Here is a 143,422-nt window from a genome sequence, read left to right on the forward strand (position 1 = left end):
AACCCTTCTTTTTCTTGTCACTTCTCTACCCAGTTAACCACCCTAGCCTAAACCCCTTTATTTGATCACACTTTCATAAATTGCTGTGCTGTAGTCAATTCAGTATCAAGATTACTTCAAAGAGTTCATGGAAAAATGAATTAAAAGATGTGCAAATATGGCTGAAATCCATGCCTAGTTTTTTCATATTTTCCATGAACTTTTTGAGGCTACCTTGTATAAGGGTTCCACCAACTCTAATTGCATCTTTACACCTTCATTTCCTGTGAAATCTCCTGTGCCACATAAAACTTGTATTTAATACAGATGTGTGCACTTTTCTCCTGTTGATCTTTCTTTCATCAATTTCATTCTCAGGTTCAGCCAAAGATCTCTGAGACGGTCAAAGTAAAGTTTTGCCTCCCTTCCCTTGGCAAGTATAATGGAGGAGATAGCTTTAGCCACAATCATTGGCTCCTTTTTCTCCATTTCCTGCCTTTGTTTTTTCAGACTCTTGCTTCTCTTCCTAACTCTTCCACTGACAGAGATAGGTTCTGTCTAGGACACATCCTCATGTCCTTGGAATGGAAGAAGAGTTTCTTAGTTCATTGATAAAAATCTCAGCGGAAGATTCTGATTGACTGTAGTTGAGCCACTTGTTCATCCTTGAACCAATCTCTATAGCCAGAGGTGGAAGGGTTCTAGGATTGGCAGCCCCAGGAGGACCAAAAGGAGCAGAGAAGATAAGATCTAAGAAACAAAAGGCCAGGCAGACAAAAATGAGAGACGTACCCTACAAGACTATACTGAGCTTCTCGAAAAAGACAGCTTTACATTAAAATGGGCAAAAGGACTTGAACAGAAACTTCATTGCCTAAAGAAATATGCCAATGGTCAATAAGCTTATAAAATTTTGTTGGAGATCATGTCATCAGGGAAATGAAAAGCAAAGCCACAGGAGGCATGGGTGTTGGGGCGCAGTGAGTCAAGCTCCACCCACATCAGAGTGGGTGAGATGGAGTTCCAGCTCCTTGGCTGTTGATCCAGCTTCTTGCTAATGTGTCTGACAGTCAGCACATGATGGTCCAAGTACTTGTGTTCATAAAATGTACTGTCTTATCTATGGTGCCATCTATGCCCCTGAGGCTATCTTAGGCCCTACCCCACCTCCACCTCGGGGCATAGTAGGCTTTGGTCCTAAACCTCATGGTCCAACCAACATGTTAGCTTCACCCCACCCTAATGGGATTCGCTACCCCTACTTCCCTACCCATCCCCTGACAAAGGGATATTAGGACCCTTTTCCCGGGACACATGCTGTCTCTTTTTCCTTGTTTGCCCCTTCCCTCCCGTCTGTCGGGTTTCTTCCACCAATAAACCCAACCCTTTCCCCTTACTTCAATGTTTGGTGTGTTTTGTGGCGGCCTTACACTTGGATTCCTGTCACCCTCGTGGGAGACTCGGATGGCGTCCCTGGTTCTGGCTTCTCCTGGCCCAGCCCCAGCTGTTGTGGGGGCATTTGGGGAGCAAACGAGCAGATGCAAAATCTTTTGTCTCTTTGTGACTCTCTGCCTTTCAAAAAATAAATCTTTCTAAAAAACACAAGAGATTGATAAGATTGCTTTTTAAAACTACAAAGAATACTATTTCACAGCTACCAAGATGGTTACAATAAAAAACTAAGATAGTGTTGGCAAGGATGTGGAGAAGTCCATACATCATACCCTACCAGCAGGAATACAAAATGGCATAGCCATTTTGAAAAAAAGTCTGGCAGTTCTTTTAATGGTTTAACCACATAGACTGACCATGAATAACATCCTAGGTCTCTACCCGATAGAAATGAAAACATGGTTCTGTACAAAATCTGGTACACAAATGTTCAGAGCAACATTATTCATAATAGCCAATAGGTGGAAACAATCTTTTGCTAAATAGCAAACAAAATGTAGTACATTCATATAATATATTTATCGGGCTCAAAAAGGGGGGTTACTGATATGTGCTAGACATGGATGAACCTTGAAAATTTGCTAAGTGAAAGAAACCAGACACAGTAAAACCAAGTGTTATACAATGCTGTTTGCACTAACTGCTCAGAATAGGTAAATCTCTAGACAGAAAGCAGAATAGTAATTGGCTAGGGCTGGATGTACTGGGCGGGCCGAATTGGAGGTGATAGCTACAATGGATGCAGGTTTCTTTCCTGGTGTGGTGAAAATGTTCTCTAAACTGGTTGCAGTAATGGGTACCCAACTCTGAAAATCCTAAAATCCACTAAAAAACACTTCTCGTGGGTGGATTACATGGTACGTGATTAGAGCATCATAAGCAGCCAGGGCTTTTTCTGTGTGTCCTGCTCCGCTTTTTGGGGCCTCCATCTGAAGCTACACCAACTGAGCTCCAAAATTGCTGGTTCTTGACGGTTAACTCCCTCCTCAGCCAGCAACAAGCAGATGACAATGCCTACCTGGCAATGTTTGGTGATTTAAATGACACATACATAAGGGCTAACGATGTACACTATGGGTTACACAGGGGGCACTCCGTAAACAACATCGTGCGTGTGAACAGCCATGCTTGGGTTTTACACAGGAGCAGGGGGTCTGGGGAGTTTCAGAAGGAACCTGGTTTTAGACCTTGCCCCCTTGTCTAGCACAACAGTGCAGCCTCCGAATCCCAGAATCAAGTAAAAGTCCTGCACTCTTGAGCCTCGGGAAGCAAGGAACTGGACCGAAGGGAGTGGCAAGGCCGCGCTAACATGCAGAGGAACGCGCTTCGTAAATGGAGGCCAGGAACCCAGCCAGGACTGCCACTGTAGCACAGGTGCAGCAAATGAGCCACAGCCGCATCCCGCACCTCCCCGCCCGAGAACAATGCGCTCAGACCTGGGCGCAGAGCCTCGCGCGACCGCGCCCGGGGACGGGCCTGGCCCGGGGCCTGCCGGGAAATGCAGTTTGTAAAGCCCCGCCCGCGCCGCCCCGCCGCTCGCCGGCCGGGAGCCTTACGCAACTACAAGTCCCGTCACGCTCCGCGAGACCTTGCTCGCTCGGCTTTGCAAAAGGGAAGGGAGTGGGGACGAACATGGCTGAAGACAGCCGGGGTGGCCCAACGTGCAGCTGGATGGGGGACAGTCAGGACCCGGTCCCTGGCAGTGGTGGCTACAACTTTCCAGAGTACGAGATTCCCGAGGTTAACACGCGCGCTTTCCATGTGGGCACCATTGGGGAGCTGTGGCGTGGCCGGCTGCGCGGGGCCGAGGACTTGTCGCTGAAGGAGCCGCGGGCACCGGAGCTGCCTGGGTGCCCAGGGGACGCTGCCTCCGATCCGGGGGATGCCGCGGTGGCCCGGGATCTGGACTGCAGCCTGGAGAAGGCGGCCGAGCTGAGGGCGGTGTGCAGGTGAGTGCAGGGTCAGGCGGTCCTTGCAGCTTGGGGCCCGTCGGGAGCCTTGCTCCCGAGCTCCCTGGGGGATCCCTCTCTGGGAGGGCCTGCGGTTCAGACCCGGCGTAGGAGGACCGCCCTTCCAAAGCGTTCCACACGCTGGAACCTTCCCGGAACTCGGGGACGGGTCCTGGCATCCGAATGCTCAATCTCTGCGAGTTGGAGTGAAAGGAGACAGCTGCATAAAGGCTAACGTTTCCATTCGCCCGTTTATAAAGTGCTTGTTAATGAAGAGCAGCGGTCTGGGTAACGCGACGTGTCCCTGCCATTGACACTTCGACAATGGAGGAGCAGCGGAATGATGAGGCTGGAGGAGACTTAACGCGAGGACTGTTAAAACCTTGCTTAACTCTGACCTTTTGAGGGACGTCCGAGGGATGCTGTTACTGCCCCCCAAAGTGGATTGTTTGGGGTGCAAATATAAACATAACTTTTAGTGACCCTTCGTCATTTAACAGTACTGGTCGTCTTCAATCGGCCGTGTATCCCTTTCAATATGCACTGACGGCACAGAAATCATTGCGGTGGATTGTAGCCTCTCCTCTGAGGCGCCTCCTGGGTTTTGTCTGACTTCGTAATTATTCGGTGATGTGTTTAGCACACAGCCCCAGCTCGCAGTGGACAGGATGCACGTGCGTCGTTGAAGCAGCGCTTTCCCTTTTTTGTTCTAGCCTTGATAAACTGAAGTGCCTAGAGGAAGGTGAGGATCCGGAAGTCATCCCGGAGGACACGGAGCTGGTGACGTTAGGGTATGCCTGACTTTGTTTTTTTTTTTTTTAAGGTGACACTGGTTGAAGCATTTTTTTTTTTTTTTAACATTGTGTTTTGGAAAGTTGAAACTATAGTGTCGTTACCCTTGCATTCACATCTTAAATACAACTGTTGTTAGCATTTGGCCATACTAACTTCAGCTGTGTATGTGTGAGCTGACTGCTCTGTCCTAGTCACTTGCTGTGCCATTCATTAAGTTGCACCTGGCGTGATATTTCACCCCAAATACATCAGCATGTCACTCCTAAAAGTGCCATTTTCTTGCATAATCAGCACCTAGGAAAATTAACGATAATTTGATAGCCTCTGCTATCTAACCCATATTCAAATTCATGTTATTTTTGAATGTGCATTTACAAAGGTAGAGTTAATTTGGGGTGCAAGGTAGTAAATACTTGGATAGTGTTTCTCAGACTACCTGTGGTAAAGAACCAGTTCTTTGATTTTTAAAAATGTTTAGTCTTTGACACATCCATACTTTTTAAAATACTGTTAAGATTATTTATTAGAAAAATGGTATTAAAAACACAAGTGCACTTTTTAAATTAAATTTAACATCAAATGATTGTCAGCGTACACTGAAAGCTTCTAAATGCTTACTTTCATCTTTCCTGTACATGTTGGATAATAACTAGTTCAGAAATTGGTTCCAGTCTGCCATCCACACTCTGAGATGCTGAAGTATACTATAGAAAATTGTGTGTGTTATGATGAAATTTATAATTTCCTGTTTGCGAGCCACTTAGTTCACACCAGCGGAGCTGTTTCTGTCCTCCTTGATCCTCTCCTTTCTATTGTTCCCCGCAGATACTCAGGCACCCACTTTGCCTTTGTTTTCTTTTGCTGTAACTGCCAAATCTGTTCCCCTGATCTGCATTGTTAACATTTACATTGGCAGCTCTGGCTTCTGCCTTGCTTAAGTCCAGTCTTCTGTCCTTTTAATTTATCTATCATGTTATCACCTAAGCATGCTGTTTTGTTTAGATACTGTCAATGGTGCCCATATGGAAAAATTGTTAACTCCTTAGCTAGACATTTGAAGCTTTCCAGGTACCTCCCAAATCTTCCCTTCCAGATTTATTTTCAGTCAATTACTGTTTTAAATGGCTCAGGCTGTTCATGGCCTCTTCCATCTGAAACCTACCCATCTTTTAAAAATATTTAGGGGCCGGCGCTGTGGTGTAGCAGGTAAAACCGGGCTGCCTGCTGTGCTGGCATCCCCGTTCGAGTCTTGGCTGCTACACTTCCGATCCAGCTCTCTGCTATTGCTTGGAAAAGCAGTAAAAGATAGCCCAAGTTTTTGGGCCCCTGCACCCACTTGGGAGACCCACAGGAAGTTCCTGGCTCCTGGCTTCAGATTGGTGCAGCTCTGGCTGTTGTGGCCATCTGGGCAGTGAAATCGGATGGAAGGCCTCCCCTACCCCCTACCCCCTCTGCCTATCTGTAACTCTGCCTTTCAAATATATAAATAAATATTTTAAAATATATATTTATTTGAGAGGCAGAGAGAGAGAGTTCCCATTGCTGGGTCACTTCCCAAATGCCTGCAACAGCTGGAATGAAAGCTGGGAACTGGGAAGTCGACCTAGGTCTCCCATGTGGGTGGCAGTGGGTGACAGTGGGTGGCAGAAAGCTGGAATCAGGAGTGGAGGCAGGACTGAAACCCACACCCTCTGATACAGGATGCATGAGTCCCACATGGTGTCTTTACCACTGGGCCAAATGTCTACTCTGAAACTCATCTTTGAGATTCCTTTCCAGCTTACTGCAACCCATCTGTTCCTTAGGAAGCAGAAGTGGTTGTACTACCTTGAGCTCTCACATTTCTGAGGTCCTTGAAAGCTCCTTGAGAGTCCAAACTCTGCTGGACTTGTGTGCATTGCTCCGGTTGGTGCTCTCTAGTGCCGATTGATAGTTATTTGGCTTTGTCTAAAATGCATACCTGATTGTATTACTCTCTTGCTTAAAACCTTTTGTTGTCCCTTTGGCTAAAGACCTGAGTTCCTAAGTGGCTCACAGAAGCCTCAATGGAGTGGACCGTGCTGATCTCTGGCACTGTGGAAGCTCTCTCTCTGGGGCTTTGCCTGGAGTGCTCACTCTTCCTTATCCCCTTGGCCTTGCTAATTTCTACTCACCCTTTAAGTCCTAGCTAAAGAACTCCGGACTCCATCTAGGTCCCCTTGTGTGTTCCTGTGGTACCCCGTGCTTCTCTATGGAAATACTCATCACATTTAAATTGTACTTGTATGATTTTCTGTCTTGTAGATAACTCAAAATTCCCATACTATATCTTTCATACTCACTGCTATATTCCTAGTTCCTAGAACTGGGACACACAATAGGGAGTCAATAAATAGTTGTGGAATGAGCAGAAAAATAAAGCTTTCATAGACTGAGGTACGTTTGTGATAACCATAAACAAGCAAACTCATTTTTGCCCTAGTTAATAACATGTTAATTGGCTTGCAATGATTTTATTAAGCCATGTTAGATAGTAATTTTAAGACTGTTTACCACATTGCTCACTTTGACTGCTTCCCACTACTTAGTCAACTGGATGTCCTTCGTTGCCTTCTCATCCTTCCAAATACAGGATATGTGGGTAGAATTAGATCTATAATCTAATGTAAAAGGATTCAATACAGCATTCCTTAGCTGGGATTGTTTTTGATGTACTCTGAAGTTGTTGTCTTTAAAACATGACTAATGTTAATCTCATTGATCCTAAAAAAGAAAATTAGACTGGTGGCAAAAGTCTAAATCTATATCACTATGCTTTCTCTTTTCTAAACACCTGTAACATGAAAACAAGACCTAAACATGTGATCCTTTATTATGACAAGAACATTTCTGGTTCTCTTTTCTTTTCCCTGACAACTGAGAGAGTCAACCATGAGGTTGACTCATTTTGTGTAGGTAAGGGGAAAAAGGTGGTTGGTAGAAGTCTCTAGTAGTATTCTTTTCATGTATCCATGGCAAGCTAGATAACACTTTTAGCACTCTTGAACATTTTTGACTACTTCAGTAATAGATTTTATTTCCTAGAAGTAGAATAGAGAATTGCTACTACTGTTGTGCTGCTGAAATTTATCTGTCATCCCGGGGCCGGCGCTGTGGCGCAGCAGGTTAATACCCTGGCCTGAAGTGCCAGCATCCCATATGGGCGCCGGTTCGAGTCCCAGTTGCTCCTCTTCCAATCCAGCTCTCTGCTATGGCCTGGGAAAGCAGTACAGAATGGCCCAAGTCCTTGGGCCCCTGCACCCACATGGGAGACCCAGAAGAAGCTCCTGGCTCCTGGCTGCAGAAGGGTGCAGCCCCAGCTGTTGCAGCTGTCTGGGGAGTGAACCAGCGGATGGAAGGCCTCTCTCTCTGTCTCTACCTCTCTCTGTAACTCCGTCTTTCAAATAAATAAAAAATAAATCTTTTTATTTATTTATTTATTTACTCTCTAACACTACCTCTCAAATAAATATATAAAATCTTAAAAAATAAAAAAAAAAAGTAATGTTGAAGCTTTTGGGATGACAGATAGATTTTTTCAAGATTTATTCTTGGCCGGTGCTGCTGCTCACTAGGCTAATCCTCTGCCTAGCGGCGCCGGCACACCGGGTTCTAGTCCCGGTCAGGGCGCCGGATTCTGTCCCGGTTGCCCCTCTTCCAGGCCAGCTCTCTGCTGTGGTCCGGGAAGGCAGTGGAGGATGGCCCAAGTACTTGGGCCCTGCACCCCATGGGAGGTCAAGATAAGTACCTGGCTCCTGCCATCGGATCAGCGCAGTGCGCTGGCCGCAGCGCACCAGCCGCGGCAGCCATTGGAGGGTGAACCAACGGCAAAGGAAGACCTTTCTCTCTGTCTCTCTCTCTCACTGTCCACTCTGCCTGTCAAAAAAAAAAAAAAACTTACTGCAAGAAAATCAGAAAGCAACTGTTCATACAAATTGGCTTGGGAGACTACCTCCCTTCCCCTAGAAAATAACTAGGAAACAGAAGTAAACCTGGACTCCAAACATTGTTGAATATGCTCACACAAGTATTTAATGGTGTGGAGATTCCTTAGGTTAGAAACTTTAAAGCCGAAAAAGTAATTGATTAAAAAAGAAATGATGAGAGCAGGTGTTTGGTGCAGAAGTTAAAACATGGTTTGGGACACCTGCATTCCATGTCAAGAATTCCTGGGTTTGAGTCCCACCTCTGCTTCTAATCCAGCTTCCTACTCATAGAAAAGCAGCAGGTGATGGCTCAGGTTTGTGGTTCCCTGCCATCCACCTGGGAAAACTAGATGGAGGTCCAGGTTCCTGGCTTCAGCCTGGTCCCATCCCAGCGGTTTTAGGCAATAGATGGAAGATCTCTCTCTGCCTTTCAGTAAAAATGAGAATTAAGAAAGAAGGGGTAGGGGAGGTTAAAGGAAAGAAATGAAAGAATAACACAAAAGTATCTCACAAGCAAAAAAATTGTGAGACATGCAAGGTAGAATAAACTCAAGTAGAAATTTAATAAGAGGTGGGGCTGGCGCTGTGGCACAGCAGGTTAATGCCCTGGCCTGATGTGCCGGCATCCCATATGGGTGCCAGTTCGAGACCCGGCTGTTCCACTTCCAATCTAGCTGTCTGCTATGGCCTGGGAAAGCAGTAGAAGATGGCCCAAGTCCTTGGGCAACCCTGCACCCATGTGGGATACCCAGAGGTTCCTGGCTCCTGGCCTTGGGTCAGCTCAGCTCTGGCTATTGGGGACAATTGGGGGAGTGAACCAGCAGATGGAAGACCTCTCTCTCTTCCTCTCTCTCTCTTTTTCTGCCTCTCCTTTCTCTGTGTAACTCTTTCAAATAAATAAATCTTTTTTAAAAAAAAAAGTTTAATAAGAGGCAATGAAGAAAGGCATGACAACATCTAAGAGAACTGGAAACTAAATAAAAAAAATGAGTTAGGGAAAGCATTAGGAATGGAAGAAAGGCAAAGAAGATAAAATAGTTATATTATCAGAGTCCCTGAAGAATAAAAATAAAGAAATTGAAAAAAATTAACATTAAAAATATAATCTAAGAAAAATTTCCAGCAATGGAAAACAAACCTAAGTCTGCAAATTGAAAGGACTTGCTAAATACTGGGGAAAACTGATCCAGAGTTACCAATTCTGAGATTATATCTTAGTAAAACTATTAGGTTTCAGAAATAAAGATAAAATCATAAGGCTTCCAGGCAAAATGAACACATAATTTACAAAGGCAAACTTCCAAGAAATATTAAACCACAAAAGTGACATACAAATTAAGATCATAAAAAGGCAGTGTTTTTAAGATCTTGAAGTCTGAAATAAGGATTTTATATGCTACTGAGATGTCCCTCAGATATCAAGGTTATAAAAAAAAGTTTCCAACATCCAAGATCCTGAGTAACTGTACCTACTAGCCATTTCTGAGAAATATACTAGAATATGAGCTTAATGCCTCTGCAGATGACTAGAAAAGTTTCAGCAGAAGTACCATTCAGGTAAGGATGAAGGTGGGAGACTACAGTGGCTGTGTGTTGAAATGGAGTTTAATATTGCAGCTGAGAAGAGGAGAGGAGAGAAGAGGATAATGTGCTAGCCATTGATGGCTTTAGTGCTGGGGACTGGGGGAACCTTAAATAATAAAAGGTAAAATGAGATGATAATCCAGACTAGAACAAAAGTAGAAATTCCAATCCCCTCTGCCCAGTTTCTAAATTTCTAAAAAGTATATGAGAATACACATAAAACAGCTATTATGACAAAATCTGTGTGATTGGAAGATACTGTGATAGCATTGAGACTAAGTAACCTAATAAAAGGAGTTTCAGGGACAGGTGTTGTGGCCTGGCATGGTAAGCTGCACTTTAGACTCTTGCATCCCATCTCAGAGTTCCTAGGATTTATTCCCTGTTATTCCACTTCCAATCCAGCTTCCTGCTAATGTGCATCCTGGGAAGGCAGCAGATGATAGCTCAAGCGCTTGAGCCCCCACCACCCATATGAGAGATCTGTATGGAGTCCTTGGTTCCTGGCTTTGGCCTGGCCCAGCCCTGGCTGTTGTGGGTCCCTGGAGACTGAACCAGTGGAAAAAAGATCTCACTCGCTCTCCCTCTGTCACTATGCCTTTGAAGAGGATAGGTAAGTAGATAGATGAAACTTTAAAGAAAATAAGTTTCAATTTGGCTTCTAAAACAAAAACCTTGGCAAGATGAAACACATCTAAAATAGTGATTCAGAGAGGCTAAAAATAAGGGGTTGGAGAAAAGTTTATCAGGTAAATAGAAAAATAAAGCAAGAGAAGTGATTCTGGTACTAGATAAATAGAACCCAGGCCTCGAAGCATTAGATGTAGCAAAGGACACTTTTTAGAAAATTACGTGTTTGTGAGACAGAGCTCCCATCAGCTGGGTCACTCCCCCAGATATTCACAGGGACCAGGCCAAAGCAGGAAGATAGGAATACAATCCAGATTTTCCATGTGGGAGATAGCAAGTGGATTATTTGAGCTATCACCACTGTCTCCTAGGGTCTGCATTGGCAGGAAGGTAGAGTCAGGCCCTAGAGCTAAGAATTGAACAGTTTAGGGGCCGGCACCGTGGCTCACTTGGTTAATCCTCCGCCTGTGGCGCCGGCATCCCATATGGGCACTGGGTTCTAGTCCCGGTTGCTCCTCTTCCAGTCCAGCTCTCTGCTGTGGTCCGGGAGTGCAGTGGAGGATGGCCCAAGTGCTTGGGCCCTGCATCCGCATGGGAGACCAGGAGGAAGCACCTGGCTCCTGCTTTGGATTAGCGCAGTGCACCGGCCGTAGCAGCCATTTGGGGAGTGAACCAATGGAAGGAAGACCTTTCTGTCTGTCTCTCTCACTGTCTATAACTCTCTCAAATAAAAAAAAAAAATTGAACAGTTACTCTGATATGGGACATGGGCATCTTAATTGGTATCAATCACTAGGCCCAATAGAACTAGGCCCTAAAGAACGTTTTTAAATATATATCTTATGAGGGTATATATACATAAAATTTATAGCCTGAATGGAGACCATATGGCATGTTCACAACAATTATCTATTAGATCACAAAAGGAACATCAATAATGCCCAAAAAATAGAAATATTACCAGTAATATTCTCTCATTACAATGACATAAACCTGGAGTTTACCAACAAACACAAAAATCAGATAGGCCCTTCACCTGAAAATTTTAAAACTTACTGATTGAGTAATTAACTCCTGGATCAAAGGGGAAATATATTCTGAAATTACAGAATATTAAAAAGGGTATTGAAAACACATGGTAGAACATAAGGTAAGGCCAGCGCCGTGGCTCAATAGGCTAATCCTCCGCCTTGCGGCGCCAGCACACCAGGTTCTAGTCCCGGTCGGGGCGCCAGATTCTGTCCCGGTTGCCCCTCTTCCAGGCCAGCTCTCTGCTATGGTCCGGGAGGGCAGTGGAGGATGGCCCAAGTACTTGGGCCCTGCACCTGCATGGGAGACCAGGAGAAGCACCTGGCTCCTGCCTTCGGATCAGCGCGATGCGCCGGCCGCAGCGGCCATTGGAGGGTGAATCAACGGCAAAGGAAAACCTTTCTCTCTGTCTCTCTCTCTCACTGTCCACTCTGCCTGTCAAAAAAAAAAAAAAAAAAAAAAAAAGAACATAAGGTAATATATTTTAAGCAGTAATTAAAGGAAAAGTCAATGCACTAAATATCTGTTAATAAAAGTGAGAGAATGCTCAGAAAACTAAAAAGGGACAAACAAGTAAACCAGGAGAAAAGGAAATAATAAAGTATAATAAAAGCAGAGATTAATGAGGGAATAATGGGTCTAATTAGTAAATCAAAACACTTTTGAAGTAATTAAAACAGGGGGCTGGCGCTGTGGCACAGCGGGTTAACACCCTGTCCTGAAGTGCCAGCATCCAATATGGGCGCTGCTTCACTTCTGATCCAGCTCTGCTATGGCCTGGGAAAGCAGTGGAAGATGGTCCATGTCCTTGGACCCCTGCATCAGCATGGGAGACTCAGAAGAGGCTCCTGGCTTCGGATTGGTGCAGCTCCGGCCATTGTGGCCGATTAGGGAGTGAACCATCAGAATGAAGACCTCTCTCTCTCTGCCTCTCTTTGTGTAACTCTGCCTTTCAAATAAATAAATAAATCTTTAAAAAAAATAAATAAATAAAAGCTTAGCCCAGTTGATTAAGACAAAATGGGAGTTGACACCATTGAAATGAATTTTTAAAATTTGTCCAAGGATTAGCAAACTGGCCCCCAGGCTGGCTGTTTCTATATATAGCCACACCCTTTTATTTATATAATATGTTTTGCCTCTTTTTTACTTCAATGGCAAGTTAAATTGTTTTGAGAGAGGTCAGATTGCCCACAGCCTAAATATTTACTATCTGATCTTTTAAGGAAAAGTTTACTTATCTCTGTTCTTCATAAATAAATGATTGATATTAGAAAACATTGTTAAAGAGTAATCTCTGCTCTATACAAATAGATTTGGAAACAGATGAATTAGATAATTTCCTAGGGTAAAACAGATTATTGAAATTAAGCACATTAGAGTTAGAAAACTTAGATAATTTCCATAGAAAACAGAGAAAATTATTTGATGGGAACTGTTCCTGAAAAACTGCAAGTCCAGGTGGTTTCACAGAAAAATTTTATCAAACACTCAAAGACCAGATAGTCCCAGTGTCTTAGTTTTTTTTTAATAAAGCAAACATGATACTGATGCTTAAACTGGAAAGCAACAGTACATAGAAAGAAAACTTGATACCAGTATCACTCAACACAAAATAATAGCAAACAGTGTAACACTGTATTAAAAAGATACTATATGGGGAGGTGCTGTGGCACAGCGATTTAAAGCCCTGGCTTGCAGTGCTGGCATCCCATATGGGCACCAGTTCAAGTTCTGGCTGCTCCACTTCTGATCCAGCTCTCTGCTAATTTGCCTGGGAAAGCAGCGGAGGATGTCCTGAATCCTTGGGCCCCTGCACCCATTTGAGAGACCCAGAAGAAGCCCTGGCTCCTGGCTTCAGATCTGCTCAGCTCTGGCCGTTGTGGCCATTTAGGGAATGAACCATTGGGAAGAAGATCTCTCTCTCTCTCTCTCTCTGTCTCTCTGTCTCTCTGTCTCTACCTGTCTCTGTAACTCTGTCTTTCAAATAAGTAAAATAAAGCCGGCGCCGTGGCTCAATAGGCTAATCCTCCACCTTGTGGCGCCGGCACACCGGGTTCTAGTCCCGGTTGGGGCGCCGGATTCTGTCCCGGTTGCCCCTCTTCCAGGCCAGCTCTCTGCTATGGCCAGGGAGTGCAGTGGAGGATGGCCCAGGTGCTTGGGCCCTGCCCGCCATGGGAGACCAGGAAAAGCACCTGGATCCTGGCTCCTGCCATCGGATCAGCGCGGTGCGCCGGCTGCAGCGGCGGCCATTGGAGGGTGAACCAACGGCAAAGGAAGACCTTTCTCTCTCTGTCTCTCTCTCTCACTGTCCACTCTGCCTGTCAAAAATTAAAAAAAAAAAAAATTTTTTTAAATACATATTTATATAAAAAGATACTACACAATTGCCAAGTGGAAATTACTTCAGGAATGGAAGGTTCAAAATGAGACAACTCATTTGATTATTTCCAGAGATGATGAGAAAGCCTTAATACAATTCAGCACCCATTCATGATAAAAAAAATAAATAAATATACTCAAGGAAACAGATTTTGGAGAGAGATTGATTCAACATGATAAAATACATATACTTGAGTTGCAAAGTGTCTTATTTAATAATGAAGCAGCACAGGTATTTCTGCCAATATCTGGAACAAGGCAAGTGTGCCCATTTTCTGTACTATTTTGCAACATTGTCCTACAGGTATTAACCATGCACTTTGGCATAGAATAGATAAAGAAAAGTTCTCTATTAAGCTGAAAAATCCCAAAGAAATCAATGCTAACTCAAAAGAGCAAATAATATGGTGAAGTGGTAGGATACAAAATTGACATACAAAAATCAGTAATCTTTTTAGATACACAAAGGTAAATAATTAGAGTATATAATGGCACAGGAAATTCCATTTACAATAGCCAAAGTAACATTGAGTGCTTGGAAATGAGATTTAACAAGAAATGTGTAAACTCATGTGAGGAAAATTTTTAAATACTGCTGAAAGACTCAGAAGAAGACTTGAACAAATTGAAAGTTACTCCCTGTTCTTCAATAGGATGACTAAACATTATAACAATATCAGTTCTTCCTAAATTAATGCATAAATTAAGTATAAGCCCAAAAAAATATTTTAATAGAATTATCTCTTATTTTATGGAGTTAGACAGTTAATAATTTCATATGAAAAACATGCAAGAATAGCTAGGAGGGAAAATTATGATAGAGTGGCAATTTTATCAGATACTAAAATATACTACCAAGCCTTTATAATTAAAACAGTAGGTACTGGATCATGAACAAGTAGACCAGTGGAACAGATTAGAAAGTCCAGTTAGAGTCAAACACATATGAACATTTTAGTATGGCACTACATGTAAGAATAAACTCCGGGGCCAACACTGTGGCATAGCAGGTAAAGCTGCCGCCTGCAGTGCCGGCATCCCATATGGGTGCTGGTTTCAGTCCCGGCTGCTTGACTTCCGATCCAGCTCTCTGATATGGCCTGGGAAAGCAGTGGAGGATGGGCCAAGTCCTTGATCCCCTGTATCCGGTGGGAGACCTTGAAGAAGCTCCTGGCTTTGGATCGGCGCAGCTCTGGCCATTGCAGCCAGTTAGGGAATGAACCAGCCAATGGAAGAACTCTCTCTCTTTCTTTGCCTCTCCTTCTTTCTGTAACTCTGATTTTCAAATTAATAAATAAATCTTTAAAAAAAATAAAAAGAATAAGCTCCAAGGAGATTAGGGATCAAAATGTAGAAAATGTAACACCTGAAAGACTTTCCAACTGTGATTTTAAACGAATGATGAAATTGACTACCTAAAAATTAAAAATGTTTGCATGACTAAAGACACTATTAAAGTCAAAAGACAACTGCCAAACTTGGAGAAAATATTTATAATGTGTTCCACAAAGTCCTAATTACCTCTGATGTAGAATAATTCTTAAAAATTGAACAAAGACCAAAGCTGGGAAAAAGACACAAACCAGCAATTTAGACAAAAGTAAAAAAAAAAAAAAGGCTCATAAACATTTAAAGAAAGCCAAAACACACTTGTAAGAATGTTAAAACTACATGAAGATACCTTTTCTTAACCTTTCAGATTGGTACAATTTTTAAAAAAATATTTATTTATTTACTTTAAAGAGTTACACAGAGAGAAAGAGGTCTTCCGATGGTTCACTCCCCAATTGGCCACAACAGCTGGAGCTGCGCCAATCTGAAGCTAGGAGCCGGGAGCTTCTTCCGGGTCTCCTACACAGATACAGGGGCCCAAGGACAGGGGCCATCTTCCACTGCTTTCCAGGCCATAGCAGAGAGCTGGATCGGCAGTGGAGCCGCTGGATCTCAAACTGGCACCCGTATGGGATGCCGGTTCCTCAGGCCAGGGCGTTAACTCACTGCGCCACAGTGCCGGCCTCTCCGATTGGTACAAATTTTAAAAGTACACATTCCATCATCGATGCAGCTTTGGAAACAAACATATTTGGAAGTTGCTTGGGGAGGCAGATTGGTGTAGCTCTCCTCTAGGGGAATTTGGCAGTACCCAACACAACTGCATTTGCTCTTACCTTTTGACCCATTATCTGACTTTCAAACTATACTGAAAATACACGTCAAAGGTTATTCGTTGTAGCATTGTGATCGAAAAATATTTCAGATACCTTAAATTGTTTATGTAGAATAATTTTGAACACTACTTATGGGAAATCTACACAGTGGAATATCTTGTAGCAAATTAATAAAGTATGAAAAAGTGATATTCAGGATGTCTGGATACTAGTTGGTGAAAAAAGCTAAGCTCCTAAGCATGTGCTATCTTTTAGGTAGGAAATAAGGTGTGGCGGGTGTAATTTATTGGCTCTCTTCGACAGATTATTCCTTTTGCCAGCTCTGTTAAAATAGACCTTGACCCTTTAAATATAAGTGTTTTTCTATTGCCAGTTGGCACATTATTAAGTGTTGTCAGAAAGGGGGATGCAGAGATCTTGCGGATACCTGGGAAGAGTTTTGCTTTCTGGTCCAGTGTGCTGGCTCGGCAGGATCCTGCAGTGCACACAGCTTCCTTTGTGCCAGACTTCTGCAGTACAGTGCACCCAAGGCCCAGCACCTTTCCCAACCTCCCGCACTCACATTGATACTTCCCTGAACACTTCTGCTGGTGCCCTGTGGAGTGGACTTTCAGCCAGTTCTGCTGATGCAGCACTTTAGTGACTTCTCTGCCCTCCTTGTTACAGCCATGTCCTCCCTAACAAGTCTGGACTTGAATCTTGGCAGGAAGAAATGGACTTCCTTGGGAACTTTTTCTCAGCCTTAGGGGAAGGGTGCTCCTTATATCTGCTCTTCCTTTATTCTTTAGGGTTCCCTTTACTTCTTCCTTGACAATGCTTCATTACTCCAGTCCTCTGTTAAAGTTAGTAATTCCTTAGATTAAGCTTTCTCTGTTCAAATTACTGTTCCATTTCTTCCTCCTAATTGAATTTATACTGGTACAAGAGATAAAATACACAAATATCTGTTCATTTGAACAAAAGAAATGGAACCCAGAGTTGTAGTGATTGGTTGTCTGCAGCAGTTACATGTGAAAGGTATGTAAAGAAGGAGGGAATTAGAACAAGTAAATGGGGGCAAAGAAACAGTGACACTTGTGACTTTTAAAGTCATAGTCATGTTTCACCCATCTTTCACTTATCTCAGAAATAAAAAGACAGTAAAACCAAGTAGGGGAGGCCGGCGCCGCGGCTCACTAGGCTAATCCTCTGCCTGCGGCGCCGGCATATCAGGTTCTAGTCCCGGTCGGGGCGCCGGATTCTGACCCGGTTGCTCTTCCAGGCCAGCTCTCTGCTGTGGCCCGAGAGTGCAGTGGAGGATGGCCCAAGTGCTTGGGCCCTGCACTCTATGGGAAACCAGGAAAAGCACCTGGCTCCTGCCTTCGGATCAGCGCGGTGTGCTGGCCGCAGCGTGCCAGCCACAGCGGCCATTGGAGGGTGAACCAACAGCAAAAGGAAGACCTTTCTCTCTGTCTCTCTCTCTCTCTCACTGTCCACTCTGCCTGTCAAAAACAAACAAAACAAACAAACAAAAAAAACAAGTCGGGGAGTGGCACAGCAGGTTAAAGCCCCGATCTGCAGTGCTGGCTTCCCATATAGGCACTGGTTCGAGTTCCCAGCTGCTTCACTTCTGATCTAACTTTCTGCTATGGCCTGGGAAAGCAGTGGAAGATGCCCCAAACCCTTGGGCCCCTGCACCCATGTGTGAGACCCAGAAGAAGCTCCTAGCTCCTAGCTTCATATCAGCTCAGCTCAGGCTCTTGTGGCCATTTGGGGAAAGCAGTGGACAATGGCCCAAGTCCCTGGGCCCTTGCACTCCCATGGGAGACCAGGAAGAAGCTCCTGGCTTTGGATCGGCCCAGCTCTGGCTGTTGCAGCCATTTAGTGAACCAGTGGTTAGAAGACCCCTCTCTCTGTCTCTACTTCTCCGTGTGACTCTGTCTTTCAAATAAATAAAATAAATTTAAAAAAAAAAAAAAGGGAACCAAAATAAAAAACAAAAACTTAACAGATGAGCCTGATTGCATTATAAATGAAAGCTAACACTGAAGATGTTGAGGAAAAGGAATTAAGACTCAAGTCTATATATAAAAGTATATTTTGATATAATATAAGGCTGGAGACAAAGAGAAATGTTCTTAATTTTTACCAGTTTTCTTATAAGGGTATAGGTCAGCAATTCTGTAACTATTTATTAGAATTGAACAAATGTTAATATGTCAGTAATGAGAGCTGGCCTTCTCACTTGTGGAGAAAGAAGTTGTAAACAAGGAAAGGTTTAAGACTAAAATGAATCCTGTGGTTTTAATTTGCCATCAAAAGTATCAGTATAAACTCATGGTTTTAAATATAAAGTATAAAAATCCAGAAGTACACACATTTGTACATATATGCACAGGATCATACACATACATTTGTTTCCTGCCTGTCTCAGTTCAGAGGCCCAACAGTTATCCCAGTAACAATGAAAATGCCTGGCACTCAGATCCTGGCCTCTAAACCAATAAAGGATCTGCACTCCTAGAAGAAGTGATTGATTCCAGGACCAAGACAAGAAAATAACAGGATGGGCCTTGAACATTTTGTAGTGTCAGAAAGTAAAGAAGTGCATAAAATAAGCATCAGAACTTGTTGAAACAACAGGAGCCAATCTGAGAGGGTTCATCATGACCAAAGCTGAATAACTTCAGCAACGAAGTGATTATTGTGTTGGGTTTTAATCCTTTGAATAAAGTAAATTTCTATAAGTTGGTACTAATTATGATGAAATAAATGGGAGGAGAGGGACAGGTCTTCCTCCTAAAAGAATTCCCAATGGATAAATGTAGAAGGAGGGAAATGGAAAATGCAAAATTACCATTACAGGTGTACTACAGTAACAAATGTTGTAGACGACATCTAGTGATGAATGCTAAAATTCCTTGGTGAAATTAAAGCAAAGGAAGTGTCTAGTGGAGGGACCTGGCAGAGGGAACTTGACCAAGGTGGACGTCAGTAAAATGACATATTTCCATCATGGACCTTCTGGTATGTGAACTCTGATTACATCATTCTTCATGTTTATTCTTGCCCAGATTGCCAAGTTTACTCCAGTGATGAGCAAACAGCAGTCAAATCCACATTGAAGGGCTCTTCAAAAGTGTCAAGATCATGAAAGACAGGAGAGTCTGAGGAACTATAACAGACTGGAGGGAATCAAGGAAAAATGACAGATACAATGGGGGATCCTGTATAGGAATCTGGAATAGAACAAAAGAAATGACATTTAAAATTGTGTGAAATTTGAAAAGGGTCTAATAATAATTATAATAATAACATAATATTATAGTGATATAATATAGTAATGTTGATTAATTATTATATATGTTATAATATTAATGTTGTTTTCCTGTTCTCGGTAATTCTAGGGTTATATAAGGTTTAATTTAGGGGAGGCTGGGAAAGAGATATAAGGGAACCCTGTACTGTTTTTGCCACTTGAAGTTTAAATTTAGTTCAAAATAAAAATTAAAGATGTTTTTTGCAATCCCAGTAAAGAATGTTGAACTTTGATTTTTTATTTTATTTTCTTTTATCTACAACAGGATTAGAAAGAGGTTCTTGGAACATCGGGAAGAAACCATAACCATAGATCGCGCCTGCCGACAAGAAACATTCGCTTATGAGATGGTGAGATTCTCAGCTCTTTGACCCTTTTCCCATGAACCAGTGAGCTGTTCGTTGCTGACTGTTAGTGATGACTGTATGGTGGCTTTACATAGCTTAGCTTTGGGTATTAGTTGAAAACAAACTAGGGAAACTTCTTTGGGGCTGGGGACTAGTGAGAGAAAAGAACCGCAGAACTCCTAGGTTTACATACCTTTCAGCTCTCTGCCTGTACCGGTTTTTATTTTATTTTTAGTTTGGCCTTGTTCTCAGGTGAAATTTCTGCCTTTTCATCACCCTACTTCTGATCTTTTTATTCTGCTCCTCATTTTGGTTCAACCACTTTCATATTCTTTTATTTATTTTTTAGATTTTTTTAATTTAATTATTTGAGATGGAGAGACAGAGAGAAAGGTCTTCATCTGCTGGTTCACTCCCCAAATGGCTGCAATGAGCAGAGCAGAGCCGATCGAAAGCCAGGAGCCAGGAGCTTCCTCCGGGTCTCCCACATGGGTGCAGGGACCCAAGGACCTGGGCCATCTTCTAATGCTTCCCCAGGCCATAGCAGAGAGCTGGATCAGATGAGGAGCAGCTGGGATGTGAACTGGTGCACATATGGGATACCTGCGCTGCAGGCGGAGGCTTAACCTACTCCACCACAGCCCCAGCCCCAGCAGTCACTCTTTAGTCTCCTCTTGCAGAGCCTGCTAACCTCTATTCTACTATTTCTCTCTGTGAATTTGCCTATTCTAGATGCCTCACATAAGTAGAACCGTAACAATATTTGCCCTTTTGTGTATATTATAATGCTTTAAAGGTTCATCCATGTTACATCATGTATCAGGATTTCATTCTTCTTTAACTTCATTCCTGTTTAATAATACTGTATTGTATGTTATCTATTCATCTGTTGATGGACATTTGGGTTGTTTCTACCTTTTGGCTATTTTAAATAATGCTTTTGAGCCTATTGATGTGTAAGTATCTGTTTGAGTCCTTGTTTACAATTCTTTTGGTTATATATTATACCAAGAAGTGGAATTGCTAAGTCATATGGTAATACTATATTTTAAATACTGAGGAAATACCGAACTGTTTTCCACTGCAGCTGCACCATTCATTTTCCATTCACATCAGCAATATATGAAGCTTTTAATTTCTCCATATCCTTTTCAATATTTATTTTTTGTTATTGTTTTAAAAAATAGCCATCCTAGTGGGTGCGAATGAAGTGGTGTCCTATTGTGGTTTATACTTGCATTTCTCCAACAGCTAACCATGGTGAGCATCTTGCCACTTAATTATTGGCTATTTTTTATTTTTAAGAAAAATGTCTATTCAAGTTCTTTGCCCATTTTTTAATTGAGCTGTTTGTCTTATTGAGATGTAAGAGTTGTCTATTCTGGATAATAGACCCTTACTGCAGATATTGGGGTTTTTTTTTAGATTTATTTTTTATTTATTTGAAAGGCAGAGTTACAGAGAGAGAGAGAGAGACCTTCCATCCACTAGTTACTCCCCAAATGGCTGCAATGGCTGGGTCTGGGCCAGACTGAAGCCCAGAGCTTCGTCCAGGGCTCCCACATGGGAGGAGGGGCTGAAGTACTTAGGCTATGTTCTACTGCTTTCCTATGCCATAGCAGAGAGCTTGATGTGAAGAGGAGCAGCCGGGACATGAACTGGTGCCCATATGGGATGCCAGCCTGCGGTCAGAGGTTTAACCTACTATGCCACTGTGCAGACTCCTCTAAGTCAGAATTTTTAATGAAGACTACATTGCTCAAGCAGAAAGAGCCCTGCTGCTCTCCCTTTTCTACATCCTGGACATTCCTCCAACCTTTGCTTTTTTTTTTTTTTTTTTTTTTTTTTAAGAATTATTTTATTTATTTGAAAGAGTTACAGAGAGAGGTAGAGCCAGAGAGAGAGTTCCGCTGGTTTACTCCTCAAATGACCACAACAGCCAGAGCTGAGCTGTTCTGTAGCCAGGAGCTTCTTCTGGGTCTCCCATGTGGGTGCAGGGGCCCAAGGACTTGGGCCATTTCTGCTGCTTTCCCAGGCCATAGCAAGAGCTGGATCAGAAGTGGAGCCTCCAGGACTCAAACTGGCGCCCATATGGGATGCTGGCATTGAAGGCGACGCTTTTACCCACAGTGCCGGCCCCAGCTGCTCCATTTCTAATCCAGCTCCCAGCTAGTATGCCTAGGAAGGCAATGAAGAATGACCTTAGTACTTGAATTCCTGCTACTCATCTGGAAGACCCAGATGGAGTGCTGGACTCCTGCCTTCAGTCTGGACCAACCCTACCCATTGTGTCAATTTGGGAACCAGTAGATGGAATCAATCAGACTGTGTGTGTGTGTGTGTGTGTGTGTGTGAGACTCTCATTCTTCCCTTCAAATAAGTAAATATATTTTATTTGAAAGGCAGAGAGACAAGGGGGGAGGGAGGGAGGGAGAGAGAGGGAGAGAGAGAGCGAGAGAGATCTTCCATCTGCTGGTTCACTCTCCGAAAATCCACAATGGCCGGAGCTGAGTCAGTTTGGAGCCAGGAGCTTCTTCTGGTCTCCCATGTGGATGCTAGGGCCCAAGGACTTGGGCCATTTCTGCTGCTTTCCCAGGCCATAGCAAGAGCTGGATCAGAAGTGGAACACCCAAGCCTGGAACTGGCACCCATTTGGGATGCTGGCACCACAGGTGGTGATTTCACCTGCTATGCAACAGCACTGGCCCCTAAGTAAATCTTAAAAACAAAAAAAGGATAGTTTGAGGGGCAGTCACTGTGGTGCAGCAGGATAAGTCACTGTCGGTGCTCCCACATCCCACATTGGAGTGCCTGGTTTCAGTCCTGTTTACTCCACTTTTCTGATCCAGCTTCTGCTGATGCACATGCTGGGAGGCAGTGGGTGATGGCCCAAGTACCCACGTGGGAGACCCAGATGGCTTCAACCTGGCTCAGGCATTTGAGTGTAAGCCAGTAGATAGAAGATTTTCTCTTTCTATCTTTCAAATTAATAAATCAGCATTAAAAAAAGTTGGCTTGTTTATTAAAACAGGGTGTAGACATGAGGTCTCCAACAGTTTAGGATCCTCTCATTTGTAGTGTCTACATCTAGCTGGACTTTAGAAGGTGGGTCATCTTTCAAGATAACAGGTAGAATTGAAATGGTTGGTGGTAAATTAAGTTTGACCGCTACATGGGAAAACATGGCATATATAGTGTGGAATGCCTGGGGCTGGTATGAATATTCTAATGAATTCCTTGCTCACTGTCACCATAGCACTGGAATTTTGTGTTAGGAAGTAGCTGCAGCCTGCACCACGGCTCACTAGGCTAATCCTCCACCTAGCGGCGCCGGCACACTGGGTTCTAGTCCTGGTCAGGGCGCCAGATTCTGTCCCGGTTGCCCCTCTTCCAGTCCAGCTCTCTGCTGTGGCCCGGGAAGGCAGTGGAGGATGGTTCAAGTGCGTGGGCCCTGCACCCGCACGGGAGACCAGGAGAAGTACCTGGCTCCTGCCTTCGGATCAGCGTGGTGCGCCGGCCGCAGCGCACCAGCTGTGGCGGCCATTGGAGGGTGAACCAATGGCAAAGGGAAAACCTTTCTCTCTGTCTCTCTCTCTCACTGTCCACTCTGCCTGTCAAAAAAAAAAAAAAAAAAAAAAAAAAAAGGAAGTAGCTGCCATTGAGTCTCTTAGTTAAGGATTGACACAGCTGGGGCTTTTCAACATCCATAGGCTCCAGTCATTGAAAATTTGCTTGCTATGGCTTACAGGAATGCCTCAGCCAGTTCCTTGTACTGTCCTGACTGTAGAATTGGAAAAATGATATCAGAGTAGTAACTACTATGTTTAGAACCATTACGCAAGTGCAAGAATGGATTTGATTGGATTTGGTGTGACTCATGCTCTAAGGCAAGTCCCTGGGTTTCCGTAGTGAGGGATGGGCTTGGTTTATCTGATGCTAAGGCCAAATACTGTGGGGGTGAAATTCAAGAACAGACTGGAGACAGTCTTGTCCATGCTGATGCATTTAGTGTTCTCTTTAGCATGTCGTCAGCGCTGGACCACTTGTCAAGAGGGTCAGCCATGCCACCAGCCCTCTGTACTAGTCCATTTGCAAGGGAGTTCACGAGCCGTCTGATGTTTCTACTTTTAACCCCAGTTACTGAGATTCTAGATTCACGAATTTACAGTATCTCCTTAGCAGCTGCTGCTGTAGTTATTACTGCAGCTCCCTTTAACCAGGTAAAACTAATTGCTCCAGGAAACCTGCCCGATATAGATGTTCCAGCTGCCAAGAACAAGCTGAAAGCTGAATACGTAATGTCACTGGTATCTTCTGAGGGTTTCCTGGATGAAGCTGAGTCAGGCTCTAGCTGCTGATTCTTAGGCGTCAGAATCCACAGTCCCTGAGCAGACTGACTTGGTGGCTGATGATGCCATAAATACTGCCAAGAAGTTTGTGGGTAGAAGTCAGTGGCAGCAGATGGAAACTTGGGGCATTTGCCTTTTGTTGACGAGTTGTAATCCTGAAGCACATATTACCGGAGAGAGCTGTACATTTTCTCTCCCCAGAGCAGCAAATACATGAAAGTTAGAAGTATCTAAAATAACAGTTATCTTTTTTTCCCCACTGAGGTAAAATATTTTAAAGCATATATGCAAGGAATTATTCTTAGCTGAATTAAAGTCAACAAAAATTTCCAGTTAAATGTTTTTCTTGCATTTTTCCTAGCTAATCAACAGTATTTGTTATATGCTGAGACGTTTGTTTTAAATGAAATGCATGAGATAGGAATATAACTGTATAAAAGTATCAGTAATTATTAAAATTAATACTAACTAGTTCTTTAAAAATTCCAGATTCTTACATCGTTTCAATATAAAAGCATGTTGGATATCTGTCATTTTAGATAACAACAGTTAACTGTTCTGGTTTGTTTGCCTTTTTTACAATAAAATTATTTCTGAGAAACCTTAAAAAAGGTTTTTCTGTGGTGCAAAAATATTTAACATCCATGTATAGTTTTTCATAATAGGGCTTTTCCATTAACTTTTTTTTTTTAAAGATTTATTTATTTTATTTGAAAGAGTTACACAGAGAGAGGAGAGGCAGAGGTGGGGAGTGGGAGAGGGAGGGAGTGAGGAAGGGAGGAAGAAAGAGAGGTCTTCCATCTGAATGGTTCACTCCCCAATTGGCTGCAGCCGATCAAGAGCCGGAAGCTTCTTCTGGGTCTTCTCATGTGGGTGCAGGGGCCCAAGGATTTGGGCCATCCTCCACTGCTTTCTCAGGCCATAGCAGAGAGCTGGATCAGAAGTGGAGCAGTCAGGACTAAAACTGGCGCCCATATGGGATGCCAGCGCTTCAGGCCAGGGCGTTTACCCGCTGCGCCACAGCGCTGGCTCCTACATGAACTTTAATACTAATTTTTACTTGTTCATTTGAGAGAGAAAGATGTATAAACAGAGCTGTCACCTGCTGGTTAACTCCCCAAATGCCTGCAATGGCCAATACTGGGCCAAGCCAAAGTCAGGACCCAAAAACTCAATCCAGATCTCCCACGAGGGTGGCAGGAACCCAATCACTTGAGCCATCACTGCTGCTTCTCAGTGTTTGCATTATCAAGAAACTAGAATCAGGAGCTGGAGACGGGTATCAAACCCAGGTACTGTTGTTTGAAATACGTGTGTCTTGACAGAGGCATCTTAACTGGCAGTTTATATGCCCACCCCTCCATGAATTTTTTTGGAGTACCCTTGTATGTCTGATGTAAGACTTCCGCTTCATCCTTTCACATGTAGATATTTTTCTTAGCATCACTTGTTGAAAAGACTATCCTTTCCCTATTGAATGATCTTGGCACCTTTGCCAAAAGTTGATTGACTATACAATTTCTTCTGTTCAGTTCCATAACAGCCCTGTTTTAATTACAGTAGGTTTAGATTTGTAGTAACTTCTGAAATCAGAAAAAGTGAATTCCCCAACTTCATTTTTCAAGATTTTTTTTTTTGACTATGCAGAGTCTCTTGAAATTTCATATGAATTTTAGCATGGTGGTTTTTCTATTTTTGTAAAAAAAAAAAAAAAAGACTATTGGAATTTTGATAGGATTGCATTGATTCTGGAGACCACTTTGGGGAGTATTGACATCTTAAGAATATTAAATCTTTCAGTCATGAGCAAGAGACATATATTTTCATTTATTTAGATTTTCTTTCATTTCTTTCACCAATATACATCTATTTTTAAGATTAAAGAGAGATCTTCATCCACTGAGTCTCTATCCCAACAGCTAGGGCTCACCTAGGCTGAAACCAGGAACCTGGAACTCCATTTCATTTTTGTGTATTAATTTTGTATCCTTCAACTTTACTACACTTATTGATTAGCTCTAACCTTTTTTGTGTGTGCATGGACTCTTTAGGATTTTGTACTTACTAGATCATGTCATATGCAAGTAGAGATAATTTTATTTCTTCCTTTCCAATTTGCCCTCTCTTCTTCCTTCTTCCTTTCTTACCACTCTGGCTAGAATTTCCAGTACTGTTGATATGTTGCTGTTGATCGATCACATCCTGCTCCTGATACTAACACACGGGGCCGGGGGGGAGTTTCAGGCTTTGACCAGTTAATATGATGTTAGTTGTCGCTTTCTTTCATACATGGCCATTATCATACTGAGGAAGTTCCTTTCTGTTGTTGAGTTTATTTAGGTGTTTTTTTGTTTGTTTGTTTGTTTGTTTTTGTTTTTGTTTTTTTTTTTTTAGGAAAGGGTGTAAGATTTTATCAAATGTTTTTCTGCAGCAGTTGAGATGATGATATGGTTGTTTTTCCAAGTATTCTGTCAGTGTGGTGTATTCAAATGATTGGTTTGCTAATGTGAAATTGCCCTTGCTTTCCAAGGATAGACCTCATTTGGTTGTAGTGTATACTGCTGAATTTGGCTTGCTAGTATTCTGTGGGATTATTGCATTGATTTTCCTATGGGACACTGGCCTATAGTTTTAATAGTGACCCTCCCCCCCTTTTTTAAAAGAATTACTTCTTTATTTGAAAGGCAGAATTGCAGAGAGACAGAGGCAGAGAGAGAGAGAGAGGTCTTCCATCCTCTGGATCAGTCCCCAAATGGCCACAACTGCTGAAGCTGGGCCAATCTGGAGCCAGGAGCCTGGAGCTTCTTCGGGGTCTACCACAAGGGTGCAGGGGCCCAAGCATCTGGGCCATCTTCTGCTTTCCCAGGCCATAACAGAGAGCTGGATCGGAAGTGGAGCAGCCAGGATTCTATCTGGCTCCATATAGGATGCTGGCACTGCAGGCGGCAGCTTTACCTGTTATGCCACACACACACACACACACACACACACACACCCAGCCTCCCTGCTTTTTAAAGATATATTTATTTATTTGAAAGAGTTACAGAGGGAGAGGGAGAGACATAGAGAAAGAGATAGTTCATTCGCTGGTTCACTCCCCAAATGATCGCAATAGTTGGGACTCAGCTAAGCTGAAGTCAGGAGGCTGAAACTCCATCCACATTTCCCACATGGGTGGCAGAGCCCAAGTACTTGGCCATCTTCTGCTGCCTTCCTTGGTGCATTAGCAGGGAGCTGAGTAAAAAGTGGAGCAAGGGGTGGTGTTGTGGCATATTGGGTAAAGCTGCCACCTCCAGTGCTGGCTTCTCATGTGGGTATTGATTTGGGGTCCAGATGCTCCACTTTTGATCCAGTTCCCTGCTGATGGACTAAGAAAACAATGGAAGATGGCCTAAGTGCTTGGGCCCCTGTATCTATGTAGGAGACCTGGGTAAAGCACCTGGTGCCTGGCTTCAGCCTGGCCCAACCCTGGCTGTTGCAGCCATTTAGGGAGTGAACCAATGGATGGAAGATCTCTCTGCCTCTCCTTCTCTCTAATTCTTTCAAATAAGTAAATACATTTTTTTAAAAAAGGATTTATTTATTTAAAAGGCAGAGTTGCACAGAGAGATCTTCCATTTGCTCGTTCACTCCCCAGATGGCTGCAACAGCCAGAGCTGGGCCAATCAGGATCCAGGAGCTTCATCCGGCTCTCCCATGATGGTGGTGGGGAGTGGTGAGCAAGTACTTGGGCTATCTTCTGCTTTCCCAGGAGCATTAGCAGGCAGCTGGATTGGAAGTGGAGCAGCTGTGACTAGAACTGGTCCCAAATTGGATGCCAGTGCCACAGGTGGTGGCTTTATCCACTATGCCACAGCGCTAGCCCCTACTGTTTGTTTGGTTATGTTTTGTTTTTGTTTTTGTTTTATAGATTTTATTCATTTATTTGGGAAGTAGAGTTACAGAGAGAGGGGGAAACAGAGAGAAGAAAGGTCTTCCATACACTGGTTCACTCCCCAAATGGCCACAACTGAACTGATCTGAAGCCAGGAGCCAGGAGCTTCTTCTGGCACCAGAGGAGGAGGTGGCTTAGCCTACTACATCACAAGGCGGGTCACTGCTGTTGTACTTTAATTTTCATTTGCTTCAGAGTACTTTGTAGTCCCCTTGTGTTTTTTCCTTTGATCTATTGGTTTTAAGAGTGTGCTGTTTGAGGCAGGTATTTGGCACAGCAGTTAAGATACCTGTTGTGGACACCCAATCCCACCTGGGAGTGCCTGGCCTAGAGTCCCAGCTATGCTTCCAATTCCAGCATCCTGCTGCCTGTCACCCATGTGGGAGACCTGGATTGAGTTCCTGGCTGCTACCTTCAGGATGGCAGAGATTGGTAAATCGGGTTTAAAAACATGGCCCATTTATATGCTATCTATGAGACTCACTTTAGATATAAAAACACAAACAGGTTGTAAGTAAAAAGAAAAAGATACTCCATGCAAATAATAGCCAAAAGACATCTGCTGACTGTATTATTATCTATAAAATAGACTTTAAGCCAAAAAAGTTTCTCAGAGACTTTGGAAGGTAGAGAGGAGAGATTAGTCAGTAAGTACAAAGCTACAGTTTGATAGGAGGAGTAAGTTCTGATGTTTATTGCACAGTAGAGTGACCAGAGTTAAAAGTAATGCTACATACTTTTTGGAATAGCTAGAAGAGGGGATTATGAGTGCTTTTATTATAAGAAATGATGAATATTTGAGGTGATGGGTATGCTAATTACACTGATTATTGCATAAATGCAAACCTGCACTGAAATACCATATTGTACCCCATACATATGTACAGTATGTGTCAATGATATTTTTTACATTTTTACTAATACAAAGAGAATAGATTGCATGAGTTTCATAGATACAATTTAAAAAAAAAAGATTTTATTTATTTGAGAGGTAGAGTTAGAGATAGAGAGGTCTTCCATCCACTGGTTCACTCACCAAATGGCCACAATGGCCAGAACTGGGCCAATCAGAATCCAAGAGCCAGAAGATTCTTCCGGGCCTCCCACAAGTGCTTGGGCCACCTTCTGTTGCTTTCCCTGGCCATAGCAGAATACTGGATCAGAAGTGGAGCAGGCGGGACTTGAACTGGCACCCATATGGGATGCTGGCACTGCAAGTGGTGGCTTTTTACCTGCTACTCCACAGCACCAGCCCCCAAATGTATTTTCTTCTTCTTCTTCTTCTTCTTCTTCTTTTTTTTTTTTTTAAGATTGATTTATTTATTTGAAAGAGTACAGAGAGAGGTAGAGACAGAGAGAGGACTTCCATCTGCTGGTTCACTCCCCAGATGGCCACAGCGGCTGGAGCTGCGCCAGTCTGAAGCCAGGAGCTTCTTCCGGGTCTCCTATGTGGGTGCAGGGGCCCAAGGACTTGGGCCATCTTCTACTGCTTTCCCAGGCCATAGCAGGGAGCTGGATCGGAAGAGGAGCAGCCGAGACTAGAACCGGCGCCCATATGGGATGCCGGCACTTTAGGCCAGGGCTTTAACCCACTGTGCCACGAAGCTGGTCCCCAAAATGTATTTTTTCTAATCACAGTTGAGTGATGCCAGGAATCGGTAACAAGGGAAATTGGAAAGTTCACAAATACATGAAAATTAACACACTTTTAAAAAGTTTTTGTTTTATTTCAAAGGCAGAAAGAGACAGATCTCCTATGTACTGATCTAGTCCCTAAATCCCCACAACAGCCAGGGCTGGGTCAGGCCAAAACTTTCGAGCCAGGAACTTCATCTGGGTCTGCCACATGAGTGGCCAGGGCCCAAGCACTTGGGCCATCACCTTTCCTGGTGCATTAGAAGGAAGCTGAATTGGTAGTGAAGCTGCTGGTATTCAAACCAATACTCCAATATGGGGTGCAGTGTCATAAGTAGTGCTTTAACCTGCTTGCCACAATACCTGCCCCTTCGGCGTGAATTTTTATTCTCTTAAATATTCTGTAACTATTCTAAGCATTTTCTTAGTGTTTACCCTGGGAATTACCATTAAATTTTAAAACTTAAGCTAGCATTAATAACACCAAATTTGTTTCAGTAGTCTATTACTGTGCTATACATCTCCATTCCTCCCCCTTATAATGTCACTGGCACACAGGTTGCCTTTTTTTGTGTTATGTATCCATTAGCATAAATTTAGAAATAATTTTTACCCAACTGTTTTGAAATAATATAGGAAAAATAGAGGAATTACAATTGAAAAATGCAGTATACTTGTGTTTATAGTTAACCAGCACTGCTAGCATTCCCAGTGTTCTTCATTACTTTTTATGGCTTCAAGTTACTGTCTCGTATCTTTTTTTTTTTTTTAATGTATTTTAAAATCAGAACATTTATTGCATGACCAATTGTTGAAATTCTCAAAATGAACTGGACGCTGCACCAGCTACGCTCTCGGAGGTTGCTCCTTCATGAAATCCATGCCTGAACCTGGGGTATACAGATTTTAGATGCCTCATCCAACCAGTCCCAGTGTCATTTCGTGTTTTAGCTCGGCACTCCAGTTATGCTTTGTCTTGCACTTGGCCAAGTAGCCACATTATAGCCACAGGTCTCAACTTCTGAAGGTGTTAGGCCTTAGATCTGTGGTGGTGGCATAACAGGTGTGTCTTGTGATGCTTTTCACTTTCCAACCCATGAGGTTCCCTTGGTCATCTGTCTTTTTTTTTTTTTTTTGACAGGCAGAGTGGACAGTGAGAGAGAGACAGAGAGAAAGGTCTTCCTTTGCTGTTGGTTCACCCTCCAATGGCCGCCGCGGCCGGCGCATCGTGCTGATCCGATGGCAGGAGCCAGGAGCCAGGTGCTTTTCCTGGTCTCCCATGGGGTGCAGGGCCCAAGCACCTGGGCCATCCTCCACTGCACTCCCGGGCCACAGCAGAGGGCTGGCCTGGAAGAGAGGCAACCGGGACAGAATCCGGTGCCCCAACCGGGACTAAAACCCGGTGTGCCGGCACCGCTAGGCGGAGGATTAGCCTAGTGAGCCGCGGCACCGGCCAGGTCATCTGTCTTCTAAGGGCGAGACCAAAAGGACTGGAGGAGAAGGCACTTGTACTGTCTGATGCTCAGAAGCCTCTGCCCAGTGTGTTGTCTTCATTTCAGTATGAAGAACTCTCTGTAGAGTTTCTTCTAGGGCAGGTCTGCTGGCATGCGCTCCCTCAGCTTTTGTTGATCTGAGAAGACCTTAATTTTCTCTTCATTCCTAAAGAATAGTTTTGTTTGATAGCCTTTTTTCTGTGATGGCTTTAAGTGCATCATCCTACTTGTTTCTTGTGGTTTCTGATGAGAAATTTGCTGTTAATCATATTGAGAAACCTGATTTCCTGTAGTTATTTGTGTTTGCTGTAATTCTTAGAGGATGATTTAGCTTCCCTTTTTGTTTAGTGGGCATTTTTTTTTTTTTTTTGACAGTTAGATAGTGAGAGACAGAGAGAAAGGTCTTCCTTCCATTGGTTCACCCCCAAAATGGCTGCTACGGCCAGCGCTGTGCCAATCCGAAGCCAGGAGCCAGGTGCTTCCTCCTGGTCTCCCGTGCAGGTGCAGGACCCAAACACTTGGGCCATCTTCCACTGCCTTCCTGGGCCACAGCAGAGAGCTGGACTGGAAGAGGAACAACCGGGACTAGAACCCGGTGCCCATATGGGATGCCGGTGCTGGCTCCCCCCACCCCACCCCAGCATTCTTGATTAGAATAATTAATTAAAATCTTTGGCCAGTAATTTCAGTGTCTGGGCTTTCTCGGGATTGGTTCCTCTGATTTTCCTGTTAATGTGTTTTCTAAGTTTTTGTTGAGAACTGGATATGTGAAAATGGTTTTTCTTCTTGAGGCTGCAGCTGCCTGTGCCTCTTTCAAACTGTTTTTGCAAAATGTGTACTACTTGTGTGTGGTCACTAACATTTCTGTTGTATTACTTCTGTGGTCAGTAAGTGACCTGACAACGAATTCCTTAAATGTTTGGCTCCAAAAAGAAAAAAAGGGTCCTATCTCTAAGTTTTCCAGTCGATGGTGCTGGGGAAATCTGCTGCCACCAAGGGAGCCCAAACCAAGGCAGGCATCCAAATCAAGGGACCACCCGTATATAACCATCAGTTTTGGGAAGATAGGTTCCTCACTGCCTGTCTGGGTACCAGCCAACTGTTCCAACAGCTCAGGCTGCTGTTTCCACATCTGCTTTGGGACTGAGGAATGCAGTAGCTTCTGTCATCATCAAGTACTCTTGCTGTTACAAGTCTCTGACTAGGTTCCAGAATCCTGAAACAGTTGATTACAGTTTCTCTGGCTTAATGCCTGCTTCAGCAAATGAACAACTTCTAAAGCTTCAGCTTCCTACTCTGCCATTTTGTGTGACATCATTCCCACTTTTTTTTTTTTTTTCAAGATTTATTTATTTGAAAGGTAGAGTTACAGAGAAGCAGAGAGAGAGAGAGAGAGGGAGGGAGGGAGGGAGGTCGGTCGGTCGGTCGGTCTTCTATCTGGTGGTCTACCACTCAGATGGCTGCAACAGCTGGAGCTGGGTCCATCTGAAGCCAGGACCCAGGAACTTCCTCCAGGTCTCCCACCTGGGTGCAGGGGCCCAAGCATTTGGGCCATCTTCTCCTGTTTTCCCAGGCCATAGCAGAGAGCTGGATCAGAAGAGGAGCAGCCAGGACTCAAACTGGCACCCATATGGGATGCCGACATTGCAGGTGGTGGTTTTACTTTATAGCACTGCCCCCCCACACTTATTTTTTTTATTTTTTAAGATTTATTTATTTATTTGAAAGATAGCGTTACAGAGAGACAGTGGCAGAGTGGGGTGGGGGGGGGGTGGTCTTCAATCTGCTGGCTCACTCCTCAGATGCTGCAATGGTCAGAGCTGCGCTGATCCAGAGCCAGGAGCCAGGAGCTTCTTCTGGGTCTCCCACGTGGGTGCAGGGGCCCAAGGGCTTGGGCCATCTTCTACTGCTTTCCCAGGCCATAGCAGAAAGCTGGATCAGAGGTGTTGCAGCCGAGACTTAAACCAGCACCCATATGGGATGCTGGCACTGCAGGTGGTGGGTTTACCACAGCGTAGGCCCTGCCCCCACTTATTTTTAAAACATCTTATGGGCCTGGCACAACAGGTTAAGTCATGGACTACAGTGCTGGCATCCAATATGGGTGCTAGTTTGCGTCTTGGCTGTTACACTTCCAGTCCAGCCCTCTGCTGATGTGCCTGGGAAAACAGCAGAAGATCACCAAGTCCCTGGGCCCCTGCACCCTCTAGGGAGGCCTGGAAGAAGTTCCTGGCATCAGCCTGGCACAGCCTTAGCCATTGCCACCATTTGAGGGGTAAACCAACAAATGGAAGATCTCTCTCTGTCTCTCCTTTCTCTCTGTAACTCTCCCTTTCAAATAAATAAATAAATCTTTAAAACATCTTGCATCTTCTTAACCAGTCCACATTGGTGGTCCTTATGTTTTAGTTATGAAGCTCATATAAAAATATGATAGATTAGGGGCTGGCACTGTGGCGCAGAGGGTTGAGGCCACAGCCTGCAGTGCCGGCATCCCATATGGGTGCCAGTCTGAGTCCTGGCTGCTCCACTTCAGATCCAGCTCTCTGCTGTGGCCTGGGAAAGCAGTAGAAGATGGCCCAGGTCCTTGGGCACTTGCACCCTCATGGGAGACCCGGGAGAGGCTACTGGCTCCTGGCAGACCTCTTTCTCTCTACCTCTACCTCTACCTCTCTACCTCTCTCCGTAAATCTGTCTTTCAAATAAATAAAATAAATCCTTTAAAAAAATACAATAAAGATGTGATGCTATTGTAAACAACAAGACTTTCAGTGCCAGACATATCTATATTTGCACACTAATTCTCTAGCCTGACTTTGGGTACATCCCTGAGTTTCTGAGCTTCATCTGTAAGACTGCTTTTTTAGAAATTAGATAAAGTATGTGAAAAATTGTAGTGACTGGAAATGCCAATGTTCTTCCAACATTAGCTAGTGTTTTTCTTTTAACATTGATTTCTAAGCACTTACTGCTAAACATCTTAATAGCTGCGTTATGTGCACATTCTTGGCAACAATTCTCTAAAAGACTCATGAGTATTTTCCATTTTTTTAATGGAAGCTGAAGCTCAGAGAAGTTCTTAACAATTTTCCTACAGTAGAATTAGGTGTTAAACCAAGGGCCTGACTGACCCGAGCCCTTGCTGATAACCATTTTCTACACTGCCTCTTACCTGAGTTATACTATTTGATTTCAGAGTCTCTTTTTCTTTCCTCAGGAGTCACATGCAATTGGAAAAAAGCCTGAAAATCCAGCAAATATGATTGAAGAAGGAGAACTTATCCTATCTGTGAATATCTTGTACCCTGTTATATTTCATAAGGTTCGTAGCAAAACTTTCTAGATTTCGTGGATAATATGAGTAACTTTTGATTATGGATTTAATTATTTGAGGTCTTGTATTCCTTAGGATCTAAAACAAATGCAAGCATATGATGTCTGACAGCTTATTTTTAGAGCTGACAGTGTGTGTTCTTATGTTTTTTGTCTTGATAAGAAATAGTGGAAATAAGGTCAAATTTCAAACCATCTCTTGGTCAGTAGGTTTACAGTTGTATTGGAATATAGACCTGATTTCTGCCCTAGAAGCAACTAAAAGTATATAAATCTATAGTGATTCTAATCCTACAATTTCTTGTGGATTTTTTGGAGAATAGGTAGGGGTATAAGAATGTGGTGAATTGTTCACCAATTCATAATACTTAGGAAGTTACCAATCTAACTAAAGGCAGCTCTTCTTTGATGAAAATGCATAAAATTAAGAAGTGAGGAATATCCAGTAATTTCTAATAAACAGAAGTATATCCTAGCCTAGAGTTTATATATATCCTTGATTCTCTGAATAATAAAAAGAAATATATCCTAGCCCAGAGTATACATATATTCTTGATTCTCTGAGTAGGTGTGTATTAAACACTGATGAGATTTAGTTGAAATGTTAGTATATATAAATTGCACTTATGAATAAATAGGCTCTTATGAAGCTTCTGGGATGTACTTAGTACTAATTACCTCGTTTAAGAAAGCCAAAAAGGGAACCTTTGTTTATAACCTGAACATAGGTTTTAGATTGCTTGACTTGAATGAAGTAACTTCCAGGAAATTTTAAGACATTGGTGCTATAAGAAACTACATTCCAAAGCTATTGTCAGGTTGGTAGCGTCATGATTATAAACTTAAGCTTAAAATAAAAAGGTTCTGTTGACAATTATCCCAGTTGTACCCATGGAGTTTTAATTTATGGAAGTGAGTGAGTAATGACAAAGAGGCCAATGCCATTGAAAGATTTTTATTCCTTACATTTGGTAAGAGGAGGCGCTGTGCCACACTATACCATGCAGGGCCACTATGTGTAGCATCAGTCTTGGACAGGAGGCAGAAAGGAGAGAGGGGAAGGCATGAACTACCACCTTTACTGGGGGTTCCCTCGGCAAGGCAAGGCAGTAGAGCAGGGTAAACTATTTGGGATTGACTAGTTGGAATAATTCCAGCAGGATTTGGTGCCTCAGGGGTGTTCCCTGTTGTCTGATACCTGGCCTTTGATTTAGGTTGATTTGGTACCAGAGGAAATACTGGTTTTGCAACTGAGAGTAAACCAAAGAGATGGTTTTGTAGTTTGGGCTCTGGATTGCAGGAGAGTTGTCAACAATTTTGACTATTTCTTTGGCCCTTTGACTAATGGTTATAAAATAAATACAGAATCTAAGAGAATATAGTTAGAACACCCAAGTTATGGGAACAACTTAAATTAAGAAAACTAATAAACTTATGTTAGATCTGGTTGTTACAGGATTCATGGTTGGGTAGCCATTTCTTTGCTGTTTGACTTTCAGCACAAAGAACACAAACCTTACCAGACGATGCTGGTGTTGGGCACTCAAAAGCTCACGGAACTGAGGGATTCAATTTGCTGTGTCAGTGACCTCCAGATTGGTGGAGAATTCAGCAACTCTCCTGACCAGGCCCCTGAACACATCAGCAAAGTAAGGTGATTCCCTACTCATGGCCCTGCCCCATCAAACAAAAGGAAATGATAGCAGTAAGCTAAGGCCATAGTGACTACTCTGGTAGGCTCAGAAATATCCCAGTAAATGGTCTTCTTCCATGTGGTTCTGTCTTTCCTTCCCTTTATCTTCAGAACTTTTTCACAGAGGAGGCTAGACTTTTGTTATATAAATATTCTTAAGAGTTTACTTTCCTAGTTGGTGTTTCTCAGTGTGGTGCTCTCAAAGGGCAGAGAAGCCCCATGTACCCATTGTATAAGGATAAAAGCGAAATGGTAGACTGTTCACGAAGTTCACAGAAGGGATTGCTACCTAATAGAGCAGAAGGGCGTTGATTCTTCTGTTTTTCAGTGAAGAACAAGGTTGAACTAATTCTGTTTGCTGATGCAATTCTGGGAGGAATCCGCCATTTACCACCCTAGTTGAGGAGAGTGGAAAGACAAAGTAACAGTGTACTCTGAGGTTACATTAGGTTAATAACAGAAGTAATTTCTTAAAATTGTCTTTCCATATATGTTGATGATTCCTGCCCCCTCCCTACCATCTTGGAACTTGGTTAGCTAAACTAGCTAAAGTATTGACAATATAGAGAAACTGGTTAGTGATTAGTTTCTATGGAAAATGAAAATTAACTGTTATTCACATCACTCATATCTTCTATAATACCCATTTATATACTGAGATAAGGGAACGTTATTAATGGATAACTTAAGATTTACATGGAAAATGTTATCATTTTAGAGTTTACCTTGTAATTAATAATTATGTCAAAACACATTGTTGCTTAAATTGCGTAAGACAGAATTCTTTAGAAATATTTTATAATGAACAAAATTTTATATATACTAAACTTGTTTTTTTCTTTTCTTTTTTGACAGGCAGAGTGGATAGTGAGAGAGAGACAGAGAGAAAGGTCTTCCCTTTGCCATTGGTTCACTCTCCAATGGCCGCCACGGCTGGTGCGCTGCGGCCGGCGCACCGTGCTGATCCGAAGGCAGGAGCCAGGTGCTTCTCCTGGTCTCCCATGGGGTGCAGGGCCCAAGCACTTGGGCCATCCTCCACTGCCTTCCCGGGCCACAGCAGAGAGCTGGCCTGGAAGAGGAGCAACCGGGACAGAATCCGGTGCCCCGACCGGGACTAGAACCCGGTGTGCCAGCGCCGCTAGGTGGAGGATTAGCCTATTGAGCCGCAGCGCCGGCCATAAACTTGGTTTTTTCTAAAACAATACAATAGTTATCCTTTATAACTTTTTTTTAATAGATTTTATTTATTTGGAAGGTAAAGTTACAGACAGTGAGAGGGAGAGACAGAGGGAAAAGTCTTCCATCCACTGGTTCACTTCCCAAATGGCCCAATGGCTGGAGCTGAGCCAATCCAAAGCCAGGAGCCTGGTGCAGGGGCCCAAGCACTTGTGTCATGTTCCACTGCTTTCCCAGGTCACAGCAGAGAGCCAGATTAGAAGAGAAGCAGCCAGGAATAGAACCAGCACCCATATGGAATTCCGGCACCTCAAGCAAAGGATTAACCTACTCTGCCACAGTGCCAGCCCCACCTTTTTTTCTAAAATCCTTGTTTACCTCTTCTAAAGGTTTAGAAGTATATTAAGGGGCTGGCATTGTGGCATAGCAGGTAAAGCCACTGCCTGTGATACTGGCATCCCATCTGGGCGCTGGTTGACTTCTTGGCTGCTCCACTTCCAGTCCAGCTTTCTGCTGATGGCCTGGGAGAAGCAGTGGAGGATGGCCCAGGTCTTTGGGCCCTTGCTACCCATGGGGGAGACACAGATGAGGCTCCTTTCTTCAGTCTGGCCCAGCCCTGGTTGTTTAGCCTTTTTGGGGAGTGAATCAGCAGATGGAAGATCTCTCTGTCAGTTCCTCTCTCTCTATAACTTTGACTTTCAAATAAATGAACAATTTTTTTAAAAAAGAAAAAAAGTATTTTAGGGGCCAGCACTGTGGCATAGTAGACTAAGCTTCTGCCTCTGGGGCTGGCATCCCATATGACTGCTGGTTTATGGCCCGGCTGCTCCTCTTCCAATCCAGCTCTCTGCTGTGGCCTGGGAAAGCAGTGGAAGACGGCCCAAGTGCATGGGTCCCTGCACGCATGTGGGAGACCTGGAAGAAGCTCCTGGCTTCAGGATTTTGATTAGTCCAGTTCTGGCCATTGTGGCCATTTGGGAGTGAACTAGTGGATGGAAGACTTCTCTCTCTCTATCTCTCTGTAATTCTGCCTCTCAAATAAATAAATGAAATTTTAAAAAATTAAACGGCAGATTTGATGTTGTAGGAGACAGGCATGACATTCTATCTTTTTGTCTCCACAATTATCTGTGAGGAAGGTCAGAGCTTTTCTCAGGTTTTACCTGAGGAAGTAGAGGGTCAGTGAGATATATAGTGACTGGTCCAAGGAGTAACAGCACAGCTCAACTTGCGAGAGTACTGATGCCAATGCAAGGTGAGCTATAAAAGAGAAAATGAAGATAAGTAAGAAAGAAAAATAGAAGCCTCAAATAAGTCAAGAAATTCTAATGTTAGAGTAAAATTATTTTAATATTTTCAGATATCTTTAAGATGTTATGTAACGTGTATTATCTTATATATGTAAGATTATATTTATCTAATACATATCATATATATCTAGATATTTTAGGATTTTAAAATATTTTAATATATTATTGGATATTGTCTATAGGTAAAAATTGCTTTTTTTTTTCTTTTTAAATTTAGTTGAGAGGGAAAGACAGAATAGTCTTCCATCTGCTGGTTCACTCCCCAAATGGCTGCCATGGCCAGAGCTGGGCTGATCTGAAGTCAGGAGCCAGGAGCTTCTTCTGGGTCTCCCATGTGGGTGCAGGGCCTAAGGACTTGGGCCATCCTCCACTGCTTTCCCAGGCCATAGCAGAGAGCTGGATTGAAATAGGAGCAGCTGGAACAGGAGCTGGCACTGCAGGCGAAGGCTTAGCCTACTGTGCCACAGCACTGACCCCCATAGATTGCTTTTGATTCTCACTACAATCTTGTCAGATTCAGATATGGTTATTCCCATTTTACAGGTGAGGAGACAGAAGTCTACAGAAAGATTGTTATATACCCAGGGTCCCGGTGCTCTTAAGCAAAAGGTTAAGGAAAAGAACTCAGGTCTCTGACCCTCATCCAGGGTTTTATTTTTCAGCATACGATGAAGGATGAGTCTAAATAGAGCTGTCCTCAGCTGTAGTTGCACATTGTTTCTGGAGAGTTTTGGGAAAATGCCTGGGCCTGGGCCACATCCTCAAAGACTGTCATTTAATGAGTCCGAGTCAAGACTTGGTCTTTGGTGGTTTTGAGATTTTGTTATGTAGTCAGGAATAAGATCTATCCCTCTGACAGCAAGTCTGATAGAATGAAAGTGAAGAGTTTACTGTGCTCTGACCATGGTGCCTAGGGCAAGAGTGCTAGAGTAAAAATAGAAATTCACGTTGTTTGTCCATGAGTTACTGTGTTTGCCACAGTGGTTAAGATGCCACTTGGAATGCCTACATCCTGTATCAGAATGCTTGGGTTTGAGTACCAGCTCTGCTCCCAATTCAGCTCCTGCCGATGCGTACCCTGGGATGCAGCAGGTAATGGCTCAAACATTTGGGTCCCTGCCACCCATGTTGGAGACTCAAATTGAGTTCCTGGCTCCTGGCTTTGGTGTCAGCCCAGCGCTGGCCCTCGCAGGCTTTTGGGAATGAACCAGCAGTTAAGAGCTAGTTCACTCTCTCTCACTCTCATCCTCCCTTTACCTCTCAAGTAAATTTTATAAGAAAAAATAAAATATAAAGAGATATCCACTGATTTATTCCCCATTGGCCACAATGACTGGAGCTGGGCCAGACTGAAGCCAAGAGCAGAGAACTACATCTGTGTCTACCACATGGATGGCAGGGGCCCAAGTACTTAGTCCGTTTTCTGCTGCCTTCCCAAGTGCATTAGCTGGATTGGAAGTGGAACAATGGAGAGACCCTAACCAGAGCTCCGATATGAGATGTCAGCATGGCAAATAGTGTCTAAATCTGTTGTGTCACAGCGCCAGCCCCGGGTTTACTTAATTTCTAATTGGGTTCCTTTCTTGAATCTCAGGAGAATATACAAAATTAAAGCAACCCTAATTATTGAAACAGCAATAGGATAAAAATTGAAAATAGCAACAAGGATCACATCATATGCCTTGATCCCTGAACAGTACTTGGCATGTAGTAGGTTTCCTTTACATTTTAAACATGGAGCAGGCCTTTCACCCAGTGGTTAATGTCCTCTCCCATTCGCCGGAGGAACAACACTGGACCCTGCACTGTTCTCTTTGCCCAGCCCTTCCCGGGTTTGCTGCCGTTCCCTCACTCGCGGAGGAACGACGCTGTCCCGGGTTAGCTGCGCCGCGCCCCCCCCCCCCCCACTTCCGCAGAGGAGCGGCACACTGCCGGCCGGCTCTCTCGGGCTGCTCAGATGTTCCTGGTGCATATTGTCTCCCTCTTTTACAGTCCTCTTCCACCAATCCATGCTCTGCTGCCCACATGCCGAGCATGCTGCTCTCCTCCAGTCAGGAGCAGGATCAGCTCCTGCAGCTTATCAGTCAAACTGGTGAGGCAGCTGCGTAGAAGTTGTTTGCTGTCTCTCAGCGCCATATTGTGGGAGATTGGATGCACAGAATTAGTCTTAGTTCCAGTAATTTAGTCTAGTCTCAGTTGCTCCCCACAGTTCCCCCTTTCTTTTTATTCTTTGGCGTTGATACGCGCCTGTCTTCGGTGCCCCGCGGCACACACTCTGCTCTGCTCTGCTCGAGTTGCCCACAGGTGCTTACAGTCCTAACAATCAGGCAAACCGAATCCGGGTCCTCTCATCGCCATGTTGTGGGGAGGTTTTTAGGTGCTGATGCGTGCCTGTGTTCGGTGCCCTGCGACGCATACTCTGCTCTGCTCTGCTAGAGCTGCCCACAGGTGCTTACCGCCTTACTAATCAGGCAGACTGAATCCGAGCCCTCTCATTGCCGTGTTGTGGGGAGACTTATTGGTGTTGATAACGTGCCTGTCTTCGGTGACCTGCGGCGCATACTCTGCTAGCCGCCCGCAGGTGCTTATCACCTTACTAATCAGGCAGACCGAATCTGAGCCCTCTCATTGCTGTGTTGTGGGGAGGCCTTTTTTTATTTTTCTCTATTTCTCTCTATCTCCGGGCATTCTTATTCCTCTCATTTTACTTCTATCTCCGGGCATTCTTATTTCTCTTATCCCCCCGGGTTCCCGGCGTCCGCCCCGCAGTGGCTTCCGGCGCCCCGCCCCGCGGCGGCCTCCCGGCTCTGCGGGGCTTCAGCCCGCGCTTCTCTTATCTGCGCGGCTTCCCGGCTCCTCACGCGCTCAGCGGTCTACACACCTTTCGCGCTCGCCCCCACGGCCTCCGCGCTAGCCCTGCGCTCTTATCTACTCGTGCCCCGCGTGCTCTCTCTGCGCTCGGCGGCTTCCGCGAATCACGGCCTAGCTCACGTTTCCGCTACCGGTTTAGTTTTCAGTCTAAGTTCCCCGGGCTAACCTGACGAATTCCAACCTAGCTTACGTCTCTGCTTCTGGTTTGGCTTCCCGTCCTTTGCTCCCTGGGCTAATCTGATGAATGCCAACCTAGCTTATGTCTCCACTTCCGGTTTAGTTTTTCGCCTTTTGCTCCCCGGGCTAACTTGATGAACCCCAACCTAGCTTACGTCTCCGCTTCGGCCTACCCCCGCGGCTTCACTTTCCCTAGCTTATGTTTTTCTCTCCCTGGTACTTTTCCTAGCTTTCTTCCAGCAATATTTCTCTCTCATTTCTCCTAGCTTCTCCCCACAGCCCGTATCCGAGTCTAAGTTTCTTCTAGCTTTCACTTTCGCTTTCAATCTTAGATTTCTCCTAGCTTCTCCCTGCAGTCCGTATCCGAGTCTATGCCTAGGCTTTCGCTAGCTTCTCCCGGCACTTTTTCTGTCCGGCTTTTCCCTAGGCTCTCCCTAGTCTCTCCGATATTTTCCTGCTTCTTCCCTCCTAGGTTTCATATTCGAGTCACGGCACCATTATGTCGCTCCCCCATTCGCGGAGGAACGACACTGGACCCTGCACTGTTCTCTTTGCCCGGGCCTTCCTGGGTTTGCTGCCATTCCCCCATTTGCGGAGGAACGACGCCATCCCGGGTTAGCTGCCGGCCCCCCGCCTCCGCGGAGGGGCAGCACCCCTGCCACTTTCCCCGCTTCCACGGAGGAGCGGCACACCGCCGGCCGGCTCTCTCGGGCTGCTCAGATGTTCCTCAGATGTTCCTGGTGCATGTTGTCTCTCTCCTCCTTTATAGTCCTCTTCCACCAATCCATGCTCTGCTACCCACACGCCAAGCACGCTGCTCTCCTCCAATCAGCTCCTGCCGCTGCGTAGAAGTTGTTTGCTGTCTCTCAGCACCATATTGTGGGAGATCGGATGCATAGAATTAGTCTTAGTTCCAGTAATTTAGTCTAGTCTCAGTTGCTCCCCATAGTTAAGGTACTAGTGTCCCACATCACAGTGCCCAGGTCCAGTTCCCAGCTCTAGCTCTTGACTTCAGCTTCCTGACCATGCAGACCAGGAGAGGCAGCAATGATGGCTTGATTAATCAGGTTCTCGCCATCCACGTAGGGTACCTGGATTACAAAAATCCTGGCTCCTGCCCCTTGCCCCAGCCTCACCCTGAGCATCTGGAGAGTAAACAGTGGATGGGAACTCTCACCATCAATCTATCTCTAATAAATAAAAAATAATTTTTAAACAGAATTTATGACCTGAGAATGTTGTGAAGTTCCATAAGATGATTGCAATAGATACATGATTTTTATGATATATAAACTTTGTGTTAATGCCAATTGTTATCTTGGTATGTCTGTTCTCTTATAGGACCTGTACAAATCAGCCTTCTTTTACTTTGAAGGCACATTTTACAATGATAAAAGATACCCAGAATGCAGAGATTTGAGCAGGTATGGTTTCCAAAAGTCTTCTCAAAATACTTTCTTATTTGTAGTTCTGAAAGTAGTGATACCTCCACAAATCTCATCATTGGTCTCTTAAGGATCTTTGCCAAAGAGTTAAATTTTATTTTTGATAGATGGGAGAGTTCCTGTACTTTAGTTCACTCCACAGAACTGCAACAGCCAGGACTGGACCAGGTCTCCCATATGGGTGTCAGGAACCTGGAAAAGCAGCAGAGGATAGCCCAAGTCCTTGGCCCCTGCACCCATGTGGGAAGACCTAGGCTCCTGGGTTTGGCCTGGCCCAACCCCAACTGTTGCAGTCATTTGGGGAGTGAATGAGCAGATAGATGATCTCTCCCTGTCTTTCTACAACTCTTCTTTTCAAATAAAAAATTAAACCTTTTTTCTTTTTAAAGATGGTAAATAGAAATTATTAAGTATTTGCCATTGTTAAGTAGCTTCCCTCTTTTTAAATGTGAATGTAGAAAAATAGTGAATATTTAAATCCAGTTTAAATAAATCAAATATCTCCTTTAAAATGATGTTCTGAAAATAGCATTTTTTTTTTGTCTTTTTTTGTTTGTTTGTTTTGTTTTTTTATTTTTTGACAGGCAGAGTGGACAGTGAGAGAGAGAGACAGAGAGAAAGGTCTTCCTTTGCTGCTGGTTCACTCTCCAATGGCCGTTGCAGCTGGCGCGCTGCGGCCGGCGCACTGCACTGATCCAATGGCAGGAGCCAGGTGCTTATCCTGGTCTCCCAAGGGGTGCAGGGCCCAAGCACTTGGGCCATCCTCCACTGCACTCCCTGGCCACAGCAGAGAGCTGGCCTGGAAGAGGGGCAACCGGGACAGAATCCGGTGCCCCAACCGGGACTAGAACCCGGTGTGCCGGCGCCGCAAAGCGGAGGATTAGCTTAGTGAGCTGCAGCGCCGGCCCTGAAAATAGCATTTATGAATCGCATATTTAAATAAGTTTTCTGAAGGGCAGAATATCCCTTGACTATCCTTTATTTTAGTCATAACTTAGACTATAAACATCACAACCCAGCTTTGGTTCCCATATTTTATTCACTTATTTCATCACTTAGAAAAAATTAATGTCAAATTCTTGGAAGAAAGCTTCAATTTATTTTAAAAGCTGTATTCAAATAAAGATAAGATCTGAATATAAATCATTTGTGCTTATTTTCATTTATGGCTGTTCATTGAGTTTTTACATATCATGGAATTGTATCAGTCTTGAATGAATTTCTTGTGATCTTCATGTGGCTGCATTTATTTGAGAGAAGAGAGGCAGAAGGGGAGGGAGAGAACATGAGCAGGCAAAAGAGAGCGAGCCTCCTCTCCACCCCATCTGCTGATTCACTCCCCAAATGCCATTGACAGCTGGGGGCCAGGTATAGGCCAGAGCTGGAACCTAGGAAATTAGTTCAGGTCTCCCATGTGAGTGACAGAAACCCGACCATTGAGTCATTCCCACTGCCTCCCAGAGTCTGCATCAGCAGGAAGCTAGAGCCAGGTATCCAACTTTGCCTGCTGTCTGATACAGGCTGCAGGCGTATTAACTGCTAGGCTAGACACACCCACTCCACAGCTCCATTTAAAGCATCATCTTTAATGAGTGTTAGTAATACATTGGCAAACCTTGATGAATCCAAAATTCCATAACAGTTTACATCTGTGACATGACTCTTACACTCTATATGTTGTTCTACATTTTCTTCTTTTTCGGTGGATTAAAAAACAGGTCTGGGCAGATGGTATTCAGTCTCACAACTCTGCTCATAAGATTAGCAGCCATTGCTGTTGAGCATATGAGTCCGGTTATGCTGAGCTTTGAAGCATAAACACGCTGTTGTGCATTAGGCACCTATCCTGCTAAGGATGGCACATTGAAGTGCCGGTATTATGGCTTAGCTGATTGGGCCACCCTTGTGACATCGGCATCCCACATCAGAGTGCTGGTTCAGTCCCAGCTGCTCTCCAGGTCCAGCTTCCTGCTGATGCACCTGGGAAGACAGCAGAGGATGCTACAGTGCTTGGGCCCCTGCCACTGATGTGGGAAACCAGGATGGAGTTTATGGCCTGGCCCGGATCTGGATGTTGTACCCATTTGGGAAGTGAACCAGAAGATTGAAGATCTCCCCCTCTCCCTCTCTCCCTCTCTCCCTCTCTCCCTCTCTCCCCTCCCCCTCTCTCCCTCTCTCCCTCTCTCCCTCTCTCCCTCTCTCTCCTCCCCCTCTCTCCCTCTCTCCCTCTCTCCCTCTCTCCCTCTCTCCCTCTCTCTCCCTCTCTCCTCCCCCTCTCTCCCTCTCTCCTTCTCTCCCTCTCTCCCATCCCCCACCCTCTCTCCCTCTCCCCCTCTCTCCCTCTCCCCCTCAAATCAATCAACACAAGGTTTAAGAAAAGATGGCATGTTGACAGTGATGCTACTACCTTCATCAGTGTTTTGCTTACTTGCATAATCCAGGTTAGAGTACACTAATGACAGAAACCAAATCAGTTTTATTCACTACAGCATTACTGACCAAAATGTCCAAGCTTCCAAAGTAGTCTACTGCTTTTCTAAACACATCTCGCAGTTGTTCCTGGTCAGCCACATCACACTGCTCATCCAGGGTAGCTTTAGACTTCTCCTCTGCTTCAAGATGTCAGTCCACCAGTGCTGCCCTGACACCTAGTGCAGCAGCACCTCTGCACATGCTGTGCCCAGATCCTGCGCCCCCAGCTCACCAGCACCTCTGGGCCATTCACATGCATGGTCTGGCCACTGCTCAGCTTGAGCACCAGGCTAAGAGGTATTAAAAATATTAGATATTCTCATTGTATGTTAACATGTTTGTGAAAATGTGAAGTTTTTTTTTTAAAGTAAAATGGTATTATTATACATTTTACATCCAAACTGAAGTGATAGATATCACATAGCCTCCAGAAAACTCACTTCCTGGAGAGGTCAGTGTTGAAAATGGCAGGTAACACCTTAGTATTATTGCAAAGGCAGATTTGTCCACAGGGACCACATTTTGAGAACTGCTGCTGTAACAGGTAAGGAAGAACTTAGTGTTTGTGGAATTGATGTCAAAATGGCAGTTGTCCTGTTAAATAGGTGAGCCAGGTTATAGGAAATCCTGCAGTCCCAAACCCTCTTCTGTCGTTTTTAAGTTTTTGTGGAGCAGTGTGCTATATCCTTGTCTTTTCTTCCCTCAGCACCATCATTGAGTGGTCAGAGTCCCATGATAGAGGCTATGGGAAGTTTCAGACTGCCAGAATGGAAGATTTCACCTTCAATGACTTGCATATTAAACTGGGCTTTCCTTACTTGTACTGTCACCAGGGAGATTGTGAACATGTTGTGGTCATTACCGACATAAGGTTAGTGGCAGCATTCACAATATTTCCTTCTCTTTATTTCACAATATAAAAGTAGAGGTGGTTAACAGCAAAACTCATCGTGGCAGCTTGGTTTGAGAGCAGCAAAAATGAATGTGTGTTTCCTATGCAATGGCCAACTCTCTGTGTCGATCTGTAACTCTGTTGGTCATATTTTTGAAAATCTATTAAAAATACTTTATTATTTATTGCAGGGTTAAAATATGTAATTACTTTTAAAATGTCTCCATTTCTATATTAAATAGCTGTTATTCAGGTAGTAGCTATCCATTCTGTTTATCAGATAGGCATACAGGCCCTTTGTACATTTGCAACTATAATTCTGGGTATCTTGTCCTTTTGCCAAAATTTGAAGGACAGAAAAGGAACTGGGGGAAAGGAAAAGTAATTCTAATATTTGACAAATGTTCAGTCTTAATTAGTTTCAACAAAGATTTTAATTGGGCAGAAGCTAAATGGCCTAAAAGAGATTTGGAGGGGTTAGTTATGGTTTTTGTTTGTTTTTCCATAGCTGTTACCTTTATTCCTCCTAAGACTCTTCATTTCCACCTTAAGGAAGTATCAGCCTACGAAGGACCAATATGTAGGAATAAGCTCTGCCCTGCTGGTTCATTTTCTGAGAGCATTTCTAAGTTTTTCATGGAGCGATAATATATCCATGTTTTTATTGTATCAGTCATAGACATTGACTCTTTTACAGAGTCCCTGCTTCTACTTCTTTGGAACTTAGTGACTGGTCCTCAGAATTTTATATGCTATGCATTCCTTCTCAGGAAGCTTCCCGAGGGCGTCCTTCACACCGAGAGTAACTATGAAAAAGGCAGTGCAGAGCAGAGAGCAGCCCCAAAGGGCTTCTCAGAAAGATGGACAGAGGGAACACCAGTGCTAGCTGCATGGCAGATCCAGATAAGCTTGGTTCAGAGACTGGAACCAAGGAGCATGGAGGACTCAGAAGCTTGCCTGGGGACGGGGAATCAAACTGATAGACCTCCTATTGATGTTTACCCCATATGGAAAGTATTTTCAGCATTTAATCAGAAAATAAGGACCTGAATCAGTGACAAGCATGCTGAAAAATAAGCGGATGTAAGCAAGAGAGAATAAGTAGCTAGAAAAAAGTTACACAGTGAAAGAAAAGTGAAGTTGGCTGGCGCCACGGCTCACTTGGCTAGTCCTCTGCCTGTTGCACTGGCACCCCGAGTTCTAGTCCCAGTTGGGACACTGGTTCTGTCCCGGTTGCTCCTCTTCCAGACCAGCTCTCTGCTATGGCCCAGGAAGGCAGTGGAAGATGACCCAAGTGCTTGGGCCCTGCACCCGCATAGCAGACCAGGAGGAAGCTCCAGGCTCCTGGTTTTGGATCGGCGCAGCGCCCTGGCCGCAGCAGCCATTTGGGGAGTGAACCAACGGAAGGAAGACCTCTGTTTCTCTCTCTCTCTCTCTCTCTTTCTAACTCTGCCTGTCCAAAAAAAAAGTGAGGTTGGTTATGTGGCTTAGGTGGAAGTGGTGTTAATTTGTCACAATTTAAACATTAAGTTTCTGCTTACCTAAAATTATAGTAGCTCTACACAGGTGAGTTGAGCTGAATTCTAAAGAAATTGTTGCCTTTAGGAGAGATTGGTGAGACAAGAGCCAAGGGATCACATAAACCTTACATTTGTGTGACTTGCAATATGATCTGTAGGATGTTTATGTCCTTCTAAGGCTGTTCCTCCTGCATGACCCGAGAATGTGCCTTCCTCATAATGAACACAGGGTGGAAGGTCACACAGTCTACCTTCATGGCCTGCTGAAGGAAGAGACGTAGCCCTTAAATGCAAGGACATTTCTTGATGCACTGACCAACAAAATAAACAATGATGTATTTCATTGCTAAAGAAAAAGCAGTTTGTATTTATTAAAAGTTGGCAGTGTGGGATGTTGAGAAATTTTATAGACAATTTAAACAAGAAGCTCAATTGTTTTCTGATGGTGAATTTAAATATATTACTACCATTTTTAAAGAAGACTTGAGGGGCCAGTGATGTGGCATAGCAGGTAAAGCCTCTGCCTGCAGTGCCGGCATTCCATATGGGCGATGGCTTGAGTCCTAGCTGCTCCACTTCCGATCCACCTTTCTGCTATGGATTGGAAAGCGGTAGATGAGCCAACTCCTTGGGCCCCTGCACTCACATGGGAGGCCTGGAAGAAGCTCCTGGCTCCTGGCTTCGATCAGCCCAGCTCTGGCTGTTGCAGCCATTTGGGGAGTGAACCAGCAGATAGAAGACTCTCTCTATGCTCTGCCTCTAACTCTGCCTTTCAAATAAATAAATAAATCTTAAAAAAAAAAAAAAAAGACTTATTTGAGAGACAGATCATCCATCTTCTGGTTCACTCCCCAAATGGTCACAGCAGGCCAGGTCTGGGTCAGGCTGAAGCCAGGAGGACCCAGGAACTTGATTGGCTTTCCTTTGTGGATGACAGGGACCTGAGTATTTGGGCCATCATCTGCTGCCTTTCCAGGTGCCTTAGCAGGAAGCTGGATTGGAAGCAGAGCAGCTAGGGCTTAAACTGGGACTTCTATATGGGATGCCCATATCTGAAGCAGCAGCTTAATCTGCTGTACCACAATGCTGGCCCCTGCTACTGTTTAATTTTTATTTTTTTTCTATTTTTAAGATTTATTTTGAAAGTCAAAGTTAGAAAGTGAGGGGAGACAGAAAAAGATCTTCCATCTGCTGGTTCACTCCCTAGATGGCCACAACAGCCAGCACTGGACCAGACAGGAGCCAGGAGCTTTATGGGTGACAGGGGCCCAGACACTTGGGCCATCTTCCACTTCTTTTCCCAGGCACATTAGCAGGGAGCTGGATTGATGTGGAGCAGCGGAGACAAAAACTGGTGCTATACATATGAGATGGCATTGTGGCAGGCAGCAGCTTTACCCACTATGCCACAAGGCCGGCTCCTACTGTTTAAGCTTTTAAGAATCAAATTTTAGAATTGGCAGGGACCTTTAGAATAATTTTGTGCAGTCATTTCATTCTTCAGATGAAGATCCTGAAATCCATCATGATTTAAGGATTTTTTCTAAAGCCATATACCTGGTTAGTGACAGAGTAGGGATTGACTGCATTTTATTAAAATCTAGTTTCTCAATTCTCACACCTAAAACTAAAATCCTGCCAGTTCAATCATACCAAAAGCCAGATTTGGATTATCCTAAAGGGGATAATAAAAAAAAAATAGCTATGTTGTAACAAAGAGGTAATCTGGATAAAAATATCACTGAGTAGCAATTGTGAAGCAACCCCAAGGATTATGTGATAGAATACATTTAAAGCTGGCCGGCGCCGCGGCTCACTAGGCTAATCCTCCACCTTGCGGCGCTGGCACACTGGGTTCTAGTCCCGGTCAGGGCGCCGGATTCTGTCCCGGTTGCCCCTCTTCCAGGCCAGCTCTCTGCTGTGGCCAGATAGTGCAGTGGAGGATGGCCCAAGTGCTTGGGCCCTGCACCCCATGGGAGACCAGGATAAGCACCTGGCTCCTGCCATCGGATCAGCGCGGTGCGCCAGCTGCAGTGCGCCGGCCATTGGAGGGTGAACCAACGGCAAAGGAAGACCTTTCTCTCTCTCACTGTCCACTCTGCCTGTCAAAAATAAAAAATAAAAAAAGAATACATTCAAAGCTAGCTGTTGGATGTCCCACAGGAAAGAAAACCTCTCAACCCAAAATGTTCTTTTGAAGGAAGGATTTCGTGGAATACAATTCAGACTTGGTGTTACAAGTCAGTTTACCTAATCTTCTATAAGCAGAACTGAAAAATTATCTAATTTTGATATATTTAATCCTTTATAGATCTTAAGAAATTGCACTTTAATATGTTTATTTTCTTATGAACAAAAGGCTTGTGCATCATGACGACTGCTTGGATAGGACACTTTATCCCCTTCTCATCAAGAAGCACTGGCTTTGGACCCGAAAATGTTTTGTTTGTAAAATGTACACAGCTAGGTGAGTGTAATGCTATTTTTTTCTTTGGGAAGTATTGGTTTTCAGCAATTAAATACTTTTGACTTATGGTTTTTTCACTTTCCCATTGTAGATCTGAGGGCTTGTACTTTGTAAGATGTAAGGAGGTTCCACAAAATCAGTGTGAATTAAAACTAGTGTTTTTTCAAAAATTAGAAAACATATTACCCATATGGAAATACAGGGGTGGGTCACGACTTAAGTGCTCAAGGAGCCATGTTCCGCCTTTTATCATGGTTTGAAAGGCAGGTTGATAGACATCCTCTGTCTACCAGTTCAATCCCCAAATGGCTTCTACAGCCAGGTTTGCAGCAGGCTGAAATCAGGAGCCAGGAACTCGATCTATCCGAGTCTCCCGCATTGGTGAGAGGCCCAAGTACATCAGTGTATATACAGTCCATCAGTGCTGCCTTCCCAGGTGCATTAGCAGGAAGCCAGAATGGAAGTGGAATAGCTGAGACCCAGTCTGGATGGGGGTGTTGACGTAGTAGGTTAAAACCCGTTGTGCCACAACACAAGCCCAGCTGTCTGCTTGTCTGTAGTTTTCAAAGTCAGCTTAATCCCACAGCTTCTCAATGAAGTTATGACAGCCATATGACTATGAGGTCAAAACATTTCATACACATTTTCCTTTATACGATTATGTTTAGATTATAAAGTGTTTCTTCTTATGAGTCAGAGTCCAAAACAAGTTTGAAAACTGGTTTTGGATTCACAATATACTTTTCTGAAAGAGCAATAGGAAAATAACATAAGTCATTATCAGCAGGTATTCTCTAGGATGCAGAACTCAAAGAGGCAGGAAAACAGTTAACAGTAAGGTTTCAGCCGGCGCCGTGGCTCAATAGGCTAATCCTCCACCTTGCGGCGCCGGCACACCGGGTTCTAGTCCCGGTTGGGGCGCCGGATTCTGTCCCGGTTGCCCCTCTTCCAGGCCAGCTCTCTGCTATGGCCAGGGAGTGCAGTGGAGGATGGCCCAGGTGCTTGGGCCCTGCACCCCATGGGAGACCAGGAAAAGCACCTGGCTCCTGGCTCCTGCCAGGATCAGCGCGGTGCGCCGGCTGCAGCGGCGGCCATTGGAGGGTGAACCAACGGCAAAAGGAAGACCTTTCTCTCTCTGTCTCTCTCTCTCACTGTCCACTCTGCCTGTCAAAAAAAAAAAAAAAGAAAAAGAAAAAAAAAAAAACAGTAAGGTTTCAGGCCATATAATGATACCCATATTCTAGGCTGTAACATTTTATCCTGTTCTAGATAAGACTGTTGGGAGTTTTAATTAATCAGTACTCATTTACCAAAAAGATAAATTAAGCAAAAGTTTATCAGGTCGGTAGCATCTCATTTTTAGTTTTTCATGGCCTGTAGGGTAGGCATTTGGTATAATGATTAAGATGCTGCCTGAGATGCTCACATCCCATCTTGGAACACCTGGGCTCAGGTCCCCGCTCCCCGCTCCCCTTCTGATTCCAGCTTCCTGCTGTGTACCTTGCTTGGGAGGGAGGCAGCAGGTAATAGCTCAAGTAGTTGGATCCCTGCCCCCAATGTGGGAGAACTGGATTGAGTTTCCAGCATCTGGCCTGTCCTAAACCCAGCTATTGTGGGCATGTGTGAGGGGAGAAACAGAGGATGGAAGGTGTCTTGTTTCAGGTAAATAAATTGAAGGAAAAAAAGTCATATTTACAATAAAAAAAAAAAAAGGCCTGTCAGAAGATTATTGTTCATAGTAAGTTTATTTGGGGGACAGGTGTATCATGGCCAGTGTATGCTGCTATCGGGTACAGAGTCACAGTTTTCTCTACTTACCTTTCAGGGAGTGTTACTTAGTATTAGATGCCACTTTGCCTTGTGGAGTGTATGTAGACTAATAAGGCAATACTGAATGTTATATTTACAGATTAGCTACATGTTAAAACATGAAAAACTTGATTGTAATGATGTACTTTTTTTTGTTTTCTTAAAACCACAGATGGGTGACGAACAATGACAGTTTTGCACCACAAGACCCATGTTTCTTTTGTGATGTTTGCTTCCGAATGCTCCACTATGACTCTGAAGGCAACAAACTGGGGGAATTCCTTGCTTATCCTTATGTTGATCCTGGAACCTTTAATTAAATAACAGCTGCCCCTGTAAAGTACACCACTGTCAAGTCCCCATCCTCTGGGATAGTTTATTTCCAAAGTACACCACTGAGGAACAGATGCACCTGGAACAGAAGTAATCCAAGTGTTTTGGAATGTTATTTCATTCACTCCAAAGTACATTTAACTTATTTGAAGGGGTTGTGTATTTTACTGAAGTGCTTTCCATATCCTAAATATAAACTAGGTACATACACATGTTCTCATTCTTTTCTCCCAATCCATGGCTTGCCTATTCATCCTGTCAAGTGTTTTTTTTTTGCTAAGGCTAGAAATCAACTAGATACATCAAATAGTAGAAGTATTTTGGAAATTCTCTGAAGAATTTGAGAGCTACACCTTCTACCTTGAGGCTCCCGAGGTAAAGATTCTTCACCTTAATTTTTGTTAGATATTTGAAGTTAAGGATAAAAGCAACTGTTTAACAAAATTAAAAATTGAGCATAGCTGTTGTGATATAGTCACACAGTGGGTTCTTTTGTAATTGTGATAACTGCGCACACAAGACATTTTAAGAAGACTATAGGAATAATCAATCTGCAGAGATGTTGGGTATATTATCTGATTTTATATTGCCATGTGAAAAACATCAGGATCCTGAGAAGTCTAGCTTTGGCTGACTTATTCATGGGCAGTAATACTGTTGAGTAATTATGAGCAAAAAAAAAAAAGCAACAGTTTTCTGGAAACCTTTTTAGGTGATAATTTTAATATGCTATAAAAGATTTTAAATGAATCGTTTTTTTTTTTTTTTTTCTCCTAGGTTATATTTAAATTCAGCATATGTACACATTACTCTTGATGGCTAAGAGCAGACACTTACCATAAAAATCAAAACCTAATGAAACCTGTAACTGCGTGTTTAAGGCTGACAGTGCAATATGTTTTAAGGACTTAAATGTGGCATACCCAGTTAAGTCAGTTGGTGTGAAGATGAGAAGTACCTGCTTCTGGTATGTCTAGATGGGGTTCTTCCTCATTGGTTCAGAGCATCATTATAAAGAACTAAAGAGGCCCCTCCATGGCTGGCTTATGTTGTGCCTACATTTTTACTTTAATGTATCCAGTGGTGCAGACATGGAGCAGACAGAAAATTCTGTAAAAATAAAATTTTTAAGATAAATGATATACCCAATTCCAAAAATCCACGGGTTAAATTTTTTATTTATTTTTATTTTTTTGACAGGCAGAGTGGACAGAGAGAGAGACAGACAGAGAGAAAGGTCTTCCTTTCATCCCCTCAATGGCTGCTGCAGCTGGCACACCACGCTGATCAGGAGCCAGGTGCTTCTCCTGGTCTCCCATGGGGTGCAGGGCCCAAGCACTTGGGCCATCCTCCACTGCCTTCCCGGGCCACAGCAGAGAGCTGGACTGGAAGAGGAGCAACTGGGACAGAATCCGGCGCCCCGACCTGGACTAGAACCTGGTGTGCCAGCACCACAGGCGGAGGATTAACCTAGTGAGCTGCGGTGCCAGCCTAAATTTTTTCTAAGAGGGATCAGGTTACTCGCAGTTTGCCAGTGTGAATCAGTTACATAGGTATTCCATCAAGTCATTCCAAAGAAATTTCTAACTGTATATTTTGGGAGCTACATCTCTGATACAAAACAGCTATTCTTTATACATATTTCAATCTTTTAACTATTAAATAAACTACAAATACCATTGTATATTGAAGGAAAGCAATTATAAAAACATTACTAATCAACGTTCTCTAGTAAGAAATGAATTAAGATTTTTGATTCAATAGTGGATGTGCATATTAGCAGCTCTCTCCAGAAAAAGCAGCTATTTTTTCATCTCATATCATCTGTTAAACACATTTCTGCCTATTATAGCAGTTTTGGCACTTCTTAAGGGTACAATGATGCAAGTTTTGCTGTTTCCAACAGATGAACCGTTCTTGGGCCAGTGTGACAAAGTAAGTTGTTAGCAAAGCCCTCAACACAGAGCCCTATGTAAAAAAGCCTTTGCCTCTGCATGAGATGAGATGTTGGACCTCATCTTGACCTGACATCTTTAGGTAAGTATGTGGGCAGAAATATTTTTTGTACACTATCAACAAAAATGGGTAAAATCTGTAATAGCTGAAATCTCCAGATAGAATTATAGGACTTAAAAGGTACTGTATGTTCAAAGTCCCAAACTTCAGTCATTTGTGTTGGGTCATGTATAATTTACTCTTTAAAATGCAATCCAATCATCAAAAGCACAAAATAGGTGTTGTATATTCACATACACACACACATTTTGATGGCTAGTTATAAGTTATCTCTATTTGTTTGACTGTAGGCATTGTTCCTGTAAAACTTCTTGGTAGTTATAAGACTTTTTCTTGTAAGTTCTTGGGCTGTTATCTGTCAATCAGCCTATGACAAAAAAAATTCTTGAAATGAAGGTTAAGGTGGAAGAGAAGGCAACGTGCTTTAAGTAGAGTGCATACATCAAGCCAGACTATGCAGGCAAACAGGTGATCGGAATGTTACTTGTATCTCCACAAATTGAATGCTCTGTGGCTTCTTGATAAAACTATAACAGGGTCATAGGAAAGAAAAGGAGGGTGAACAGAAGATAAATAACATTTCCTTTATTTTTACCAGTTTGAGTTTACTGTTTGAATTGTTTGGGGATACAGGGTTGATTAATCTCTATGACCAGTTAACTAAGAAACTGTTTCCTTAGCAGCAAATCCAAGATTCCACACCTTCTTGGAAAATGGCAAAGAAGTAGTTTACTAGTAGTTTGATAGAAAAATTCTTTAATCAAAACAAGTTTACACGTTGACACTTATGGCTTGACTAGAATAAATTTGTCCAAGTTAAAACTGAATTATGGACCGAAACAGGTATATATAATGTAACAGCAGAGTTCCCTCCAAACATTGGGTCCTAGCTTCCCTTCTAAGACCTCTGAACTGCACAAGTCCAATTACTGAAGTAATGTTCAAATGTTAACCTGTAGATGAAAAGTCAGAACATACAATGCATGTTGCACACAAACACTGGTTTTAAAGTCCTTTTCCGATATCATATAGTGTCAAAACGTAAGTATCCTTCTACCTATTGAAAACCAACAACTGCCCTAATATTCAAAATATCTTAGAAACACTATCCTTTGTTATTACACTTATAATCTGTGATAACATTGGTACACTCTGATTTAGTCTCTACTTTATGTAATCCTGTTACATGTATGAAACAGAAATGGAAATACAAACTACTTTCTAATATGGCCTTGTTATCAAATAGGTTAGTTCACTTGTATAGCATTTATATTTTCCGCATAAGCATCATGGATTGATTTTTTTTCCAATTAAAAAATATAACGGCTTTCTTAATGTGTGACTTTTAAAAATATTTAGAAACTTGAGACACTTCTCAAAAATAAATGTATATAGTTTTCAGTGTTACTAATGCCTGTAAAGGATCTTAGATGGTTGAACTCTAAAGCCAGATTTATAATACACCCAGCGTGTTCGCTTTAGGTAAGTCAGGTGACTTCACTGAACTCCCAGCAAAAAAAACTATTTCCAAAAATTAAGTTTGTTCTGTACCTCCTAGAATTGCCAATTAAACATCAGTTGGGTATCTAGCTGTCATACAAAAAGGCATAGAGACTACAGATTGTTACAAAGAAGCAGGATAATGTACCACAATGTAGAGACTGTGATATTAAAATTAACTTTTGGTGACAGGAGGGAGTGAGTACTTACATAGAAGTAACATTTTCTCTACCGTAAAAATGCTCAACTTCTACAAAACCCACAAACAGTGAGATCCAAGATTTGTAATAAACTATGCACAAAACCCACGGTATTTGGGAGAAGAGGAAAGGTTTATACAGGTAGCATTTTTAAAAATGTAACTTTGTTCTACCAATTACACATTAACATACACACACTAATTGAAAATATGCTACAACCATTTCTGGAAAAGCAGTTTTAACATTTTCTAAATGGACTTTCTCCCCACGTTTACTGTTTAATGGAGCTGTTAATACTGCACAAGAACAATTAGTGATAAGTTTAATTACTTTTAAACAAAGGCATTTTCTCCCTCAAAACAAGTTTTAAACATCAAAACCTATGCTTATAAAAATTTAAAACTTTGAGCAGTCTAAATATTTCAAATGAAAACCATTACAAACTTCTTCAAATGTTAACTTTAAACTCCAGGTATGTCACCCTAGTTATCTAGCGTAGAATCCGTCAGCGATATTTCAGTCTCTCTCTCTTCACTGCATGGCCTAAAGAAAAGGAAGAAAGAAAGGTGTGACAACTGGGATTCTCCTAAGAACTGCATTCTCCTAAGAAAAAAAAGACTTGTTATTCAGATTTTTGTTCTATCAGGTTGTATTTTCTTTGCAAAGTAACAGAACACCATTTTCAGCTTTAAAGTGAATTCTCTTTAAGAACATATACCAGCATATTACAAAGTTTAGATTTCCAAAATTGCTAGACTCCCAAGTCAAGGTACAGTGTTACAAACTAAGCCTAAATAAGTATGGTCTCACAGCTAGTTATTTTAAGAAAGTTTGTAACTTAGAGTAGCCTATAATTCTACATCTAATTTTTAACATTCTCACAATTAAGTTAATTTTCTTTAACTGGGCTTTTTCACCAGGCTCCACTTCCTTGAATACAGTAACAAATTAGCAGTCTACAAATTTTACTTTTGCCTTTTTCATTTGCAGTTTGTTTACTGAAATCAGAAATTAAGTGATCAAAAAACACCATTAACCCTGGCACAATGCTGTGATTAAAAACTTTAAGACTATGAAGACACTAAAACACATCCTCACTTTTTCTTGCTGCTGGCCTCATGACTGTCTTTGCTTTCCTCAGTGCTGTCGCCATTGTGTTGCGGCTGATTGCTATCTTGCGCCTCAGATCCTCCATTTACAGTCTTTGAACCTTTTAGAAGGATAATAATGGGAAACTTCGTTAGAACTACAGAAAGAATATGGTGTTGTCCTCTAGAGATCTAAAAACCAATAAAACATGACCTTCAGCTTTTCTAATATTTAGTATCTTACGTGTGAAATTGCATTGTTAATTCAGCCCTCTTAGATTTTAGGACTTGGTTTTGATGCCATTTCAAAAAAAAAGGAATAATGAACATTAAATAGCTATATTGTCAACACTCCTTTCAGTAGCTAAGGCACAGAAACATTCTATTTGTTATTAATCTGGAAAACTAGAGGGGGCTACAGAACTCTTTAGCACATTATGGTTTTACTTCATCGTGAATTTTGTATTTAGCTTTAATGGTAATTTAGAATAATAAGTGCTGAAAGTAGTACTTTGTCCACTGCCTGTGACAGGCAGAGTGGACAGTGAGAGAGAGAGAAAGGTCTTCCTTTGCCGTTGGTTCACCCTCCAATGGCCACCGCGGCCAGTGCACCGCGCTGATCCGATGGCAGGAGCCAGGTACTTATCCTGGTCTCCCATGGTGGGCAGGGCCCAAGCACTTGGGCCATCCTCCACTGTACTCCCTGGCCACAGCAGAGAGCTGGCCTGGAGGAGGGGCAACCGGGACAGAATCCAGCACCCCAACCGGGACTAGAATCCTGTGTGCTGGCGCCGCAGACGGAGGATTAGCCTATTGAGCCACAGCGCCGGCCGATAGTAGTACTTCTAACTGTCATGATTTTTGCTGCCTGATAAGTAAATAACTGCAGTTTCTTCTGGTCAATCTTAGTTACAAAGGAGACCTATATCATTTCCTAATAAATGAGAGCAAACCAGACAAAACAGCTTCTGAAATGTTGGTTTCTACCTTAAAACCACCTGGAATTGGGGGAGCTAATAATAGTACTATAAGGCATAATAGCCCTTAAAACATACATTCTGAACTATTTATGGATGAGATGGTATGTCTCAGAGTGGAAAACCACATTAGCCATGTACAGTCTTCCTTATCTGACATGCTCAGGGCCAGCTGTGTTTCAGATTTTGTGAATATTTGCGTAACAACATATACACAATCAAATAGGATGGGGATGGACTCTCTAAACACAAAATTCATTTTTTACAATATTTAAGCAAATATTTTGTGTATGGAATGCACTTAGCATACATTAAGCCATCGCAAAGGAATTGCTATTTCAGCTACCAGGTAGACAACCTGTGGTGTTTGGCCTCACCATCATTCCTGACTCACTGTGTATGCTGCTATGAACACTGTTTTTTTTTTATCACATGTGAGAAGCTCATAAAAATGACACACCATTCAAGAGGGTACTTTAAAAAGTTCATGAAAAAATGAAACTAAAAGGACATGTTTTAGTGCAAAATATTCTTGTAGTCCATGTGTAGTTTTCTTTTCATAATAGGCATTTTCCATGAACTTCCTGACCAACGAGCCCCCCCCCCTCCAGTGAGGGTAACTAGGCAGCATAGTTAACAGCACCAGCAAAACGCCTGTTACCAACTGCTAACCAACAGCAAACGGCATCCACCCATCATCCTGTGTTTTAGCTAACAGTGTGTTTTTGTAGGTGAGAAGCATCAGAAGCAGTTGAGGGGACCAGGAAATAGGTTAAGGGCTGAGGAGGTGTTCTTCTGGATGGCTTTTTAAAATGTTTTCTCCAGAGTCACGTGCCTCATTAGCAGTGGTTTCTGTGCTGAATCTGTTTCTAAACTGACAGTTTTTTCTGTTACCATGCAGGCTGCTCTAGTCCTCCAGTAAGCCCGCCAGTTTCACCAACTGTTCTATAGGCAGCTTTTCTGCATTGCTCATGTCATCTTTGTCAGCACTGTTCTCACAGTCACCTTGACTGAGGAAATGAAACCATTTTAATTATTTCATCTTTCATCAATGAATGAACTGGAGCCTTAGCACTGACATTTAAGAACTCCAATATCCACTTCTTTCCAACTCTGAAATTGTATTTTTGCTTATGTCAAAGCTATTTTTAAAAGCAGTCCTGGCAAAGAGTTAAAAAGCTGGCCTGAAGTTGATGACCACATACCTGTTTGTTCCTTTTCTAGCTTTTTGTTTGGCCCTTTCTTTCCTTGATCTTTGGTTTTATTTGCTTCCTCATGCTGTCTTTGTTCAGCAAGAGATTTATTCAGCACTTGGGTGATCACGGAATCCCCTTCACCAACCAAAAACATGTTCTTAAACTTGTTATACAACATTGTAGACTTTTCCATGATAACTTGGCTAACTTTGAATCGCCGTATCTGAAAAAATATACATTCACAATTGCTTTCGTGATATTTCAGTTTTTTAAATGAGAAAGTTTTAAGAATCTACAGGACATGGAATCACTTACTTTTTTCAGCGTTGTAATCATCTCTGTGTGTTTCTGAGCTTGTTGCATTGTGACCTGCAGTGAAGCCAGTTCATCCAAGGCCTCAATGCATCTGTTCACATCCTTCATAATAAAACAGTGATTTCATAACTGTTAATTATCACAACATAGACAATATCTATTTCTCAAGTTTTTAAGAAATTTCAAAGCAGTATAATAACCAATAATTGTACCTTTTATTTTAAATCCACATACTTAAGTCATGTGAGAAATATGAAGCTATAAGAGCAGCACTATATCTTTAAATGAGATTAAACACTTACAAGATTATCAATTTTGAGTGAATTTTTAATTTCAGCATGTATCCTTTGAAGCCGAGAATCCATTGATGTTTCTATAAATTAAAATATGTGAAAAACAGTAAATAGTTTTCCCAAAACCAGTATTTCTGTATAGTCTAAGGCAAAGTATTAATGGAAAGAACAGGTAAATTTAAAATGTTCTCAGTAATCTTTAAAATGAAGAACCAAAATAGTTATGCTACTTTAGGACTTGGTTTAGGAAAGCAACATGCACCATAAAAACTCAAAATCACCATCCAGCTGCATCTGTTTCTAAGATAGTCTACATCCAATTTTGAACTCCTGAAACTCCAATCCTTACATACCTGCTTTACCCTAACATGTTTAACCAAAGGATTTGTCAAAAATGGAAAAGCATCTAGCTTTTGACAAAGCAACCCAAAATCTGATTTGTCAAATAATGAATATTAAAAAAATATGGACAACAATTTAACATATTCACTTGATTTTGCTCAAAATACAATGCAATTTCTATAGAATCCATTATGGATTTGAAAAAGTGTAGGACATAAGAACATAAAATGAGACTAATTTGTGGAAAACTAAGCATCCATAGACTCTTCTTTCTACGTATAATTTTTACACATCTTAGGAAGTGAAGTTAACTAACCTCGCTTCTTCTCCACTTTCTTAACTTCTGGCTTCTTTCCTTCATCTTTATTCTGCCTATCAAATGTTAACACAAACATTTCAAAACATTGGAAGTTTGTGATGGATTACCCAATGCCCACAATTCCTTATGTATAAGTTACATTTTTTCCCTTCAAGTAACAAATCATATCCTAGGCCACAAGCAATTGACTGTAGATCTTTCAACTATGCAATGACACAGCATTGATATAAGCAGAACTCAAAAAGTAACATGCTAAATCAAACATTTTTTCAGTTGCATCACACAATAAAAAAATCTAAAGTTGTTTAAAATGGTGAAATTTTCTTTGCAACATTAATTTGTTGTTAAAAGACTAATTTCAGGGTCAGTGGACAAACGATTTACAATGAGAATACCTATAAATGTTTAATCAATTCTGCATCACAACTTTTAAAAAGCAGCGTGTCAAAAGATGATTTAATTGTTGCCCACATCTTCAAAGTGTGGATAATTTGAGGGATTTTGAACCAAGGTTAAAACTGTTTTATCACTCAAATGACATCTAACATTTATATACCATTTCACAAATGAAAAGGTACCATATTTTACTGTGAATCACAAAAATAACCACTTAAAATTACAATCTTAGTAATTTCTAGTACCTTGGCTTACAGAATTCAGGCCATATCATCAACCAATTGAAATAGACAAGAACAAAAAAATACCTAAAAATCGTTGTTTTTTTTAAAAAAAACTTTATTTTAAAATTTTGGTTACAGGTTCATTTTTCTTAACAAGTCTACTATTTAATCTCTCAGGATTAAAAAAAAACAATTAAGACTCTAAAGAACTGAACAACAAAGGAATGTCAATGGAGGGCATAAGTGCCCCATTCTCAGGGTTGTATTATCTATTCCAGTTTAATACCTAGTTTCAAAACAAAACGAAAGTTTATATTTTCTAAATGAAATTATGTACAACCACCATCTTCATCTAAGCTTGTTATAATTTTCAAACACAAAGCTTCATTTTAAGCTTGGTTAAGAAAAAAAAAAACAGGAATGATGGCCGACCTTAGTATGTAGTGTGTACCTTACAGGATATTTTGTTAACAATCATAACACAGTAATAATGCCATTAATAAATGAAGTCCTCAATTTAGAATCTGGAACATTCTTCCATCAAAGGGGGGTAGGGAAAAATTCAGTCCAATGAGTCTGTCTCAAGATCTTCATCTCTTGTTTGCTCCACTTGTATTCTCTTTTCAGTAACTGGATTAATGCTTTGAGCCCAAAATGAGATATATTTTTTATTACTGTAGATTACATGTTGTTTGGCTGGGAATACAATACAATAAACTTTATTTTGCATAATGCATTTCACACAAGCTGCATCTGAAATGCTTTACAGAGCAAAACTGTCCAAGTACAAAGTTTTGTAATAACAGGAGAAGGAAAGAAAACACAAATATTAGAATTTGAGAAAGTTACATTGGAGGACATTCAAAAGAAACTGAAATACATAGAGAACTTTGAGATAGTGCAGTAGAGGTTGGGCTAGATTTTGTGTCTTACTTTGGGGAGCACAATAAAGTTAAAAGCAACAAACAGTCCAACTTTTCATTGAAATGAGAGAGGAAAGGTAACAAAAAAATATTTTACAGAAGTGGTCGAAGTCTTAGAGGGAGTAACATTTCTGAGCCTTAGAATGATTTTTAAAATTACTCCCTGAGCAGCTGAAACTGCTTATGATATCCTCCAAACAACTAAGAAAGAAATCAGAGTCAAATGCTATACGTGTAAAGATGTTCAGCTTCAGAATGTATTAGATAAGGAAAAAAATACAGAACTGCTCTCATTGCTAACTCTGTCTTTAATGACCTAGAGTGTTTCTAAAATCACATTTCTCAAATAACAAAATAAGTTTAGTCAGAATCTAAAACACTCGACAAGGAAAGAGAAGCATTCCAGAGAACTCAGAAGTGACAGTCTAAAGATAACTATGTTATAAAGACGAAGTCTAATCATCATTACCATTGCTATTACTTTTCCTTCTAATAAAATTTTATATAATCAAAGGGAAAGAAATTCCCGATGGCAAGTATATATTGTCTCCAAATACCAAAACTTAAGACAACAAAACAACTTTGCACTTGATTTATATTGCACATATCTAATGTAAACCCTGTTACAGCCTTTAGATTTACTATTACTGGCTGCCTGGGTCTCCAGCTGTGCTTTCGTTACTTTTGCTGGTCTTTAGGGGGAGGCCTGCTGGTGGTATGATGAATTACTTCCTGCATTCTTTCTCCACCAATATATTATCACCACTCTTTGTATATTTAATATATTATACAAATAATAGAGGATAAGTACATTTTCTGCAAAGCCACTAACAGTTAAATTCTATCTTCACATTCAGTTTAAACTAAAAAATAATCCACAGGATGACTGCGCCTCAGTGGAAGTCATCCCCTCAAAAAACAATGAAGCCCAAAATAAGATAATCATACACTGAAGACTTTTCTAATATATAGGAAAAGTTACTTCTTCAAAAGGCTTCATGAAGGCTGGAAAATGAAAATCTGTTGTTTAAAAATGTCATGCTACCCTTAAGAAAAACTCAAAATTTAGAATGAAAAAATACTTACTGCTCAGTTTCCATTTGTTCCTCTTGCTTGCGTTTTCTATCTGCTGCTTCTTTCTCATGTTGGCCTTTGAGCATATTCCTTCTGTGCGCAGTCTGAAAGTTTCTTCCACCTTTTCTCTTCTGTTTTATGTAAGAATTAGGATGGATTCAGTTAGCTCTCAAGTTAGTGCTTATATAATTATAATCATAAGAGAAAAAAGCAACTAGTTTAAGGACTGAATACTTAAAAATTAGTCATTTAAAAAGATGTTCTGTAATTACAGCCTGCCCTACAAATTTAACTTTCCCTTGATGACTCTGGATTGCTGTAGGGATGCTGTTCTTTTGTTAAAATGACATCTTTAGGCTGTTTGCCTCTACATAGTGATGCTAACTTCAATACCAATAAGCATGCAACTCAACCTATCCAATTAAGATTTTGGGCTTAAACTAAAGACTGATGAGACCTAGATTTGTAGATCCCTAACATTATACAAAAAGATTGTGTTTTTCTAGACAAAAGGATATATAGCTTTAATGTTATTTCCAAACAACTATGGCATCCAAATGAAATTAGGAATCAATGACTAAATATGCAATAGGTCTGAAGAATGAAAAAATTTGAGAGTAAACCTGTATAAATACACCTTTTACTTTTGTCTTCACTGGTCACAACCAACTTGGTTTAATCTCCTACCTTCTCTAGTAGGTGGGGTTATTTTAAGTATCTTTCAATGTGCAAAGTTAAGAAATTTAGAATAGACAATATAAGAAATTTTCAAAATTTTTAAAATGTTACTTACTTTAAGTTTATTCAAGACTGGTTTACTCCCATCTAATCTCCTCAATGGCCAGAGAGTGGACTAGGCTGAACCTGGAAGCCAGGAACTCATTCAAGATGTCCCACAGAATGACCAACCACTTGAGCCATCACCTACTGCCTCCCAGCATCAGCAAAAGGCTTGCAATTGAGCTGGAGTTGGGAATCTGACCCAGGTACTCCTTTATGGCACATGGACACCTTAACCAGTGTATTATGGCTAGGTCAAATGCTCCCACTCCCACCCCCAAATATGCTGTTTAAAAAATTCAAATCTACTCAATTCAAATCTACTCAAAGATAAAAAAATTAAATTGAATCTTCACTGATACTCAGACTTCCACAGAAATATTGAAAGCTTACAAGGTGAATATTAACTACATAAGAAAAATAGAACCAATATTTTTACATGATATGTAAACTCTACCTTTTCGCCTTCTTGATCGTCTCCTTCTTCTTCAGAATCAGAGGTTGACGTAACCCCTGGTTTAGCTAAATTTTTCCTTTTTGATTCAGCTTCTTTCTTCCCGTCTTTTTTGTCTGGTTCCTTTCTTGGCTTATCATCTTCCTTCTGGCCCTCCTCATCCTTTTTAAGCTGCTTTTTAGGTGGTTTTTCTTCTTGCCCCTTTTTCTTATTTTTGTCTTCCTCAGTAACCCTATTATGGGAGAGTCCAATTGGGGGAAAACAAGTCATTATGTATCATTAATATTTGGCATTCAACTATACACCAAACCAAATAAATACATTAGATAACAATCTGCTGTCATTTTTTATTCAAAGGCAAATTTAAAATATGGTTATTTTAGAACTAAAAGAAATATTCTTTGCAGTGCGAAAAAAACAGGTATGTTTATTTTGGTGCAAAATTTTTTTTGAAATTCATGCATTTAAAAAAAAAAAAAGATTGATTTATTTGAAAGAATTACAAAGAGAGGGAGAGACAGATCCTCCATCTGTTGGTTTACAACAGCCACAACAGTCAGGGCAAAATCAGGTTGGAGCAGGGAGCTTCATCCAGGTTTCCCCATGTGGGTAGCAGGGGCCCAAGCATTTGGGCCATCTTCTGCTGCTTTCCCAGACCATTAGCAGGAACCTGGATTGCAGGTGGCACAGAGGGAACATGAACCAACACCCATATGGGATACCAGTGTCACAGGCAGTAGCTTAACCTGCTATGCCACAACAGACTGTCATGTACTTTTTAATACTTTCCCTATGTGTACATGGACTTCACAATTTTTCTGCACCAAAATAAAACTTATATTTTAGTTGCATGTTTTTGATGAACTTGCTGAACTACTCTCATATTAGGTAAATATCTCATATTGGGCAAATATCTGACCACCTAAACATAGTGTCAGACAGCGCTGAGCTGCCAAGCACCTATAGTGTTCCTGTCATCAACAGATTTTTATCAGCATGCCCTGTAAACTGCCTAAATTGCTCTAATTACCCTAACTACTACTGGGTAATTAATATTATATTAGCCACATAGCAACTATTGTGTGGTCTATATACTAAACTAAAGCAATTCCTTTACAAATACTTGAAGATCTAACAAGCCATTTTATATAGACTTTTTACTAAGGCATTTCATGAAATTTTTTAAATATACAATGAACTCAATGCATTTGAGGGATGGAAGGGAAGGCCTTTTGTATCATTCAGTCCAACCTTTCCATTTGACAAATAAGATAATGATGGTTCAAAAGATCAAATACTAGGCCCAAAATCTCAATTCCCAATCCACTCACCCCCTTCCACATGAGCTTCCTTGAACACTTAACAGACTACTAAATCAAAGAGGAAAAATTTACTTTGTTTCTTTAAAAATCCTTTCACATTGTTGAGTATACTTGCTTTCAAAAATCATCTTAAGTGTTTATTTATAAGGCAGAAAGAGACAGTTTCTGTCAGTTGATTTCCTCTCCCAAATGCCTGCCACAGCCAGGACTGAAGCTATCAGCCAGGAATGAAACCCAGGTCTCCCACATGCGTGGCAGAACCCAATTACATGAGCCATCACTGCTGCCTCTTAAGATCTGCATTATCAGAAAGCTGAAGTCAGGAGCCAGAAACAGGAATCAAGTCAAGTACTCTGGTGTGAAACACAGGCATCTTAACCAACAGGCCAAATGCTTGCTCCCTTATTATTTTACTTTTTTCATGGAAGAAAAAGCATGGAAATAGCACCACTACATCCTTTGTTCAGAATTTCCACTAATGTAAATATTTTGATAGTAATTCACTTTAAAAAAAAATTTTTTTGACAGGCAGAGTTAGACAGTGAGAGAGACAGAGAAAAGTCTTCCCTTCCGTTGGTTCACCCTCTAAATGGCCGCTACAGCCGGCGCACTGCTCGGATTTGAAGCCAGGAGTCAGGTGCTTCCTCCTGGTCTCCCATGTGGGTGCAGGGCCCAAGCACTTGAGCCATCCTCCACTGTACTCCCAGGCCGCAGCAGAGCTGGACTGGAAGAGGAGCAACCAGGACAGAATCTGGCACCCCAACCGGGGCTAGAACCCAGGGTGCCGGTGCCACAGGCGGAGGATTAGCCTAGTGAGCCGTGGTGCCGGCAGTCATTCAGTTCTTAAAAATAGTATGAGTCAAGAAAGCATTTCTGTGGCTCTTAAGCAATACTGACCCATTGCTTTCTCCAAACTGTTAACCCCATGAAAGGAAGTTAACTATTAAAAAACACAAATACCCTCTGACTTGACCCAGCAAATCTGCTTCTAGGCATATATCCTACCCAATACATTTGCACGTGTACAAAACAGACAACAAATATTTCACTATGTATCCACATGAGATGGATCTTAAAAATGATAATACATACACAGAATACCCTGGCATGTATTTTCAGAATCTCATAACGTCTTTGACAAGGGATTAGTATTTCAATATTTTCTGAACAGTATCAAAGCCAAGAATTACCATGAACATAACTATCACTGCTTGGTACAAATGAGTCTTTTCCCAATGGTTCTTGCTATCTTCCATGAAACAGATTTGTGACAATTTCCCTTTTACTTTCTAAATTATATTTATTTGAGAGGCAGACAGACACAAAGAGCAAACAAGCTCCCGGTCTTCTCAAATGCCCACAACAGCTGGGCCTGGGCCAGGAACTGCGAACCAGGAACTTAATCAGATCTCCCCTGTCAGTGGCAAGGGTGCAACTACCACATGGAAACTGAATCACTGCTGCCTCCTCCGGGGTGTTCATTAGAGGAAGCCAGAATCTGCAGCCGAGCTGGAACTCAAAGCCACACACTCCAGTGAGTTGTTGGTGTCCCAAGTGATGTTTAACTGCTACGCCTGTCCCCAGTTTCCCTTTTTAATCTGTCACGGGACATTAGGAAAACTGTACTTGTCAATTTCTTTAGGCAAGGCTAAGGCAAATAACCTCAAATACATCAGTGGTCAACAAGTATTTTTAATTATATGCGAGGATTCTACTCTAGTCATTTCAGTACTCACTGCAAAGCAGCAGTTAACTAGCACATATGTGTTACTCTCATGGAGCAAAAGTGTCAAAAGGGCTTTTATAGTGTAGCTCTGTACTCCACTAAATATATGTCCAAGAAACTTCCAAGAGTAAAACTACAGCTAACACTCAGACTACAAACAGCATAAGAAATAAATGTACACTTCTGCTATTTTAGGGTTGTTTACTGCCTCGGCAAAAACCTCCCTAATAGAGACAATGAACTTAAAACCTGTGGCACTTGGCATTTGGCAGGGAAACTGGAAACCATAATATAAAAGGGATCTTCAAAAAGTTTATAGAAAATGTGTATTATGAAAAATTATGCATGGATTTCAAATAATTTTAAATCAAAAATGAACTTATCTTTTCATCCCATTTTGGACAAGCTTTCTGAAGTCCCTTATGTGGTTATACAATGCATGAAACTGTTGAACTGCAGTAACTTGAGAGAAGAAAACTGTGGCTTTGAGTAAGAGGTTTCAAGACAGAATACTGGTACCTTGTGTTAATTATTGCCAAGATAAATTTGCAAAGGTATTCAAGAAAAAGGAGTTAAAAAAAAAAACAAAAACAAAAACAGTATTTTTGAACAAAGCCCGGGGTCAAAGATTCAATCAAAGGGTTGGTGCCAGTCTTCAGAATTCAAATTGGGCTGAGTCCTTCAGATAGGTAAATGGTTCCTGTGCGGTCAATCTATAAACTCAAAATGTTTGAACTTAGTATAAAAAGACAAGCCTATCAGGTAAAATCTTACAAATTAAGCCACTGCACAAGAAGCTGACTAGAAAAACCACAAACCCTACAGAATAAGTATATTTCAAAAAGTGACAACAAACTTCATTAAGAGAAGTGAGTGGGTTCTAAAAGGGGATGCCAGGCCCCCAAATCCTTAGTCTGAAAACAGGCTGAGGAAAGCTGTTCAATCAGTAAAAAAGGGCAGTATTTTTCAGTTAGGATGATAGCGAGATCTGAGGAATTAGCCAAAAAGCCATGGGCACAAGTGGCTAGAAGGGACAGGTGTAGGGTAAACTGAAGCTCCAATATTCCTCATATCTAAAATGTGGAGAATCTCCCAAAATTTTCTTAGAATTTCAGATTTCCTAGGGAACAATGAATGCCAACAACAACGCCACCAACAAGTTCCCAATTTCTTAACTTCACTATAGAATTAAGCCACACTGTATTTTGCAAGTTGTTTAAATTATAAAACCATGTTTTGATGTGGAATGGATCCACCAACGCATTTAACATATGCATCACCTCACATACTTGGATTGGGTTTTTTGTTTCAGTTTACCATGCATTGTTACTATGTGCCACTCTTAATGAGAGCTGGAAGAGCTAGGCTGGCAATAAAACACAGCTCTTTCTGTTTTGGTTTAAAAGTATCAACTCTAATTTTCTATAATAAAAATTTCCTACAAATAAGGGCATTCAAAATATATCCATTCTTAATTTGAAATACTTGAGCCTCCCCTACAAAATCCTTAAACATAATGGACACAAATGTTTTTCCTCCTGTCTCACTCAATACAGTCCTCCTGGTGAGGATTCCCTAGAAAAGTAAAAGTAAACAAGATCCTTGAATAGAAAGATGTCAAGGGAGGGAAAGAAACCTTACTCTTTGCTAACTGCTTATCATTTCAAAATACTTAAAATTATTTATAATGTGAATTTAATATTTTAAACACTTTTTTTTTTTTTTTTGAGAGGCAGAGTGGACAGTGAGAGAGAGAGACAGAAAGAAAGGTCTTCCTTTGCCATTGGTTCACCCTCCAATGGCCGCCGCGGCTGGCGCGCTGTGGCCAGTGCAGCACGCTGATCCAGTGGCAGAAGCCAGGTACTTATCCTGGTCTCCCATGGGGTGCAGGGCCCAAGCACTTGGGCCATCCTCCACTGCACTCCCGGGCCACAGCAGAGAGCTGGACTGGAAGAGAGGCAACCGGGACAGAATCCAGCGCCCCGACTGGGACTAGAACCCAGTGTGCCGGCGCTGCAAGGCGAAGGATTAGCCTAGTGAGCCGCAGCGCCGGCCTAAACACTACTTTTTAAATAAAGCACCTATCTATACTATAGGAGCTAGAAAAAAGTTTGTGGACATCACTTCAAAATTTATATAAGGTTTTTAAAATTATTTCAAAAATATACTATCTTGCTTTATTTCCCTAACGTAGATATGACCATGCATTATCCAAAGATTCTTCTATCATGATATGGCAAGAAAATATATTTTAATTAGACTAATGAAATAACCATGTATTTCTGATTCCCTTACAATTTTACATTTCACAAAATTTTTCCAAAGTGTTTACAAAATCTTTAGAAATATCAGAATCGTGACAGTAACAAACATCCTGTAAGACTGGTGAGAATACAAAGAGATGCTTGTCCATAGCCAAACGTCTCACTTACTGTATAACTAATTATGTATTAAAAATAAACTCACATGTCACTCTCTGAAGGACAGGGCTGTTTTACCATTTTAGGTCTGCCTCTTGGTTTTGGAATCTTGACTTCTGTAGCTAGTGTTCATATGGGAAGAAAAATCATTAATTACCAGTTTACCCTTAAGATACAGTCTTACAAATAAATATTACAAATGACACATAATATAATGAACGTTAGTGCCTTATTGCAGATATAATTATTTATAAATTGTAAAAACAGTATTTTCCCCCATGGTTCAAATGAGCAACAGCAAAAAATTTAAAGGAACAAACCTACTGAGAAATTTTCAATTTGTCCTTAGTATGGTTGAAAGGACTTAAAATATTTTACAGTTTTTTTTTTTTAAACAGGAATGTCACTGATCATTAGCACTAAAAAGTTGCACTTATATTCAATATTAACTTAAATAATATTATATGTATAATATTCTATGTATGCACATCTTTGGAGGTCTGACCAGAATTTACTGAATTTTCTATCACCATTTTTTTCCTATCACCATTAATTTAATCCATTACAATACTGAATTCCAAAATACTATGTAAACAATCGATTTTTTTTTCTTTTCTGATCTATCCCCTTTCATTAAAAACTCCACTGTGGAAAATGGGACTGAGGGTGGGAGTCCACTGTGGAAAACGGGACTGAGGCTGGGAGTCCACTGTGAAAAACGGGACTGAGGGTGGGAGGAGGAGGAGGAGGGAGGGGTGGGAGGGCGAGTATGGTGGGAAGAATCACTATATTCCTAAAGTTGTATTTATGAAATGTATGAAGTCTGTATGCCTTAAATAAAAGGTTTCTTGGGGTGGGGGGAGAATTACACTGCGTAGTAGAAAAAAAACTGGTTTTATTTTGATTCATTTCCTTTGTTTTACTTTGTTATTAGTTAGATCCTTCCAGAATATTTCCAATTTGCCAAATTAAGGAAGCACTTTGGACAATTTTGAAGAGAGCTACATATTACAAACATCCTAAAAAACAGTGCCTTAGAAGTGAGAGGTCAGATAAACTCATCTATGGTAATTTCAACCTCACCACAGCCTCATTTGTTACTATTTGGAGAAAACAGCAATAAAACAAAGAATCACAGCTATTTCAAATTTAAATACTTTATTTTTACCCAGTAGAAACCACAGTTTATCTCCCTTGAATTCTATTCCATGTAATCAATTGCCTACTACTTTATTCCAAAATACTTGAGGCAGCAACACTTTAATGGATTGGAATATTAACTATAAGCCAAACAAATATTTAAACAATAATCCTACCTGCAGGCCGTCCTCTTTTAGGACTCACTTTTAGATTAACAGATGCTGTTGTTGCTGTTGTCACTACTCCTGCCTCCTCAGTTTCTACTTGTTTTTCTGCCTGAATCACAAAAATTTAACTCATTTAGCAACAGGAGACAAAGTTTAATTCAATGGCAAAAACGACAGTCTATGACAACATAAGTCAAAACATAAGCATAACTTCTGTAAGATGGTTATTATTTTCAAATCAGACATCCTAACTCAGCTTGAATTTTTTTTAAAAAAAAAGCAGTTCACTAAAGATTTATTTGAAAGGCAGAGTTACAGAGAGGCAGAGAGAGAGAGAGAGAGAGAGACAAAGTCTTCCATCCATTGGTTCACTCCCCAAATGGCTGCTATGGCCAGAGCTGGGCCAATCCAAAGCCAGGAGCTTCTTCCAACCTCCCATGTAAGTGCTAGGCCCAAGGACTTGGGCCATCTGCTACTGCTTTCCCAGGTGCAGTAACAGAGAGCTGGATCAGAAGAGGAGCCACCAGGACTCAAATCACTGCCTGCAGTGCCAGCATCCCATAGGGGCACGGGTTCAAGTCGCAGCTCCACTTCCAACCCACCTCCCTGCTAATTCGCCTGAGAGCAGAAGATGATTGCCCAAGTGCTTGGCCCCTGTACCCATATGAGACCTGGAAGAAACTCCAGGCTTCAACCTGGACCCAGCCCTGGCTGTTGTGGCCATTTGGGGAGTAAACCAGCAGAGGGAAGATTGATCGTTCTGCCTCTGCCTCTCAAATAAATTTTTAAAAATTAAAAAACTAAAGCTAATTTTTAAAAGGATTTTATTTATTTATCATACAGATAGAGTTACAGATAGTGAGAGGGAGAGACAAAGGTCTTCCATCCACTGGTTCACTCCCCAAATGGCCACAAAGGCCAAAGCTGGAGAAGCCAGGAGCTTCTTCGGGTCTCCTATGCAGGTACAGGGGCCCAAGCACAAAAATTTGTTCTTTAATTTCTATTTGAAAGGCAGAGACACAGATCTTCCATCTGCTGGTTCACTCCCCATATGCCTATAACAGGCTGGCCAGGCCAAACACAGGAGCTAGGAACACAAATATTTGGCCCATCACTGCTGCCTGCCAGTCTATATTAGCAGAAAGCTGCAGTCAGGAGCCAGAACCAGATACTCAATCCAGATACTCTGATAAAAGACATGGGAGGAATAATTTCCAGGCCATATACTTACCCTTGGGTAACTCTTTTTTTAAGATTTATTTATTAACTTGATGATGGAAAAGTCAGGGGCGGGGGCAGGGAAGAGAAGAAGGGTGATCATCCCTTCTTCCTGGGGAGCTGGTACACCCCCCAAATAGCTGTTAACAGCCAGGGCTGGGACAGGCTAAAACCAGAAGCAAAGAACTCCATCTGGGTCTCCAATGTAAGTAGCAGAGACCCAAGGACTTGGGTCATTTTCTCTTGCTGTCCCAGGCACATTACAGGGAGCTGGTTTGGAAGAGAAAATCTGGGACTCAACCTCAGTCTCCAGGGACCAGTGTTGTGGCTTAGAGAGTTAAACCACCACCTGGCAATACCGGCATTTCATATGCGCACTGGTCCAAGTCCTGGCTGCTCCACTTCCAATCCAGCTCCCTGCTAATGCCCCTGGGAAAGCATTGGAGATGGCCCAAAAGCTCAGGCCCCTGTACCCAATGTAGGGACCTGAAAAAAGCTCCTGGCTTGTACCTGGCTCAGCCATGACTGTTATGGCCGTTTGGGGAGTGAACTAGCAGACAGAAGATCTGTCTCTCCTTCTCCCTCTGTAATGCTTTCAAACAAAGAAATCTTAAAAAAAAAAAAAAACACCTCTCTCATGTGGGATGCCAGCATTGCAGGTGGTAGCTTAGCCTGCTGCACCACAGTGCCAGTCCCAGATTAATATTCTTGATGCAATATTCAGACTAAAGTATCATGCAATTACATTGTGACAAGACACACACTGCTATTTCTAATTCTGTAACTTTATTAGTATATACAGGTTTTACTTTAGAGCTGATACTAGTGTCTGTTATGCTCCCCCAAGAAACTACTTTTCAGAGAGACTGACTACAGCAGAGAAGGAAGAATCCCCGAGATCCTTTGCATACTTTTAATGCTCCTATATAAACTGTGGTACAACTCTCAATCAGTGTTACTAATTTAGGCATGAGAGTAGAACAAAGGTGAAGAAACAGAAATCAGAAAGGAAACAAGACATGACACAGTAGTACTGATCCCAACTCTAAAAAGGAGTGAAGAAACTGAAGGAGAGACCAAAGCAAAGAATGGGTGAACCACTAAGAGCTGCTCTCCCACCTCCTATTGAAAACTTAGCTTTTTATCAATAAGAATAACCCATTCAGAAACATGAACAACCCAAACCCATTGGTTAAAAAAATCAACTTATAGGGCCGGCGCCGTGGCTCAATAGGCTAATCCTCCACCTTGCGGCGCCGGCACACCGGGTTCTAGTCCCGGTTGGGGCGCCGGATTCTGTCCCGGTCGCCCCTCTTCCAGGCCAGCTCTCTGCTATGGCCAGGGAGTGCAGTGGAGGATGGCCCAGGTGCTTGGGCCCTGCACCCCATGGGAGACCAGGAAAAGCACCTGGCTCCTGGCTCCTGCCAGGATCAGCGCGGTGCGCCGGCTGCAGCGGCGGCCATTGGAGGGTGAACCAACGGCAAAAGGAAGACCTTTCTCTCTGTCTCTCTCTCTCACTGTCCACTCTGCCTGTCAAAAAAAAAAAAAAAAAAAAAAAAATCAACTTATAATTAACAAATTTGATTTGCAAACATAATGTCCTGTGTTTGTAAAATAGAGAATCATTCATGTACTGATTATTAATGGTCAATAAACTGACACTACCTTTTAAAGAAATTATTTCGAATATGGCAATAAAGAACATTCAAATCTAAATCTCAAATTCCACAAAGAATCTGTCCATTTCTTTGTTTTATGATTAGTTTTATAATTGTAACATAATCATATACAAAGTATTAAAATTCATCTAAGGCAACCTTTGAATTGTTCTCAGGAATGCTACAAAAATTCCTCCTGCTGCATTAGCTCAGGTTGTCTTTTTACAATTTTAAGAACCTGCACATCAACTAACCCTGCCCCAATCCTGACTCCACAGTTAAAAGTCAGGGGAGCCAGGCATCTGTGTTTCCATAAAGCTCCATAGGTTCCCAAGGTAGAGAGAGACCTGCTGTGTAAGAGCTCTTTTCTTATTAAGGTGTACAAAGGGCAACCATTCTCCAAAATTCAGTTCAAACTAATGTGCTCTTCAGGGCAAGAAAACCTCTTCACTTACACCTTCTGCTTGTGGAAATAAGACATCAAGAATTATAAGTAGAATGGAGATACCAATAAGAGACAATAAAACCATCAATTAGTAAATAAAAATATATTAACACTAATATTAGGCAAATAATCTTTACCTGACTAGTAAAGTGAAATCATACAAGTCAAAACCATTCCTCATAAAAATAAAATTGAAAAATAAGAGGAGTATTTGAAGTATACACACATCTAAAGATTTAAAATACAAATACCCTGATTACAGAATTGATTTCTTCCACAATACATTTGATCTTGCGGAAACCTCTAGCCCTTTTACTCATTTTCTCCCCAACTTATTACCCTACTTCCTCTGATCTTCCCTAAAGCTACTCTCTATCAACAGAAACCTCAGGGGACTGTTACTCATATACATTCCCAAGCCCCCTGTGTCCTGGTTTTATAGCACCTGTCCCACAATTCAGCAACAGTGGATCACTACACAATTCTACTTCCTGGCATTATTCCCAGCTGCTGAGCCCAGCTTGGGAGGGGGGGGTACATAACTATACCAACTCACTGTATGTATGCAATCTCAGTTGGAATCTCAGCCAGTCATTAAACCCTTTCATCAGGTACTGAATAACAAGCACAAACTTTCAATCCATTGTTCCTTGCACCATATCTTAAGTCTACTTTGAATTGGGTGGGGTTGAAGGAAGAGATTAAAGCCAGTAAGAAGCAATTCCCCTGATTTCTCATAAACTCTTGTCTCCGCCACACTTTCTTTCTACGTTACAGAGGCTGCACTGTTCCTCTTCAGTTCCCACTAATGTGCCCTTCCTTCCCTCTTGTCTAGCATACACTAAAATAACTTATACTGACTCCACATTTTTAATCTGTCCTAGTTCTGCTAAGAGAAAGGGTTAAGGTTAGGCAACTTCTTATTATCTTTCAATTTTAAAGACTCCCCTTTGAGGCCATACTTCTGATCCAGTTCTCTGCTGTGGCCTGGGAAAGCAGTGCAAGATGGCCTAGGTCCTAGAGCCCCTGCACCCTCATGGGAAGACCAGGAGGAAGCTCCTGGCTTCAGATCAGCATAACTCCGGCCCTTGTGGCCAATTAGGGAGTGCACCAGTGGATGGAAGACCTCTCTCTCCTCTCTCTGTGTAACTCTTTCAAATAAATTAAGTCTTAAAAAAAAAAAAAACTTCCCCTTGCCCATGCAAATTTATTAAATGACCAAATTTGCTCCCCCTTTCTTCAGATTTCAGAAGTTCAGTGTAACTGCACTACAACACATTTTCGTCTCCAACACAGTGCTTCTGGCTTCTGCCCTTAATGTTCAACCAAATGGAGCTCCCCCTAAAGAAATGGGGCCCTGACAAATACCACAACTTGCCCATGAGGCATCCCCTCAGTCCCAAGAGCCTCCTCTTCCTGCTGGGGCTGGTTCTGCAGTCCACTCTCAGGCCCCCGACAATATGGTGGAGGATCAACCCCCACCTCCCCTCCACTGTATTCCCTCTGGATTCTGGTTTCTCCATTCTTGCCAGTAAGCACCCTCCCCTTTGACTTCACCCATTCTTCTATTTTTATATCAGTGACTGCATCTTCAACTTTTCTTTTTTCCCTCTTTGGTTCCAAAAGGATACACAATCCCCACAGATACTTCCTTTCCTCCTCCCAATGACTTGGATTCCAGACTAACTTCTCCATTTCCAGTATCTAATGTGGTCATCCAAGCCAACACCCTCAAGTCCTATTAGATTCTACCTCTCCCTTTACTGTCCACTCCATCAGCCATCAACTTAACCACCAGTGCTCTTAAATCTGATCTCCTACACTACTGAAAGAACTGCTAGGGTCACTTTGTCCTTCTCACACCAGCACTTTCAAAAGGCCTTCTTAACCTAGTCAGTTATCAACAGACTACCTTAACTCTCCATTTTAACTTTCTTGTTTTATACACTTATTTTCTGTCTCAATTAAAAAAAAACACAGCTTCCATGAGAACAGAACCCATGTTCTCTCTATTCACTACACAATGCCATGCATGACCCAGAAGTCAGTACTAAAATTCTGAATGAATTTTTCAAGGAGTTGGTCTTGCAACCCCACCTAATCCCCATCATCACACTGCTTTAAAAAAGAAGGTATAAGGTCCAGCCTTGTGGTGCAGAGGGTTAAACCACTGCCAGCCACACCAGCATCCCATGTAAGTGACGGTTCAAGTCCCAGCTACTCTGCTGCTGATCTAGCTCCCCACTAATGTGCTCAAGAAAGCAGTAGAAGATGGGCCAGAGACCTGGTTGGAGTTCCAGGCTCCTGATTTCCACCTAGCCCAGCCTCAGCTGTGGCAGGCATTTGGAAAATGAACCAGCAGATGGAAGATCTCTCGCGCTCGCTCTCTCCATCTCTAACTCTACCTTTCAAATAAATAAATCTTTTAAAAATAAAGCATCTCTGGGTTGGGCTTTTGATCTAGTGGTTGAGACACCACTTAAGATGTCCGTATTCCTTATGGGAACAGTTCCTGGCTCCGTTCCTGACTCCATCTTCCTGATAGTGCAGATCATGGGAGGCAATGGTGAGGGGTCCGATGTTTGGGTTGCTGCCACCCATGTGAGAGACCTGGACTGGGTTTCCAGTTTTGGCTCTGGCCCAAAAGAAATTGGGAACTGAACTAGTGGATGGGAACTTTCTCTCTCTCTCTCTCTCTCTCTCTGTCTCTCAAATAAATAATCTTCTAAAAGTAGTCTCATTGAAAAACTAAATTAATAAAAGGGAGGAAACTAAATGTTAAAATGATTCAGTGACTTCCTACCTACCACATCTCTGTTTCAGTTCTTCGGGGTAACACTTTTTTCCCCTCAAAATTTACAGTCTGGGGCCGGCGCTGTGTCACAGCAGGTTAATGTCCCAGCCTGAAGCGCTGGCATCCCATATGGGCACCGGTTCTAGTCCTGGCTGCTCCACTTCCGATCAAGTTCTCTGCTATGACCTGGGATAGCAGTGGAATATGGCCCAAAGCTTTGGGGCCCCTGCACCCGTGTGGGAGACCTGGAAGAAGCTCCTGGCTCCTGCTCGGCACAGCTCTGGCCATTGCGGTCAACTGGGGAGTGAACCATCGGATGGAAGCCCTCTCTCTTTCTCTCTGCGTAACTCTGACTTTCAAATAAATAAATACATCTTTTTTTAAAAAAAAGAGTTTATAGTCTGGTAAGACTGAAATACAATATATAAAATACTTGAATTTTCTGTATGCCTCTGTATATACTACTCAAATTGCCTCACATGTCTTTCCTCTCTCCTTCATGTGCATGACAAAATTCTGCCTCTTTTGAAATCTTGTTAAAGTTACCCCATTCCTTCCCATCTTAACCTACAAAGGATACAAAAATCACTAATAATTTTTCAAATTTTGCTTCCTCATGAGATGCTGAAGTCATGGTTTTATTTTTATCTGTACATAATAGAGGCATCAACAGGACAGAAATAGGTGTGAATAAAACCTCATATAGGTAAGGACAAATTCACATTAATTAAAAGCACAACATGTATCTGGCCCTACACTGACACACGCTCATTTCACACAATGCAGTTACATAACAAATAACGTCACAGACAACACTGATAATGTACTTACGCGTGTTTAGGAACCAGTTTTATAAACATTTTACATGTATTAAATCATTTCACTTTTCAACTATAAGGATTTATTACTACAATATTACAGGGACAACAGAGGCAGAGAGTCACTGAAATGAATGAAAACTGATGCATTTTATTTCCAGTTGGGCGGTAAAGCACTAAGAAAACAAACAGTGCTTCTTATCTGTGGCACCATCTACACTTCAGACACCATCCTAAGCTCTAGTCCCTGCTGAAGCCAGGTGACCACATGGCCCAACCACATGTGTCAGCTCCACCTCCACCCTAATAGGATTCAAGGTTTAACAGGAGCTGTTCCTGAACATCTCTCTCTCTCTCTCCCTCTCTCCCCCTCTCTCGCGCCCTCTCTTGCCCTCTCCCTTTGAGCTTCCCCCACCAGATAATAAACCTTTCCTCTAACTCTGGTGTTTGGTGTTTTGTGGCAGCCTTACAGTGCTGCTAATTCAACAGTCTAATCTAAAAAAGGGCTCAGAGTAAAGGTCAAGTTAAATAAGGGTTTGTTATCTGTTATTCAATTCAAATAAAATAAAAATTCCTTTAAGATCCCTGTAATTAATCAGTGCAAGTACCTTTCTCTTTCTCCCTCTTCTAGCAGCTTTTGGAGTGGTGATGTCACTTGCTTTAGACACATCCTGAAAAAAAAAAGCAAATAGCAATAAAACTAGATAAATTACACAAATACTGAAAGAAACATTCTTAAACTGAAATTAACCAGCATGTTTCACCAAAAGCACTGGGAAAATTGCCTTGCTTCTCTGGCCTTCGAAATTGTAAACATTGAAAGTCTTGGCATTATAAAGTGAAAGTAATAGCTATTATCTTCATCTGGAAAACACATTGCCATAGTCAGACTAAATCTAATACATGCTTGCTAATACCCAGAAAGTCTGTCTGTTTAAATGTATAAAACCACCTTTTCTACAGGAGAAATTGAAGTTTAGGGCTGTGAATCTTACAGGTGGCTTGGGTCTTTGGAGATGACCATTTCCTAAGGCCTACAAAGGCAGAGTGCCCCACTTGGAACTACAGAGCTGCAAGTCAAGTAGGTTTAAGAGCAACTCAGTCTAATGCCTTTTCCAATACATCCACCTGCAGTAGCTCTCTGTAATATGGGAAGATGTGGACCCAACACAGCACGTTAAGCTACCATCTACAATGCGAGCATTCCAAGTGAGCTCCAGTTCAAGTCCCAGCTACTCCTCCTCCAACCCAGATACCTGCTAATGGCCTGGGAAAGCAGTGGAAGATGGCCCAAGTGCCTTAGGCCCCTGCCAACCACATGGGAGACCGAGATGGAGTTCCAGCTTCCTGCTAACATGGGAGGCAGCAGATAACGGCTCAAGCACACACATGGGAGACAGGGATGGAGTTCTAGGCTCCCAGCATCAGCATGGCTCAGCCCCAACTATTATTACAGGCATTTGGGAGCGTGAACCAGATGGATGATCTCCCTGTCTCTGGCATTCAAATAAAAATATAAAATTTAACAATATTCCTAACAAACACTAATTACCTCATAGCTGGACTTCATGTTTTGTTTTAAGATTTATTTATTTGAAAAGGCAGTTACAAAGAGAAAGGGAGAGGTAGATCTCCCATCTGCTGGTTTGCTCCCCAAATGGCTGCAACCTGGAACTCCAGCCAGGTCTCCCATATGGGTACAGGGGCCCAAACACTTGGACCTTCTTTCGCTACTTTCCCCAGGTCATTAGCAGCGAGCTGGATCAGAAATGAAGAAGCTGGGACACAAACTGATCCTCACATGGAATGCCAGCATCACCTTAACTTGCTATACACAACACCAATCCCAGACCTTATGTTTGAAACATAAAAATAATTTCAAATAAAACACCCATGCCTCTTAAAGATGCAAATTATGACATTTGGCAGTTATACAAAATATAAGCCTCAAATGTCTTCTCATTCATTTCTGACATACTTTCTGATTACTCTCAGGGACAGGCATTTAGCCTCACAGTTAACATACCCACATCTAACTGGAATAACTGAGTTGGATTCCAGGCTCTGGCTCCTATGTCCTGCTTCCCAAGCATACAGACCCTGGGAGGCAAAAATGATGGCTCAAGTAATTAGGTTCCTGCCACCCATGTGGGAGACCTGGAATGTAATCATCCCAGCTTCTGGTTCTAACTCTGGCCTACCTGATCATTCCAAGAATTAGGAGAAGGAACCAGTGGATAGGAACTACCTCTCTGTCCACCTCTCAGGTAAATTTTTTAAAATTTACTTTCTACTTTGTCACAATCAATTCATTTCACAATTTCTTCCTTGCAACAAAATGGGTTTAGAGTGAATGAGAAATGACACATACCTCATTGCTGGCTTTTTCTTCATGATCAGTATCTTCCTTTGAAACACTAGTTTCTTTTTCTTCAGCTTCAACATCAGATGAGGCATTTGATTGTTTAGTTGATGCCTGTAAGGAATCAACTATTAATTTCACAAAATAAGGTTCTACCCCAACTTAAAAAAATTTTGCACTCATGAGAAAAATCAAAAGCCTGTTTACAAGAAAGTTACAAAAGTATTCTGATTTCTGCTCCACAGGACACTTAAAATATGTTCAATTTTAAAGTAATTTTAAATGCCAATGTTTCTTTTTAAGTCTTATAAGGGACTGTATTCCTGTACAAAGTGTGAGAGTTAGACTTTCATCTATTAAAACCCAGTTTATGGGGGTTGGCACTGTAGTGTAGTATGCTAAAGCCTCTGCCTGCGGTGCCAGAATCCAGTAAGGGCACCAGTTCAAATCCAGGCTGCTCCTCTTCCAATCCAGCGCTCTGCTAATGGCCTAGAAAAGCAGAAGACTATGGCCCAAGTGCTTGGGCCCCTGCACCTACATGGGAGAACCAGAAGAAGCTCCTGGCTCCTGGCTTAGGATCAGCTCAACGCTGGTCACTGTGGCCATTTGGGGAGTGAACCAGTGGTTGGAAAACCTTTCTCTCTGTCTCTCCCTCTGTCTCTGCCTCTCAAATAAATCAATCTTAAAAAAAAAAAAAAAAAACCCAGTTTATTTAAAATGCTGATTCCTGAAATCCAAATTTGGGTGATTCTCATTTAAAGCTGTTTAGTCCAGTAATCATTGCTAAATTTTAAAAAGCACTCTTCCCTGCGATAGACAAACTTAAGTCTGGGAGTCCTGGACTTTCATAATGCCAGTCAAAAGGGGGAGTATCAGAAACGACCCAGAATACTTTTGGGAATGGAGCAAGCCAACATCTAGTAGATTCCAGCAGTCTAACCCAAACCACCTCCTTTTCTGTTTCCTCTGCGAAGTTTTATAAACTGAACCTATTTCCTCTGTTGTAAGCAGACAATGCTGATATTCTATTATTATAAAGATGATAAAAAAATGTCCTGGGGGCTGGCGCTGTGGCACAGCAGGTTAAAGCCCTGGCCTGAAGCACTGGCATCCCATATGGGTGCCAGTTCTAGTCCCGGCTGCTCTTCTTCCGATCCAGCTCTCTGCTATGGCCTTGGAAAGCAATAGAAGATGGCCCAAGTCCTTGGGCCCCAGCACCCGTGTGGGAGACCAGGAAGAAGCCCCTGGCTCCACTGCGGCTGTCTGGGGAGTGAACCAGAGGAAGACCCCTCTCTCTGTCTCTACCTCTCTCTGTAACGCTTTCAAATATATAAAAATAAATCTTTTTTAAAAATGCCCTGAAGATTACTTATAGTGATATAGGAATTTTTAAAAATCATGACAACCAATCTTTTTTTTAATTAAATGTGGACATCACTGCTTTTCCAAAACCCTAGAATATGGGACACTGTGGATGTGTCTGGACCTGGGAATCACAAGAGTATATCAGATCAGCACAATCATTCATACTTTGATAAAAACAGAAAAGTTAATTTGGTTGCATCCACACAACCTACCAAGGCTTTCATGGTGGAGCAGAAAATCCCATTTCTACAGGGAGAAAACTACCTGGGGATTAAGTAGGGAGACAGAATAGAGGACAGGATTATCATGCTGGGCAATCTGGAGGACAAAAAGGATCATGATCATGACAGTGCAGTCACAGAACTGCGAAATGTTAATTTCAGAAACAATCCATTTCATTTATTTAGACAAATTCCTCCCATTACACTGTCAGGGCAATGATGGGAAACCTAGCATCCATTCAATGCATACACAGTGAATATTTATGCTCACTCACTCTGTTTCCCTCTCTCTTTATGTGTGTTGTGTGTGTGTGTGTGTGTGTGTGTGTGTATAAAATCTGTGGCAGTTACTGACAAATATCAAAGTAACAGATGGTAATCAAGGCACATAACTGCAACCCTGGAGCATCAAAGATTTCTATATTCCAGATAAAGGAGCATCTGAAAAGTTCTCAAAGGTGAGACAAGCATAGCACTCCTGTGAAGAACTTTAAAAAGGCTGAGTACAAAGTTGCAGAATGTTCGGTTTTCTCTCCAGCTGCTGACCACTCAAGTCTTAATAAAAGAACTTTTATTGACAAATGAGAAGCTATCAATAGTTTCATAAAGATCTCCACTTACAGCTTTCTGGTCCCATTATAAAACCTGGATGGTTTATTTTAAATCATAAGCGTTTTAGGATAAACTTTTAGGACTACATAGTTCAAGAGTGCAACTGACAATATAGAAAAAAAAAATCATTAAGTACTAACAGACAGAATAGAGAAAAAAAAAAAGAGAAACAGTAAGTTCTGTTGTATGAAAAAAATGATACAAATTGGGTACCAACCACTCCATGAAAAATTTAGTGTCATGTATAATTAACAAAACCTTTGGACACACAAAAATAAGAGAAAAGAAAAGGTCTAATAAGTCTGCCGTTTTAGATGTGGTATATTTAATCTGCAGTGTTGTACTTTTGTAACCATTTCATTTGACCCATGTGAGGTTCATATTCTAATATTATGTATATAAATAGAGAATAAGAAAACTGAAGCACACACTCTGTAATTACAGAACCTGAATTAAGAAGGAAAAAAATAATAGCACACATGGTTTAAATTCAAGAATATAGGCAGCAGGAGTTTGACCAAGGTTAAGGTACCCACATTCTGTATCATAGCTTCCTGCTAAGGCACACTCTGGGAGGCAGCACTGATGGCTCAAGTAGTTGGTTCCTTCTACCCATTAATGGGGAGACCTGGAATGAGTTCCTAGCTCCTGGCCAAGTCATTGTAGGCATCTGAGAAATGATCCACCAGAGGAAAGCTCACTTGGCCTATACCTCTCTGCCTCTCAAACTACAAAAAATTTAATTTCAATGATGTGTCAAATAATAAACCCTTAATCAGTAAGTTAATAACTGAGTATTTGTTTTCTTTAAAATGCTTAGCCATGCAAAGTAATTTTTATCAATTCATCTACACATGAACAAGTAAGAACACACCAATTTAACCTGAATTTTGTGATAAGACATTTATTTTCCTACAATTAGGGTACTGATTATTCCCCAAGATGGAGTAAATAATACTAAATTTTATGTAATATGACTCACCTGTTGACTTGAAAATTTCACTTTCGGATTGTTATCAATCTCCCATAAACCTTCATTAAAACCTTTTCGTTTATTTGGTTTGCCGTACTTTTCCTTATTTTCTGAGTAAGGAAAAATATCCTTTGGTCCTAAAAAAGCACTAAAAGAGAAGATGGATGTGAGTGCAAAGAAACTTCAGTTAAATAATAAGCCACTGAACAGCACTACCCCATGATCTACTCATCAAAAATTCTTAATCTAAACTGCATTATAAATCTTAAGTAAATGGTAAACACAAGTAAATACACTTAATTCTTTTACTAAGATCTGTAATCCTATTAAAAAAGAAACATGGCCAGCAATGTAGTGGGCAAAGATGCCACCTGTGGCACTGGCATCCCATATGGGCACCAGTTAGATTCCCAGCTGCTCTGCTTCTGATCCAGTGCCCTGTTAATGTGCCTGGGAAAGCAGTGGAGGACGGCCCAAGTCCTTGGGCCCCTGCACCCACTTGGGAGACCAGGAAGATGCTCCTGGCTTCATTCTGGCCCAGCCAAGTCACTGCAGCCATTTGGGGAGTGAACTAGCAGATGGAAGACCTCTCTCTTTTTCTGTCTCTCCCTCTATCTCTCTACGTCTGCCTTTCAAATAAATAAAATCTTAAAAAAAAAAAAAAATAGATGGCTGGCACCATGGCTCACTAGGCTAATCATCTGCCTTGTGGTGCCAGCACACCGGGTTCCAGTCCCGGTCGGGGTGTCGGATTCTGTCCCGGTTGCCCCTCTTCCAGGCCAGCTCTCTGCTGTGGCCAGGGAGTGCAGTGGAGGATGGCCCAAGTCCTTGGGCCCTGCACCCCATGGGAGACCAGGAGAAGCACTTGGCTCCTGCCATTGGATCAGCGCGGTGCGCCGGCCGCAGCAGCCATTGGAGGGTGAACCAACGGCAAAGGAAGACCTTTCTCTCTGTCTCTCTCTCTCTCTGTCCACTCTGCCTGTCAAAAAAAAAAAAAAAAAAAAAGATGGGGCCAGTGATCTGGCATAGTAGGCTAGGCCTCCACCTGCAGCGCCGGCTTCCAGTATGAGCGCCGGCTTCCAGTATGAGTTCATGTCTCAGCTGCTCCTCTTCCAATCCAGCTTCTGCTGTGGCCTCAGAAAGCAGAACATGGCCCAAGAGCTTGGGCCTCTTCACCTGTGTGTGAGACCGGGAGGAAACTCCTGGCTCCCAGCTTCAGTTAGGCCCAACTCTGGCCACTGAGGCTATTTGGGGAATGAACGAGTAGATGAAGACCTTTCTGTCTCTCCCTCTGTCTGTAACTCTCTCAAATAAACAAATTTTTTGAAAAAAATAGAGAAAAAGAAACCTCCAAAAGTCGGACAATGTAAATGTACTTAACTCAATGAACCATACATTTGAAAAGGTTAAAACAGTAAATTTTCTTTAACCACAAAAAACACAATCATAAAAACCTTTAACAGCATTAATAAACACTTTGCACTCCAAATACAATTTTCCTGCAAAACAATTTGGTTACACAATTTATGAAACTGTCAAAAGCTTATTATCTAAATTTACATTCTTAAAATGTCTTAAGTATTTCATTCAATGAGTGAATTAGATAAATGTTATAACCAGTTTACATATACACAGTCAACTATCAATATTTGTGGCAGTTATTTTTTTTAATTCACCATGAACACTAAGTTGGTGACTTAGAGCTGAACCACTGCTCCTTAAGAAATATACAAGATTAGGCCCTTTAACAACATTTTAGTAAACCAATCAATATCAGTTGATTGTGTTTTTTCTGTTATATTTTTCTGTATACTTTTATTAAAAGACATCTTATTTAATGTAAGAATAGACTGTTAATTAACATTGTGCTCAAAGCCAGCCACCTACATAACACATACTTTCTCTATGAAGGCATATCTTAGCCACCTTGCACTCTACAGCATTGCAGCACTACACCTGACAGCTAGGTTAAGAAATAAGTGCAAAAATGCAAAAACCTATGGCAATAAATAGATTGCAAAACAGACTTGTTTTACAGCATGAGAATCTGAACAAAGTACTTCCTTGTTCAACCTCTGCAGGAAAAGCATCCATTAGACACCTCAAATTGTTTTGCTATTCTATGTACATCTTCGAATGATCTCACAGGTGCTACAAGTATTTATTTGGGATGACAAATTTTAGTGACTAGGCAAATTCACAATTAATGAGCATCAATTGAGTATGCACGACTACACATATATGCACACATTTCTTTATGTCATTTTTGCAGGAGTCTGTCAATCTATAAAGGCAGACAGCTTTTGAGTTTTTTGCTAATGAGAACAGGAAAACGGAACTGATACTCATTTCCTCTAAAATGTACTAAAACTTAAAGGTATTACAATTAGATATATTTATTTATAAAGACATATTTATTTACAAATATATATATACACACACACACACACACACATAAATCCACCTGCTGGAGCCGGCGCTGTGGCACAGTGGGTTAATGCCCTACCCTGAAGTGCCGGCATCCCATAAGGGCACTGGTCCGAGACCCATCTGCTACACTTCCAATCCAGCTCTCTGCTGTGGCCTGGGAAAGCAGTGGAAGATGGCTCAAGTCCTTGGGCCCCTGCACCCACATGGGAGACTGGGAAGAGGCTCCTGGATCCTGGCTTTGGATTGGCGTGGCTCTAGCCATTGCAGCCAACTGTGAACCATCAGATGGAAGACCTCTCCCTCTCCCTCTCCCTCTCTCTCCTCTGACTTTCAAATAGATAAATCTTTAAATAAATAAATAGGCCGGCGCCGCGGCTCACTAGGCTAATCCTCCGCCTAGCGGCGCCGGCACACCGGGTTCTAGTCCCGGTCGGGGCGCCGGATTCTGTCCCGGTTGCCCCTCTTCCAGGCCAGCCCTCTGCTGTGGCCAGGGAGTGCAGTGGAGGATGGCCCAGGTGCTTGGGCCCTGCACCCCATGGGAGACCAGGAAAAGCACCTGGCTCCTGGCTCCTGCCATCGGATCAGCGCGGTGCGCTGGCCGCAGCGCGCCGGCCGCGGCGGCCATTGGAGGGTGAACCAACGGCAAAGGAAGACCTTTCTCTCTGTCTCTCTCTCTCACTGTCCACTCTGCCTGTCAAAAAAATTAAAAAAAAAAATAAAATAAAAAAAATAAAAAAAAAATTAAATAAATAAATAAATCCATCCATCTGCTGAAATTCTATAAGAAATCAGGGACCTAATGACTAGTTAACTCTAGCCAGAATATTCTGAGAGGATTTTAAAGAAAATTTCCATTAAAGTGAAAATTAGGGGCAGATGTCTGGCCTAGCAGTTAAGACATTCACATAGCATATGGGAGTGCCTGTGTTTGAATTCGAGCTTCCCTCCTGACTGCAGCTTCCAGCTGAAGTACACTCCGAGAGTAAGCGTGTGATGGCTCCAGTGGTTCGGGTCTCTGCCACTCACAGAAGACACCTGGCCGTGGGAAGTGAACCAGTGGACGGAAACTTTCTTCATGTGTGTGTGCATGCAAATGTTCATGCCTCTCAATAAATAAAAACTGTAACAGCACATTTTGGAGCTCTATTTAAATATAATGAGGGTATATAAAAGTTTATTATTTCAATTCTGTAAATCAGGGATACTCAATATATGTATTTTAATTGTACATCTCAATTTCAAAATAATATGCATTACATATATGCTAGGAGTAAAGAATACCAGTAACTTCATTCATGAAGAAATTTACTTGGGGCAGGGGATATGGGGGCTGGCACTGTGGCATAGCAGGTTAAGACACTGCCTGCAGTGCCAGCATTCTATATGGGCGTTGGTTCTAGTCCTGGCTGCTCTACTTCTGATCCAGCTCTCTGCTATGACCTGGGAAAGCAGCAGAGGATGACCCAAGTCCTTGGATATCTGTACCTGCATGGAGACCCAGAAGAAACTCCTGGCTCCTGGCTTCAGAACTGCCTGGCTCCGGCCATTGCGGCCATGCGGCCATTTGGGGAGTGAACCAGTGGATGGAAAACCTCTCTCTCCACCTCTGTAACTCTGCCTTTCAAACAAATAAATAAATCTTTAAAAAAAAAAAAAAAGGAATAAATTTACTTGGGGATTAAACAAATTATTATTTCATCATGAAATTCAGGTTTTTATTAGGTATCATTCATTTCTGCCTCAAATCAGAAAAATTGACATTTATAGTTAGAACAGTACAATTCTCCTATGCAACTGATTTCAAATTCTAAGTGTATGACTTCAGTTCAATTTCCATCAAAAATATGCTTCTAATGGCAGGCACTGTGGTTAACTGCTTTTTGGGGTACCTGTATCCCATATCAGAGTTTCTGACTCAAGTTCCAGCTACTCCACACTTATACTCCAGCTTCCTACTGATGTGCCTGGGCAGCAGCAGATAATGGCTTAAGTACTTGGATTCTTGCCATCTATGTGGGAGACTCTGATCGGAGTTCCTGGATCTTGGCCTTGGCCTGGCATAGCTCCTGGTTGTTGCGGGTGTTTGGGGAGTGAACCAGAGGATGGACAGAAGATAACTGTTGTTGTTTGTCTCCCTCCCTCTCTGTCATTCTGTCTTTCAGATAAAATAAATAAATCTTATATATTTCTAGCTAGAATCGATGCAACACAAATTTTCAGTCCCTCATGAAACCCCACAAAAACAGAAGGATTATTTTAAAGGCATAAATAGACTCAACACCAAGCAAGACAAGAGATAAACTGGAATCTAAACAGATTGAAAAGGCTGACTCCTAAGCCAACAATGGAGATAAAGTCAGCACTCTCATTTACAGTTCAAATGCCCTAACGGGCTCAAAATTGTCGACAGCAACTCCAGAAAGTAGGGAGAGACTTTAAAAACATCTAATTATAGAAAAATGCTTTAAAACCTCAAATATGAAGTATATTTAATGACTCTAAACATAAAAGCCATTGAAAATGACTCATCTATCATAACGTTATTTAGTATATCAAGGTTTGAAATAAGTATTTCTAAACAGATTATTTTTATTCATCTCAAAACAGGCAGTCTTTCCTTTGCATGGGAGTGTAAGCAAAAATCACTGTGCAAAGCACAATGGGAAATAATCAACAGAAAAGTCAGTGATTGTTCCATGACTTAAAAATTGTCAAGGAGTCAGCACTGGGGTGCTGGTATTTGTTATGGGAGCTGGCTCAAATCCTAGCTGTTCACTTCCAATCCAGGTCCCTGCTAATGGCCTGGGAAAGCAGTTTAAGGAGGCCCAAGTATTTGGGCTCTTGCACCCATGTGAGAGACTGGGAAGAAGGTCCTGGCTCCTGGCTTGGGATCGGCTCAGCTCCGGTGATTGTGGCCATTTGGAGAGTGAACCAGTGGATGGAAGACCTCTCTGTCTCCCTGTGCTGTAACTCTGCCTCTCAAATAAGTAAACCTTTAAAAAAATAAAAATTGTCAAAACACTAAACAGTATTACTGACAATTATCAATTTGTCATGAAATAAAACAATAAAACCAATACTTAGTACACTGTAACTTAAAACATTAGAAACATCAAGATCAAATTTATTTAGTTTCAACAGGAGTTGCATTCTTCTATAGCTTAACATATGGAGCAAGCATATTCTAGACCTTGGTGAATTGTGATATTCCCAATTTTGGATCTGCTTACAACACTTAATTCTTTGTACATTTTTATATTTTAAATTTCTTTTATTTGAAAGGTAGAGAAACAAAGAACAAGCTCCCACCTGTTAGTTCACTCCCCAAAGTCTGCAACAGCCAGGGCTGGACCAGGCTGTAGCCAGGAGTCCAGAACCCAATCCAGATCTCCCATGTGGACAGCATGGACCCAGCTATTTTAATTATCACCTGCCGTGTGCATTAGCAAAAGGTTGGGGATCAGTCTTCGGTATATAAAGATAATTGAAAATGAATCTTGATATGAATGGAATGGGAGAGGGAGCGGGAGATGGGAGGGTTGCGGGTGGAAGTTATGGGGGGGAGCCATTGTAATCCATAAACTGTACTTTGGAAATTTATATTTACTAAATAAAAGTTAAAAAAAAAAAAGTTGGGGATCAGGAGCAGAGCCAGGACTCAAACTCAGCTACCCTAAGATGCCATCCCAGGTGGCATCTTAGTCACTTTGCCAAACATTTGTCCCTCTTCGTACTTTTTAAGTCATTATACTATCTTTATTGTTTTTCTGTTGGCATCATTTCCTCTGGAACATCATCCTCCCTACTGCACTCACTTCCCCTCATGTTCGGTTAATAATACTGCTTGCCCTTCATCACTTCACTAGGACATTAGTGTCTCTCCAACTGCACATATCTTCATTCACAAGGTCATCTATTTTTCTAAACTTCATTAATATTAATCAATTTCTTTTCTAGTAATGTTACTGGTTTCTCCCTGAACTTTTCATCTTTGTTGGCTAATTTCCTCTTCTTTTTATCTTGGTAAGATCAAACATGGGTATATTACTGGAGGAGGCCATCTATGGGGCTGGCACTGTGGCTCAGTAGGTTAATCCTCTGTCTGCAGTGTTGGCATCCCATATGGACACCGGTTCTAGTCCCAACTGCTCCTCTTCTGATCCAGCTCTCTGCTTTGGCCTGGAAAAGCAGAAGATGGCCTAGACACCTGTGCCCCTGCACCTGATGCGGGAAATGCGGAAGAAGCTCCTAGCTCCTGGCTTTGGATCGGTACAGTTCCGGCCACTGCAGCCAATAGGGGAGTGAATCAGCGGATGGAAGACCTTTATATCTCTCCCTCTCACTGTCTGTAACTCTCTCTCCCAAATAAATAAATGAATAAAATCTTTAAAAAAAAAAAAAAAAAGGCCATCTATGCTCTGCTGCATGATTTGAAAAAAAAGATGCTCAGTCACCAATCACCAAGAATTTTCAAAGTGACGAAATGCACCCAATTTACATCTTTATTTATGGACTGAAAAGCTAGCAGCAAGTATCAGTCTATGCAACTGCACAGACTGTAACACAGCAGGATAAGCCAAAGTTTAACCATATTGCTAGGTAACAGTGTTACTTAATTAAACCAAGGTAACTGAAACATATGCATACTGGAATCAAGCAAACCTGATGGCATGTGCCTTCTCTTAAATTCCACTTTTATCAGTCAAGCAAGTGACATTCTTGCTCTGTTTCTGACTGCACTGTGTCATTACTTGGTCTTGATTTGATTTTTGTCTCACAAAATAAAACATTGCTACTTCATTGTATTAATAAAATCTGAAAGTCTGAATAGAATTCTAACATTCACAGAATATAATCAACTCACATTTGGTCTTATTCAATCATCTCATTTCACATATAGCCTTTCATTATATTTGGTTTATCTTTATCTTCAATTTTGCTGAATAGGTTTTTAAAATTCATCCCTCATTCCTCCTTGCAGATTTATTTCTGTGTCCTACTTTCCATTTTTTATAACTCATGTTCTTACATCACAAATAAATTCACAAGTCTTTTTTTTTAATTTTTGACTGTGTGGACAGTGAGGAGAGAGAGAGACAGAGACAGAGACAGAGACAGAGACAGAGACAGAGAGAAAGGTCTTCCTTTACCGTTGGTTCACCCTGCAATGGCCGCTGCAGCCAGCGCACCATGCTGATCTGAAGCTAGGAGCCAGGTACTTCCTCCTGGTCTCCCATGCGGGTGCAGGGCCCAAGGACTTGGGCCATCCTCCACTGCCCTCCTGGGCCACAGCAGAGAGCTGGACTGGAAGAGGAGCAACTGGGACAGAATCCGGCGCCCCAACTGGGACTAGAACCCGGTGTGCCAGTGCCACAGGCGGAGGATTAGCCTAGTGAGCCGGGGCGCTGGCCACAAGTCTTAATATACCAAAAATTAAATGCCCTCCCAACAGAAAAAGACCTTTACAAATCAATATAGTTTGCTTTAAAAACAAAAGATGTTTTAATAATTCACATATGAACAGACGTTCAGTATCATTAGCTACCAGGGAAATGTACATCGAAACCACAGTAAGACACAGCTTTATAGCCACAAGGATGGCCATAATAAAAAAGGTACTAACAAGTACTGGGAAGCACATGGAGACATAAGAAAATTCACACACTGCCACCAGGAATATAAAATGGGGACAGCTGATCTGGAACAGTCTGGCAGTTTCTCAAAAGATCAAACATAAAAGTTGCCATTTGACCCAGGAATCCCACTTCTAGAGGAAATGAAAACATATGTCCACAGAAAAGCTTGTATACAAATAGTTACAGCAGCATTGTTCACAAGAGCTGAAAGTGAAACAACCCAAATGTCTATCAAGAAATGAATAAATAAAATACAGAAGACCAATCAATGGGATATTCTGTGTCAGTAAGAAACAAAGTACTATTCACATGCTACAACACAGATGAATTCTGAAAATGCTGAAGTAGGGGGCTGGCGTTGTGCTGTAGGGGTTTAGGCAGATATGTGCAGCGGCAGCATCACATTATAGGCACGGGATTGTGTCCCAGCTGCTCCACTTCCAATCCAGTTCCCTGTGAAAGCAGAAGATGGCCCAACTGTTTAGGTCCCTGCCATCACCATGGAGACCTAGATAAAGCTCCTGGCTTTAGCCTGGCCCAACTCTGGCCATTGTGATATTTGGGGAGAAAACCAGCAGATAAATAATCTGTCTCTAACCCTTTCAAATAAATAAGTAAGAAAAAAAGAAGATGCTAAAGTGGAAAAAAAAAAAAAAGTCACTAGAGATTTCATGGGGCCTGGGCTATGGCATAGCAGGTGTCAGCATCCCATGTGGGCTCCAGTTGGAGCCCTGGCTGCTCCACTTCTGATCCAGCTCTAGTATGGCCTCGGAAAGTAGAAGATAGCCCAAGTCCTTAGGCCCCTGCACCCACGTGGGAGACCTGGAGAAGGCTCCTGGTTCCTAGCTTCAGATTGGCTCAAGCCATTGCAGCCAGCCGGGGAGTGAGCCAGCAGATGAAAGACCTTTCTCTGCCATTGCCTAACTCTGCCTTTCAAATAAATAAATCTTTAACAAAAGGGTGCTTTATATCATAGAAAACATCATATAAAAAAGGTTTCATATCGTATGCCTCCATTTATTTATTTTTTTAAAGATTTATTTATTTATTTGAAAGTCAAGAGTTACCGAGAGAGAGAAGTAGAGGGAGGTCTCCCATCCTCCGGTTCACCCCTCAATTAGCCGCAACGGTCAGTACTGTGCCAATCCGAAGCCAGGAGCCAGGAGCTTTCTTCAGGGTCTCCCACACAGGGGCAGGGGCCCAAGGATTTGGGGGCAATCCTGTACTGTTTTCCCAGCCCACAGCAGAGAGCTGGATGGGAAGTGGAGCAGCCAGGTCTTGGACCAGCACCCATGTGGGATGCCAGCACTGCAGGCAGCAGCTTCATCTGCTACACCACAGTGCCAGCCCTGTATGGATCCATTAATAAGCAATGTCCACACCAAGAATGTGGCTGTCTAAGCCAAGGCAAGAGGGATGACTGGGAAATAACTGCTAATGGGCACTGGGTTTCTTCTGGGGATGAAGAAGACTGTACTACTGGCTGCACTACTTCTAAATATACTAAATTCTACACTTTAAATGGGTGAATTGTATGTGAAATGGAATGTCTCAATACTTAAGTTGTTAAAAATTTTGAGAACATATCGTATCAAATTAAAAAAAGAGTAATCAATTTCACTCAACTACAGCCACTTTAAAAAAAAAAAAAACCTTTCATTTGAAAGAGTTAGAAAGAGGTAGAGATGTGGGAGTGAGGGGGGGTCTTCCATCCTCCTGGTTCACTCCCCAAATGGCTCCAACAGAGCTGGACCAATCTCAAGCCAGGAATCAGAGGCTTCCTCCAGGTCTCCCACGAGAGTGCATGGGTCCAAGGACCATTCCAAGTACATTAGCAGGGAATGGAAATGGAGTAGCCAGGGCTCAAACCGGCGCCCACAGGCATGCCAGCACTGTAGGCCAGGGTTTTAATCTGCTGCACCACAGTGCCAGCCCATACAGCCACTCTTTTCAACCCACTTATTTGTATACTTAGAAATGTAGTTTCAATATATTATACAGTCATTCACAAGTAGCCCTTATCAAACTAAAATAAATGTCTTTTCATATCAACAGTTACTTAACATCTTACCTATTTACTAAAAAGCTACAACAAAATTAATTTTTGGTGGGACCATTTCATATTCCAAGTTTTGTTATAAAATAATGCCACAATAATAAAGTTGAGGATTAAAAATATACTCAAGACTCATGAACTTCTACTGAGACTCAGAAACAACAGTAGTTGAAAAGGAATCCTCCCTGAGAATTCAACTCCAAAAACTTGATGAACAAGGCCCATATCAGTTTCTAGACAGCCATCACTAGCTCCCCCAAGGGCCACCTAGTATGGCTGCAGCAGATTCATTCTTCAATGCATTCCCATTTTTAAATGACACACAAAAAATGCTTAACATGCAAAATAAAAGCAGGATATAATTACATACAGCAGCAAATACCAAAAAAAAAATATGAAAGCCAGTCTGCAATACTGCAAACTGTTAACAAGTTTGGTGTTTTTAAATAGGAGTAAAACTTATTCTGTTCCCTTTTTAGATAATATTTAATCTTTAAAAATTAAATGCAAAGACATATTAATTCAAGGAAAGTTACCCATGCAATGATGACACTTAAGGAGCACCACAAGCCTTATTTTAAAGATTAGAAAACTGGAGCCAGCACTATGGCACAGCAAGTTAAAGCCCTGAACTGCAGCACCTGGATCCCACATGGGCACCGGTTCGAGTTCCAGCTGCTCCACTTCCCATCCAACTCTTTGCTATGCTGGGAAAGCAGCAGGGGATGGCCCAAGTGTTTGGGCTCCTGCACCCACATGGGAGACCCAAAAGAAGCTCCAGGCTTCAGATCGATTCAGCTCTAGCCATTGCGGCCATTTGGCGAGCCAGCAGATCGAAGACCTCTCTTTCTGTCTCTACCTCTGTCTGTAACCCTTTCAAATAAATAAATCTTAAAAAAAAATTAGACTGAAGGCCAGAAAGCTGAAGTGAATCAGGCAAGGTAATCTGTTAAAAGCAGAGCCTCACTCCACACAGTGCTCCTTAAACAAGGCTGCAAGTTCCTTTACCCACTGCCACACAGACTCTGAAACACTACCTAATATATCTCTATACATAGCAACTCAGACCTCAAGTACCAATGTCAAGAAGGAAGGCTAATGTAAAACACCCTAGGAAAAGAGCAAATCACTAACTGAATACAATACTAATTTTATAATTCGGAAGTGATCTAAAGCCTATAAGTATGTTTCTTACATGGTACTTGTCAAAGCTCAAAGTGCGTACCTATGAGTATCCCAATTTTTTTTTAAGAATGTCAGTACACTGAAAGCAGTTGTTTCTCTGAATTCTGTTTACAATCGCCTCCAAGAATGTATGTACATATCACTCACAGAAACATCAGTTATCACAAATTCTGAACTCTTCCTTTAAAGCAAAAAGTCACAAGTTAAAAAATGGGAAAGCCTATTAGAGTTGAAGATGAGATGTTTACAACTCATTTAACTTTGCTAAGTTAGTAATACCAAACAGGAGCTGGTGCTGTGGCAAAGCAGGTAAAGCCACAGCTTGCTGTGCTGGCATCCCATAAGGGTGCCGGTTTAAGTCCTGGCTGCTCCACTTCCAATCCCCCTCTCTGCTATGGCCTGGGAAAGCAGAAAATGGCCCAAGTCCTTGGACTCCTGCATCCAATGTGGGAGACGGGGAAGAAGCTCCTGGCTTCAAATCAGAACAGCTCCGGCCACTGTGGCTATTTGGGAGTGAAGCAGCGGATAGAAGACTTCTTTCTCTCTCTGCCTCTGTCTCTCTGCAACTCTGCCTTGCAAATAAATAATCAAAAAAATTACTAAACAGAAAATCCTATTTAAGCACATATTGGGGTTCCTTTTTAAGATTTATTTATTATTTATGCGAAAGGAAGAGTTACAGAGAGGCAGAGACAGATCTTCCATCTACTGGCTCACTCCCCAAATGGCTGCCATGGCTGGAGCTGCGCCAATCCAGAGCCAGGAGCTTCTTCCAGGTCTCCCACACGGATGCAGGGGTCCAGACAACTGGGCCATCTTGTGCTGCTTTCCCAGGCCATAGCAGGGAGCTGGATTGGAAGTGGAGCAGTTGGAACTCAATATGAATGCCGGCACTGCAGGTGAAGGCTTTACCTGCTATACCACAGCACCAGCCCCCTCATATTGGTTCTAACTTGAGGCATTTCTCATTAAATCACAAAATGTGAAACATACTTCTCTACAAGTATATATTTTATTTTACAACAGCATCCATGATTTAAGACGAATCATTGTTTATACAATTAAATATGCATTTACTATGTGCTATGAATCTGCTGCTATAAGGCTTAAGAACAACTATCCAAGTCCCACAGCAACACATTCTGCTATGCTGGTCATGGAGAAATTGTACAGAAGAACCAGTGTGGAAGAAAACAAGATCCCCATTTTTTTTATTCCTTTCTTGTGAACACTGTTAGTATCTCCTCATTCACCTTCATTCCTCAAAATATAAACTAGAGGCAAATTTGAAAACAGCCTGTGATATATGTATCTTTAGAGTTCCTAAAATTTAGCTTCCAACTTCTTTGTATTACAATTGATTAAAAGCAATTAAGAGGGGCCGATGCTGTGGTGTAGCAAGTAAAGCTGCCACCTCTAGTGCCAGCATCCTATATGGGCACCGGTTCTAGTCCCGGCAGCTCCACTTCCTATCCAGCTCACTGCTGTGGCCTAAGAAAACACTAGAGGATGCCCAGGTCCTTGGGCCCCTGCACCCAAATGGGTGATCCAGAGGAAGCTCCTGGCTTTGGATCGGCTCAGCTCTGGCTGTTGCAGCCATCTGGGGAGTGAACCAGTGGATGGAAGACCTCTCTTTCTGCCTCTCTGTAACTGCCTTTCAAATAATAAACCTTAAAAAAAAAAAAGGCAGTAAGAGAGAAAGGCAGCAGGCTTCAGATCAGCGCAGTGCGCCGGCCATAGCAGCCATTTGGGGGGGTGAACCAACAGAAGGAAGACTTTCTGTCTCTCTAACTCTGCCTGTCAAAAAAATAAATAAATAAAGAGAAAGGCAGCAAAACAGCATATTTATTTAAATATTTCACACTTCAGAGACACAGAGCTGGGTGAAAGTATTTCCTCAGCGAGCAAAACTCAAACTGACATGCATTTCAAACAACTCCATACACACTGCAAGTAGCAGTCTTGTAAAAATATGTAATGTTACCTTTAATTTATCAATTTCCACATATCATTCCCAAAATGAAAGTCAAAGCTGTACAATTTGTCATGAGTAACAGCTGACATTTGTTTTGTGTAACACATGCCAAGCAGTGGTCTAAGCAATTATCAAGAAATAACCTTGTATGGATCCAAAAATTCTGAAGTTGATTATATTGCTATTCCTTTTACAAATTAGGAAGAAATTAACACAAGACAAGTAATCTGCCTGAGGTCATACAGCAGGCAAATAGCAGTGAGGATTTACTTCTGAATTAATTGTCTTAAGCATGATACAGTGTTAGCTAAATGGTCAGAAAATTCATAATCAACAATTATCTAGCTTACAGAGCTTTCGATCACCAAATATTTACTTAACAGCTACTAGATGCCAGGCACTTAAGTAAATGATGACAAGATGAATGAAGACAAGGCCCCTGATGTCCTAGCTCTTCATGTGTAGGTGAAGAAAGAAGAAAAAATTCAGTCATTGTATAATAGAGAAAATAAACATACACAGAGGATTTGAGCTAAGTACTGAATCCCAGCTTCGGATTGGCCCAGCTCTGGCCATTTGGGGAGTGAACGAGCAGATGGAAGAACTCTCTCTGTAACTCAGCCTTTCGAGTAAATAAATAAATCTTAAAAAAAAAAGATACCTAGAAGAGGGTATTGTGGTATGCCTAATTCTCAAAACTTGATGGCTATACAAACTGACTTTCAATGTTGTAAAATGTTTGAAGGTCAGGAAAAGAAAGCACCTACAAAAGGACTTTGCCTTTTTTTTTTTTTTAAGATTTATTTTATTTATTTGAAAGAGTTACAGAGAAAGGTAGAGACAGAGAAAGAGGTCTTCTATCTGCTGGTTTGCTCCCCAGATGGCCACAAAGGCCGGAGCTGCTCTGATCTGAAGCCAAGAGCCTCAAGCCTCCTCCAGGTCTCCCACATGGGTACAGGGGCCATCCTCCACCACTCTCCCAGACCACAGCAGAGAGCTGGATCAGAAGAAGAGCAGCCAGGACTAGAACTGGCACCCATATGGGATGCCAGCACTTCAGGTCAGGGCTTTAACCTACTGCGCCACAGCACCAGCCCCAAGTTTTTGTTCTAAATAAATACATCAAAAATGCAGACTATAAATTATTATGAATTACAGCAGTTTTCCAAATTGCTATTTCAGCTTGTCTGTTCTTTATATTCCATCTAATTCCTGGATATTAGGATAAACTTTCATTTATGCAAAATCTAAACAAAAAGTTTACATAGCTGCCCTCTCAACTTTTTTTAAAGATTTATTTTACTTGAAAGTCAGAGTTACACAGAGAGGTCTTCCATCCACTGGTTCACTCCCCAACTGGCCACAATAGGCAGAGCTGCGCCAATCCAAAGCCAGGAATCAGGTGCTTCTTCCAGGTCTCCCACGTGGGAGCAGGAGCCCAAGGACTTGGGCCATCTTCCACTGCTTTCACAGGCCACAGCAGAGAGCTGGATTATAAGTGGAGCAGCCAGGTCTCGAATTGGTACCCATATGGGATGCCAGCACTCCAGGCCAGGGCGTTAACCCACTGTGCCACAGTGTCGGCCCATGCCCTCCCAACTTTTGAGGAGAAAGATGAACAGAGACCTCTTTTCTAAAAATTAATCTTGGGGTCAGCATTGTGGTGTAACAGGCAAAACGTCAGCCTGTGGCACCGGCATCCTACATGGGCACTTGTTCAAGTCCTAGCTGCTCTACTTCCAATCCAGCTCCCTGCTAATGCACCTGGAAAAACAGCAGAGGATGGCCTAAGTCCCTGGGCCCCTGCACCCCCATGAGAGACCTGGAAGAAGCTCCTGGCTCAGGCCAGGTCCAGCCCCTGTCAGGTCCAGCCCCGGTCGTTACAGTCATTTGGGGAGCAAACCAGCAGATGGGAAGATCTGTCTTTCTTTCTAACTCTGCTTTTTAAATAAATAAAGATCCCTTTAAAATATTAAATAGAAAAAAAGTTACTACACCCACGAATATATAGTGCTACCTTTCCAAAGACTAATGGTGGGGCCGGTGCTGTGGCGCAGTGGGTTAACACCCTGGTCTAAAGCGCTGGCATCCCATATGGGCACTGGTTCTAGCCCCGGCTGCTCCTCTTCCGATCCAGCTCTCTGCTATGGCCTGGGAAAGCAGCAGAAGATCTCCCAAGTCCTTGGGCCCCTGCACCCACATGGGAGACCAGGAAGAAGCTCCTGGCTCCGGATCACCGCAGCTCTGACCATTGTAGTCATCTGGGGAGTGAACCAGTGGATGGAAGACTCTGTGTCTCTACCTCTCTCTGTAACTCTTTCAAATAAATAAATCTTAAAAAAAAAAAAAAAAGACTCATGGTATATTTAAAAGTTAGGCACAAAACATTGCCGAGTGCATTTTGAAAGGAAAACTTGGTATCATTAGCTTAATTTAAAGACATTTTAATTCCTTGAATATATACTAATTTACTGAACCGGAATAATTCATTGTCTTATTAACCACCTTAATTCTTATTAAATCAAAAAGTGCTTATTTTGTGCAGTTTGTTTTAAAATACAGATATTTATAATTTAAACCGTCTACTATATATTCACTCTTATATAAAAAGATTTATTTGAAAGGCAGAGTTGAGGCCAGCGCTGTGGTGCAGTGGGTTAAAGTGGCATCCCATGAGTGCCAGCTGCTCCACTTCCAAGCCAGCTCCCTGCTAATGCACCTGGAAAAGCAGTGGATGATGGCCCAAGTACTTGGGCCCCTGCACCTGCATGGGAGACCTGGAAGAAGCTCCTGATCAGCCCAGCTCCAGCCATTGCGGCCATTTGGGGGAGTGACCAGCAGATGGAAGGCCTCTCTCTCTCTAGCTCTTAAAAAAAAAAAGGCAGAGTCACACACACAGAGAATGATCTTCCATCCGCTAGTTTCACTCCCCAAATGGCTCCAATGGCCAGGAGTTTCTTCCAGGTCTCCCATGTGGCTGCAGGGGCCCAAGTACTTGGGCTATCTTCCATTGCTTTCCCAGGCGCATTGGCAGGCAGCTAGCTGGAGGCAGAGCAGTCAGGACTGGAATGGGTGCCCAAACGGGAAGCCAGGGCTGCAGGTGGCAACTTTACCAGCTACACCATAGCACCAGCCCCAAAACCACTCACTTTTAAACACTGTGAAGGGGGGCCAGCACTGTGGCATATCAGATAAAACTACCACCTGCAGTGATAGCATCCCATATGGGTATCGGTTTGAGTCCCAGCTGCTCCACTTCTGATCCAGCTCTCTGCTATGGCCTGGGAATGCAATGGAAGATGGCCCAAGTCCTTCCTGCGCCCACATGGGAGGGCCAGCACTGTGGCATTGTGGGTTAATAAGCCTCTGCCTGCAGTGCTAGCATCCCATAGAGGCACCAGTTCGAGACCCGGCTGCTTCTCTTCTGATCTAGCTCTAAGCTTATGGCCTGGGAAAGCAGTGGAGAATGGCCCAAGTGCTTAGGCTCCTGCACCCATGTGGGAAACCCGGAGGAAGCTCCTGGCTTTGGATCACCTCAGCTCCAGCTGTTGCACCCATTTGGGGAGGGAACCAACAGATGGAAGACCTTTTTCTATGTCTCTCCTTCCTTCTTTCTGTAACTCTACTTCTCAACTAAATTTTTTTTAAAAAAAGCATATGGGAAAATGGACTTAAAAAATAACTATTTTGAAAAAAAAAATAAAAAGAATTATGTGACATGAGATATCATTAATATGAAACGTCCAGAATTAGCAAATATATACAGACAAGTGGCTGCAGAGGGTGGAACCAAGAGTGATCACCAGGTAGGTACGGAAGTAAATACACTAAAATCTACTGACTTACATACTTTAAACAGGTGAATTTTATGGCATGTAAATTACATTTCAATAAAGCTGCTGTTAGTGAGAAGTTTATACAGTAGCTAAGCAACATTAAACCAAATGCTATCACCGTAGCCACTCTTAGGAATACAAAATTCTAATTAGAGTACCAACAGCTTTGCTTCTTCATGTCCCAGGTAAACAAGCCTACTCTGAAAATTACTGCAAATCCAAAATCAGATATGCAGTACTTGTAAAGCTATTAAATTATAGGCATGTAGGAATAGTATTTTTGGAAATTAATGAGATGGCCTCCAGAGTAATCCTTTGTACCCAGAGCTAACAGTTCAACTCTCAGCTGCAATTTTGAAAAATTAACTTGCTTCACCAAATCATTTCTCTGCCCTCAAATTCACCAGGGGCAGTAGAGCAGCCAGAGTGGCTCAAGGGATCCATTACATAAACACACACAGAGCTCTATTCAGATTCTCTCATCTTTCCCACATATATAGTTTGTGTGGCTCATATCACAAATGGAGTGCCATGTGGTCCTTATAAAAAGCACTTGTTTTCTTAACAGGAATACTGAAGCACTATTAAATCTTTTCTTCATACTTTCATCCACCAAGCAGCCCTCTGAATGCTGGGAAGATCTTTACCTTCTTTTTTGATCAAGAAAACATCTACTAAAAATAAAAAAAAAAAAAAAGGGAAAAAATTCTACTCACATAAAAATTAAGCCTACAGTGTCATTAATCGCTACCTTAAAGATTGAAGGATATGTTTTTCCAAAGTTCATGGAGGATTTTACGGTTTTTCTATTATTTTAGTTTTCCCCCTTGAGTGAATCTCTACTTGGTTTTCATTTTATGTCCCATGACCCAGTTAAATTAACAGTCTTGCCTTTAAAGACAACAGGACTTACGTCTCATGAGTTCCAAAAAAGAAAATGGGTAGTTTGTTGGTAGGTGGCTTAACAGCTCCATCAGGAACCTCATCTACCTAAAAGAAAGATTAGAAAAATGAAAATCTTCTAAATCATACATATCTCAACACAACTGAATAAACTGAGACCAAGACATCCAGAAAGGGTATCAAACAAAACAGACCAGTTCTATGAGCCAATAATCCCATATCCCCAGTTCTGGAACCCACTGGAAACAAGGCTAATATACTCATTTCCTTAACTCAACTAGTACTTCCACTGTTGTTCTCTGCACAAACACTGTGTTATCATGTATTATGCCTGATCCTATTAGTAGCAAAATGTATGGCACTTGTACCATTACCACCTTCTTACAACCATAACTTCTGAATTCTTAAATCATATCAAAATCTAAGCATTTCAGATGAGTCTAAATCTGTTTGACAATCCTAGGTGATCTTTCTGTAGGAAGGCTAGATAAAGAATAATTGTAAAAACAGATATTAACAAAAGTTGAAAGCAGTATTTTTCAAAAGATGCAACATGTATTACGGAAAGATCCTTCACCTATATGGCTGAATCACAGCAGGATACAGTCCCTTTTTCAATTTGCCTTCAATCCTTTTAATTAAGGAAGAAAGCATCAGGTTCTACTATGTCTAGTGCATGTGTAATATTTGTCATTCTCTTTTATCCGTAAGGAAAAAGCAAATCCAAGGTTAAAGCCCCTAGGTTATTGTTCCTAGCAGATTTTAGTAACATTTTTATTTTAAATATTAACGTTTTATAATTTCAAAAACACTTAATTTTTTTACAAAATCAGCTTTGTTAAGAAAAACACTGCCGATCAATGGGCTTCTATAAGCACCGTAGTGTTGAAGAAAAATCCTAAGGATAACTAGACTGGTTATTTGCAAGGGCAAGAGAAAGGTTCCACTGTCTGGCAGAATTCATTACCACTCAGCATCTGCAGGAACTCTGATTTCCCTATCAATATGGTTCTCCCAGTCTTTTCAGTTTTGTGGAAAAAGACCAGAGGTGTATGTTTTCTGTCAATCTGGTACATGTTTCTTCTGCTGGCAGAAGGCTTTCAGACTTTGTGTAAACGCCTAGCACTTACAGAGTTTAATAAACATTAAGCAACTTTTTAAAAAGTTGATTTTAAGAACTATTGATAAAAGATTAGAAAAGGGCCAGCGTTGTGGCATCACAGGTAAATACCAGGATCCCATATAGGAGTCCATTCATGTTCTGACTGTTCCGCTTCAAATCCAACTCCCTGCTAACAGCCTGAGAAAAGCAAAAGAAAGTCCAAATGTGTGGGCCCTCTGCTAGCCACGTAGGAGACCCGGAGGAAGCTCCTGGCTTCTGCCTGGCCCAGGCCTCAACAAAGCAGCCATCTGAGGAGTGAACCAACGGATCCAAGACCTCCCTCTCTCTCTCTGCCTCTGCTTCTCTGTAACTCTGCCTTTCAAATAAATAAACCTTTAAAAAAATCTCAAAAAAATTAAAAAACAGAAGAATCAAGTTTGGAATATGTAAACAAAAAATGTTAAAACCAAAACTGGAACAGGCATCATCTTTACAGCTGAGGCCTTAAATACATCCCCCTCATTCTCCTCAGCCAGGATTTAGAATTCCTAAAACTGAAGAACAGAACATAATTCTAGGATATAGACTGTCAAAACCAAATTAATTGCCTCAAAGAAAAAATGAGAAAAGGAAAAAAAGACAAAAATCTCACATTCTAACCCATATGAACTTTTATTTTTTTAAATGAACTTATTAAATATAGCATTTGTTAAATCAAGGAGGAGAAACCTGGGCTCCCCCAAAGCTATTTCACTTTTAATAGCACTAAAAGTTTCATCACCTAACGTTAATAAAGGGTGGAGAGGATGATTTGGAAGTAGGTAATTTTTAAAACATTCCTATTTGGCCCTCAACGGCATTGTGGCACAGAGATCTGAATACAGATGTAATAAGACAATCTTGGACTTTACAGTGCCTCAAAAAAATAAATAAAAAGGATGCTTCTAAAATCATGAAATACTATCAGGCAGAGGCCTTAAACCGACCCTTAAACAGTTTTCCTGGGCCTTCTTCAAATATATGTTTAAACATGCAAGGTTATGTATTAAGGATGGGGGGAGGTAGAGACATTTCAGGCTTCTGCCTTCACGCATCTCACAATACATCTGAAAATCAAACTATACTCAAACTAAGAGTTAAAAGATTTTCATAAAGGCAATAGATTAGAATGCCAAATATATGAACCAGGATCATCACTGTGGAGCTTTCAAGTTGATTCCACTGAAAAGGTAGACTTGATAAACAAGGAGTACACAGTTTTGGAATGAAACCTGTGCAGGTGTCTGAAGGGCTGCATGGGCGCAACCTCCGGCAGCAGCATGACAGCTGGCTGACACTCTCTCTCAGCTTCTCCGTCCACAATTCCGTTACCTAATGGGTCTTTCCCCCCATTCCCCTTCTCAGTTGAGACACAGGATTTAATATTTAAGAAACACGGTTTCAAAGGAAAAAACACAGTGGAAAATAAACGGCTTGTAAAAATAATGCCATCGTTAGAGTACCACATGGTCAGACTTTAGAAGGATCTTGAGCTTACCTAATCTAACAGATCTCAACCTTTTTTTAGATCCTGTTATTGTCTTAGAAAGCAAGTTTCCCAACAAACTAACAAAAAGATCTTTTTTGAAATATCACGTAGATACTGACTCAACTCCTGAGTGCCACAAAACATCTTGGGTCCTTAATGACTTCTCTGTACCTCTAGAGAACCTAGAAAACTCTGGTCTACTCCTTTTGCCTATGGGAAACAACAGAAAGGTAAAACTACTTCTTCAAGGTCACCAAGCAAACAGCATGAACAAAAACGTGGGAAAACATTTTCTGGGCCTTCCCTGGTACTTACTCATTGTTAGATGTTTAAGAACACCCAGTCCTGAATCTCTTCATTAAATTAGCACACCTGTAAGGCTTCATTACTTACACATTCTTGCATATACTTAAAACTTCCTAAGTCCAATTTAATCAGACACCTTTCTGTTGCACATCTTTCATCTGCACAGACCCCACTGACATCTTGTATTTTATGCAGTAAGACACCGTCAATGTTGGACCAATTTCTAAAGCTAACACCCCTACCGGATTATTATTTCACCTACAAGGGAGCCGTCACTGGCATCTCCTTTCAATATTCCTTCGCTCCGAAGAAAACCTGTGGGAAGTCGCCCACGAAACCAAGCGCGGGGGCACCTGCATTTTTCTACTTTCACGGGAGCCTTCCGGACAAAAAAAAAAAAAAAAAAAAAAAAAAAAACTAGAAGGGAAGGTCAGGTTACACACGAGGCGACGGGGAGATTCGGAGCCGCGGTAGGAAGCAGGCCTCCGAGGAAGGAGGCACGAGCAGCACCGCCCGGCGCCAGGGCTGCCGTTCACTCACCCGAGCTGGCCAATGAGGATAACCTTTCATCTTGGCGAAGATGAGGTCTCCAGGTTTGAAATCGCGAGTCATGTTTCGGGGGCGAGGCCGGGGGTCTACAGCCCAGGAGGAGGAGGAGGAGGAGGAGCGGCGGCGCGGCCGGCGGCTGAGGGATGCGGCGGGAGCGCAGGCTCCCCGGCCGGCGGGCGGAGGAGGATGCCGCGGGGCGTCCCGACGCGCCTGCGAGGGACAGCACCGAGGGCGGTTAAAGCGAAGACGCCCGGAGGGAGGGGCCTCACGGGGAGGGGGAGGGGAGCGGAGGAGGGGGAAGGGCAGCGGGGAGGGGGTGGGAGAGCGCGAGCGGGGCCGCCTCCCGCTCCGCCCCTGCAAGTGCGCGGCCTCCGCAGCCCCGGAGCTGCCCCTGCGGGCCAGGAAGCCCCGCCGCTCCAACGACGCCACCACCTGAGGCAGGGATGCTGCCCGGCCCCGGACTCCCCTCCCTCCCGCCCCATCCTCCCTGGAGCTTTTTCCTCAGGGCTCAAGCCCCAAGAGGGAGGGGGTGCAGGGCAGAGGGAAGGAAAAAAAAAAAAAGGCGGTTCAGAGACGCGAACGACCCCCCTCCCGTGCACACTCGACCGCCCCCCACCCGGCGGTCCGACGGTCGCAGGCTGGGGCCGCTCGTCGGGCCCCCCGGGAGGGCCGCGTCCACTTCCCCGCTACAGCCAGGAGCGAGGCCACCGAGGGGGGGCGGGGCGACTCGCTGCCGCCCGCTCACCTGCCGGGACCGCGGGCGCGGAGGCTGCAGTGGCGGGCCGGCCGCCTCTGCCCGCGTCCACGCAAGCCACCTGCGCCACCAGCTGCCGCAGAGGCGTCCCAACGGTTCCGAATCGCAACCGCCGCCGCCGCTGCCGTCGCTGCGCTGCTCCCGCGCGGCTCCCGCTCGGCGCCCGCTAGCACTAGGGCGGAACCAACTGCTCGCAAGGGGAAGGGGGAGTCATGCCGTCCCTCGCCCAGGTGTGCGGCTCCGAAGCGGAGCTTCTGAAAACGCTACAGATGAAAGCTCTATTTTGCCTGGCAAATGCATCCAGAGGCAGTGGGAGACGGGTGCGAAGTAGCTAAGGAGTGAGCCGAAACAGCTGGGCCTGCCGTGGCTCCCCCTGCGGCTGGCGGAGTGGTTGGGCCCGGCCCGCCCCTGCTGGCCGCTCTGCGTGTGTGTATTTGTATGTGTACTGTATGTAAAAGGCGGGGAGGGAGGAAACGATTGTTGTGGACCAGGTTTGGGGGCGGGTATCCAGGCCTGTAGCCCTTGGCTGCGTGTTAGGGAGAAACTGGCAGCGTAAGCTATGTTTTTGCATCGTTTCCCTGGGTGGGGAGGCATTAATACAGCTCTTGCACAGTTTGCATCATCCAAAAAAAGAAGAGCTGTGCAAAAAAAAAAAAAAAAAAAAAAAGCCCATAGATGAAATTGGAGCAGGAGGCGGTTTGCGGGGTGTGCAGCTTGTAGGCCTCTTGCACCTCGCTGAATGGATCTCGCAGTCTCCTTTTAAAAATCGTAATGTGAGAAAGCCCCATTTCATTTATTTTACATTTAAAGCACCTGGAACTATTAAGAAACATAGGCAATCCTAACGAATGTAAAAGGTAGAAAACAATGACAGGAAAGCCTAAGCCTTTTAGATAGGATGTGGGTTTGGGCCCCGCACTAAATTTCAACTGCATCTAAATTTTATTTCCCTGGTAAGATGGCAGCTGTTACAGTTTTGAAGTGTTACTGAAATACTCTCTAGAAATTTTAAAGATTATTTTTCAATTCTGTAGCCCATGCATTTTAAGCTATGTTGCCAGTAATGGGCCCAGCCTTGTGATATGAATGAATACTTTAATATTTTTACTGTGCCAAAGCTATGTCACCAGAACTGACTTAATATTGCTTATCCATTAACATTCACCTGGGTTCCCGATAAATACGAGGAACCTCCAAAAGTTAGTGGGGAAATGGAACTCAAAGATGTTTATTTCTGTGCAAAAATTATGAAACAGTTTTCTCACAGTATGCATTTTCCATGAACTTGAAAACCCCACATACGTAGTAATTGAGGCATTTTGAAATTTAATACAGGTTAATCTGAAGGGTTTTTTTTTCATTCTTTATTAATCAAAAAAAAAAAAGTACTGAGTGTATGACAAGCACTGTTAGGTGCTGGGTATACAGCTGTGAAGGACTGACACGTCCTACTTAAAACCGAGTCTGAAAACAGCCAAACACAGGAATGTCAAAATACATGAGTGTTAGTAACTAGCTTATAATAAAGGATGCACAACTGGAAACAAGTCTGGAAAAGCTTCATTAAGGCTTTTAATTAAGTAGGTAAAAAATTGAGTTTTTTTTTTTTTTTTGAAAGAGAGCTTGCTGTTAAAAAAGAATGAGAGAAGACATTCCCCATGTAAAGTGTCCTGCAAGGAGTTTGAAGAAATTAAGTCGTATGTGGCAATATGCAGAGGGTTCCAAGTGAAGCAAAGAGAAAAACTGTGTCTTAAAGCTCCTCATCCTGAATTTGAATTTGATATAATAAATACCATAGGTTGCCGAGAAAGAAAGGAGTAGGAATTGTTCTTTAAAGTTGTTCTCCCTGTTTCAATTTACATGATTGTAGAAAGAGGCTGGAGGTCTGCAGAACTCACTAAATGATTCTGTTTCTGGTGGAGATTGATGATTATGAGCAAGGGCACAGCCAAGTAATTACCCAAAGGAACAGTTGTCAGATGTTAGTCATATGTGATGCACAAGAAAAGGTGGAGAGACATGCAATGAATAGAAGTCCAAGATACTGAGTAGGCGAGACCTGGGCATCCTCCAGAAGTCATGTGTTGTGCACTGCCTTTGTACCAAACCCTTTCAGGCCTTGGGACTCCAAGCTGGGTGACTCCAAGCCGGGTTCAGAGCCCTGCAACATCGCCTTCACCTGGGACCTTGTTAGAAGCTCAGCCCTTCCACACTCCTACTAAATCATAATCTGCATTTTAACAAGCTCCCCAGGTGGTTCTTACCCGCAAATTCAAGTTTGAGAAACTGCTGTGGAGAAGACTACAGACTCTAAGAACTTAGATACATTAGAACAGACAGATAAGTTATAATCAGTATTAAAAGATAATTTCTTATGAGTTCTACAAGTAAAGAAAGGGTGATTCTTGTGAGTGGGGGTGGTCTCAGAAAATAGAACAGGGAAAACAGAAACGCCTTCATGTTTTGAGTGTTCCTGTTAAACAAAGCAAGGGCCGCACTTAGTTCTTGCTTCTCTGTATGTTTGGGCAGGTTCAACTTACGATAGTCTGTAGGCAACAGGCGGTACCCCTGCAACCATAAGGCAGGGCAAACAGGTGGTAGTTTACTACGCCTCCAGAGAACAAAAGCCCAAGATCCCAGGAGCAGCAGTGCTGCCGTGGAGGGGGTTGGGGGAGGGGTGGGTAGGGGGAGAGGAGGAGGAGGAGGAGGGAAGGCTGTGCGGGTAGCAGCCACTTGGAGTCCTCTTTGCTGAACCACTGTGAGCTGTGCTCCTCTCCAGCCAAACTTGATGCATTTTCCCCCCAGTCAGCCTTCCTGGCGAGCAAGATAGAGACTGGGGCAACAATGAGAAAGTTATAAGGAAAAAGAATGGAATTCCCAGAGCCACTGAAGCCAGGGGAAGACATCAGGGAAACAGAGAGGCAGGAGCTTGACCTAAATTCTCTTATTTAATCTCCATTTTCTAGATGCGAAAACAGCCTCCCAGAAGTTAAGCTATTGCCCATGCTCACACACTGAGTCAAGTGGCGGGAGTCGAGATGCCCGCTCTGGAGCCCGGGTCTTTTTGTGATCCCACACTGCCTCTAGGTGGGGCAGGGAGGCAGCAAGGCTGCAGGCAGACCGGTTTTAATCAGAAAAAGATGCTGGAAGTAAAAGCAGCCCAGTACTCTTCCACCTTCGGATTTGAAAGTTTTCCCAGCTTCCGAAGTCCCAACAGGCTCTCTCCACCTCACCCCATTCCCCAGCTTGCCACCACCAGCAGTCCTTTCTGTTTAACTCCTTCCGCTCCTGAAAGATTCAACCCAAAAAGCATCTCTGGAACAACTCTGATCTCATCCCACAGCGGCACAATTTTTTGTTGTCGGTGTTTCCTGGTAGCCTTTAAACTATTTACAAGTAGGCACTCTTCTTCATCTTTACTAACACTTTGCAGGAACTCAATAAACACTTTTGTTTTCAATAAATAATGAAGAAGAAGAAAATGCAAGTGGAAAACTTTGATAAATTTTTCTGATCCTTTAGGCTGAAAAAGCAGATAGGGAGACAATGTTTTATTTTGACCTTGTAAGATTTTCATGTAAAGGTTTACCCTTTCAAAGCAGTATTTTTCTTTCATTGCCAATATACTCATTTTAACAGAAACCTTTCTAAACGAGATTTGATACTTATTCCAAAAATTTTAGCAACAATTTCTTCCTTCATGTCTTTTACATAATTCCCTTCTATTTGTTTATTTGAGAGCCATAGAGACAGACACTCCTGTCCACTGGCCCATTTCTCAAATGCATGCAATTTGGGGGTTGAGAACTCAGTCTAGTTCTCTCATATGGGGAACATGGACCCAACTGTTACCCTGGTCATCACCTGCTGCCTTTCAGGGTACACATTAACAGGAAGCTGGAATCAGGAGTGGAACCAGGACTTGCACCTCAGCACTCGATATGGGATGGAGGTATCTCAAGCAGTGTCTTAACTACTAGGCTAAATAGCAGCCCCTAACTCCTATCACCTATTTTTTTTTTTTGAAGATGTTATTTATTTATTTGAAAGGCAGAGTACAAGAGAGGCAGAGAGGGCCGGCGCCGTGGCTCAATAGGCTAATCCTCCACCTTGCGGCGCCGGCACACCGGGTTCTAGTCCCGGTCGGGGCGCCGGATTCTGTCCCGGTTGCCCCTCTTCCAGGCCAGCTCTCTGCTATGGCCAGGGAGTGCAGTGGAGGATGGCCCAGGTGCTTGGGCCCTGCACCCCATGGGAGACCAGGAAAAGCACCTGGATCCTGGCTCCTGCCATCGGATCAGCACGGTGCGCCGGCTGCAGCGGCGGCCATTGGAGGGTGAACCAACGGCAAAGGAAGACCTTTCTCTCTCTCTCTCTCTCTCTCACTGTCCACTCTGCCTGTCAAAAATAAAAAAAAAAAAAAATAAATAAATAAATAATTAAAAAAAAAGAGGCAGAGAGAGAGAGAGAGACAGAGAGAGATCAATCTTCCATCTGCTGGTTCACTCTCCAGATGGCCCCAATGGCCAGAGCTGTGCTTTTCCGAAGCCAGGAGCCCGGAGCCCCAGTGTGGCGTGGAAAAAGGCTTTGGAGTCACACTTGAGTTGTGATCCCAGCTCCATTACTTCCCATCCATGTGACGTTATGCAAGTCTTTTAACTTCATTGTGCTCATTTTCTTATCAGTGAATTGCGAGGATTAAATTATATCATAAATATATAATATGCACTGCACAGTATCTTGTACAGCCTTGTTGGCTGCATTTATGGTCAAGGGGAAAAAATTGTCTTCCATATAGATACAGGGTTATACAATGGCCGGGTTTATAATCCAATCAGGTGTAGAGGGGAAAGTTCAGTATCAAATCTCCTCTCCTGCGAACTGCTGGGTGACAAACTACTGGTTTAATTGCTATTGTAGGAGCTGCATTCTTTCTAAGATTGTATTTATTTTGTTTTAATAATTCTTTAATTTGTATTTATTTATTTCGGAAGAAGAGAGAGACAGAGCTCCCACTCCCCATATGCCCACAGCAGCCAAAGACAAGAGCTGCAACTACCTAAGCTATTGCTGCTGCCTCTCTGGGCCCGCACAAATAGGAAGCTGCAATAAATGTCAGAATCAGGTATCAAAACCAGGTACTTTGATATAGGACACAGGTGTCTCAACCAGTGTCTATACTGCTAGCCCAAACACTCCAAGGTTTTGTTTGTTTATTTGATAGAGTTTACAGACAGAGAAAGAGAGAGACAGAGAGATAGAAAGGTCTTCCACCACTGGTTCAGTCCCCAAATGGCCACAATGGCTGGAGCTGGACTGATATGAAGCCAGGAGCCAGGAGCTTCTTCCAGGTCTCCCATGTGGGCACATGGGCCCAAGGACTTGAGCCATCCTCTACTGCCTTCTCAGGCCATAGCAGAAAGCTGGATCAGAAGTCGAGCAGCCAGGATTAGAACTGGCACCCATATAGGATGCTGGCGCCACAGGTGGGTGCTTAATTCATTATGCCACAGCATTGGCCCCGGTTTGTTTTTTAAAGAAATTTTATGTTCACAGCAAAATTGAGAGGAAGGTACAAAGATTTCCCATATGCCCCTGCTGCCATACCTGCATAGCCTCCCGTAGTTTACTTAAGGGTTCACTTTTGGTGTTGTATATTCTTTAGGTTTATACAAAGGTATAATGGCATGCATCCACCATTATAATATCATACAGAATAGCTTCCCTGCCCTACAAATCCTGTATGCTCCTTGATTTATGCATCCTTTCCCCAGTTCTTCACAACTACTCATCTTGTTACTCTCTTCTTATTTCTGCCTTTTCTACAATGTCATTTCATTGGAATTGTACAGCAGGTAGCATTTTCAGATTGGCTTATTTCACTTAATAATATGTTTCCGCCATACTTTTTTTTTTTTTTTTTTTTGACAGGCAGAGTGGACAGAGAGAGACAGAGAGAAAGGTCTTCCTTTGCCGTTGGTTCACCCTCCAATGGCCACTGCGGCCGGCGCGCTGCAACCGGGACAGAATCTGGCACCGCGACCGGGACTAGAACCCGGTGTGCTGGCACCGCAAGGCGGAGGATTAGCCTAGTGAGCCACGGCGCCGACCCCGCCATACTTTTTCATGGCTTGATAGATCATTTGTCTTTACTGTTAAATAATATTCCATAATCTGAATGTAGCAGTTATTTGTCCATTCATCTACTGAAATACATGTTGGTTGCTTCCAAGTTTTGAGAGCTATGAATAAAGCTGCTATGAATATGTACAGGTTTTGTGTAAAAACATTTTTTTCAACTCATTTGTGAAAATGCTAAGGAGTGGGATTTGCCATTTACCAAAGTGGTTGTACCAACTTGCATTCCTATAAACAATGAATAAGATCAAACAGTATTTTTCACTTTATGTTTCTGTGTGGGAGCAAACTGTTGAAATCTTTACTTAATGTATGCTAAACTGATCTTCTGTATATAAAGAGAATCGAAAATGAATCTTGATGTGAATGGAAGGGGAAAGGGAGTGGGAAAGGGGAGGGTTGCGGGTGGGAGGGACGTTATGGGGGGCAAGCCATTGTAATCCATAAGCTGTACTTTGGAAATTTATATTCATTAAATAAAAGTTTAAAAAAAAAAAAAAAACAATGAATAAGAGTTCCTACTGCTCCACATACTTGCCAATATTTTGGCTATTCTAAAAAGTGTGTAGTCAGTCTCATTGTTTTGTTTTGCTTTTTTTAAAGATTTATTTTATTTGTTTGAAAGATAAAGTTACAGAGAGAAGTAGAGACAGAAGAAGAGAGAGAGAGAGAGGTCTTCCATCCACTGGTTCACTCCTCAAATGGCCGCAATGGCGGGAGCTGAGCCGATCCAAAGCCAGGAGCCAGGAGCTTTCTCCAGGTCTCCCACATGGGTTCAGGAGCCCAAGAACTTGGGCCATCCTCTACTGCTTTGCCAGGTGTTATTAGCAGGGAGCTGGATTGCAAATTGAGCAGGGGCCGGGCCTGTGGCACAGCGGGTTAAAGCTCTGGCCTGAAGCATCAGCAGCCCAAATGGGCGCCAGTTATAATTCTTATAATTCCTCCTGACCAACATTTTAAGTTGAAATACAGTATTTTTCAACATGTTTTAATCATTTCAAAGGATATAGTCTCTAGCATATACTATACAGATTTATTTTTTAATTTTTAAAAAATATTTATTTATTTGAAAGGTTACACAGAGAGAAAAGGAGAGGCAGAGAGAGAGAGGTCTTCTATCTGTGGGTGCACTCCCCAATTGACCACAATGGCTGAGTTGTGCCAATCTGAAGCCAGGAACCAGGAGCCTCCTCCAGGTCTCCCACATGGGTGCAGGGTCCCTGGGACTCGAGCCATCTTCCACTGCTTTCCCAGGCCATAACAGAGAGCTGGATTGGAAGTGGAGCAGCCGGGACTTGAACTGCTGCCCACATGGGATGCCAGCACTGCAGATGGTGGCTTTACCCACTATGCCACAGCGCTTGCCCTCTATACACATTTAAAATTAAATATATTACATAAAGTATAGTATAAATGTCACAGTCATTTAATAACCACTATTATTCATTTTCAAAAAACCATGAATGGGGGTTGGCGCTGTGGTATAGTGGGCCAAGCTTCCGCCTATAGTGCCAGAATCCAACATGGGCACCTGTCCTATTTTCTGCTGCTCCTCTCCCAATCCAGCTCTCTTCTTTGGCCTGGGAAAGCAGTAGAAGATGGCCCAAACATTTGGGCCTGTACACCTGGCATGGGAGACCCAGAAGAAGCTCCTGGCTCCTGGCTTCAGATCCGCCAAGCTCTGGCCATTGCAGCCATTTGCCAAGTGAATCAGTGAATGGAAGACCTTTCTCTCTGTCTCTCCCTCTCTCTATCTGTAACTCTAACTCTCAAATAAATAAATAAATAAATCTTAAAAACAAAAACAAAAAAATAGGGGCTGGCGCTGTGACATAAAGCCACTACCTGCAGTGCTGGCATCCCATATGAGCGCCAGTTCCAGTCTCAGCTGCTCCACTTCTGCTCCAGCTCTCTGCTCTATGGCCTGGGAAGCCAGTGAAGGACGGCCCAGGTCCTTAGGCCTCTGCAACCATGTGGGAGACCTGGAAGAAACTTCTGGTTCCTGGTTTTGGATCAGCACAACTCCTGCCATTGCAGCCAATTGAAGAGTGAAGACCTCTGTCTCTGTGCCTCTCCTCACTCTGTTTAAAAAAAAAAAAAAAAGAAACAACTAATATAGCTCACTAAAATGTCTACTTTCTCGCCAAACTCTTAGATAGCTGACCCTTTATCATTTTGTTTCCTCCCCTTTGTATGTCCCATCTCGGCTTCTTCAGATCATGGCAATACTTCTGAAGTTCATGGTTAACCTTGACTCATCCTCAATCTTGGCACATCGCCTCGCTGCCCATAGAGAAAATCTGCCACCTAGCTCTTCTTAAAGTCAAAGTGCTTTCTTCCATTGACTCTGCTTCCCCTGGGCACGAGTTAAAGAGTTCCCCAAGTCTCTCCAGGGTTAATTCTTTCCATTTTGGAATGGGGAAAAGATGACGCTCTAAAGTACAAAGGACTGTTTATTCATTGTACCTATCATTTTCATAATACAAGCCAAAGGAAATAAAATTATGGAAAAAATTTTACTGTGGCAACACATAAATGAAGAAAATAAAGCATTATAGGTAACCTGTGTTAAAAAATTTTGAGAAAATACTACAAGTATTGCATTCCTCTCTCTCCACTGGCCCTGTTGTAGTTCCTCGCCATTACCTGTATACAGATTTTTCCTGCATTCAAGGAAAAGTACCTCTTCATCTTTCAATTAATAGACCTATTTTTTTCTTCTTTTTGCTTTGAAATAATTAGAGATTCACAGGAAGTTTTAACAACAATACATAAAGACCCTATGTACCACCATCCATTTCACCCAATAGTTATATCTTTTTTTTTTTTTTTTTTTTTTTTTTTTTTACAGGCAGAGTGGACAGTGAGAGAGAGAGAGAGACAGAGAGAAAGGTCTTCCTTTTGTCATTGGTCCACCCTCCAATGGCCGCCGTGGCCGGCACGCTGCGGCCGGCACATTGCGCTGATCCAAAGCCAGGATCCATTTGCTTCTCCTGGTCTCCCATGGGGTGCAGGGTCCAAGGACTTGGGCCATCCTCCACTGTACTCCCGGGCCATAGCAGAGGGCTGGCCTAGAAGAGGGGCAACCGGGACAGAATCCGGTGCCCCGACCTGGGCTAGAACCCGGTGTGCTGGCGCCATAAGGCGGAGGATTAGCCTAGTGAGCCACAGCGCCGGCCGCCAATAGTTATATCTTAAGTAACTATAGTACAATGACAAAACCAGGAAATTGACCTTGACACAATGTGTATGTATACTTCTATGCTGTTTTATCATGTGTGTATATTTCTGCAATCACCAATACAATCAAGATACAGTACTAGGGGCCGGCGCTGTAGCACAGTAAGTTAATCCTCTGCCTGCGGCACCAGCATCTCATATGGGCACCGGTTCTAGTCCCAGCTGTTCCTCTTCCAATCCAGCTCTCTGCTATGGCCTGGGAAAGCAGTGGAGAATGGCCCAAATCCTTGGGCCCCTGCACCCACGTAGGAGACCCAGAAGAAACTCCTGGCTCCTGGCTTCGGATGGGCCCAGCTCCAGCCATTGCAGCCATTGGGGGAGTGAACCAGAAAATGGAAGACCTCTCTCTGTGCTGTTCCCTCTCACTGTAGCTCTACTTCTCAAATACATAAATACAATCTTTTTTTTTTTTAATCTTTTATTTAATGAATATAAATTTCCAAAGTACGACTCATGTGTTACAATGGCTTCCCCCCTCATACCGTCCCTCCCACCCACAACCCTCCCCTTTCCCACTCCCTCTCCCCTTCCATTCACATCAAGATTCATTTTCGATTATCTTAATATACAGAAGATCAGCTTAGTATACCTTAAGTAAGTATTTCAACAGTTTGCTCCCACACAAAAACATAAAGTGAAAAATAATAGATGATTTTTTTTAAATGATGATGAAATCAGATCAGACCTAAAATACAATCTTTTTTAAAAAAGATACAGAACCTGGCCAGCACCGCGGCTCACTGGGGTGATCCTCCGCCTTGCGACACCAGCACACCGGGTTCTAGTCCCGGTTGGGGCACTGGATTCTGTCCCGGTTGCTCCTCTTCCAGGCCAGCTCTCTGCTGTGGCCCTGGAGTGCAATGGAGGATGGCCCAAGTGCTTGGGCCCTGCACCCCATGGGAGACCAGGAGAAGTACCTGGCTCTTGCCATGGGATCAGCACGGTGGGCCGGCCGTGGCGGCCATTGGAGGGTGAACCAACGGCAAAGGAAGACCTTTCTCTCTGTCTCTTTCACTGTCCTCTCTGCCTGTCTAAAAATAATAATAATAAAAAAAGATACAGAACTAGTCCATCACTATGAACCTCCCTAATGCTACCCCCTTTAGAGACATCCAGTCTCTCTCCCTTTCCCTCACTAGTCATTTTCCCATCCTTATAACTTTGTCATTTTTGAGAATATTACATACTGGATATGGAATCATATAGTATGTGGCCTTTGTAAAATGTTTTTAAGTTTATTTTTTTATTTATTTGAAAAGTAGAGATGGAAGAGATAGAGATTGATCTTACATCTACTAGTTCACCCCCAAATGTTTGCAACAGTTTAGGCTGGGCCATGAACTCAATGTGAGTCTCCCATGTGGGTAACATGAACCTAACTACTTGAGCCATCACCTGCTGCCTCCCAGGGTTTACATTAGCAGGAAGCTGGAATTTGAAGCAGAGCCAGGACTGCAATTATGGAATGCAGGCATCCCCAGTGACATCTTTACCACTACAGCAAACACGCAAGTATTTAGCCTTCTAAGATTACCTTTTGTCAATCATCTTAAAACTCTTGAGGCTGGTGCCATGGCTCAATAGGCTAATCCTCCGCCTGCAGCACCGGCACCCCGGGTTCTAGTCCCGGTCGGGGCGCCGAATTCTGTCCCGGTTGCTCCTCTTCCAGTCCAGCTCTCTGCTGTGGCCTGGGAGTACAGTGGAGGATGGCCTAGGTCCTTGGGCCCTGCACCCCATGGGAGACCAGGAGAAGCACCTGGCTCCTGGCTTCAGATCAGCGTGGTGCACCAGCTGCAGTGGCCATTGGAGGGTGAACCAACGGTAAAGGAAGACCTTTCTCTCTGTGTCTCTCTCTCACTGTCCACTCTGCCTGTCAAAAAAGAACGGAAGGAAGGAAGGAAGGAAGGAAGGAAGGAAGGAAGGAAGGAAATTAAAAAAAACTCTTGAAACCCATGTAAGTTTTCCCATTTGGCAATAGTTTGTTGCTATTTTTTTAAAGATTTATTTATTTATTTGAAAGGCAGAATTACAGAGAAGCAGAGGCAGAGGAACAGGGAGAGGGAGAGGGGGAGAGAGAGAAAGAGAGAGAGATAGGTCTTCCATCCACTGGTTCACTCTTCCATCCACTGGTTCACTCCCCAAATGGTCCCAACCAAGAGCTAGGAGCTGCGTCTGAGTCTCCCATGCTGGCCCAGGGGCCCAAGGACTTGGGCAATCCTCTGCTGCTTTCTCAGGCCATCAGCAGACAACTGGATCAAAAGTGAAACAGCCAGGACTCAAACCAGAGCCCATTGGGATGCCAGCACTGTAGGCAGCACTTTACACACCATGCCACAGCACCAGCCCACAAGTGTTTGTTGCTCTTTATGTCTGAGTAGGATTCCACAGTATGGATGTACAATTTATTTAATCATTCACCTTTTGAAAAACAAGTTGATTTTTTTTCCCAGATTTTCACTATTACAATAAAGTTTATATGAACATTTGTGTATGTATTTCTTTAGATGTACCTTTTCATTCCTCTGAAATAAATTCTCAAAAGTGCAATTACTTATTTATTTATTATTTATTTAGAGGGTCAGCACTGTGGCTCAGTAAGCTAAACCTCCACCTGTTGCACGGGTTTCCCACATGGGCACCAGTTCCTGTCCCGCCTGCTCCTCTTCCAATCTTGCTCTCTGCTATGGCTTGGGAAAGCAGTAGAAGATGGCCCATGTGCCTGGGCCCTGCACCCATGTGGGAGACCTGAAAGAAGATTCTGATTACTTGCTTCAGATAGGCCCAACTCCAGCCGTGGCAGCCATTTGGGGAGTGAACGAGCAGATGGAAACTTTTTTCTCTCTGCCTCTGCCTCTCTCTAACAATGCCTTTCAAATAAATAACTAAATCTTAAAAAAAAAAAAAAAAAAAAGATTAGGGGCTGGCGCTGTGGTATAGTGGGTAAAGCAACTGCCTGCGGGGCCAGCATCAATATGGCACCGGTTCAAGACCCAACTGCTCCTCTTCTGATCCAGCTCTCTGCTATGGCCTGGGAAAGCAATAGAAGATGCCCCAGGTCCTTGGGCCCCTGCACCCTGAAGAAGCTCGTGGTTCCTGGCTTCAGATTGGCACAGCTCCGGCCATTAAGGCCAACTGGGTAGTGAACCAGCGGATTGAAGACTTCTCTCTCCACCTCTTCTCTCTCTATGTAACTTTTACTTTCAAATAAATAAATCTTTGAAAAATAAAAAATTAAATTATTTCGTTACAAAAAATTTGGTATTCAAATATACAATGAATTTTCAAAAAGTCCATGAAAAATACTTATTATTAAAAAACAATGCATGGATTTCAAACCTTTTTGTACAAAACAATCTTATCTTATAATTCTCTTTTCCACAAACTTTGAAGAGCCCTCAAATGAGGTACATTATAGCTTACTTTTGTTGAAATTTACCAGACTGAATGAAGTTCAGAAAACCTTTTACTTTTTTTTTAAATATAAATTTTGAAAGTACAACTTTTGGATTATAGCGGCTTTTCTCCCCATAACTTCCCTCCCACCTGCAACCATCCCATCCCCCACTCCCTCTCCCATCCCATTCTTCATCAAGATTCATTTTCAATTATCTTTATATACAGAAGATCAGCTTAGTATATACTAAGATTTCAACAGTTTGCACCCACACAGATACACAAAGTATAAAGTACTCTTTGAGTAGTCGTTTTATTGTTAATTCGCATAGTACAACATATTAAGGACAGAGCTCATACATGGGGAGTAGGTGCACAGTGACTCCCGTTGTTGATTTAACAATTGACACTCTTATTTATGATGTCAGTAATCACCCGAGGCTCTTGTCAAAAGCTGCTAAGGCTATGGAAGCCTCTTTTTTTTTTTTTTTTTTTTTTTTTTTTGACAGGCAGAGTGGACAGTGAGAGAGAGAGACAGAGAGAGAAAGGTCTTCCTTTGCCGCTGGTTCACCCTCCAATGGCCGCCGCTGCAGCCGGCGCACCGCGCTGATCCTGGCAGGAGCCAGGAGCCAGGTGCTTTTCCTGGTCTCCCATGGGGTGCAGGGCCCAAGCACCTGGGCCATCCTCCACTGCACTCCCTGGCCATAGCAGAGAGCTGGCCTGGAAGAGGGGCAACCGGGACAGAATCCGGCGCCCCAACCGGGACTAGAACCCGGTGTGCCGGCGCCGCAAGGTGGAGGATTAGCCTATTGAGCCACGGCGCCGGCTCAATATGGAAGCCTCTTGAGTTCACAAACTCCAACCTTATTTAGACAAGGCCATAATCAAAGTGGAAGTTCTCCCTTCAGAGAAAGGTACCTACTTCTTTGATGGCCCCGTTCTTTCCGCTGGCATCTCACTCACAGACATCTTTCATTTAGGTTATTATTATTATTTCTTTTTCCACAGTGTCTTGGCTTTCCATGCCTGAGAAACTCTCATGGGCTTTTTAGCCAGATCTGAATGCCTTAAGGGCTGATTCTGAGACCAGAATGCTGTTTAGGACATCTGCCATTCTACGAGTCTGCTGTGTATACCACTTCCCATGTTGGATTGTTCTCCCCTTTTTAATTCTATCAGTTATTATTAGCAGACACTAGTCTTGTTTGTGTGATCCCTTTGACACTTAATCCTATCATCATGATCAGTCATGAACTGAAACTGATTACTTTGACTAGTGAGATGGCATTGGTACATGCCACCTTGGTGAGACTGATTTGGAATCCCCTGGCATATTTTTAGCTCCACCCTTAGGGGTAAGTTCGAGTGAGCATGTGCCAACTGTACATCTCTTCCCTCTCTTATTCCCACTCTTGTATTTAACAGGGATCACTTTTCAGTTAAATTTAAACACCTAAGAATAATTGTGTGTTAATTAAAGAGTTCAACCAATGGTATTAAGTAGAACAAAAAAAAATACCAAAAGGAAAAAAATAGTAAGTTGTTCCTCGACAGTCAGGACAAGGGCTGATCAAGTCATTGTTTCTCATAGTGTCCATTTCACTTCAACAGTTTTCCTTTTAGGTGCTCAGTTGTCACCGATCAAGGAGAACATATGATATTTGTCCCTTTGGGACTGGCTTATTTCACTCAGCATGATGTTTTCCAGATTCCTCCATTTTATTGCAAATAACTGAATTTTTTTATTGCTGTATAGTATTCTATAGAGTATATATCCCATAATTTCTTTATCCAGTCTTCTGTACATGGGCATTTAAGTTTATCCCATGTCTTAGCTATTGTGAATTGAGCTGCAATAAACATTGAGGTGCAGATGGCCTCAGGTTTCTGAGGAATCTCCAAACTGACTTCCATAGTGGCTTTACCAGTTTACATTCCCACCAGCAGTGGATTAGTGTGCCTTTTTCCCCACATCCTCTCCAGCATCTGTTATTAGTGATTTCTATATGTAAGCCATTCTGACCGGGCTGAGGTGAAACCTCATTGTGGTTTTGATTTGCATTTCCCTGACTGCTAGTGATCCTGAACATTTTTTCATGTGTCTGTTGGCCATTTGGATTTCCTCTTTTGAAAAATGTCTATTGAGGTCCTTGGCCCATCTCTTAAGTGGGTTGTTTGTTTTGTTGTTGTGGAGTTTCTTGATCTCTTTGTAAATTCTGGTTATTGATCCTTTATCTGTTTCATAGTTTGCAAATATTTTTTCCCATTCTGTTGGTTGCCTCTTCACTTTGCTGACTGTTTCTTTTTCAGTACAGAAACTTCTCAATTTGACATAATCCCAAATGTTAATTCTGGCTTTGACTGCCTGTTCCTCTGTTGTCTTTTCCAAGAAATCTTTGCCTGTGCCTATATCTTACAGGGTTTCTCCGATGTTCTCTAATAACTTGATGTATAAACCTTTTTCTTTTTTGCTTTTTTTATTTTTATTTTTATTATTGACAGGCAGAGTGGACAGTGAGAGAGAGAGACAGAGAGATAGGTCTTCCTTTTGCCATTGGTCCACCCTCCAATGGCCAGCGGGGCAAGCGTGCTGCAGCCGGCGCATCACGCTGATCCAAAGCCAAGAGCCAGCTGCTTTTCCTGGTCTCCCATGCGAGTGCAGGGCCCAAGGACCTGGACCATCCTCCACTGCACTCCTGGGCCATAGTAGAGAGCTGGCCTGGAAGAGGGGCAACCGGGACAGAATCCGGCGCCCCGACCAGGACTAGAACTCGGTGTGCCGGCGCCACAAGGCGGAGGATTAGCCTATTGAGCCACGGCGCCGGCCAACCTTTTTCTTAAGGAATACAAACTTCATGCATTTCATAAGTACAACATTGGAAATGTATTTTACCTCACTTATCCCATTTACATGTGGATATGAATGTATTTCCCTTATATACGTCAAGAACCACATCAGGTAAGGTTAACATTATTGCTTCAATCATCAAATATTGCCCCTATTTTTATCTCTTTCCATTTTATTCCCTTCTTCTTCGCCTTTGTCTTCATCTTCAATTTTATCTTTGTCTGCATTTATTTTTCAATTGTTATTTCTTCCCAATATTCCAAGTTTCATTCTTTTAAAATTTCTTTTCTGTTTTTAGACTATTTTTCATGATAAATCTTTAGACAATAAATTCTCTCTTCTTTCTTATTAGAATGTGTTGATTTCTCCCTTTATTCCTGAAGGACATTTTTATGAGATATAAGATTCTGGGTTAACGGGCATTTCTTTTCTTTTTCTTTCTTTTTTTTAAGACTTATTTATTTATTTGAAAGGCACAGTTAGAGAGAGAATCTTCCACCTGCAGGTTCTCTTCCAGGATGGCCACAATGGCCAGTACTGGGCCAGGCTGATGTTAGAAGCCTGGAACTCCATCTCAGTCTCCCATGTGGGTGAGGGGCCTAAGCACTAGGTCCATCTTCCACTGCTTTCCCAGGCATATTAGTAGGGAGCTGGATCAGAAGTAGAGCAGGCAGGTGCCACAGCTCAATAGGCTAATCCTCCGCCTGTGGTGCTGGCACATCAGGTTCTAGTCCCGGTTGGAGCGCCGGATTCTGTCCCGGTTGCCCCTCTTCCAGGCCAGCTCTCTGCTGTGGCCTGGGAGTGCAGTGGAGGATGGCCCAGGTCCTTGGGCCCTGTACCTGCATGGGAGACCAAAAGGAAGCACCTGGCTCTTGGCTTTGGATCAGCGTGGTGCACCGGCTGCAGCAGCCATTGGAGCGTGAACCAACAGTAAAGGAAGACCTTTCTCTCTCTCACTATCCACTCTGCCAGTCAAAAAAAAAAAAAAAAAAAAAAAAAGAAGAAGAAGAAGAAAAAAAGTAGAGCAACAGGGACTCGAACTTGTACGAGTATGGGATGCCAGTGCTGCAGACAGAGCTGCTTTACCCATTATGCCACAGTAGTTAACCCCCCAGGCATTTCTTTTAATAAATAAAAACAGCTCTGCTACCTCCTTCTGACCTTTGTGGTCTCTGGTGAGAAATTCGCTGTTATTAGAATTGCTTTTGGGGGATAGAGGGAGCAGGTTTTCTCAGGGCTTCCTTTGTCTGTGCCTGTTGCTATTTCCATTTGCTGGTTTCTTGAGACTGTAGCCCAGGTTATATGAGGCAAAAAGAAAACCCGTCAGGGAACTCACTGCTGTTCCATTCCTGGGGTCTCAAGCTCGTATACCAGTCTGCCTTTCTTCCACCTTTCAGACACTTCACAAATATTTGTGTTTTTTTTTTTTAATTTATTTTTTTATTTTAATTGAAAGGTAGTTACAGAGAGCAGAGGAGAGAGAGTGAGAGAGAGATCTTCCATTCACTGGTTCACTCCCCAAATGGCTGCTTCAGCTGGGGCTGTGCCAGGTTGCAACTAGGAGCCCAGAGCTGCTTCTGGGTCTCCCACATAGGTTCAGAGGCCCAAGAATTTGGGCCATTTTCTGATACTTTCTCAGGCAGATTGGCTGAAGTGGATCGCAAGTTAAGCTGCTGGGACTCAAGCCGTGCCCATGTGGGATGCTGGCATCACAGGCGGAGTCTTAATCCAATGTACCACAAATATTTGTTTACAATTGTTCATTTATTTGTTTTTTTTATCTACTTGATGAACAACAGAGAGAGTGAGAGTGAGGGGGAAGAGAGATCTTCTATCTGCTACTTCATTCTCTGAGTACCTAGAACAGCCAGGGCTCGGCCAGGCCAAAGCCAGGAGCCCAGAACTCCTTTTGGGTCTCCCACATGGATGGCAGGTGCCCAAATACTTAGGCTATCATCTACTGCCTCTGAGGATGCATTAGCGGGAAGCTGGATCAAAAGCACAATTGGAAGGACTCAAACCAGACACTCCAATATGGGATGTGGGCTTCCCCAACAGTGACTCAATCAGCTGTGCCACAATGCCTGGGTATTTTTATAATATCCAGTAGACCTATTTCCCCCCCTTTTTTTTTGTCACCAAGCCTCTGGGGTGCAGTTTGTAGTATGCCTCCTCTTCCTTATTCACATTTTAACTTTCATTTCCAATGGGATTTAACTCCATGAGTACAGGAACTCTGTATTGTTTATGACTGTATCTCAAGGAAACAATGCTTAGCACATAAAGGGCCTTTGGTAAATATTTCCTATAACTACATTATCCTAGTAACTTCCTTTTATTTCTATTCCCAATGCACCACTCTAGTAAAGAAACTCATCATCTCCTGTGGAAATTGAGATATTGGTTTGTTTTATGCCTTTCTCCCTGGGCCTTTCATCAAACCATCGAAATGCCCTTCAATTATTTTCTGCCTTTCTGTTTTTTTGTAGTTATTGATTTATTTTTCTTGTCCATTTTTTTTCCTTTTCTTGAAGATCCAAACCTAGTCATACTTCCTGAGGCTCTTCTTCTTCACTTTGTCATCAAATCCTATAGTCACTACATTCTGTAAGAGTTATTTTTGAATGAACATCTCATCTCAATTAAAAACACTATCAGCTATAATTAACAGAAAACTCTGCTTTGGTGGCTTGTGCAAAAGGAGTTAAAACGCTGGCATTGCACCTTGGTGACTGCAGGGCCAGTGTCTCTCCAGTTGACGTCCCCTTTTCCTCATACTGGAAAAAGTCTTGTGCACGAGCCCTTGAACTGAAGATGACTGCTCTTCTGGGAGCCACTTTGAATTTCAGGCAGGAAGAAAGGGCGTGTGATGATAGGATAGGCTTACCAGGTCCACCTGCTTTTTATTCAGAAAACAGAAGCCCTCCTCAACGTCTTACCTGGTCTTTCTCCTTATATCTCATTGGAGAGAATTCTGTTACATAGCCAGTCCTAGCTGCAAATTGCAAGTGAAAAGGAGCAAACCAATGTTGTCTACCATAGGTATGCATAAATATCTATACAATATACTTGGATAAATCTTCTGTCTCCTTAACTAGTTTGGAATATCTTTAAGATCAAAGATCTGATCAGACTTAGTGATTTTCATGCTTTACACCAGGTGATTGTACATATCATCCTAATTTCACGTATTTCTGGTACTGTCAGCAAAGAGTTCTGAAATTGGGACTTTAAACCAAAAAAATAATTATTTGAGAATGATTTAATGAGTTCAGTTTCTTCTGAAAGCTTTCTAATCAGAGAAGCAGACCCACCATGAGTTATCCTATGATGAGTTTCTTTTTTCTTTAAAAATTCTTTTGGAGCTGGCGTTGTGGCATAGTGGGTAAAGCCACTGCCTGCAGTGCCGGCATCCCATATGGGCACTGATTCAAGTCTCAGCTGCCCCACTTCTTATCCAGCTCTCTGATATGACCTGGAAGAGCAGTCCCCAGGCCCAAGTCCTTGAGCCCCTGCACCCATGTGGGAGACCCGGAAGAAGTTCCTGGCTTCGGACTAGCACAGCTCTGGCCGTTGGGGCCATCTGGGGAGTAAATCAGCGGATGGAACCCTCTCTCTCTCTCCTCTGCCTCTTTGAAACTCTATCTTTCAAATAAATAAATAAATCTTTTTTATTTTTTATTTTTTTATTTAAGGTCTGCCTTCCGTTGGTTCACACCTGCAAATGGCCGCCATAGCCAGCGCTGCGCCAATATGAAGCCAGGAGCCAGGTGCCTCCTCCTGGTCTCCCATGTGGGTACAGGGCCCAAGCACTTGGGCCATCCTCCACTACCCTCCTGGGCCACAGCAGAGAGCTGGACTGGATGAGGAGCAACCGGGACCAGAACCCGGCTCCCATATGGGATGCCATGGCACCAGCCCAATAAATCTTTTTAAAAATTTCCTTTAAAAATTTATTTTCTGGGGCCAGCACTGTGCACAGTAGGTTAAGCTGCTGTCTGCAGTGCCAACATCCCATATGGGTACACCAGTTCAAGACCTGGCTGTTCCACTTCCAATCCAGCTCCCTGTTGATATGCCTGGGAAAGCAGAGGAAGATGGCCAAGGCCTTGGAGCCCTGCACCCATGTAGAAGATCCAAAAGAAGCTCCTGACTCCTGGCTCCTGGCTTCAACCTGGCCCAGCCCCAGCCAGTCGTTGCAGCCATTTGGGGAGTGAACCAGCATATGGAAGATTATCTCTCTCTGTCTCTCTCTCTCTCTCTCACTCTGACTTTCAAATAAATAAATAAATAAATAATCTTTTGAAAATTTATTTTCTTTATTTGAGAGGCAGACAAAGAAGATGAGAGAGAGAAAAAGCTCCTATCCACTGTTTCACTATTTCATTTCCCAAATGCTCCGAATAGTGGGACTGGGCCAGGCCAAAGCCAGGAACGCTATCCATATCTCCCTTGGGGGTGGCAAGAACCCAATTACTTGAACCATCAAAATTGCCATCCAGGGTGTGCTTTAGAATGAAGATGGAATGGGGAGAAGAGGCAGGATATGAACCCAGCACTCTGATAAGGGACCTGGTTGTTCCAACTGGCATCTTAACCACTAAGCCAAATGACCACCCCTCTTTTTAAAAGATAGAATGTGGACCATACACCATTATAGGAAGAAATGTAGATGTGAAGATCCAAGAAGTATGTTGGAAGACTAGAAAGGCAGTAATTAACAAGTCAAACTGAGAAGCCAAGAAAGCCAGGCTGCCAAAGAGCAGTAGAGAAAGTTTATGGGGAGATGGATGAGATGCTATGTGTGTCTGTTCATCTGCCACCTCGCAGGGCACCTGCCAAGTACCTGGTTGGTGATGCGCCTGGCACCATTGGTAGTTAGCAGGGTCAGGAGTTGGGCCAGATGTGGATTGGAGGAGAATGAGAACAAGTCAGAAGCTGTGGATCCTTTCTATGTGCTTTTCTCTCTTTCTGTATCTAACCACAATGATGTTCAGAGGGTAATAGCCTCTGCTTCACTTCTACCTGCCAGATCTCATGCACGTCTGTGTTTTGGCCAACTCTAATTTGGAACCCTCTGGGGAAAGAGAATTTTGGAAATGCAGTCCAGTTTAAACAAGCTGCCATAGACCGAACCACCACACTAATAAACTATACAAATGGAAGTGGAATCCCTATTAACTAGGGAGTTAATATAGTTCTATTTCCTGGAGGGTTGAGGATGTTTCTTCTGTCCTTTTAGTCTGGGCCAATAATTTAATTATTTTTCTCAAAGATTTATTTTATTTATTTGAAAAAGTTACAGAGAGAGGTAGAGCCAAAGACAGCGAGCAAGAGAGAGAGAGAGAGAGAGAGATAGGTCTTCCATCTGGTGGTTCATTCCGCAGATGACTGCAACAGCCAAAGCTGAGTTCATCTGAAGCCAGGAGCCAGGAACTTCTTCCAGGTCTCCCATGTGGGTGCAGAGGCCCAAGGACTTGGGCCATCTTCTGCTACTTTCCCAGGCCATAGCAGAGAGCTGGATCGGAAGTTGGGCAGCCAGGACTTGAACCAGCGCCCATACAGGATATTGGCGCTGCAGGCTGGAGCTTTAACCCACTACGCCACAGTGCCAGCCCCAAATAATTCAATTTTTAAATCACAACTTCTCCTCATTGATGTCATGCAAACTAGTTTCACTCTGCTTGCATCTGTTTCCTGACATGGAGGGAAAAGGGAATCCCTTCTTTGGATCTGGGCTATAATATGCTGTAGGTAATCTGTTCTTCTACCTGTATGAGTGTTTCTGTACTCTTGTTTCATCTATTTGTACTGGCCTTCTCCCATCTCTATTCTGGAGCAATTCTTTTTAAAGGTTTACTTTATATGAAAGGCAGAGTGTCACAGAGACAGGGAAATACACGGAGAGAGACATTTTCCATCCGCTGGTTCATTTCCCAAGTGGTCACAACAGCCAAGGCTGTGTCAGCTTGGAACTCCATCCAGAGCTTGCACATGGCTGGCAGAAACCCAAGTACTTGGGTCATCTTCTACTGCTTTCCCAGGTACATTAGCCAGGAGCTGGATCAGAAGTGGAGAAGCTGGGACTTGAACCATGCTCCAATATGGTACCTCAGGCCACTGCTTAACCTGCCTCTCTACAGCACCAGCCCCCCTGGGTACAATTCTTGTTTGTTCTCTAATACAAGCAGTTTCTTCTCTTCCATCTAAGCATGTTTTCCAACGTATGACTTCTAGCTAGTAATTTATGTTTGGGTGATATTGTTTTCCCCATTTTTGTTTTAACTGATGAATACATACTCAATTCCAGGTATTTACTGAGTATCCTAGATATTCTGCCTACCCTCCAAAGGAGCTCAAAGTATAAAAATATATTTAAAAAACAGAGAAAATAAAAAATACCAACACAGAAATAGCTCTTGTTGCTCAGGGAAGGGAACTGAATTCTGCCTCCCTGTTGGCCCCTTTTTTACCTTTTCCAATGAGGGAGCTTTGTATAGCATTTCTAAATCTTCCTAATATTGTCTTAGTATTTATATTATAAATTAGCTGTAGACAATAATATTAGTTTTTTTGGTTCAAAGAGTTAGGCAATATTTTATAGCAGCATTGAAAAAGCTATGTAAGTAGGTTTGCAAAGGCAGATATAAACAATAATAATTTAAAAACACATAGATAGAAGAAACACTGTGAAAATATAAATTCAGAACTAAAATAAAACTAGGCTGTACTTTTATTTCCACTGATTCTATTTTACAATCATTTTTCCTTTTGCAATGTTTTAGTGACATAGACTTCTGGGATTCAGAATTATTTAGTGTTGTATGCATTCACTAAAGCTTACTTTTCACACATAAAATTTGTAATTTAACAGCATGTGTAGGCAATCCACTCATAGTGATTTTAGAACATTTTCTCCATACTCAACATCATCATTGATGGATGCCAGAATAGTTTTTTGAGGACTATGCAAAGTTATATGATTTTATTTTGGGGGCAGCTGTACATTTCCTCTTTGTATAATATTACATGTCATAAACTATTTGGACTGTAGTTATAATTTCATATGAGCATATATTGATAGAGAGCAGAAATATGACTGTACTCATTATGAAGTTCAAGTGTGTATTTACACATACATGTAGTTCCAGAGTCCAGATAGATGCCCGGTTGGTAAACGATCATAAATGCTATAGATCAGCAGAACTGGGCTTGCTTTACTGACATTTTTGACAAGAGGAAAATAAGATACACAGTTAGACCTAAAGATAGAAAGCCTGGCTTTTCATTTAATCTAGTTTCCTCAATCCATCTTAGATTAGTTGAACCTCTTAAATTCAGTTTAGGGGGCTGGTGCTGTGGCGCAGCTGGTAAAGCTACCACCTGCATGCCATCAAATATATGTGCACCGGTTCATGTCCTGGCTGCTCCACTTCCGATCCAGCTCTTTGCTATGGCCTGGGAAAACAGTAGAAGATGGCCCAAATCCTTGGGCCCCTGCACGTGGGAAACTCAGAAGAAGCTCCTGGATCCTGGCTTCAGATCAGCTCAGCTCTGGCCGTTGTGGTCATTTAGGGAGTAAACCAGTGGATGGAAGACCTCCCTCTCTCTCTCTCTCTCTCTCTCTCTCTGGCTCTACTTCTCTCTGTAACTCTGTCTTTCAAATAAATAAAATAAATCTTTAAAAAAATTCAGTTTAGCTCATACTTCTTGCCAACTGACTAAGGTAGAAGAAAAAAATCATTTACCTGTGTCTACTATTCCTATTTACTATCACTGTGGTGCCATAGTGTTTAAGGAATTTTTTCCTATGGTAGAGTGGTTTACAAAATCTGAGATAGCTATATTAAAAAACACTTTTTAGGGGTGAACATTGTGGCACAGAGGATTATGCCACTACTTATGACACTGACATCTTTTTTCTGAGTGTCGATTTCAGTCCCAGCTGCTCAGCTTATCCAGCTTCCTGCTGACACACCAGGGAGGACAGCAGATGATGGCCCAAGTGCTTGGATTGCTGCCATCCATGTGGAAGACCTGGATGGAGTTCCTGCCTTCTGGCCTCAGCCTGGCTCAGTCCTGGCTATTGCAGACATCTGGGGAGTGAAGCAGCAGATGGAAAATTCTCTCTCTCTCTCCCTTTCTCCCTCCCTCTCTTTCTCTCTCCCTCTCTCTCCTCAATATCTGTCTCTCTATATTTTGAGTAAATAAATAAATAAATCTTTAAAAAATTAACAGCACTGGAGCTGGCGCTGTGGTGCAGCTGGTTAAAGCCCTGTCCTGAGACGCCAGCATCCCATATGGGCGCCGCTTCTAGTACCGGCTGCTCCTCTTCCAGTCCAGCTCTCTGCTGTGGCCTGGGAAAGCAGTAGAAGATGGCCCAAGTGCTTGGGCCCCTGCACCCACGTGGGAGACCTGGAAGAAGCTCCTGGCTCCTGGCTTCGGATCGGCGCACTCAGGCCTTTGCGGCATCTGGGGAGTGAACCAGCGGATGGAAGACCTCTCTCTCTTTCTCTACCTCTCTCTGTAACTGTCTTTCCAATAAATAAATCTTAAAATAAATAAACAGCACTTTTTCTATTGTGGTAAAATATACATTAACATCACATTTACCGTTTTGTCTACTTTCTAGTGTACGGTTCAGTGGCCTTCAGTCTGTTTGCCGTGCCAAGCAGCAGGGCTGTATTCCTCAGCCTAAAAGAGCACTTCTTGTTCTAACTCACTAATAGGAGACCTGGGAGTTTGGAATAGAGAGGAATTAGATTAAAAATAGCATATTCTAGGTGTTATTCATGTCCTTGATGGAAAGAAAGAGTGAGCAGCAGAGTCTTGACCTTGGTCGGCAGTCTCCCACCAAAGCCCGTAAAAGAGATATTTATAGCCAGCAGCCCAGACAATGCAGACTGATCCTAGCTATGGCATCAGGGATTTGGTCCCTAAATGTAACCCTTGAATCCTCTGTGCTGAGCTGAGCCTCATAGGATCTTGCAGCTTTTTTTTTTTTTTTTTTTTTTTTTTTTTTATTTCCTGTCCCAAACCTACACTATAAATAGGCCACATTTGGCCATTCCAAAAGGGCAATGAAAGTTTTTTTTCCCAGAGTTGAAAAGAGGCTCAGGAAGATGAAGCCACAAGAAAAAAGAGTAATGTAAAAAAGAGAACATGTCTCCGTTTTAAAATGTTTTTACTTATTTCATTTTACTTATAATACAGAAAAGACACACAATGGAGAGGAAGAGACAGAGGTAGACAGAGAAAGATCTTCCATCTGCTGGTTCATCTTCCCAATGCCTGCAATAGCCAGGACCGGGCCAGGTCGAAGCCAGTTGGTTGAGGTCTCTTATGTGGGTGGCAAGGAAGCAAGTACTTGAGTCATCACCTGCTGCTTCCTAGGGTGTGCGTTAGCAGAAATCTGGATCAGAAGCAGAGGCAGGACTCAAACCCAGGAACTCTGCTATGGATAAGGGCATCCCAAAAATCATTTTATGTGCTTATCCAAATATCCACTCCTGGAAGCATTTATCTTGAAGGTGTATGTAAGTGGTCCGAGACATCTACACACTCCCTATTTTCTTAATCTTGAACCTCACTGTGAAATCTTTGCCTTATAGACAGGGCAACACATGTTCCCCTTCAAGAAGCCAGTATTATATCTATTTCCTGTCTAGGAGGAGACATTGCATGTTCAATTTCATGAAGTTCCCAGGTGAGGAGTTCCCTGGCCTTTCGCACACCATGGAATTTTAGCATGTTCTGAACCTTAGCAGGTAGGATTACCCTTCTTTGTCAAGCCTTTCAGAGAGCATAAGAACCTTGGATATAGAAGAAAGCAGTCCAAACTTCTCTTGAGGTTTTTTTGCTTGTTTAAGTTTTATTTAAGTATTTGAAAGGCAGAAAGACAGGGAGAGAGACAGCACACTTCCATCTACTGGTCTACTCCCCAAATGCCTGCAACAGCCAAGGCTGGGCCAGAACTCAATCCAGGTCTCCCATGTGGGCAGCAGGCACCTAACCACTTACTCCCAGGATGTGAATTAGCAGGAAGTTGAATCAAAAGCAGAGGTTGGGCTTGAACCCAGGCACTCTGATATGGGATGAAGGCATCCCAAGTGGCATCTCAACTGCTGTATCAAATGCCTGCCTCTCTCCTTTAATTTTTAAAGTTTTTGAACTCAAATAAAAGTCCAGTTTTCCTTCACATTTAATTAATTATTTAAATTGTTTTTCCTGGAATGGGAAGTTTGAGGGCGTATCTCTGTCCAATCTGCTGGTAGAAGTGTTTTTTTTTTTTTTTTTTTTAAGATTTATTTATTTGAAAGGCAGAGTTACAGAGAATGAGAGAGAGAGAGAGAGAGAGAGAGAGAGAGAGAGAGATCAATCGATCTTCCATCTGCTGGTATACTCCATGAATGTCTGCAATATCTGCAGCTAGGTCAGTCTGAAGCCAGGAGCCAGGAGCTTCCTCTGGGTCTCCTGCATGAGTGCAGGGCCCAAGTACCTGGGCCATCCTTCACTGATTTCCCAGGCACATCAACAGGGAGCTGAATCAGCAGTGGAGCAGCTGGGATTTGCACGGGTGCCCATATGGGATCCTGGCATTGCAGGTGGTAGCTTTACCCACTATACTACAACTGCCCTGAAGTCAGTTTTGTGTTACAAATTAAGTACTAGATGCAAGGGTAGCAACCAATATTTTTATGTGTGTTATAGTACCCCTCTGGAGTTGTTACCATGTGAGGTAATGTTTTGCAACATTAGGTAAGTCTTGTCTGGCTTCAAGGGATGCTGTCTGTGATAAAGATACTATGAGGGGCAGTGCTGGCATACCATATGGGCCCCCGTTCATATCTCAGCTGCTCCACTTCCCATCCAGCTCTCTGCTATGGCCTGGGAAAGCAGTGGAAGACTGCCCAAGTCCTAGGGCCCTTGCACCCACGTGGGAGACTGGCTTTGGATCAGTGTAGCTTCAGCCATTGTGGCCATCTAGGGAGTGAACCAGCGGATGGAAGACCTCTCTCTCTCTCTTTCTGCTACTGCCTCTGTAACTCCATTTTTCAAATAAATAAATAAATAAATAATAAATAAATCTTTCTTAAAAAAAAAGATACTATGGGGTCAGTGCTGTGGCATAGCAAGTAAAGCTGCTGCCTGCAGTGCCAGCATCTCATATGGCCACCGGTTCAAGTCTCAGCTGCTCCACTTCTGATCCAGCTGTCTGCTAAGGCCTGGGAAAGCAGTAAAAGATGGCCCAAGTTCTTGTGTCCCTGCACCCCTGTGGGAGACCTGGAAGAAACTCCTGGCTCCTGTCTTCGGATCTGCACTGCTCCGGCCCTTGCGGCCAATTTGGGAGTGAACTGGCAGATGGAGGACTTTCTCTCTCTCTCTCTCTCTCTCTCTCTCTGCCTCTCTGTGTAACTCTGACTTTCAAATAAATAAACAAATCTTTTTTTTTAACTTTTATTTAATGAATATAAATTTCCAAAGTACGGCTTATGGATTACAATGGCTTCCCCCCATAACGTCCCTCCCACCCGCAACCCTTCCCTTTCCCATTAATAAACAAATCTTTTAAAAAAATGTTATGAGGTAGCTCTAAAGCAAAGGAACTTGGGGTTAATCCTACTGGTGTGCCTTTCTTGTATTACCTGTAGAAGTCATCTTTGAACATAGCCCATCAGTTTTAAAAATGTTTCCAAGAACTGTTTCAATTGGCCGCAAAGGTTAGCTCCTACAGTTTCTGACCATGAGTTGGTCAAAGTGCAAAGTCTGAGGGCACAGACCCCTACAAAACTGCCCTTCCTTAGGATAACCAGTCATTAAGTTTGGGGTTCTCAGAGTGATCCTCACTTAAAAACAATGCTTATTTATTTGAAAGGCAGAGGAGAGAGAGGGTGGAGAGATCATCCATCTAGTTCACTCTCAAATGCCCTCAATAGCCAGGGCTGAAGCAGGTCAAAGCCAGGGGCCTGGAGCTCCATCCATGTCTCCCTCAGGGGTGGCAAGGACCCAAGTATTTGGGCCATCAGTTACTGCCTCCCAGGTGCATTAGCAGGAAGCTAGATTGGAAGCAGAGTAATTGGACCTGGAACTAGCACTACAATATGTGACAGTTTGTCTCAGGTGCTAGCTTAACCCTGTGAGCCACAATACCAGCCACTGACCTGACTTCTGACCAGTTGACTATGAATTCAAGGGTTCTCACAACCATCTTCAGATTTGATAATTCACAAGAATACTCACACAACTCACTAGAGGTGTTTGTTGTTATTATACTTTTATTTCAAAAATGTACAAACTGGAGCCAGCCCAAAGAAGAGGGAAACAGAATGGCTTCTAGGCAAAATCCAAATACAAAGCTCATGGGTGTGTTGCTCATCCAACTTCAAAGTGTGAAAGTAATCAGAGTATTGCTGACCAGGGAAGCTCACCTGAGCTTCGGTGAACAGGATTTTTTATTGCGGTCTCATTATATGGGTCTGGTTGATGGACTATTGGTCGTGTGGATGCACTCAATTTCCAGCCTTATTTCCTTCTGAGAGGACAAGCTGAAACCATGTGGCTCAAAAGCTCTAAACTCCTAGTCATATAGTTTGGCTATCTAACATGGCCATTTCTCATCTGAATCACTTCACTAGCAAAAACTATCACAAATTCTAAGGACTTGGAGATTACCACCCAGGGACTTAGAACAAAAGCTATCCGAATTCTTTATTACACTATCCCAGAGGATTTTTTTCCTTTGGAGGGGAGCATGATGGGAGATTTTATATTTTTGGCTATCTGACTTGCCTGCTGTGTTACTCTCAAAAAAAAGTCACTTAGTGTTTGAATCCAATTATCCAGGAAACCACTGAGTTCTTCCAAGGAACTAATATGAAAGGAAAATGAAAGCATCCAGTTGGAAAGAGACTATAATCCCAATTGTTCATCTGATTTTTAGCTAAATCGTGAAAAAATTGAAGCCAAGCACTGAACTTTTAGCTTGAAATGAGTAATGATACAAAAATAATTATTAAGAATAGGGACCTTATTATATATCAGGGTTGACAGTCCAAAACCTTATAACAACCAAGAGTAAAGAAAATAGCTTGGGAAATGAACAAAAGCTGCTGATTGAAGCCTGCCCATTTCTAACTCCAGTTCTCCAGATCTTGTTTCATTGGTCTTGATGGAAACTATCGAACTCATGCAGTCACTTTTGTGATGTGATCTGAAGATTTTTGGTTGAAATTGTCTCCCTCTGACCTTATGGTATCTAGTGAGGAAAGTTTTCTAGTGATTTGAGGATGACCAAATCTCTTCCTTTGAAAGAAGTGGTCTTAAGCCTCAATATCCTCAGGTCTTGTAGTGTTAATTGTTTAGAGTAACTGAGATAGGTCCTTTACTATTTTTTTAAAGATTTTATTTATTTATTTTGACAGGTAGTGTTACAGACAGTGAGAAAGAGAGAGACAGACAGGGAGAAAGGTCTTCCTTCTGTTGGTTCACTCTCCAAATGGCCGGAACGCCGGAGCTGTGCCAATCTGAAGCCAGGAGCCAGGTGCTTCCTCCTGGTCTCCCATGCGGGTGCAGGGGCCCAAGCACTTGGGCCATCCTCTACTGCTATCCCTGGCCACAGCAGAGAGCTGGACTGGAAGAGGAACAACCAGGACTAGAACCGGTGCCCATATGGGATGCCGGCGCTGCAGGCGGAGGATTAACCTAGTGTGCCACAGGGCCGGCCCGGCCCCTCAGATAGGTCTTTTCATCAAGGCTCAAGGCTACTGTTCTTTGAGGTCTCTTCCTTGAAATGAAAAATTTCAGAACATTATCAAAATAAAAGATAATAGACTGTTTCTTGACATAACACAGAAAATAAATATAAAAGGAGGTAGTTTAGTGAATATTCTGGGAGTAGAAACATGCAAGAGGCCAGCGCCGTGGCTCAATAGGCTAATCCTCCGCCTTCGGCGCCAGCACACCGGGTTCTAGTCCCGGTCGCTCCTCTTCCTGTCCAGCTCTCTGCTGTGGCCTGGGAGTGCAGTGGAGGATGGCCCAAGTCCTTGGGCCCTGCACCTGCATGGGAGACCAGGAGAAGCACCTAGATCCTGGCTTTGGATCAGCATGATGCGCTGGCTGCAGCGGCCAATTGGGGGGTGAACCAATGGAAAAAGAAGACCTTTCTTTCTGTCTCTCTCTCACTGTCCACTCTGCCTGTCAAAAAAAAAAAAAAAAAAAAAAAAAAAGAAAAGAAATATACAAGAGTACTTTGGTGCATGGAAAATAAAAGAGACAAGATTATTTTGGTGCCCAAAAAATATGAAATCATGTATAGGAGAGATTTCAAAAAGTTTGTGGGAAACATATACAACAAAAAACTATGTGTATATTTCAAAACTTTTGTTGCACCAAAGATATCTTTTAATTCAAACTTTCTTTGAACTTTGAAAAATACCCTCATATTGTAAACAGGAAGGATACTTCAATGCTTCTTCATTTGCACCACAAGGTAGATTATTATTGTTTCTGACTGACAAATATATTAGAACTTATTAAGCTAGAAATGAAATCATTTGGGAGATAGTTATACTAGTCTTTTTTTTTTAAATAGGGTTTTATTTATTTGAAAGGCAGAGTGATAGAGGAAAAAGAGAGAGAGAGAGAGAGATAGTTCTGACATCTGCTGGTTCTCTCCCCCAAATGCCCACAATGTCTGGGGCTGGGCCAAGCTGAAGCCAGGAGCCCAGAATTCCATCTGGGTCTGTCTACCATGTGGGAGTCCAAGCAGGAGTCCAAGCACTTGGATCATCTTCCACTGCTTTCTCCCATGCATTAGCAAGGAATTGGATTGGAAGTGGAGCAGGAAGAACTTGAACCAGTGCTCCAGTGTGGGATGCCAGCATCATAAGCAGTAGCTTAACCCACTACTCCACAACACCAGTGTGGGGAGCAACTCGGACTAGACTAAGTTACTGGAATTAAGACTTATTCTATGCATCTGCTCTCCCACAATATGGTGCTGGGAGAGGAGTAAACAACTTCCACACAGCTGCCTCTCGCCAATTTGACTGATGAGCTGCAGGAGCTGATCTTGCTCCTGATTGGAGGAGAGCAGCGTGCTCGGCGTGTGGGTAGCAGAGTTGGGATTGGTGGAGGAGGACTATAAAGGAGGAGAGAGACAACGTGCACCTGGAACATCCGGATAACATCTGAGCAGCCCCCGAGAGAGCCGGCCGGCGGTGTGCCGCTCCCCCGCGGAAGTGGGGAAAGTGGCAGGGGGAACCACCCCTCCACGGAGGTGGAGGGGTTGCCGGCCAACCCGGGAAGGACCAGCAGCAAACCTGGGAAGGGCCGAGCAGACGAAAGAACAGCACAGGGTCCTGTGTCGTTCCTCCGCGAATGGGGGAGCGACAACCAGTCCCAATTATACTAGTTTTGCACATGAGCAAAAGCATATTTCTAGGATATTTCAGTGAGAGACCAGTTAGGAAATAGACACCACATCAGATTTTTTTTTAAAAAAGGAAAATTTAATATAAGAAGTTATCATCAGGTGCTAGATAAATACTAAAAGGTGTAAGCAAGGGCTCTAAGGGATCTAAAAGTAGCAGGTGCAGGAAAACAGCTGCTATTTCCAGACTGGAGAAGAATGAACAACTAAGGGACTGGCGTGAGAGGAAGAGCTCCTCTCACCACCCCATGAGTGAGATCCGGGCCTCTTCAAAGAAATCATGCCTTCTCCCTTCATGGCCACATAACCTGTGGCGGTGAGGAAACTTGCTAGCCGGGCTGTAGAATTGGGTCACCATTGCTGGAGGGAAGGGACAGGCTGGGTCAGTGTGTAGAAATGGCCCGCAGGTGCCTACCGGCGAAGGTGGACTGCATCTGCCAGAAGAGGGAGCATAGCTTGAGGGCATAGCTGGGGCCCCAAACGAAAGTGTCTTCATGCAGCTGTGGGCATGTAGTGTCACTCCCGTGCCCTCTGCCAATGAACCCTGACATTCATCTGCTGGCCAAAAATTAGAAATGACTATAAATAAGGGTCCAGCATTAGTATCACTAATCAGGCAAAAATGTGTAGATTTATAACTGAGTGATAATATTAAATTGATAACTGTGTTAACTGGCACATTAGTTCACAATTATTAAAACTATTGATAATTTTATTTATTTTATTTAACATTTTATTTGAAAGAACAGCAGAGAGACAGGAGGGAGGAGAGAGAAACACACACACACAGAGATCTTCTACCCACTGGTTCACTTCCCAAATATCCCACAAGAGCTGGGACTGGGCCAGGCAAAAGCCAGGAGCCAGGAACCCATCCAGGTCTCCCATGTGGGTGGCAAGGATGTCAGTACTTAAGCCATCAGTTGCTGCTCCCAAGGGTATACATTTGCAGGCACTAAAATATGAGACACAGATGTCCCAAATGACATCTTTTTTTTTTTTTTTTTTTTTTTTTTTGGACAGGCAGAGTAGACAGTGAGAAAGAGAGAGAGAGAGACAGAGAGAAAGGTCTTCCTTTTGCCGTTGGTTCACCCTCCAATGGCCGCCGCGGCCAGTGCACCGCATTGATCTGAAGACAGGAGTCAGGTGCTTCTCCTGGTCTCCCATGGGGTGCAGGGCCCAAGGACTTGGGCCATCCACTGCACTCCCTGGCCACAGCAGAGAGCTGGCCTGGAAGAGGGGCAACTGGGACAGAATCCGGCGCCCCGACCGGGACTAGAACCTGGTATACCAGTGCCACAAGGCGGAGGATTAGCCTAGTGAGCTGCAGCGCCAGCCCCAAATGACATCTTAACCTGTGTCAAACACCTATCCCAATAATTTTTTATTTTATTTTATTTTTATTCTAATTTGCTCAATGTCTTAGAATTTTAAGTTGAAATGTGGATAATATCAAGGACATCTAATTATTTCTAGTATCTTACTTTTTTAAAAAAAAAGATTTATATATTTATTTGAAAGGCAGAGTTGCAGAGAGAGAGAGAGAGAGAGAGAGAGAGAGAGGTCTTTCATCCGCTGTCACTTCCCAGATGGCTGCAATGGCCAGAGCTGTGCTGATCCAAAGCCAGGAGCCAGGAGCTTCCTCCAGGTCTCCCTTGCGGGTGCAGGGAGGCAAGGACTTGGGCCATCTTCTACTGCTTTCCCAGGCCTTAGCAGAGAGCTGGATCAGAGAAGTGGAGCAGGAAGGACTGGAACTGGCGCCTATATACCACAGTGCCGGTCCCGTATCTTACTTTTTTAAGTTGAGGTACGAGTCTTTCTCTCTCTCTCTCTCTCTCTCTCTCTCTCTTTTTTTTTTTTTTTGACAGGCAGAGTTAGACATTGAGAGAGAGAGACAGAGAGAAAGGTCTTCCCTCCGTTGGTTCACCCCCAAAATGGCTGCTGCGGCCAATGCGCTGCGCCAATCTGAAGCCAGGAGCCAGGTGCTTCCTCCTGGTCTCCCAGGCGGGTGCAGGGGCCAAGCACCTGAGCCATCCTCCACTGCCTTCCTGGGCCACAGCAGAGAGCTGGACTGGAAGGGAAGCAACCAGGACAGAATCCTGCTCCCCAGCCGGGACTAGAACCCCAGGGTGCCGGCACCCCAGGCGGAGGATTAGCCAAGTGAGCTGGGGCGCCGGCCAAGGTACTGAGTCTTTTGCTGAACAGGTGACTATTTCAGTAGATTCCTGAAAAGTTTTGATTATAGCAAGGTGGCCCTGCCAAGGTAACCCCAGGTAGGATTTTATTTGAAATCCAATAAATCTGGGATCTTTTTGAATAGCAACATAAATGTATATGAAGTGGGGGCTGGCTCCGTGGCGGAGTAGGTTAATACTACGTCTGCAGCACCAGCATCCCATATGGGCACCGGTTCTAGTCCTGTTTGCCCCTCTTTCAATCTAGCCCTCTGCTATGGCCTGGGAAAGCAGTAGAGGATGGCTCAAGTGCTTGGGCCCCTGCACCCATGTAGGGGACTGGGAAGAAACTCTTGGCTCTTGGCTTCGGATCGGTGCAGCTCCGGCCGTTGCAGCCATCTGGGGAGTGAACCAGAGGATGGAAGATCTCTCTCTCTCTCTCTCTTTCTCTCTCTCTCTGCCTCTCCTCTCTCTGTGTAACTCTTTCAAATAAATAAATAAATCTTTTTAAAAATGCATATGAAGTGAATCATAATGATAACATGAATTTTGAGGGATAAGCAAAGAACATCCATTAAGGGATAGAACACATACGTGTACTTGACATTACAGACATGTGTGATTCTCATTGGCTTCCTGTAGCCAAAATTGGCCTCTACCTATAGCACCAGTGACTCAGAGGACAATCTGTGCCAGGCAGGCTGGGAGTGTACATGTTGCAAGTGCTAACTGTGGCGAAACTACAGCAATCTAGTGATGATGAGACATGACGTGATGAGATGATTCCTCATAAAGTTGATGACCTTGACCCTCATGATTGATGATGATGTTGTCAACTTCCTTGTCAACACAGATGCTAACTCCAATCCAACCTTTATTCACATGTCCGTGATCAACAATCCTTGCAAAAATGGGATCTCCGATGATGATTAAGGAAATCACAGTACACAGACAAAACCTCAAGAGTCAACGGTATGAATGTTCAATAGGTTCCAATTCAAGGTGCAGATTAGAATAGCAGTCGAGGCAAAAATAATCACATTGCTATTGACGCACACACTGGATATTTATTAAAACTTAAGTGGTGAGGCTGGTGCCATGGCAAAGCGCATAAAGAGCCACCACCTGCAGTGCTGGCATCCCATATGGGTGCTGATTCTAGTCCCAGCTGCTCCACTTCTCATCCAGCTCCCTGCTGTTGCCTGGGAAAGCAGTAGAAGATGGCCCAACTCCTTGGGCCTCTGCACCTGCATGGAACACCCAGAAGAAACTCCTGGCTCCTGGCTTTGGAGTGGCACAGCTCTGGCAGTTGCAGCTAATTGGGGAGAGAACCAGTGAATGGAAGACCTCTCTCTCTCTCTCTCTCTGCCTCTGCCTCTCTGTAACTGCCTTTCAAATAAATAAATAAATCTTAAAAAAAAAAAAGAACTTAAGTGGTGTGACATCCTACAAATAGCTATGCAGAGTGTTGATCTTTCCAAGAGAAATGGGCAAATGATTTTGTTGTTGTTGTTGAAATCAAAGGAAAACCTGTGCAAACTGCCTACTCTGTCGCAGTGTAATGAATGGAAGCCAATCTGAAGCATCATTATAGCTCACAACATTGTAAACCCAATGAATTGGGACGCCGACTGTGTCTGGATAAAATCAATGCTCTTTAGCAGCATTTGGAATCACAACAAGGCATTTTCACTAGGCCTGGTGGTGACAGAGACACATTATTCAGATGAGTTATGTAGTAAGTGCACTGATTACAAAGAAGCTGAAGCCTCATGGAGCAAGAGTGTTTGGGAAGCAGAGCATGGTGGCTGCTGTGGCATTGTTAGCACCAGACAAGCTGAAGTTGTTTCTCAGTGTTAGTTTGCCTCAGAGAAGCATCTCAGATTGGATGGCTGACTTAGCACAAGATACTGAAAAAACACTGAAGGGTCCTGCAAGAGAGTTCCAAATTTTCCCTCTGTCCTGTGACAAGACAACAGACATAACAAATACTGCCCAAGTGGCAGTTTTTGTTCGTGGGATAACTGCAGAATTCGGAATACAAGAGGAACTGCTGTCACTGGAAGTGCCTGGCATTATAAGAGGTGAAGATTTATTTGAGACTTGTTTTGCCAGTGGAAAAACTGGAGCTCACATTTGAAAAAGTTAAGTGGCGTTCCAATAGTTGGAGCTGCAGCCGTGGTTGGCTGGCAAAGAGTTATTTGCATTTGTCAGGAAAGAGTTGGATTGCCTCAGTCTTGATCCAAGCGATTTAAATATATGCACTGCATCATACACCAAGAAGGTCTCTATGCACAATTGCTGGGCCCCAGCACGGTGATGTCAAGTGTAGTGTCGTGTGTAAATTTCATCAAAAGCAGAGGGTTCCACAGCCGCCTGCTTAAGAAGTTACTGAATGATCTTGACTCTGAGTATGGTGATCTTGTTTATCACTGTGAAGTGCAGGGGCTGAATGGTGGGAACTTGAGATTTTATGAACTGTGGGATGAAGTCAAGCAGTTCATGGAGATGAAGGGAGAACCTGTTAGGGAACTCAGTGACAGCAATTGGCCGTGTGGTCTTGTGTTCACGGTGGATGTGACCAAGTACCTCTCAGAGCTGAACGTCAAGCTGCAGGGCCCCAGCCAGCTTTTCAGTTCCCTGCTTTCAAACATGAAATCATTTGAAGCTCAATTAAGGCTGTGGAAAGTGCAACTCAAAAGAAATAACTCGATTCATTTCCCCACTCTGGGAGGACAAAAGCCTTCTGTGACACCTGAATATGCTGGTGAATGTGTGAAACAAACTGTAGCATTTAGGGGCTGTCACTGTGGCACAGCGGGTTAAAGCCCTGGCCTGAAGTGCTGGCATTCAATATGGGCACCTGTTCTAGTCCTGGCTGCTCCTCTTCTGATCCAGCTCTCTGCTATGGCCTGGGAAAGCAGTAGAAGATGGCCCAAGTCCTTGGGCCCCTGCACCCATGTGGGAGACCCAGAAGAAGCTCCTGGTTCCTGGCTTCGGATAGGCACAGCTCTGGCTGTTGTGGCCATGTAGGGAGTGAACCAGTGGATGGAAGACCTCTCTCTCTGTCTCTACCTTTCTCTGTAACTCTGTCTTTCAAATAAATAAAATAAATATTAAAAAAAAAAAAAAAAAACTGGGGCCGGTGCCGTGGGTCACTTGGCTAATCCTCTGCCTGCGGCTCCAGAATCCCATATGGACGCTGGGTTCTAGTCCCGGTTGCTCCTCCTCCGGAACAGCTCTCTGCTGTGGCCCGGAGGGCAGTGGAGGATGGCCCAAGTGCTTGGGCTTCTGCACCCGCATGGAAGACCTGGAAGAAGCACCTGGTTCCTGGCTTTGGGCTGGCACAGTGCCTAACATAGAGGCCATTTAGGGAGTGAACCAATGGAAGGAAGACCTTTCTCTCTGTCTCTCTCTCTCTCACTGTCTATAACTCTACCTGTCAAAATAAAAATAAATACATTCATTAATTAAATTAAATAAAAATAAAAAAAAACTGCGGCATTTAATGAATGACTCAAGTAAACAAATGGAATTGAACATCTTTGCTATACCGTTTGATATGGAATCAGTTGCTATTCTGGATAGTCTATAACAAGAAATCATTCAGCTGCAAAGCAATGATGATGAACTGAAAGCTAGGTGGAACAACCTCCCACTGCTTGAGTCCTAAACATGTTACATAAGCAATGATGACTTTCCTACTTTGAGGACACATGCATTGAAATATGTGTCTGTGTTCAGAACAGCTTACTGCTGCTAGCAGTTCTTCTCAAAACTTCCCGTCACAAAGAATCAACTGTCCTCCAGATTGACCAATGCAAACTTGGAAAACCTGTTGCAAGTAGCACCATCATCAATACCAGCTAATATCACATGGCTCACCAAAAGAGAAGCAGTTCCAGCCATCACACAGGAGGGAGTTAATTCAATGCTTGACAAAATATAGCAGATTAATTTTTAAGGTGCTAATTTTTGTATGGCATGCTAATGATGTTATAAATATCCAATCTAAATGGCCCATGGCAGAAGAAAGGTTCTTCCTCTGATTTATAAGAAAGCTTAAAAGTCTGATTATGGGATGGGCATTTAGCCCAGTGCTTAAGATGGTCCAATTCTACATTAGAGTAGCTAGATC

At 42.7% G+C, this 143,422-nt stretch overlaps 2 protein-coding genes and 1 pseudogene across 7 annotated transcripts; 2 read left to right on the top strand and 1 right to left on the bottom strand.

Annotated features, from left to right (window-relative positions):
• Window positions 1-3,021: 3,021 nt before the first annotated feature.
• SNAPC3 (small nuclear RNA activating complex polypeptide 3) lies at window positions 3,022-52,676 on the top strand. The gene is made up of 9 exons (XM_002708086.5): window positions 3,022-3,380; window positions 4,094-4,171; window positions 19,476-19,560; window positions 34,186-34,290; window positions 35,801-35,950; window positions 42,870-42,952; window positions 46,152-46,316; window positions 50,217-50,324; window positions 52,306-52,676. Exons 1-9 carry the CDS (start codon window positions 3,064-3,066, stop codon window positions 52,451-52,453), a joined length of 1,239 nt encoding a protein of 412 aa, XP_002708132.3. The 5' UTR covers window positions 3,022-3,063; the 3' UTR covers window positions 52,454-52,676.
• Window positions 22,730-24,165, top strand: LOC127484784 (cytochrome b-c1 complex subunit 2, mitochondrial pseudogene; annotated as a pseudogene).
• A 2,376-nt stretch (window positions 52,677-55,052) lies between the features above and the next one.
• Window positions 55,053-106,232, bottom strand: PSIP1 (PC4 and SRSF1 interacting protein 1). 6 transcript variants are annotated; one of them, XM_002708085.5, is made up of 16 exons: window positions 106,056-106,232; window positions 105,302-105,520; window positions 101,836-101,912; window positions 83,814-83,952; window positions 80,643-80,747; window positions 78,880-78,942; window positions 71,348-71,447; window positions 70,078-70,153; window positions 64,567-64,795; window positions 63,342-63,460; window positions 60,710-60,765; window positions 60,061-60,131; window positions 59,759-59,860; window positions 59,453-59,666; window positions 57,281-57,392; window positions 55,053-56,725 (listed from the first exon to the last, which is right to left on the bottom strand). In XM_002708085.5, the coding sequence occupies exons 2-16, from the start codon at window positions 105,371-105,373 to the stop codon at window positions 56,665-56,667; spliced, it is 1,596 nt and encodes a 531-aa protein (XP_002708131.3). In that variant the 5' UTR covers window positions 105,374-105,520; window positions 106,056-106,232; the 3' UTR covers window positions 55,053-56,664. The 6 variants fall into 6 exon arrangements, with proteins under 6 accessions (XP_002708131.3, XP_051701390.2, XP_017196680.3 ...); XM_051845430.2 differs by lacking the exon at window positions 106,056-106,232 and adding an exon at window positions 105,927-105,951; XM_017341191.3 differs by lacking the exons at window positions 55,053-56,725; window positions 57,281-57,392; window positions 59,453-59,666; ... (1 more) ...; window positions 60,061-60,131; window positions 60,710-60,765 and adding an exon at window positions 61,558-61,973.
• Window positions 106,233-143,422: the final 37,190 nt, after the last annotated feature.

This window comes from Oryctolagus cuniculus, chromosome 1, assembly GCF_964237555.1.
Source record: "Oryctolagus cuniculus chromosome 1, mOryCun1.1, whole genome shotgun sequence".
Lineage (NCBI taxonomy): Eukaryota > Metazoa > Chordata > Mammalia > Lagomorpha > Leporidae > Oryctolagus > Oryctolagus cuniculus.

Coding starts and splice junctions, on each gene's coding strand:
- SNAPC3 (XM_002708086.5), top strand. CDS start 3,064: ATGGCTGAAGACAGCCGGGGTGGCCCAACGTGCAGCTGGATGGGGGAC. Junction 4,172..19,475: donor ACGGAGCTGGTGACGTTAGG/GTATGCCTGACT, acceptor TATCTACAACAG/GATTAGAAAGAGGTTCTTGG. Junction 35,951..42,869: donor CCCCTGAACACATCAGCAAA/GTAAGGTGATTC, acceptor GTTCTCTTATAG/GACCTGTACAAATCAGCCTT.
- PSIP1 (XM_002708085.5), bottom strand. CDS start 105,373: ATGACTCGCGATTTCAAACCTGGAGACCTCATCTTCGCCAAGATGAAA. Junction 71,448..78,879: donor GAAGAGGGAGAAAGAGAAAG/GTACTTGCACTG, acceptor TTTGTGATTCAG/GCAGAAAAACAAGTAGAAAC. Junction 63,461..64,566: donor ACGATCAAGAAGGCGAAAAG/GTAGAGTTTACA, acceptor TACATAAAACAG/AAGAGAAAAGGTGGAAGAAA.